The sequence below is a fragment of the Solea senegalensis genome, linkage group LG6 (genome assembly GCF_019176455.1).
Source record: "Solea senegalensis isolate Sse05_10M linkage group LG6, IFAPA_SoseM_1, whole genome shotgun sequence".
In the NCBI taxonomy this organism is placed as follows: domain Eukaryota; kingdom Metazoa; phylum Chordata; class Actinopteri; order Pleuronectiformes; family Soleidae; genus Solea; species Solea senegalensis.
The window spans coordinates 23,434,040-23,578,218 of record NC_058026.1 but is presented as its reverse complement, the minus strand read 5'-3'; the positions used below and the strand labels follow the sequence as shown (position 1 = coordinate 23,578,218).

At 40.3% G+C, this 144,179-nt stretch overlaps 6 protein-coding genes across 8 annotated transcripts in view; 1 reads left to right on the top strand and 5 right to left on the bottom strand.

Moving 5' to 3' along the window:
• Positions 1–1,679: 1,679 nt before the first annotated feature.
• On the bottom strand, positions 1,680–21,524 carry rnf24 (ring finger protein 24). 2 transcript variants are annotated; one of them, XM_044028351.1, is made up of 6 exons: positions 21,044–21,524; positions 12,794–12,943; positions 9,083–9,125; positions 8,622–8,663; positions 4,274–4,353; positions 1,680–1,880 (listed from the first exon to the last, which is right to left on the bottom strand). In XM_044028351.1, exons 2-6 carry the CDS (start codon positions 12,934–12,936, stop codon positions 1,739–1,741), a joined length of 450 nt encoding a protein of 149 aa, XP_043884286.1. In that variant the 5' UTR covers positions 12,937–12,943; positions 21,044–21,524; the 3' UTR covers positions 1,680–1,738. The 2 variants fall into 2 exon arrangements, with proteins under 2 accessions (XP_043884286.1, XP_043884285.1); XM_044028350.1 differs by lacking the exon at positions 21,044–21,524 and adding an exon at positions 15,069–15,228.
• Positions 21,525–29,268: 7,744 nt separating this feature from the next.
• On the bottom strand, positions 29,269–31,240 carry LOC122771411 (dynein axonemal assembly factor 3-like). Its single transcript, XM_044028973.1, has one exon. It carries the CDS (start codon positions 31,238–31,240, stop codon positions 29,876–29,878), a length of 1,365 nt encoding a protein of 454 aa, XP_043884908.1. The 3' UTR covers positions 29,269–29,875.
• Positions 31,241–38,093: 6,853 nt separating this feature from the next.
• On the top strand, positions 38,094–50,080 carry smox (spermine oxidase). Of its 2 annotated transcripts, XM_044029019.1 has the most exons (7): positions 38,099–38,213; positions 42,791–43,025; positions 44,054–44,280; positions 45,836–46,009; positions 46,908–47,652; positions 48,599–48,759; positions 49,542–50,080. In XM_044029019.1, the coding sequence occupies exons 2-7, from the start codon at positions 42,818–42,820 to the stop codon at positions 49,692–49,694; spliced, it is 1,668 nt and encodes a 555-aa protein (XP_043884954.1). In that variant the 5' UTR covers positions 38,099–38,213; positions 42,791–42,817; the 3' UTR covers positions 49,695–50,080. The 2 variants fall into 2 exon arrangements, with proteins under 2 accessions (XP_043884955.1, XP_043884954.1); XM_044029020.1 differs by lacking the exon at positions 48,599–48,759 and having other exon boundaries at positions 38,094–38,213.
• A 6,113-nt stretch (positions 50,081–56,193) lies between these two features.
• On the bottom strand, positions 56,194–109,790 carry fbxo41 (F-box protein 41). The gene is made up of 14 exons (XM_044029051.1): positions 109,719–109,790; positions 95,968–96,765; positions 94,030–94,259; positions 80,640–80,847; positions 74,752–74,825; positions 69,519–69,895; positions 66,209–66,447; positions 65,992–66,107; positions 64,669–64,821; positions 64,007–64,102; positions 63,786–63,904; positions 63,285–63,443; positions 62,534–62,649; positions 56,194–60,490 (listed from the first exon to the last, which is right to left on the bottom strand). Exons 2-14 carry the CDS (start codon positions 96,514–96,516, stop codon positions 60,428–60,430), a joined length of 2,499 nt encoding a protein of 832 aa, XP_043884986.1. The 5' UTR covers positions 96,517–96,765; positions 109,719–109,790; the 3' UTR covers positions 56,194–60,427.
• A 15,009-nt stretch (positions 109,791–124,799) lies between these two features.
• On the bottom strand, positions 124,800–128,806 carry LOC122771371 (early growth response protein 1-B). The gene is made up of 2 exons (XM_044028911.1): positions 128,281–128,806; positions 124,800–128,029 (listed from the first exon to the last, which is right to left on the bottom strand). Exons 1-2 carry the CDS (start codon positions 128,435–128,437, stop codon positions 126,702–126,704), a joined length of 1,485 nt encoding a protein of 494 aa, XP_043884846.1. The 5' UTR covers positions 128,438–128,806; the 3' UTR covers positions 124,800–126,701.
• A 9,774-nt stretch (positions 128,807–138,580) lies between these two features.
• Positions 138,581–144,179, bottom strand: part of mogs (mannosyl-oligosaccharide glucosidase) — a 5,779-nt gene continuing 180 nt past the window's right edge. The window contains exons 1-5 of the mRNA XM_044028123.1: positions 144,126–144,179; positions 143,174–143,536; positions 142,137–142,360; positions 141,809–142,002; positions 138,581–140,793 (exon numbers count right to left, since the gene is read on the bottom strand). The exon at positions 144,126–144,179 is cut by the window's right edge and continues 180 nt beyond it. Coding sequence (XP_043884058.1) covers positions 139,023–140,793; positions 141,809–142,002; positions 142,137–142,360; positions 143,174–143,536; positions 144,126–144,179 — 2,606 coding nt within the window. The 3' untranslated portion in view covers positions 138,581–139,022. The remainder of the gene's footprint in view (positions 140,794–141,808; positions 142,003–142,136; positions 142,361–143,173; positions 143,537–144,125) is intronic.

Sequence of the window (144,179 nt, the reverse complement as noted above, 5' to 3'; positions counted from 1 at the left end):
TGAAAGAAAAAGCTGCTGACCACAGACTCCCGGGCTGCATGTGTGTGTGTGTGTGTGTGTGTGTGTGTTTTTACTGAATAGTGCGTATGCCGGTCATATGTTGAGAGCACAACTCGCGATGTTAGTCTGCCAACTCATTTGCTCTCTGCAGCTGTACCAAGAAATCAATACATATATATATATATATATATGTATATATATATATACATATATATGTATATATATATATACATATATATGTATATATATGGGGGGGGGGTGGAGTTATGGAATGAACCCAGCGATTATTTGAAATTGTGTTTAAAGCGTCAAATAATTACAGCTCAGTGCTGTAATAATAATAATAATAGACATATAATAAGATATTTTCCCTTGGATTGTACAGGTATTAGCACGTAACGATATTCATTCATATGAATTGTGTATTACTGTAATATTACCTCCTCACTATCACCACTATTATCACCAAACTACATTAAAATAGGATGTTGTAATTATAATATTGCCTCTCTATTACAAACTGATCACTATTACCATGTTGTCACTGTGCTGGAAAGTGTGATCCATCGCCTCCACCGTGTGTGCAGCTTATTTCATTTTTAACAAGAGCTCAGAGTAAACTGTCAGTCATTTTGGAGCAGGACGCGTGATGGTAGTTTAACGTATATTTAAATAAAAAAAAAAAAGCAGTTTGACATTTGCGACGTGTCAAACGTCAAAGCAGCATTGGCACAAATCTGCTTGAGTAAAAAACAGAGTAATGTAGCAGCAGCAGGGCGAGATAATATCGACGTCATTTTAAGGTTATTTCTGTACTCGTGGTTGTTCTGTAAAACACCAGGTTATCTACAGGAATACTGCTATACAAGTTATTTTCAACACGGTGGTTCTTGTGTTCCCACAAACACTAACAGCAGCTCGTTTAACCAGTAAATTTGTTTGGTGGAAATATGATTAGTTCGCTGTTGTGTTTCCTCTTTGTCATACGGTTTCACATATAGTCAGACATGAATCTCGAGGTGATTTTGAGGTGATTTCCTGTGCAGTTTGAACAGAAACCCAAATCTTCTGACATCTTCTACTGTAAGTATTGTTGTCCCTTTGTAAAATACTATATACATATTTATATATACTGTATTTATGCGTATATGTGGTGTTTGAAAATCAAAGTTCACTAATTAAAAAGGAAAATCCAAGTGGCGTTGCACAAAAATGAAAGAGAATGGCAAAACACAAACCATGACCTTGTGACTAAACTCACAAGCAATTAAGTTTTGACTTCTTGTAAAGTGCTTATTAAAAAAAAGAAAGGAAAAAAATGATAAACAATGAATATTTTAGTATTGTAGTTCTTGGCTTTTGTCTTTTTCTTCATCCAGGTCTTTAGCTGGTGTTCCCAGAAAAGTGCTTTGGTTGCGAAAAAGTTATTGACCACATCATGGCCGAGACAGAATCTTCTTCTAGGACAACTCTTCTTCATCGGCCGCGGAAAAACAACAACAGACACACGTGAGATCAGTTGATGAACAGTCAGAGCTGATAACAGGAAATCCTTTTTTTTTTTTAGGTAAAAGACGGCTGCCCGTCGACAGCCAGTGTTTGTCTCTGCACAGCAACTCCTCACTGTCCACCGACTCACATCAAAGTGTACCTGTGCAGGTGAGAGAGTGAGCGATGGGATGATGTGTGTTTTTGTGTGTCTGTTGTTGTGTACTGTTTTGCGAGGGGCTTCGCTCTGCTACACCAGGTTCTCGATGCCGGGCAGGGGCTGCTGTACTGGCGTGGCGGGCTCCGTGCTGCTGGCCTGTTGGGCGAGCTGCAAAACGGGCATGTTGCACAGCGGGCACACTTTCCTCACCTCCAACCACTTTATGAGGCACCTGAGAGAAAGCAGAGCGACAACAGAACAACAACATCACGTTTATTCAAGTTTGATTCAGGGACACAATTTGCAAATAATTCTGAGGTGTGAATTTCAGCACTCCCTCTTTTTTTTCACATTACGTTTGACGTAATTAAGCGAGAAAATGATGAATAAAGAACCCCACAATGCCTCACGTGGGAGAAACAGGTGGACCAGTTCTCAACTAGTCTTAATTAGTTCAAACAGCTCTAATTTACAGCTTACATCCCCACATCTCACACACGCGCAAGACACGTTACAGAAAAGCCGCTACATGTTACCACCTCGCCACGGTTTGGTTGTGTTTCCATTGCAATATAGTTCCTCCTCAACGTGGGCGGAGTCATCATTGCACGTCTGCATGAAGCTGCCGTGACTACGTTTTGCGAGCGACACACAAACGAGTGGGGCTCACACGGTGATGTAGTGGTTAGCACTCTCGCCTTGCATCGAGAAGACGCCTTTCTGCATGGAGTTTGCATGTTCTCCCCATGTGTGCGTAGGTTCTCTCCGGGTTCTCCGGCTTCCTCCCACAGTCCAAAAACATGCAATGTGGGGAATAGGTAAATTGGACACTCTAAATTGACCGTAGGAGTGAGTGTGAGAGTGAATGGTTGTTTGTCTCTAGCTGTGTGTGGCCCTGCGATGGACTGGCGAACTGTCCAGGGTGTACCCCGCCTATCGCCCGATGAAGCTGAGATTGGCACAGCACCCCCCGCGACCCTCTGGTGACTGACTGACTGACTGACACAAACGAGTGACTAGTGACTTGTAAAGCAGTTGTCTTCAGTGTCACTGAATCGTTAGAATAAGATCATTAAAAATATTTGTCAACCATTTTACTTCATAACGCAGAAAAAGAGAGTTTGCTTGGCTTGATTTCATCACGACTTTAACAGTTTGAATGCCACGTCGTCAACATTGCCTGTTTTGATTGGTTAGATCAGTGTTTCCCAACCCTGGTCCTCGGGGGACACCGCTCGCTCCAACACACCTGATTCAAACGGTCCGCTCGTCATCGAGCTCTGCAGAAGCCCGATAACGAGCGGTGCGTCTGAATCAGGTGGGTTAGAGCGGTGTTCCCTGAGGAACGGTCTGACGTGCGCCTTTGTGGGCTTTGATATAGATCGACAGCAAACAAGTTGTTGATTTCCTTTGGATGTTAAAATATTTTCTTTTACCACAGAAATAGAAAATCATTTGAAATAGATTTATTCTGGATTGTCAGTTGAAATATGGTGTGTGTGTGTGTGTGTGTAGCATATACACACCAATGATCTGGTTGTAGGTAAACATCTGAGGTGTGACTCACACACACTTCACAGCAGCACTGAGACATGGGGTTAAGAGGTGTCAGCTGTCCGGGGTCAGGACAGCGTGACTCTGCACACGCGCTGCAGGTACGGCGCTTGTCTGTCACACATACATGTTGTAACATTCCACACTTATGTCAGAGGGTGAAACATTAGCAGATGGATCAACACCTTTGTTTTTCAAGCCAAAAACATTTGTTATATGTGTATAAATCTTATTTTATTGTCTCTTTTTTTTAAGGTTAAACTTGGCTACATCATTCTGCAAAATGATTAGGGCTGCAACGGATTATTTTCTTGATTAATAGTATAGTTGTTTGGTCTGTAAAATTTTGGAAAATGTTCCAAAATTGGAACGTTTGTTTTATCCATAAACCAAAATGATTCAGTTTGAATGATTTCTTTGTTAAATTCAGCAAATATTCACATTGAAGGAGCTGAAAAATCTGAGAAACTTGTTCCATCGATTATCAAAACAGGTACTCTGACGATTTTAATGTTAATCTAAAGATGAATCAATAATTTTACGACTTTAAGTTATTGTCACTTGTAGCGTGACCATATTGTTTGCGTCGTGTGCAGCAGGCAGTAGTTAAACATGCATTATTCATAAATGTACTGTTGAAGTATAACGTATATGTATTTTTTTTACATGGCTTTCCTTGCGTGCGCACACACACACACACACACACGTGCTAAAAGCAGTGTTTATACAGTTGATTCGTTGAGTGGTGACCTCTCTTGCCACAACTGGGGAAAAAAACTAGGCCAAGGGAGGTGTCACGCTGATATAAACAACTCAGTTGAAATGGTCAGATCACGAGGGGGAGGTGTGGCACACAGTTGGCTCATGAGGCCTGTGTCGTTCCTACGTTCATACACACTTTAGGTACACAAAGCGACGTCATCATGAACATTTTGTTTGACTACCACACACACACACACACACACACACACTCTGGCACAATGACATGAGAGTCATGTTTTAGTTCCAGAGGTTCCAGAGAAGTGTTCCGTGTGCGCGCACAAGCATGAGAGTTAAAAACTTCAGACTTACTTCCTATGAAAGGCATGTTTGCAAGGACAGATCCCCAGCTCGTCTTTCTGTTTGAACTCCTCCAAGCACACTGCACATATCTGAAAGGGAGGGAGGGGGTTAGAGCAAAGCAGGGACTCCAGTGCACGCTGGCTGTTCTCTGCTGTTTGCCAATGCGTGTTTTGAATCTATTTGACGTACATAAAGCAAAATGTCCTAACAGCAAAGGACAAGTACACGGGGCAAAAGACAACAGACTCAACCAGTTTTGATAAAGTGACGGTGATAAAACAAGGTCAACATGTGCAACTTAAAAGCCACACAAACACGTACGTGAAGATAATATCTTTAGAGATTTTAGAGAAATACAAATCTTTTCTACACATGTATGAATTAATTAGTGAATTGAATTTCCCATGCTATTTCATTCAGGTTGTTTTGGAAATACAAAAAACCCCAAAAACAAACAATCCTCGTCTAGGCGTCTATTAGTGTAACTCAAGATTATCAATTAATGCACTCAAAAGTTACTTTTTTAATTAGCTCATATAAACTTAACACCAGTGACATTTCTACAGGGTTGTTAAAGGTTCATACAGCTGGTTGTTTATTATAATAGTACGAAAAGTGAAAGTAGTTCATGACACTGGCAATATGTCTCAGATCAAACATCCAAACGTTGCAGTATTCCCACCATTACCGATGGGAATACTGTGTCGACCAGGCGGTAACAATTTGCTGAAAGAGAGTTTTAATTTGGCAGACTAACTCTGCAACGCTACTCCTTAATTGTGCAGAAACTTTCTTTTTCTCCGTGCTGTTAAATGAGACGCTGGATGGACAAGTGAGGATGAAAAGAACAGCATGGAGACTCCAAGCTTTCTATACCGAGGACTTTTGGAGGTGGCAAAGAAGTCTACTATCTTTATTGGTGAATAGATTCCCGTTTTTATTCTTTTCAGCGCCTTGTCCACGGCGCCACAGCCACAGTCGAGATCCAGCACCCTTTGCCAACCTTTGACAGAAACCCTTTCACCCGATTAAGTCGATCGCTCCTGTAAGCTCGAGTTAAAGTCTCCACGAGAAAAGCCGTGGGATGTGATTTTGTGGAAAAGCATAATCAGATCATGAGCTTGACCAAAGAGGAAACATTAACCTCTGACCACTGAGATTAACGTGCTTAAAGGTTTAAAATCAAAAAAGAATATGTGGCACGAATAAGACGTGTGAAAGATGTCGAGTAGAAATAAGTTCATTTAAATGGCAGATTCAAGAGAGAGTGAAAAGCTCAGAATAATCTGCAATGGTTATTTGTTGCCAGAATAGTTGCTAATTAAGCCAAGAGAGTATGAACTCAGACTGTATCTGGAGGACATGTTGCTGGGCACCTCGGTCTATATCAGTCCCACTCGCTTTCCTATTACTGTGATCATTATTATATATAATTATAATTGATAAAGAGTGCTTTTCATTTTCTCCTTCAGTAAGGGCTGCACCGATTATTACAAGATTACTAAATTAATTCATCAACTATTTTCATCATCGTTTAATCGGTTTGAGGGTTTTTCAATTATTAAAACTTTTCTGGTTTCTTTGCTACATAGAACAAAGAAATAGAGCTGAAACAATTAATCGATCATTAATCGGCAACTATTTTGATAATCGAATAATCGGTTTGATGCTTTTTTGATGATTAAAACAAGATTTCCAATTGTTTAAACTTCTTAAATGTGAATATTTTCTTAATTTCTTTGCTCTGGATAACAAAGAAGTCATTAAAAGTCAATCATTTTGCTTTGTGGACAAAACAAGACATTTGAGAACATCATCATTTCCAGGTTAGACGAACACCGATCAACATTTTTTAAGGTTTTCTGATATTCTGAACACCAAATCGAGAATATAATCCACAGATTAATCGATTATGAAAATAATCGTTAGTTGCAGCTCTACAAAGAAATCAATCAAACTGAATCATTTCAGTTGAAGACTAAACAAGACATTCGAGAACATCATCCTTTCCAGGTTTAGCAAACACTGATCTACATTTTCTAAAACTTTACGGACCAAACAAGTACTCGATTAATTGAGAAAATAATCGTCAGATTAATCGCTTACGAGAATAATCATTAGTTGCAGCCCTACTATCAGTATGTGGTGTATCAGCATACACATATGATTGGTACCCATTTCCTGATTTGGCATACAGTGAAGACCATATATTAGAAATAATAGGAATACTTAAAACACAGTAACACTGAATGAGATTCATTATTGCTCACTTTATTGTGAGATTATAGTCAATTTAAAACTTTTCAATGTGTATTTTTGACCCCATAAATAACCACTATGGATAAGATTATTTGGTCTATTTCATGACAATATGCTATGGATGGAAAAAGAAATTGTCCTGCGACTAAACATAACAAACTGTAATTAAAACTGGAAGAAATATGTCAAACGAAAAGAAGCTACAGCATCACAGTTGCTGACACTTCACACAGGGACAGCGGTGTACAGCCATATTATGTGGCATGAAGTTTTCACAATGTTATTATTTTCATGTGAGAGTGTTAAAGTCCAGGGGTCAAACCCATACTAAATAAAGAGTCCTCCTCACTGATCAGGTTACACATCATTCAAACTTGATCCAACAGATGTGTGATGAGATCCCCCGGTGTGGGAATGTCCTGACCACACTGGTGTGAGTGTGTGTTATTGTCTTTCCACAAACACGGCTTGGTTATTATGTCACAGCCTCACATGATGCTTTCTCTCAGTGACAAATAAATAACAAAAGCCTGAAGACTGGTGGGACACTGGGAAATTCCCATCCCCGATGACAATAAACCGCATTTAGCTCGAAGCCCGTGTGCTCATGAAGACGTTAGCGGTTACATTTCATTTGCACTCCGGTGTTAATTTTGCCTCTCTAAGGCAAAAGACCGAGCTGTTCCTTCACACACTCTCAGCTGCTTGCCACTACGCTAAGCTGGCAAACAGTATTATGTAATAGTTAAAGTAAGAAATGGGAAGACACATGAGAGTGTGTCCCTAAATGAAAGACTAAGTCCACATCCACACACATAATTATTGATTATTATGAAGTGCATGAATGACAGCCTAAACATGACATGCGTGCCCAGATGTTTAAATTACATTTTAAATTACATTACATTTGGAACATTTCCGTGTCCACCCGAAGGCAAAGCAACTTTAAGGCCATAAGACAGGTTTCACTGTAGCTGCACAAACATGAGTGCAAAAGGAACAAACTAAGCACTGAGTGCAATGAGACCGAGCAAACAATGAAAGGAAAGTTTTTAAGGGTTAATGGTTTATGAGGCTCTAATGCATATTCAGTGTTGTGCAGTGTTGCAGCACACTGCCTGTCTGGACAGGGAGCTGCGAGAAACAACAATTTGCACATTGTTTGGCTGTGAACAGGGACAGTGGGGACAACGAGCACAAGAAGGCACCGCTGAACGAATACGTTGATAAACAAAAACGGCAGCTATACGAATTTGTTGATGCAGAATTTTATAGTGTTGAAGCACCGTTTTAAAACCACGTAAATGTAGGGCTGCGATGACTGATTAAAAATGAATCGCCAACTATTTTGATAATTCATTATTCCTTTTGAGTGAAACAATGACAGAAACAATGTCTCTGATTCTTCAACTACTTAAAAGGGATTATTTTCTTTGGTCCATTTAACAAAGAGAATTTGAACTTTTCTGACATTTAATGGACAATATGATCAATAGATTATTTGAGAAACTAGTCAACAGATTGATTGATTATGAAAATAATCGTATGTTGCAGCCCTGCCTTAATGCCCATTTGTAATTGCAATGCACAACAGGAAGTGCTGGGGGCAGTATCACCGAGAATAATGGTGAAGAGTGACAAAAAAAAACAAGGCCTTATCTTTCAAAAAGAATTCCTCACCGAACGTTCCACAATGCAACCTCCTTTAAAAACTCTCCTCCACCTAATGTCATCTCGTTAATCTGTTGGGTGGAGCATTAGCATCAATAATTCAATAGTGCTATATTAAATCAGTCCCATGATTTGCCGTGGGAACTCGATGTTTTCCGAGTTTCAGAGCTGCGCTCATAGGATGCAGAGGAGGAGGAGATAACTAATCCACAAATCAAATAAATGACTTAACATAAAAAGAATTTCCTCCCACAGTCCAAAAACATGCAGATTTGGGGATTAGGCAAATTGGACACTCTAAAATTGTGTGAGAGTGGATGGTTGTTCGTCTCAATGTGTGGTTTGTGTTCTGTCCTCTAGATATCCAGTTCTGGGAATTAAATTGTCATCAACTGATAATAACCAAACAAAGAAGATGAGCACTTACCTCATGCAAATTTAGCTCTTTGACTTTTTCCTTCTGAATGACCTGAGAGATAATAAAGAGATAAGACTGTGATGAAAAACAAGTCAAGCTGAATTAAAGGACACAAAAGATAAGATTAACCATAATATGCAAAAACACCAGTGTGTGTGTGTGTGAGAGAGAGATAGTGTGTGTAACTTTGACATGGCTGAGTGGTTTGGCATGCTGGTATTACATAATTGTAGAACATGAGACTTGTGTTTATGCCCTTCATCACTCCCCTCTTTGGGGGAAGGGTGTACATGTTTTGCTTCCTCTCAGCTCAAATACACTGATCTTCGGTGTCACAGTTAGGCTTGCCAAAAACCACTGACTTATTTTGAAATGATCTAAAGTCAGCACTGAAATGCCTGCGTAGGACTGTTCCAAACTGCCATGTATGTTGGTGTTTTTTGTTGAATGCGTGTCACTGGTTTGCTTACTTGTTTGTATGCATATAGCTCCTTGTGTGCCTGATGCCGTAACCTGGGTAAAGGGAAAGACAAAACGTCTTTTTGATTAGTAAGTGACCTTCTCCAGCCAACAACACAACAGAGATAAACTATCCATTCATCCTGGAAAAGGAGTTTGAGAGAGAGAGAGCGCGAGAGAAAAGACTTAACTTAAAAAGTAAAATATTGCTCAGAATAAGAAGACTCGTACATTTTACATTACAACATTACTATAGTTCATTAGGACACGTTACACAGGCTTGTAACACAAAAACAGGTACAACCAAAGTTTGTGATTTACATCAAACTCTGGGTGTAACTCCTCAAAGACGTTGCTCTTGTATATGAACAAAAACAGTGCAACTAAGTGAAAGGGTAAAGAGCAGACAGAGAACGGGATCATAGGAGAATTCAGGAACTGATAATGACAATAAAATACACAGGAAAATAAATAAGAATACAAGAGCAAGAAAGATAGGAGAATCATAGTTTTTAAGATTTACCTCCATTATAAGTAACCTTAACCTCTCGCAGCAGAGTGAGAGGGATCTGTAAAACAAGCAGCACAGTCTAGGAGAGAAACTGACATTTTGAATAAGGTCAGCAGGTAAAGGTGCAGAAACTCCCAAGGGTGGGTAGGCGACAAGGTGCACAAGGGTGAAGGGTCATGGGTGACAACTAGAGAGGGGTTGATAAATGGCTCTTTACCCTTTGTCAAATTGGGTAAAAAAAAACAGGTAGCTGAAAAATAAAAAGCATGCGTCCAAATTGGCATCCCTCTCTAAACTCATGCAGTTATGATTTGACTACCATCAAAATAAAATCCAAATGTCAGCCACCATTATATTCCACAGTTCCACAGTGTGTGTGTGTGTGTGTGTGTGTTAGGACTGAGGACCCACTGAATTTGGTGGCTGAGGATTTCTGTGACAGCCTTCCTCGTTTGTCTTTGTCAAATAAGAAGTCAAAATTAACAAGCGAGCTACTTTGGAGCCTTCACTCCTCAGTCAGTGAAAGGAAAACAGTGATGCTGAGTTTGAAAAAAAAAAACAAACTATAGGAAAAAGACTTTTCCTTTTGCTGGTTCTTTAAAGTGTAAACTGGAAAAATAACTACTAATTGAGTTACCTTGTAAGACCAAAATAACACAAATGTTCACTAGTGAGTCTTTGTACTGTTGTGTGCCCAATGACACATATGATTAAGTTATTATGGCCATGATCCTTGGGGAGACTACATCTTTAGATGCTTTTTATGGAGCAAAAATTGCTCTTTGATCGGCTTTAATAAACTAGCAATGTTGGTTTTTAAATGTAATGATCCATGGTACTGCATCAAAGTCAGAAAATGTCTCTTAGGGGTTACAAGAAATTGTAAGGAATACAGTAGTAGTTAACCTACTTACCATTTGCCATGTGTGATAGGATATGAGAGGGTGTTGAGGGTTGTATTTTTGGTGAGAACGGCTGATTGTCACTGTCTTAGATAAAGGATGCTGGACATTATGTTCAGTTGGGTTGCTGCCAGGAGAAAACCTATGCAGCAACCTATGCAGCAATAATTGAATTAGGTCAGTGGGGTTAAACAAAAGGAGCAAGGGAATGATTAGAAATCCCCGTTCCTGCAGAGAAAATAATAGTTTAATTGAGGTTTATTAGAAAAACAAAAATGGGAAAAAAGTTGAATTCATATTAGGGGTGGGCAAGATATATTATCTAAGATAATATTGCAATTGTTGTTTTAAAGATATACATTATCGAGTATATAAATGACTTTGCAAAAACCAAGGAGACACATACTGATACTCCACAAATTCCCTGACTGTGCAGCAGAAGCCCTCCTTGCTGCAGCACGGAGGGCTTCATGGGTCATGTGAGGTCATGACCCACATGACCTCTTGCTAGCATACTCCATGTGCGGTTATGCTAATAAGGACAAACTACGGAGACACCAGACCCCGCAACTGAAATTGTTTTATTGCTCAATTTGTTGCACAATAGAGTTTGTACACTGTAGTTCAGTTATAAGCCTTTCTATTTTTACGTGAATTCTGAAAGAGTAAACTAAAACTTTTAAACTAAAAACTAGAGATTTTGGCAGGTTAAACAACATCCAAATGTCAATTACTACTAAGAATGTGTAGGGACATTAAGGAGATTAAGTGGCTATTACTCAACAGGATTTGAACTTGTTTCTTTGACGCCAAGTGCCATGATCGCAAAAATGCAGAGAATCGCCTTTGAATTTCTGCACATTACTGTTTTTTAGTATGATTTCAGATCATCAGGTCACCAATTCATGTATTGTAGCTACCATCTCCAAACTGTGCTGTTGAAACATTCCACCCTCCTGTGAAATTACCATTAGTAAGACATACACAAAACCCACATATTTTTAAAAAGGAAAAAAGACAGCCCCTTAATTGTGCTTCAACTAAAAGCCATAGTCATACACAACAAATACAAGGTTCCCATTAGCAAAAGCCATAACATGATGAAACATCAGTTCCTGTTGACACATCTTATTTACTTGAAATGGAAAAAGTACATGAGGGCACTGCGTGAATGATTCATAAACCAAAGTGACCTGAAATGTACAAGGACGGGCTATACTGTATAGCAACAGTGTGTGAGAATAAACATTCAGTTCCCATTATAATTATAAGTCTTAAAAGAATTAAAATTTCTATAAAATAGAGGGTATATATGAATGGAATAAATATAGCTTTTTCATCTTAAACGTGTAAATAATTGTTGGAAAATACAGGGCTGCAATGATGAATTATTTGATTATTAAAGCAATAATTTGGTTTGAGTATTGTTGTTTGTTTTTAAATAACTACAAAAAGCTTTTTTCTTGCTTTGCTCCATTAAAATGTAATAATTTTGGTTTGTGGACAAAACAACTTTTTCAACATTTTCTGGACCAGATTATGAATCGATAAATCGAGAAAGTTATCAACAGATTCAAGTAATCATAAGTTATAACCTTGACGGTATCATTTTAAAATGCAAACCCTCTACCATGACCACAACACTTTAGTGTTTGTAGCAAATATTCTGTCAGTGCAGGAAAATCTGTGTCTTGTGTATTGAGTTTGTGAAATAAATTCATAAAAAATGTCTTAACACGCCGTTTAAGTATTAACATGTTACCTGAGCCAATCCCCATTGACCACTGCTGAATGGATACAAAAATGATTAGCATACTTACTTACAAATTAGCTTCATACTGAGACCAGACAAAATAATATAAAACGCAAATGCTGCTGTCAAATTTGTAATCAAAACAAAAGGGAGTGAAAAAATACTCTCTACTGCTGCTTTAGCATTGTAGCCAATATGTAAAAAACCTGACTGGTTTCAATACTACACAGAAAACAAAACCCTTGGTTTCCCATGGTAATGTGATTATGCCATTATTAAGTTGCATGCAGTAGGTTTTGGTAGCATGCACCTGCAGACTGGAGGGTTGAGAATCATGAGAATGAGAATCATCCACATCTAGCTAGTGTATGTTTTGGTTTAAGCAGTAAGATAAAAATTGTGGCTTTTTGAAAAGTGGCTATGCATAACAGGATAATGCTGTCCACACATTGACATCTTAAGTCAGCTTGTGGTCAAAATAGTCATTTTAAGTAACCTAAGGAACCCGTATTACGAAATACATTCAAGCCAAAGCCAAAGGGCACATGGATGTTACCTTATTAAGTAACAGCAGAAGAGGAGGCTGAGGATGAAGACAAAGATGGCTGTCCCAAACACCACGATGTAGATGTTAAGGGGAAGGTTCTGGAACCCTATATTTGGCATCCTGGAACTGTAGTGTGGGAAATCAGAGCTCATGGATGTTCTGGATGGAGGGAGACAAAAGACATATGATACATGTAAGTGTTTTTTTAGACACTTATAAACAACACAAGCGGAACTGAAACAATAATGAAAGGATAATTTAGTGTCAGTTTTCACTTTCAATATTACAAGTCAAGGTTAGGCTTCACTTTTGCTTTTACTCTGACAGACTAGGTTAGTCTTGAGCAGATTATTAAACTAATTATCACTCCATGTTGCTATTAAATGTGAGGATATAATCATTAACTGCTGTTTGAACAAACATAAGGGTCTCTCTGGTTCACGTAATGCTGGACATGACAAGAAGAAGAGAAATGTTTCTTCTTCCCCTTCTGGAACAAGGTACTGTGGCCCTCCCATTCCCACACACCAGTGAGTTTAGTTCTGCTCCACTCCTCAGAACAGTGGAAAGTTTTGAGGGCTTCATCATAGCCACAATCCTCTGCTTATGATTGCATCATGTATTTATCACAGTGACTCAAAGTCTGGCTCTTAGTTATATGAGGGAGGTGTTTCACTAGTGGAACAGGACACTGAATTTTATTCTCAGAAGCCTCCCGCAGTATAAAATTACTTCTAATGACAGTTGTGATGAGCGCCTCAGTGCAGAACCAATCACTTCCCCTGCTTAAAGGTTACGCACAGTATCATTTGCCATTTAAGATATACACACTGTACTTATGTCGAGAGTTGTGCTACAACATTGATCTTGCTGACACCAGGCTGGTGATATCAAAGATATTTTTATGGACTGGACATAAATATTCAACTGTCCATTAGTTTTATAATTTTGGGATTACAACCGAATTCAAAACACCCTTTAGCTATATTTAAACGTTTACATTTCTCAGATTAGGAGGCATCCAAGAGTGTTATGCACCTCAATATAACAACACATTACATGACGACAAAAAAAATCTCAAGTGTTCCAAATATGCTGAAAATGGCTTGTACCGATACAAAAATGACCTAAATGCTGTAGATATAGGTTTATTTTGCCAGGTACAGTTACAATATTGTTATATCTTAAACACAAAATAACTTGCATTAAAGAAATCAAGGGCAACCACTAGTAAACATCTTTAAAGAAGCTCTTGAAAACCCAGCTCTTTCAAGAGCATCTTCTGTCCTTACCCTACCCTGCACTATCTCTTTCTGCACTTGGAGCCACCTTGGCACTCTCACCCTCTATCAGTCCACTGCTCCTATGTAATGGAGTTTTTTCCAAGACTACGTCTATGTAGCTTATTCTTCTTTTGTCTGCTAAATGCTTGAATGTAAATGTAAACACAACTGCAGAGGAAAGACAAGGCTAAAGGCCCCAAAATGCCAATGGCACATTTGATCCACACTCATGGGTCAAAAGATTATCATTACAACCATGGGCTTCATATGTTGGCTGAAAGACTGTGTCCAGCACTTAAGACAAATATTTTAATGCGACAAGTGGATTATACAAGTATACAAGGAATGGAGACAATGTTCTACTCTCAGGAAGCGGCAAACAAGAAGACACTTGACCTTCAATCCACACGAATGATTTTTCACACTTTCCTGACATACATGAGTCAACACAGAGACTATGAAATTACAGGACAACAGAATTGAAATGAGCCCCTCCCATAAACTTAGGCAATTCTCTGGCCTGTAGAACCATCAGATGCATCCCTGGGTGGAAACAGCCAGGGCTGAATAATGCCACACATCACATTGTTTACTTGACCTGTTGTTTCCGAGCAGCAAAAAACATTTCTGACCAAACTGATTTCTGCAGCTATTATCAACAAGCTTATCTACATCAGTCCATCAATGCAAGTTTTGATGATTGTCTTAAGAAACCAATAATTTATGATTTCAATCATGACGAATCCTATCCATAGCAGATAAATCCTGCAGTGGTATTATTTCAATATCTTTATCTAATTTCAAGGCTTCTCTCTTTACTATCATGCAAACACAATCTTGCTAATCCATGTTAATCTAAACACACAAACATGCTGTGGAGCTTAATGCCTCTCACACAACCAATAAGCAGCACCACTGAACTATGAAAAAACATCAGTGAGGAACTCACAAGACAGCAACTACATTTGTATAGCTGGTTTTCATGTAGAACATGTACATACCTGATTAATCCTCCCATGCTAAAGAGCAGAAAGGCCTGTACAGCTCTATCACAAAGGCCTGTGAGGAGTGGCATGACTGTGTCCTTGAGAGACTTGTCTGTGGGGTTAGCTCCTTTGAACACAATTTGGACCGTAGCCTTGTCCTCTGTGTCAAGCTCTATGTGAAGCACCATCCCATCTCCACTCTCTGACTCGTTTTGGCGTCTCTCTATCTTAACAGAGACACAAAAAACCTCCCCCCTGCTTATCATAGTACTCAAACGTGGTGCACAGGACACACTCCATGCTCACAAATACCTCTGTGAGACATTTGACTCCAACGCGGACAGGCAAATATTTAAGCAAGGCAAAAGACTATGAACAAGACCAACGGAATTTATGTTGTTTATATTAATTTAAATACAGATTAACCAATTTTTATAATCTTAAAAACACTACAGTACCTGCTTAATGTACTCTACATATAGATTTGAGTTCTAAAAAAACTAGAAACTACTTTTGATGGAGTAAGACGCTTGAAAACTGTTCATGGGATACATCGTTGTGGTGGTCAACTTACTGACTTAAGTCAGTCCCGCCAACATAGCACCTCATGCTGAGACATAAATCCTCACAGCTATGGGACAGACGTGTGCCATTATGTCATTTGTAAGTTGGTGACTGCAAATGTAGGTCAGACTGAAAGATGAATTTAAAAGGTCTTCTTCTCTGCAGTACAAGACTGTCCCTTTACTTGACTCCCATGCAGTACCAATATTCGCTAACCTAGAGGATCTTGGGTATATGAAGTGATCTAGAGCTCCAATCCAAAAAAAAACCTGAATGACTTGGCTGGGAAGCACTGTGTAAATATGTTTTTGCAATTGCCGGATCTGAATGTGTCAAAAGAATTTGCAAAAGAATGCAAGTTAAGATTTTTTTGAGTTTCATTTAATTTTTTCTATGAAGCTTAACAAATTTGATTTATTGTAATCTCACACAAAAAGATAATGTAGCAGTAGGAATAAAAGTCATGGCCAAACATATATAAATGCATATGGAAGCAGCTATGCGTTGTACAGTACAACAACACACAATACATTAACTCTCTCATCAGTTACATTTGAATGAATTCAATCTGTTAGTCTTTGGTAGTGGAGTGGCCTATATTAAGGTCATAGACCCCAAATTACAAATACCCCATTCCCATTGGTCAAAAAAAACAAATGCATTTACTCCTCAGTTTAAACACACAGGTTTTTTTATCAGCTTCAACTCTGACTGGCATCAGTGGGGGTGTGAGACCTGGGTGAACACATTCACTTCTTCTTCTCCATGATGTGCATTCATCATCCAGTCGTTAGCATAGTTGATAGCATTGTTTGTAGCGAATCCTTACTTTTTACTTGGGACAGCACTCAATATTACTACTCATCATGGGTGGGAAAAAAACAACAACTCACAGCAGACCATCCACTGGTGATAGGAATGGTTCTGATTGCTTTTTAAACAGCTTCTCCCTAGTTTAAAAATCCTGGGTATACCTGCTAATCCAAGTGTGAACAGTCCTCACATGGTTTGTAGTATAATTTTTCATACATTTGTGTGTTTATTAACCGTTGGCACTTTTTGAAAGAGCTTTTCCAGTGACTCATCATTTATTTGTGTACCTTCAGTGTAAATCTATCCAATGCGAAGTCAAATGACACATTCAGACTTCCTTAAAACAAATCACAAATACACTTTGGTCTTACGTCCTTGTATAAAATAGCTTATGTTAATTTTTTTATCGTTACACTGCTTAAACAAATAAGGAACCAATCTGCAGATTACTGACCAAACTGGTTTCATTATTGGTTTTCGGTCATAATTGAAAATTTTATTATGACTGTCGTTTCCTCATGATAGGTCTTAAACTTCTGACCAAAGAAACCCCCCTTTCTCTTCCCATTAGTTAATGAACACATCATGACTACATGATGACATGATCTTAATCAAACATGAACATTCTGTGCATACACCCATTATCCTTCCCAGAACTGAATAACACAGCATGGACATATAACGACCTGTAAACAGTTTTGTTATGTGACACAACTGGTTTCAAAACTATTGTTTTTTTTAACAAACCCAAATAAAATGAGCTCAGTTCAGAATTCTTCTTCTTAGGAGCCACCATCAACAAATTCACAAGATGCTCTTTGAATAAGACGTGGAAATTTCCAAAAGCAGCCATGGCTGACCACGAGATTTGCACATCTGAAACTTAATATACCAAAGGACAGCATCAAACCCCAGGGCCTCAGACCCGGAGCACGAGACTCCTCAAAACGAGCTGTTGTGGTAAGTAAAATGCCAGTTTTCGTGATGCTGGCAGCAGATTGTTCATATATCTTACCTCTGTAATATTACCTTTTTTTAAATTATTTTTGATGATAGGGAGTCATTTTGGGTTATTAAAAAGGTTAAAAGGTTAACAAATGTAAATTGATATCGGTTATATAGTAAAAGCTAAAAATACATCGACACAAATACTGCATCAAATGAGATTAGTGTGATTAAAGAATGAAGTTTAACATCCTGTGCCTGTCATTTGCTTAATTTATGAACAACTATCTATGTTTAGCACATTTGGTCATTGTACTATTAATAACTAACTATAGAATGTCTGACCCCCACAGAATATCTAACCTGGATTTGCTAACACCTATGAGCCCAGAGCTCAGTAAAACGTACAAAACATTATGAATAAGGCACCATCAAATTTAGAATTGAAGGTAAATGGACAAATAGAAAAGCAGAAAAACTCTTATGGGAAAGGTTCAGCTACCTACTAAACTCATCTAGGTGGAACCATATTTACTCTTCTGGCCTCTCCCCTTGAAGCCCGTCATTCCTCAGTGGACTCTGACAGTAACACAAGCTAACACAAACAAGAGGAACTGACACACACAGCTGTCTCGTAGCACTCTTGCCTCCTTTATCCAGTGTGACATTTTTCTATTGTCAGTACTTGATGTCACCTCATATCTCTGCAGCATTTACTTTCTTTTATCGCCACAGTGGCGATTGTGTATCGATTACTTGTTTTTCATGTAGCAACACAGACATCCTATTTAATAGAGTAGGTGTTACTTTCATTTGAAAATAGTAAACTATTTGCAACATTACCATCGAACAAGATATGTAAATTGTAACCAATCTTATTGAGTGTTTTTTGAACAGCTAACTGATATATAGAAACAGGACCTGAGTACAGGGTTGGAGTGACTAAAAATAAAACCTGTAGTCATGTGAGGAAGAGATAGACGAGCTCAAGCATGAAAACAACCTGCACCCAATACAAGTCATATCAGTTCTTTGGGTTATCTGTTGCTGATCTGTGGGGAAATAAACACATCTTCTGACCCAGACAAAACAGACAAATTCACACACAAAATCTCAAAATGTATAGTATTCATACTCTAGCTAAATGACAGACTCCAAATCAATGTTACACCATGCCCAATTCCACTGCCAAGTGGATTTACTGGTAATTCACCATGGGGGCTTATTTTCATGCAAATCAACCTGGGCCACATCTGACAATGTTTAACAATGGTTAACATCTAAAAATGAGGTCTGACCTAATGATATTGTTATATAATATTTAATCCCCTGGGGTTGAGTTCCCACCATCACTAATGTATTTTAATTACATGTATGCACTGCTGGTACTGAAGGTGCACTTTTTGTCAACCTGTGTCTCAAGTGCTGCAGTAAATTTGTATTTGGAGAATTCTGGGCCAGGTCTAAGTCATATATTATGTAATGTGGTATTAGACTATTTATACCTTGCCCTCAGTATGAGCGAGTGCTCTTAAGTAACTTGCAGCTGTGCAGGTGTCTCGCTAGAGACTGTGCATTTACTAAATACTTGAGAACATCTTAATAATACTGTTGATCCACTAGAATTAAAATGTTCATTAACATGTGTACAGAGCCCTGATCTGTATCACATCCAGAGGTCAGTGTACACTGTACATGTATACTGATACTTTACTGTTATTGATGCTACTCTAAAATGTGGTGTACCTGGATGTGGAGGCCAGAGCCTTCTGTTTAAACCAGTGGACTCCATTGTCATGTAGAGTTTCGAAAACTTTTTTACTATAAACTTGGCAACAGCGCTGTAGCATAAGCTTTTTGACAAAGTGCTAAGAGGTAATGCCAACAGTGTCTTGTGTACACATTTAACCACAACAAGTGGCATATTTCCACCGGCTCTAGTGCCTCGCCTTGCCACGCTTAGAGCCTCAGCAACAGAGCAAGGAGGCTGCACTAATGACACTGCCATTTTGCTGGCGGTAGCAGAAAAACTAGCTTTACTAAAGCAGTCAAACTTGCTGCTCCATCCAATGTTTAAAAGACAAGTGCATTTGGAAGTATTTTTTAGGGCTGCCCTAATCACTAGCAACTGACTTTTTGCTCTTTGCATGTGTTTAGCATGCAAACAGCAACTGTCAAACACTAGTCTGCTATGACACTGAAGGGCAGACCACGCAGCACAATGTCACATGGAATTGCCTGATTCCGGCTGCTTCGTCATCATGAGGACACGATTGAAAAGTGGAAAATGCTTCCAAACCAATTTCCTGATTCTAAAGCAAAACATAAATACTTATAGCAGCAATATTTATATAAACACTAATGCTGAAGTCAGAGTAAATGTTTTAAGAGTGATTATAGCCTGATTCCACAGGCATGAGCTTTCCTGATTGTTTACATTCTTCTCTCCAGGTGTCACCTAACCCTGCCCTTTCGTGGTTGGGTCAGTTACCACTGTGTGGTCCGTCAGTCAAGACAAAGCACAAATGTGAGGCTCTGCGATCACCTAATGCTTCATAGTGACCATCATAACATACCAAAATATTGTGTAGTTCTAGCACAGTGGAAGTGGTACCAACTAGGGCTGCAGCTAACAATTATTTTCTCAATTAAACCTGTATTTGTTTGGTTTGCAAAATGTCAGTAAATGTTGACGAATGTTTCTCAAACCATGATATGACGATGTTCTTAAATGTCTAGAAGTCAAAATGTTCAATTGTAATGATTTTTTGTTATATGGAGCAGAGAAGGCACACAATATTCACATTTTAAAGGCTGAAAATCATAAAGCTTGTTTTAATTATTGGAAAAAACGTTCAAACTGATGAATCGATTACCAAAATAGATAGTATGCAGCCCTTGTATCCCCCGATCTAACTCTTAATCGTGATTCAGCAGCAATTACTGTCCATGAACTGTCACTTCAAATCCAATATATATTTTCTGTCGACATAAAAGAGTAAATGTACAAAATAAAGAGTGGATCCTGCACTGCTGTGAAGTATACCCACTGATAATGTGCGTGGTACAGCCCACACAAAGCTGTCAGTGTTGACGGAAACACAGATATAGCCCTAACGTTCCACACCACGCGTTTCACTCGCTGTTTGGATAACTATGCAGTGGCGGTAGTGAACTTTCTGTGGTGTCACCGATGTGTGACCGCTAACATGAACACATCCCTGAGTCAGCTTAGCGGCACATTTGGAAAATACACGCACTGCAGGCTTCCGCATAGAAGAACTTGCCGTCTCCCTGTAGTGATGGATAACCAATGTATGCGTTTACACTACATTATCTCGGGATGAGAGACAACTGGGCGTAGCCTTGGTAGCTAGCAGTGTTCACCGCTAACCGTGGCTACGCAACACATAGCGTCACTTAACGTGATTCGTGGTCAACCTGCGGACAACGGCAACGCAGGAATTTAGCATTGAGGCAGCAGAGGAGGGACTTTCATACACGCATCTGAAACGTCATATTGACAAAGTGTGACGACTTGTGTGGTGTGTCAATCACACGTTTTCCTCTGGAAACGTGACGGCATCACTGGATGTTGCCAACTTCTACATCTCATCAGCTAGCAGCTGGAGGCTAATGGGTTAAAAGATAAATACACATCCACTCACCAGCGATGTTCTCCTGTCGGGTATATCGTCACACGCTCGCTGTGCTTTGAGGCTTCACAGGCGACAAGTCGACCCAAACTGCAGGCAATGACTGCCGTAACGATATCAACAAAAAAACCGCACTATCTCAGCGTAACCAAACCCCTCCTGGCGGGCGACCTCATCGCACACAGCTCCCGCCGGTTACGTTGACTGAGGTGGCGGTTGTGGTCGCTGGGACTCTCTGGCGGAAAACGATAGTGGTGAACGTGTTTCGCTGGCAGGGAGGCAGGGAATCCTCAAAGATGGGCGACTTTCCTTCTTACTGAACACAACTCCTCGTCGTTCTGTGCCTCGTTTTTGGCAAAAGAAACAGTAGTAGGCAGTCTGCACGTTTCGCACGTAAACGTCGGCAAGCCCACGACCACCGTAGTTAGACCCCACCTCCTCCCAGTCACAGCCAGTCAGTCCAGCAGCTACACAGCCCGAAGCAGAGGCGAGACTGGAGAACAGCGTGTACGAGGGGAGGGATGCTATTCATCCCGGGAGAGAGGGAGGAGGAGGGAGGAGGGAGGGACAGGGGTGTACACGGTCACGTAGCAGACTGCATGCATTCTTAAAAAATAATGGCTGAAGTTACAATCAGTACTGTTTCTTTGTGTTTTGTGTCCTTGTGATACACGTGCAAGGAGTCTACACAATAACAGTCAACTGGATTAAAAAAAAAAGAATATAACAGCACATTAGACAGTCATACAAGGAGAATCCTATCACATTAGATGAGCCTTTTGTGAAAGAAATATGATGGCCTTGGTATAATAGAAAGGATGTCATTCTTTTATTTTTCATTTGCTGCAAACACACACAAACACACTGGCAGATTTGTCAAATCTGACTTAGATGGCAGCCTTCATAAAGCAAGTTCCTTGCCTAATATATGGCGCTTTTCCGGTACACAGTTCCAGCACAACTTGTTTTGGCATGGCTCGACTCTTTTTTTAGTACCTGCCCCTGCAAGGTTCCAAGTGAGCTGAGCCGATACTCCAAAACCAGAATCAGACTGAACAATGCCGAACTGTAGATCAGTTAAAAAGACTTAAAAATCCTGAAAACATGCAATAATCTCCAGCATTTTTTTCCTCCCCAAGTCATTGTTTGTACAAAAAAGTCATTTTGTTGGCAACATTTCAGGCAATGGAACAAAATAAACCTGCACTACAAAAAGAAAATGAAAAGAAAAGAACATTCTTTAACATTACACAAATCATAGAATTACCTAAATAATTCTACTTCTAAAATACTGTTCATATGCAACAGCATTCAGTATATATATTTGTTAATTCTTCTCTGGTAAATGACATTCAGTCTGTTGTCTAAATTTAGAATTACTTCTAAATGTATTTCACAATTTTCCAGATAATTATAGAGACGATTCCTTTGTATTGTGACTATTTCTGAAATGTTCAACTTCCTAACCCAGCTACCAATACCCCCAATATCAGTCAGCATTTAACTCTTTTTTTTCCTAAGTTGCCCTGAGTTGTTTATTGAGTTCAAATGAGATTATTATACTTAATAATTATACTTAATTCCAGTTAATATCCACTTGTCCTACTCTCAGAAAGGCAAGGACTCCCACGCATTGCATCACATTAACTTCCTCTTAAGAAATATGAATACCGTACCCAGGAAGTCACACTTTGGCCACCTAGTTTGGGAGTTCATTTCCTTTGAAACTAATGGAAGAGGATGACCATTCCCCGATGCTCATCACTATGAGAGCATGTGAATGAGGTGCAAATGACAGGGCTGCATTGTAAGACGGGTGCAGAGTGGGAGTCCCATGTGACACTCCTGAATGGGCTGCCGGGGGTTGGCTGGAGAGGAAGGATGGCAGCATCCACAAAGCCCCATTGAAGGATTGCAATCTAGGTAAAAGACTGGCACTGGTCCTCCTTCCCCTCTATAGGACAGCAGGAGGAGGCTGCTGCTTGGTACTGACTGAATGGAGTGATTCTTTCAGAAGAACTGGGGAGAGGAGGTTTATTATCACCATGTTACACTTCCTTCAGTCTGTCGATGGCCATTATGTTCACTTCTGCACATGTACAAGTATCTAGTGTGATTTCCCACTGTGTCTCATACAGTGTAGAATAGGCTGGTGTTTTGTTGGCACCATTGTTCAGTTTAAAAAAAAATACACATATATGCCAAAATGACGTGTTCAATGAAAAGGATCCATGTTATAATTAAAAATGCTGTAATTTGATTAAGTTAGAAAAAACAAATAGGATGAAAATATGTGCTCTAATGCACACGAATACTTTAGATTTTGAGACACTTTTATAATTATGATAATAATAATTATAATAAGCTTTATCTGTATAGCACCTTTCATACGCAGAATGCAGCTCAAAGTGCTTTACATTTGGAACATGTAACATTCCTCTCTGTTGCTGTGGCCGTTTATGATCCAATCAGCAACATATCAGAGCAGCAGTCAGATAATCTGAGATATGTACCACTGTGTCAGTGGAATCAGAAATATGTGCCGACAACAGAACCAATTCCTCTATGTATTCTGAGCACAAACTCTATACACAGAATTTAAAAACTTTACTCTTGTGAAACGTTTTGCTCTGTCACTGCAGATGACGACAGTACACTGTAATGAACATGCACATGTAAATGTGCCACGTTATTGGCTTATTTCAACCTGTAGTCCATGAGCAGGTTGATGAAAGAAGCAACATGTAAAACAAGTACAAGCACAAATAGACAGAAAACACGACAATGTAAAGAACATAAAGTGTGCACAGGTTAATATTGCACTTGTGTATAACGACTTAAGTGTTTACTGAGCATTTTAATCCACGGACGTCAACTAAAATATTGCACAACCTGACAGACAGAATATATCTCATCCTTAAAATACCCCTAGTTACATTATTCCTGACTTTATTTTTGCTTTGTAACACACTCTGTCATTGTAAGTTACTTTTCCTTTAAGATTTCCCTTTACTGCCCTCCGGGAAGCAGCAAATTCAATTCAGTTAAATTTAATTTGTATAGTGCCAATTCATAGCATACTTTATCTCAAGGCACTTTACATGGTAAGGCCAAGACCTTACAGTTATTACAGAGAAACCCAACAGTTCACACAATGAGCATGCACTTGGGAGCAGTGGAGAAAAAACCTCTGACAGAACCAGGCTCAGAGTGTACGAACATCTGCCTCAGCCAGCTGGGGTAGGAGTGAGGAGAGAAAGGAGGGGAGAAGGGAAGGTGGATGTCAACTTCAGCGTTGCTTGACACAAAGTGATGTAAGTGTAATCCATTGCCTGTGGGTCTTCTACGCTCGCTGTGAGTGTTTCATAGCAGTGATTCACCTCTGCCATCCTCCATATCTGTGGTGACAGCTGGTGAAGGGATGAGTTGTGTGGCATATTGTCTGGTATATATGCTGCCAGTTGTATATGTCTATGGACAAAATCTGCCAAAGTTATGCTGTTTTGGTTCCGATGGGAATGCGTGACATCTACTCTACATTATTCCTTCACAGTATTGTGAAGGCAGAATGGACCAAGCGATAACTTTATTCCAGGAGGCTTTACAGCCTACAGGGACTCCTTCCTATGCCCAAGTGTTTGTCAGTGTTTTTTATATGTTCAATCATAAATTCACCACGAGTTTACAGCTTCTTATTTTCAAAATAATCTGCATAAACAGTAACAGTGTAATTAAAGCTCACAACTCCTCAACTTATGTCACTGTCTTGAAATTAATTCACCTTACACACACACCTATTGCATTGTTACAGCACAGGAGTGCAACGACATGTTGTACTACTGCATTTCGCACTATTTGGTGTTTTCTGCCCTCTAGTGGTCTTCACGGTGCACCATGGGTTTGGACCGTTGACCTCATATTGCAGCAGGTCCAAAGCAAGACAGTTACAATAAAAGAAGTGAAACACACTCAGATCATCGTCTTTGCATGTGAAACTAATGAGGCTTCAAAACATTATAGGAATGTTCTTATAATAAAGCATATGCACACATTTCTATTTGATTAAAAGAGGCTGTTTTTTTGTGTATCATACTTTGTAGACTGAGATTAACTATCACATTGGTACTTGCGTATGGAACCTCCCTCTGAATCACAGTCCCACTCGATAGCATTTAATATATTGATGGCAGATTACGTTACAGGTGATGGACTAGTGTCCATAACAGTGAAGAAACAGCAGTGAGACAGTTCTGTCTCAGTCTGCTGTTAGAGTTATCACTGGGACAAACAAGCAGAGTTCATTATCCCAACTCTCAGATCAATGCTCTCTAGTACAAAACTAGATTTGTACTAAAGCTACAACATTATAGCTTTAGTCCTAAAATAGATTCTACTCTAATTGAAGAAAAGTGTGCAAATGATCAGGAGAAGGAGCACGCTGTAAAGGACTAGTTAGACATATTGGCATGTAGGTGGTATTCTAGGATAAAATTTGAGTTAAAATTAGTCAATAAATAATTTTTATAATAAACAACCAAAAGTAAGCAATATCAGGAACTAATAAAAGCACAAAAAGACTTGTCTCTACGTTCTCTAAAAATGGCTGCATCTGCTTATTTTATATGATCTTAAATAGAAATATACAATATAGCAGTGGCCAATGAGAATAAAATCACCTCCACCTGTAGTTACAATGTCTTGAGTGAACAGCCCCACCAGCTCACAGTGAAAGTTAGAAGAACATCTTGCCTCTGCTGCGGCCCGTGTGACATTTAGAATCAGCAAAGGTTGTTGGACTGCAGTGTGTGTTTTGTAACAGGAGAGGTCGACGGTCACATAACTCTCCCGGTGCTTCCAGGGTTCCCACAGAGTTACAACACTATCCAAGTGTCCTGTGACGAGGTAGCAGTGACAAACACCAGCAACTATGTTTACTGAGCTCACGGAAGAAAAATCACAGTGGAGGCAGCGCTGCTGCTGTTGTCTTTAATTCAACTCATGCCATTGTTTAAAATACACACAATCATGGTAAATGAACCTCAGATTTGAGGCCTCTGTTCAACTGTTCATGAGCATAGGAATCTAAATGTCTGTTTTGAAGCCACAAGGTTTTTTTAATGACCGGAAATTCATGGACCTTTCACCTCTCACCTGCAGCCAGGCACCTATTACACTGGTGTCCACTGTCTATTTTCCTCTAAATGATGTGCTATTGAAGACACATTTAAAGAGCTGAAACTAGCGATTGTGACAAATGTTTACTGATGTTATAAATCAAGTGAGAAATAAGCACATTTTTCCATAGACTTTCCATCCATCCATCCATCTATCCATCTTCTATGGAGAGTGCTGTGCTGTGCTAATCTCAGCTGAGATGGGGGGATAGGCGGGGCACACCCTGGACAGTTTGCCAGTCCATAGATCTTCCATTTAGTTCTTTTAGCAAAACTATGGAGTCGCCCCCTGATGGCTATTCAGCAATTAACACTTTTTTAAAATTTTATTTTACACACTAGTAGTGAACAGACACAAGCTGGCACTTATACTTGTAACACACTTGTAACAGCCCGTATCTACACCTGGGTAACAATGGGGATTTGGTGCCTTGCTCAGGGGAACCCCAGCTTTTGACTTGTCCCTTGACCTTCTGGGGGTTTGTATAAATGTACAATTACTTTAAAACAAAAAATGTAGTGTTTTGTAGCCTTGGAAAAAGCCTTTTATATGTACTTAAGGCAGGGGTCTCAAACTCAAATGACCTGGGGGCCACTGAGTGTCAGTAGTGGGCCGGTCAAGTCCAACCTTTGAGAAAAAGACATTGAAATAATATTTATGATGATATTTCCCGTAATTTCAAAATAAAAGTGTCTGTTTTGATATGGAACGATACATAGTTCACAATATAAATGTATCTGCTGTATGATGCAAACTGAATCTATTAATAAAAAAACACAAATAAGTCATCATAACTTGATATTAAGTGACGAGCCACGAGGAGTTTGAGTCCTCTGACTTAAGTGAAGTCTGCCATCTTGTGCTGGAATGTTTCTCCAGCAAGCCTAAACAGACAAACCAGCCATTGTCTATTTAGTAGTTTAACAGAGGCGTGATGACTTTACAAATGAAACACTTTAAATTAAATCTGTATGCGAACCTCATCAGATGACAGACACTGTATCTCTTTTTGGCGTTCCTTTCCAACATCTCATTTGTTATTGCTGAGTATGTAAGAGGTCATTCTAATGTTGTATTGGAAATTGCATTCATGCCACTGAGCGACTGCGTCCGGGGCGTTGGTGTCATCCCTTTCCTGGACTTCAAAAACAACCTCCTTGAGAGAACAGGTCAGGTCAGGGGGTTATCCTCACTGTACGACCACCACATGAGACCCAGCGAAGGGCCTGGACACGACTGTAATCATCATAGGTTATTTTTTTTGTTCTTTTGAGCCAAAGATAAGGCAGACAGTTATATTTACTGTCAGCTCCCTCCCTCTTCATGTCTCTACTGCTTCCTGTCTCACACAAGCTCAACATCCAACTTACTGGACAATTTAAATTTGCTGTCTCTATTTGGGGTCACAGTTTTTTTTTTTTACACTTTTAGTATAAGATTCAAATGTGGAGCACTGGAATAGTAAATACATTCAACCATCTGAGACATGAGAAAGTGCAGACTTACTTTCTTTATATATTTAGAATGAGACTCTGAGGTATAATACTGTATATTATATGCTGAGTAAAACAAACATCCAGGCAGAAAGAGGCCAGGTTTATTAGAAACGAAATGACAAAGTTACATTTAGAGTAGATTTAGTTATGGTTTCCAGCTCTTTCTTTTACTTTTTTTTTGCTTTTGTTGGGTTTCTGTTAAAGTCAGCAGTGCCTTTGGTTGATATTAGAGGCCATATAATTCAGCCAATGATGTTTAATTTGATACAGGATACAGGAGAGCGCATAACGTCACATTCTGCACATTTTCATGGAAAAACTGACCGGAATCCAGTTCACAGAGGTTACTCTACAAGCCACTGCAGACAACACAGGAGGTCAAGATAAGCTAATCTTTTATTGAGCAAATTTACTGTTTTATGACAGCAATGACAGTAAAGTTAATACAATAATAAACATTTAAATTCACATCTATGAATGTACAGTATAGAAAGATATGGAATATTTAGATTTTTAGAATAGAATGGAGAATATATATTACCTAACTAACTAACTAACTAACTATAAGCAGTATGAGCTTGATATTCACAGTGTGATGAAAATATTTACTCTTAGAAAATCTTGAAAACCATGTATGAGTCAACATATCAGTAAAGGCAAAGTCTCTCCATATATGGTCACATGCATGCTAAAGGAAACCGTTCTCTGACCCTTTATCTCACTTTAGATTCATTCATCAAAATATATTTAAAATCCTATACTTCATTACAGCCTTTACATCAGATCCTAATGTATAGATCTGAGCTTTTTTGAGCAACAATTTCATTTGCATTTTACTCATAACACTCAGATTAACCACGTTCTTCTGAAATAATAACCTAATGGAGAACAACAGTGGGAGGAGAGGGCTTCCTTTATGTCTGACACCTCTGTGTGTGCACATTGCTACGACCGCACAGGCTTATGAAGATAAGCCGCTTGTTGTGGCAAAGGCAGCTTACAAGTTAATGTATGCTTTTCTGGAGAGACTTGAGTGGGGAGGGGGGAGGGGCATGGGTTTCAGTGAGGAGGGGGAGGGTTTGACCACAACACAATGTGACAGGGCTCCTTGTTATTGTATAACAACAGAATGCTCAAGACGACTCACCTGTTGCGCAACCGGAGATAAGCAAACACAAGGGAGTGAAACAGAGTAAGGGTCAGCAAAGATGAAGAGATTTGAAGTGAAAATATAATCTGTAAAAACTGTCTAAGATATTACAATGTGCTATTTGCTTTCTTGGATTAAAGCAACAGTGTGTAACGTTTGATGATTTCTGTTGTTGTTGTTGTTGATGTGATTTCTTGCCTCTGTTTGGTCCTCTTGAACAGAAATGATGGAACATTAATTGTATGCTGCATTCTTCCTCAGAGCAAACCGTAAATTATCTTTTTCTTTTTCATGTTCAAAAAAAATTCAGTAAACACAACAAAAGGAAATGTTGTCTGTTGCTGTAGTACATAGGCCAGGCCTGTATGTGGTGCTGTGATGCAGCAGCATGCTCATAAAACACGGACGCTGTGTGCGAACGTCTTTAAAACAAAACTTTATTCTAACAAGTATACATGACTGAATCAAATACAATCACATGAATCATGGACAGAATGGACGAAGCCAGAGTGACTGAGGCAAATAAACCAAACAATCTCCAAATACAAAAGGAGAATGATGGCAATGACAATGGAGGTAAACAAGAATAATACACGGAACAATTATTTTTTAACTAATTCTTATTTGATGAAATTGTTATATTATTTTTATCAGTTTATATTAGCTTTTGCTTACATTTTAATGAGTTATTGTCTAATTAACTGTTTTCTATTTAAATTAAGTGTTTTTGATTGGTTGATTGTTAATCCACCCTACATTTTAACGTGGCTTACACATGCACTTAATATTGTTTTTGGAGAATCTGTGAGTTGGAGTTACTTTCTATATTGTGACACAGGAAATTTTGGATTATTCACCAACAATGACTTTTCCTTGGATCATGTAATTTTTAGCACAGTGTATTTCATATAGCTTTGAGGATCATATTTAAGACCTCCTTTACAATATTATCATTATCATGGCTTACAAAATTTACAGTTCATTTTTTGTTCTGTTCATGTTATGCTGAAATGGAGTAAAACATCATGTCCTCTTCTGTGGTATGAAAAAAGCATGGACATCATTGGTCTTCCCCTCTTGCCACGGTTCAAATCCAGCTTCAAGAGCAATGTTCACCACTTTCTCAGCAAAGCCTGCTTCTTGCTCTTTGTTCAGATCCAAAATGTACTTGGCCAGCTCCATAACAACCACAGCATTGGGTGCTGCAATCTGTTTAATGGCCGGGCCCAACTGGTGCACACAGCTCACAGAGAGATAAATGGTGTTGAAAAAGTGGGAGTATTTCTGTTTTTCTGCCAGTTTGCAAAGTGAGTCAACAGGCAGGAAGGTGACAGAGATTCCACTGACATGCATCAAGTCATTCAAAGTGACAGCTCTTTGGTCAGTCAGTGTGGATGGCTCCTGATGCTCTGTGTCTGACAGAGAAGTGGAGGGGCTGCCCTGTCTACCAGACAGTGACTGGAACAACAGTTGCACATTTGCAAAGGAGATATCCTGGGCTGACTTGGTATGGTGCCCATTTTGTGTCTTCTGTTGGCTCTTGTCATCAGTTTCAATGCCAAACGAAAGATAAGGACTGGCAACTATGTCTCCCCAGTAACCTCTCACAGCCACTTTGTTGCCCCTCTGACTGAAGACTCTGAAGGAGAGCAAACTGGGATTGGTTACTTGGTAAACACCATCCCTCATTTCAAATGCCAATCCACGTTCCCTCCATCGCACATACTGTTGTTTGTTGATGACATCACACCCTTTCTGGTGCAGTTTCATTGTAAGGTCCCAGTCGAAGCAGCCTTTCTTGGCGTCGTAGCGCGTTCCAAGGTGCTGCCTGACCCGATCGTCCCAGGCTTTGGACATAAGGACAGGGGTGGAACCCTTAGATGAAGACGTTGAAGACTGAGGCTGCATCCATGTCTTGAATATATTGGCCAGCTGATCTCGCTCCTTAAACTTGAGTAGAGTGGTGTTCAGACAGGGGTGTGAGGCTGTCTCCATTGTTTCAGTAACACAAAGAGAAAGCTGGGAGGCTGCATGCCTCAGTATCTCCTCTGTCTGACAACGGATCTCACCGTTACCAAACACTTCGAGGTAAACTTCAGTCTTCTCATGAAGTCCTATCCTTTCTTGGGGCATCAGTGCCAGGTAGAGGAGCAGCAGCTGTCTAGCCACCACGTCCATGCTGTTTTCTATCACCCAGACATGAAGACATTTTTCTTTCTGAAAACCAGCAATGGTCTTCAAAATATGCCGCGGGTCTCCACTGCCTACCAACAGAACATTGACCTCCCCTTCTTGTCTCACAGGGCCTGTGCTCAGCAAGTCGAGGGCAGGACTGAAACCCCACCAGGTAATGCAGCCGGCTCCCTCTGACACTCGTCCACCACTCATCCTACAGACTGTGTTAGTGGCTGAATAAGACCTGCAGCTAATTGTCTCTACACAAAGTTTGGGTTCCGTTGTTAGGCAACCATAGTGTCGAGTTCCCCTTCTTACTTAGCAACAGTAACTAAGGTGGGCGACTTTAGTTCAAAGGAATTTGGACACGGACTCCTGACCTCAGTATTTATTATATCCTTTGATCTACTTTTTGAAGACCTGTGATTGACAGAAACCTTTCTTTTTTCCGTGGAGGGCAGAATTGCATTTATGTGTGTGTTGGCATCCACAGTGTTATGTTACTGCCTTTCTTTTCCCTTTCCTATACCTCCTTTTATCTATCTCTTCCTCGATATTTTTCCTCCTCTTCATTGGTGTTTTACAGCAGCTGGCCCCTGTCATTACTCGTCTCTTTCTTCCTCCCATCCATACCCAAATAATAAACCGCTGCTTTGACGTAGATCTGGATTCCTCCATACTGGATTACAGATCTGCAGTTGTGTTTGTAACCCTGAATGAAAGTTAAGAGGAAGAAAGAGGAAGTCCCTTATCCACATAGTTGCAATAAGCATTAATTCCATTGCCGCTGTGCTTCCACCTTGCCTCCATCAGTTGTGACATAAAACAAGTCACTTCCTGTGCACAGTGGGTGGAGGAAGGTTGCTGGGCGACACAAGAACAAACCGTCGCTATACTGAGAAACACAGAGAGAGTTGTGCTAATACCCAGAAGAAGCTGCTGCACAGAAGAATAAGACAACCATGAAAAATCATGGTCAAATTATATTATAATAATAATATATAATTATAAAAATAATTAAGATCATAGGTAGGCAGACTGAATGGTGCTCAACATGCTTACAACTGTATGCTAAAGCAGCAACAAGCTGAAAGGTGGCATTTTGCCCTGTAGCGGAGCAGAGACACACACACTTCATTTAATCAATCGATTCCCCACTTGTGCTTGTGTACCAGGACAAGGGCAGTTATACATGCCTTAACCTGTGTTAATAGCTACACAGTGATCGGGCCTTTGTACCCTCCCGACTGCTCCATGGTGGTGTCAGAGTTAATGAGTCACTCTGTGAGGTTCACACAGGTTGCTTTTCGATTCTCAACATCATGTAAGGCAGTTGACTGACGCCCCTCCTCACCGAGTCCCTGTGCGTGCTCCAACTGACCCATCAATGAAAAGCCACTTTCTTCCCCCTCTCTGCTGCGTGGCTGTGCATGAGAGTGAAAGGGAGGTGGGAAAAGGATGGACAATACAGTAACTCAACACTGCACAGACTCACAATGTGAGGTCTCTGTGCCTGGTAGACCAACGGGACAGAGAGGCCTTTCTCGCAAACCCACTGCTCCAACAGTCCCACGCCAGAATTCCTCTAATTATGCAGCAAGCACATGCAAATTCACGTGCTAATCACACCACCTCGTAAAATAATTAAGCAAAAGAATCATGTGATCCTAGGGGACCAATGCATATAGAGGACATAGTGGTCTTGTGATTGCGTAACTGGCAATAAAAGACTTACAAGAGAGTTGATATTGACCTACAGGATGTCCAGCTGTGCCTTCAATTACTTACATGGCTTCCTTTACAGGATACACTGATCTTTCTCTTGCTTCTTTTCCATCAGTTTGATTGCGTATATCTGAATTCCAAAAAATGATCCCTCTTCATACTGCCTTTGTTTTATAGCTGTGAAACTGTTGCAGTGATGCCCTTCCCCAAACAGGTTCACACAGCTCCACTGTATAAAGTAATTCCAGTGTATTTCACAACATTAGAAAAGAAATCTGATGTCTGATGTAGGAATGTAACTGGACTGGTAGTGTACCAATGAATCAGTTCTTATTTTAGCCACTCCACAGGGTGTGGGTTTTAACTTTGGATGTCTATTGTTTATTGTCAATTCGTTTCAAGGTGGACACACTGGTGATGCAGGTGTTTGTAAAAATATATGAATAATGGTAAAAACCAGGATCAGGATAAATGGCGCCTACAGGTAGTGTTAAAAAGTGAATATTGGTTTGTCAGAGCTGAAAAGGGGAGGAACCCTGGAGATGATGTAGGCTACAGTAACTATGGCAGAGCCTGTGTTGGATAAACCTAAGAATCTTCCAGAAAACATTTTTGATGCATCATTTAAAAAATATGCTTTCAGATCCTTTTCACCTGTGAGCACAGCAACATCAAAAGTGTTTTGTGACTATCCATCCAGGACTTGGTACATTGTAATGTTTTTCATTACATGAAGGGAAAAAGGTTGTTTTGCTCCTCCTTCAGGTGCATCTCCAGTGTTATGAGTACTTGTGTGTTGGTTGTTAGAAATACTGAAGTAGGTTACACAGACCATAGCAGCAGGACCGGTAAAGCAGAGCTCTGCACAGTAGCATTGTTGTGAATGCTTTGTATCTTATTAGGTGTTATATGCTGGGCCTGATTAAAAAAAAAACTGTTTGCAAGAGTTATCAGGCTCATGATCTGGAACATGCATGCTAATCTTAATGCAGGCCCTGCCACAATAAAACTTTGTCCCAGAAGCTTATGTGTGTGATAATCCTGTGGTAAAACTACAAGTGTGAGTTAAATACACTCTTATATAAGTCATATTATGACTGGGACAGGTAATGATTGTTAGTCAGGTATCACCTGCTCTGCTTGGTACAGCTACCAACTGTTTGGTAACACATTGAAGCAGCAGAAGGTAAAAGCTCAGTGACATCATATAATATCTAATCCAAAGTTATGCATGCACAAGTTTTAATGTAAAATCTCAAAAAGGTCATCTGGCATTTACAGTTCAGTCCATGCCTCTTCCAGTTATATGGTACTGCAGTCTTTCATACTGCAAATAAAGGCAGTTTTGTTAATCCCAGCCAAACAGCAGGGATGGATAGCCTTAGTTGTCTATCCTTAATAAACCTAAATCAAAAAATGTTTTCTATGTACCTAAAACAAATTTAAGCTGTAAGTATCAGCATCTCAATTGATGAATCAAACTGGAATCAATAGTATTAAGTGCAACTACAGTTCACTGCCTCCGAGTCCAGGGACTCCCAGAGGTCAGTGGCTTTGTGAAAAGTTCTCACATTCAACCATGAATATCACCTTGATATATTCAGTATAGTGTTTTATAGTTTTTTGACAAATACATGAAATTACATGTTGTAATGTAAAATAGCTCACTGATTACTGTCTCACTGAACAATCTATCATCATATTATTCCAGGGGGAACTGATGAGGGGATGTTTGTAGGACGTCATCGGCACAAAGACATTTATTGCCAAAGTGCACCATCGAATTCTCTGATTCAGTCATATTACTATGTTTAAAGCCAATAAAGACGTTCATTCATCTGGAGTTTTAAAGCCATTATTGTAGATGTTCCTTTTTTTTCAAAGTCAAACAAAATCACTGATCAAAGAGAATCATTGCAATCAGTTCATTATCCACCAGGACAATGATAGAAACATGCTTTAATTCTTGACTTATGAGTGTAATCATTTCAATTCATACCACTGAGGTCAAATTCACAGTGACTGTGATTTTATTATGCCGCTTGTTAATCAGACCTAAAGTATTGTGTGCTATGGCAAAAAGACTTGAGTGGACTTTGTACCTATAAATAAATAATCATACATCTAATCATTGAGCTGTTCCCTGTACAGTCGTCTTAATTCAGTTAAAGAGAATTTGGCAACTCTACTGAAGCCGCACTACTAATCTGTACATTGTGTTTGATTTTATTTGTAAAACAATAAGTGTTAAGTTTTGTATGCAGATTTTCTGCTGATTATTGAAATGAACTGTCTGACAGCCTTCCTTCACAACAAAGCACAGACAAAGGAACAGGAAGGGAGGCAACCCGTGAGATGAAGTTCCCTGATTATTGGCCGGCACATGGACAAACCACATCACCAAATTGTCTACAGGACTTCCTGTTGATTTATGAGTTTGGACCTGAAGACAAAGCAGTTGGGATGACCTTTTAGGGAAGATAAATGGTCAAGCCACCAAAACCAAACAGGGTCATACTTTCCTGTTCAACCACATGGAACACATGCACCAAAAAGGCAGTGTCATCAATTTAAAATTCTATGTCTTTTCATTTTGAAAACTCTATGAATATCTCTTTCTGTATTTCTCTTCCTATGCCGGGTGTATGTGAGGTTGAGTTATATAAAAACAGCTACATTGGTGTTATTATTATTTCTACTTTGATATATTGTAAGCTCTTTTATGAGACTGCTCTCATAAAAGAGTATTTACTTATTGGGTGCAATTTGTGGTATGATCTATTTTATGCTTCTCTATACTTTGACTCCACAAGGTACATATTACACTATATAACCCATTGTATTTATTTTGTGGCTAAAATGACCAGTTTTGTTGATGATTTCACAGCCAGAACACTATAACTTATGAAATATGATGCAGTGTTATAAATTAACCTGTCCAGGTTGTACCTTGCCTCTTGCCCAATGTTAGCTGGGATTGGCTCCAGCTCACGCTGCATGTGACCCAAGCATGCAGGATAGGCGGTAAAGATAATAGATTGATGTTATAGATTAAACGATTATGTGGCATATCAAATCAGACAAGCCTCAACTATTTGCAAAACGGGTAAAGGCTGGCAACAGCACTCACACACACACACTGCATTGTCTGGAGCTAACGAGCCCAGCACATCATGTTCTGCTCTTACGTGGAGGCCTGAAGCATTTCTTTATCTTGTCACGCGACCATCACAGAGATGGAAGGACTTGAGACAGCGCAGTGACAAGTCCTTAGCCCTTAGTCATGTTATTTGCTTCTTTCATTATTTCTAGAGCTGCAACTAACGATTATCTTCATAACCGATTAACCTGTCGCTTATTTTCTCGATGAATCGTTTGCTCCATAAAAGATCAGAAAACCTGGATATGATGATGCTCTCAAATGTCTTGTTTTGTCCACAAACCAAAAATGATTAACTTTTAATGATTTATTTGTTCTCCAGAGCAAAGAAATTAAGAAAATACTCACATTTAAGAAGCTTAAACCATCGGAAATCTTGTTTTAATCATGACAAAAAGCTTTGAACCGATTAATCGATTATTTCTATGTGCCTTGTCATCCTTCGATTGACTAGCGCTTAACAGCCAATCACAGTGATCTTCTTTCACACAAAAATGTATGAGTACACCTCAGATTTAACACCATTCCCATTGCCAGTAGTTGCTCTGCCTTGGTGATATTTAGTAGTTAGACTTAAAGTTGAACTGTATGAGTATTGAACATATTGTAGATGCTTCACATTGTTCTATTTTGGCCAAAGGGATGAGATAAAACGCTGTATAATGGTTTCAGCATTTCTGTGATTAAGTATGGGTCTTATCTCAACAATGATACTTGGACTGGACAACCTTTGTAACATGCAGTTCGAAAATAAAATACACCAACCAATGTTTTTTGTCCTGGGTTGACAGGACAGATAATCGGTCAGCAGTGCTCTGGGCCCACAGAATATCTGCTTTGTTAGTGTAAAAAAAATCAATCATTCACCCACGTCTGTATATCAGAGAAGCATTCTTCTAGTGTACTCAGGACACTGTGATCTGTGGCCTTAATGGGTACTGTAGGTACAGTTAAGTATCATCTATATCAGGGGTGTCAAATCCGGAGGGTCCAATCCGGCCCACAGGATGAATTTGTTAATCTAAACGTAATGTCAAATGCTTCAGATACCCGTGACTAAATGTTTGTGCCTTTATTGATCCAGTGTGCTGTGTAAATAGTAAATTTAGGCATGATATTGTTGAAATTGCACTTATATTTCTCAAGAAATTTCATGTTTTGTAAAATTATCCTTCATTAAATGTAAAACAAAGGAGAAAAAACAAAGGAGTTCTTGTTGTTCGTAGGTTATTATTCTATTATTTTGCTATTTTTACTGGTCCGGCGCCCTTGAGATCAAATTGTGCTGTATGTGGCCCCTGAACAAAAATGAGTTTGACACCCCTGATCTATATAGACATGGAAGGACATACCAATCCTGGGGATGACCCCACCAGAGGGGAAATCTATGTAGAAAACAGCAAAGACCCCAGAATAGACCCATGTGGTGCTTTATTTAACCCGGTAAAAAAAAACTCATTGAGATTTAAAACCTCATTTTCAACAGTGTGTGCGCCGAGTATTCAGTGCCTGACTTCTGACCCAACATTACTGAACAGTTCCCAGTGAGTTTTTGTACTATTTTGCATAGGAATGGAGCTAATATCAACAAATGGCCCAAAAACAGAGGAAAACATCATTCTGATTCTGAAGGATGTGGTTCAAAAGTTATAAAGTCTGGGTACATTCGTGGGAATATTCATTTGGCTATTGTGTCACATCTTAAAGCGGCTTTTTTTAATTTTAGATACTTTATTAATCCCCTTAGGGAAATTATTCTCTGCATTTTGACTCATCCTAGAATTAGGAGCAGTGGGCTGTCAAACTGAGTAGCGCAATGGGGTTGGGGTACCTTGCTCAGGGGTACCCCAGCCCTTTCGACCTGGTGGGGACCTTCCGGTTACAAGCCAAGTTCCCTTTCCACTTGGCCACAGGCTGCCTTATCTTGGTTTTATGGTTCGGGATGGAATTGTGTTTAGTTTAGTTGGGGTTAGGCATTTAGTTGTGATGGTTAGGGTTAGGGTAAGAAGCTGGGGACTGTATTATGTATTATTATGAATGTATTACGAGGGTCCTCACTTGGAATGCTCCGCAAACACGCGTGTGTGTGTATTACACAGCACTTACTCAGTGGAGGGCCGGTCTCTGTCGTCACCGCGGCTCATATATAATCAATGAGGAGGCAGCGGCCACGGGAAAACTGGCTGCTTCTGGTTTCCAGGCATAAATACAAAGCAGAGCCGGTCTGAGGGAGAAGCGGCACAAAGGAAAGCGGAGCAGTCTTGCAGTTTCCTTTCTCAAGCTGAAGCCCAAGAGAGTCAGGTAAACCAGCTGCTTTACTCCGAACACATTTCACGCACTCATTGTTTATAACAGCGGGACGGCACGGTGGTGGTCGGGGCCGGTTGCAGAGATTTATTCAAATATTAACCTAAAAAAAAAAAATACTATAAGAAGAGGTTATTTACCGGAGTTTTCACGCACGCATTAGTCTGCGGTAAATGTCACGCAGCTGTTCGTGTAAACGGAGAGAGAGGAAAACACACGGCACAAAAACAAGCGCCGGTAGATGGGTCAGATCAAATGTTAGTGACACTGGTGTATTGTAGGTCTCAGTCTCTCTGTATGTGACAGAATAACCACACACACACACACACACACACACACACAGCTGTTTTATTCCCTGCTTTAATAGATCTGTTTCGTTGTGTCTTTGACAGAAAATGAATCAGAGTAAGTCAGTGAAGTTTGCTTTGTTTCTCACCGGTGCCACTTTGGCATCACAGCTTATACGTGGCACTTAAGGCTTTTACTACTGCAGCATATAGATGGACACTGTGGGATTCTTAAATCACAATATAATAATCTCTTAAAGTAGCTGTTCGAATGAAGATTAAAAGTTTATGATCCGTCATTGATATTTTCCCTTATCACCCACAAGTCACCCCTTCTCCATCAGCTGTGACTGATGTAATTAATAACCATCACGTGTGATTCAATGGTCAAATGGTTATGTAAATCAAATCAATGTATTTGTATATAGTGGAAAGTGGAAAGAGAAGAAAAAACAAAAACTTTTTAACAGGAAAAATCAGAGTGGGAGAGAAAAAAAGAGATATATAAATAAACCAGATAAAAGCTTAATTAAATTACATTTTTCTTTATTGTATTTCTATTGTGCGGATTCTTTACTTCTGAGTGACTGTGCTGAGGCTGCTCATGTGTACATTTACCAGGGGAACATATAGTGTGGTGTACTTGTCTTTGTCTTTGTTTGGCCTTTTTCAAACATCATTATCATACTAACACTTACTATCAGACTGATGTAGATGTGAGTGTGTTGACACGGCTGTGAGGAACTGTGTCTACAGTTTTAGAAGCAAGTGAGGACACTCACTGACAGAATGCATTCCCTAGACCCTTAAATTCCTAATCCCTACCCTTAATAACTACTACTGGCCTAACTGTAACATGATTGTAACCACACAACATGTCTTCCCCTTTAAATGTAATAATTGACTTGATTATTGTCCTCTTAATGTGACTGTGTAAACAGATTTAGGTCCCCACACCATGGGTAATACCTCTAACCACACATACACGGACACTCTTGTATCATTGGAGAGGACACTCATAGATGTAATGCAATCCCTAGCCCATTACCTTAATCTAACTAAATTAAAAACTAAATGCCTAACCCTAACCTAGAGTTGCACACGTAAATTCAGGGGCATCATCTACAACCCAGTTCCCACTGGACAATGACAGCTGTCAATCACACTGGTGCTTATACAAATGTGCTCTACTTATCTGTTTATTTTCATCTAAATGGGAACAAAATTCACAAAATTGAGATCATGCCTTATTGAAGAAGACCTGAAACTAGCGATTGAGACGGGTAACTTATGGAAACACTGTCAATCAAGTTTTAAAATGGACACTGCAAGACTATGTCCATTTTATATATACAGTGTATGGTTGAGGACCAGCCAAAATGTCCTCACAAGGACAAAACATCTCCAGAAAGATAGCTTTGAATCAAAATATGTTGTTTTTACATTCATTTAAGTTTGTCTTCCATGATCAGACAAACTTGAGGCATTAATACAATTCCCAAAATGCAAGTGCTACTCAGAGATGGGAGTCATTTGCATTGCATGGAAAAACTATGGGCAGGAGACTCACGCTTTACATGTGATGTTGATGAAATCAGATACAAATTTATGGATATGAATGTGCACACCCAACCTGATGCCAATGCAAATAAGCTATTAAAAGTGTGTTAAAAGTATCAATGAATGCTTCCTTAAAAATAAATACTTCCATAAATACTTAGAAAAGTAAATCAGGCAGCCATTCACTCAGTCTAACAGCTTTGTTTAAATAAATAAATAAATAAATAAATAAATAAATAAATAAATTAATTAATTAATTAATTAATTAATAAATAATTAATAAAACACGTAATAGTAGTAATTTGACACAGTAAACGTTTAGCATGAATACATGTAAAAAAAGAAATTACACAACAGTAACACACTCACTCACAAATACATGAAATAGTGAATATTAAAGTAAACAATACGACCTGTGGCTCCATCCTTGTTCTGTCAGATGTGTTGTTGTGACCTGGTTCCTTAGCAGCTGCAGAATATAAAAGAGTTCCAGTTGCACAGCACTGACAATACTGAAAATGTTCACTGAAAATATTTGTGCCTTCCTTTTTTTTATTTTTTATTTTTTTTAAAAAGCAGCTGAACATCAGTGCAAAAATAAAACATGGACTGCAAAGCACTGCCTGAACGCACAATAGTCACAGAAAGGCCATTTAGCCTGAGGTGTGTTTGTGTAACATTATAATGGGTGTAATTTTACAACCGTCCTAGAGGTGATTCTGCAATTAATATTTTATCTTGCCAAAAATAAACGCATGAGACCAGCTTTGCCCATCAGCGCTCTTTACTTGTCTATTCACATAGCCAATGTCACAGCTACAAGTTTCAAGGAATCCAAATGATGAGTCGTTTGTTGTCCTTTCTTTGCAAGTAAAGATGTGTTTGTGTGTGCGAGCAGATTTATTACAAAGCAATGGGAACTTTGGAACTGGACATGAAACCTGGCTTTATTTGGTTTGTACAAAAAAAGTCATTCAGTGTGAAACTGTGGTTTGAGCAGAGTGTGGGAACGACAACTTCAGAATGACGGAAACACACCGACGCTTGTGCAGTATAGCACGACGACAGGCTAAAATGAAGCACTGTTAAGTGAAGTCGATATAAACAGAGAGAATAATAATAGTTCAAATTACGTATTGTATGTTTCCAATAGAAACGCCCGTTCAATAAATCCTCACATGTCCTGACCCACATTTGACACAGTGGTCACATAGTCAGGTCAGATGCTGCACACTGAACCCAGATTAGTGGGTTTAACCCACATCTGTGCTGGGAGTCAGTGAAACTGAAACAAGAAGTGTGTTTGTTGTTTTCCACAAACACCTGTACATTGAGTGTCCTCTTTATATGTTCAACAGTGTGCAGTGTGCAGTACACACACACACACACACACACACACACACACACACGCACAGGGTTGTTGGTCAGGTGTCTCTTCCAATAGAGATGCCAAGATGTTAAAGTTGTGTTACATTTATTTATTTATTTAATCATTCATTCGTTTATTTATTTATTTCTGTATTTATTTATTCATGTGTGATCTCAGTGTGTATTCTTTACACAGTACCACATTTACCAACTCTGTGTTCAGTGTTGCTGTGGTAACAAAGCGGGGGGAGCATGTACTGTATATGTATCTATGCATATGTGTGAAACAGCAGGAACTCACTCACTGTTGTTCCTGTTGTTGCTGTTGCGTGTCTCGACTGGGAAAAACACATGGATTTCACAATAAAGTCAAATCACCGTTATAACAGTACGCGGAAAAAAACGGCCCCCAGTGATGCCTGTTTTTACGTCTTTCTATTGGATTAACAGGAACATCCTCTGAAAGGACACCCACTGTGTTGTTTTTACACACAGCTGTCCATACATTCACAGCAAGCAGCTTTGTTTACCAGAGTAACAGGGTCACTTGTGCAGTCCTCACTCTTTCTGGTATTTTGCTGCTGAACAGTTTCATTGTAATACGAGAAAGTGCAATAAAAAAAGGACTTTTTTCTTCTTTTACACAGTCTTTTCACTGATAGGAAGTGTCGTACAGTGTCGTACAAAACGCTACAGATCACAGAATGTGGATCATACTCAGAGAAACACTCCAAATGCAAACGCTTGAATCGTGATAAACGGTTTGTATAATTATCGGTTTATCATTTGCGGTGTTCACACATTAAATAGCATTTAAAAAAACAAATCTAAGTTGAACAGAAGCACCTCTTTGTAGACCTTATTACTCTCAGTAATCCATTCACAGTTCATGGTGGGCAGGAACGAGACATTGGCCATGTCAGGATGTGTGGGGCAGTGAGTAGCAACAGGAAAGCAGGAAAACCATGCACATGAGAAAAAGAGGCGGGCAAAAATTTAAAAATGGACACCAAAAAAAAAAAGATGAGTAAAGCTGCAAAGGCATAGAAGCAGTCTGGCAGAGAATAATGGAAATGTGCCCGTGTTAATATTAGGAGCTGATTAAGGAATACAAACGGGTGAGACGGGCGACAAAAGGGATTGAACTGTGATGTTACTGCAACCTTTCTTCACTTAAGCTCTTTTCTACCAAAGGCGGCGTATTATAGCATATTCACTGGATTACGCAACACAATGGGCACACAATCTTCACATGTATATAGGTCATTATATATATATAGGTCCTCTCTCTTCACTGTGATGTTCTGTTGCATAAATGTCCCATTTTTGACGTTCAATCTTGACTGTGTTCCTCAGAGTCTATCAAAGAGGAGCTTGGACGGCATGCAAAGTTGTGAAATTTCGTCAGAGAGCACTGATGATCCCCTTAGTAGCGGCCTACGCACTCATCGGCAGCCTCGAATAGTAGTGATTGGTGCTGGCTTGGCCGGCCTTGCTGCAACTAAGGTCCTACTGAAAAACGGCTTCACAGATGTCACCGTGCTAGAGGCGTCAGACCACATTGGCGGTCGAGTTCTCAGTGTTCAGCAAGGTGAGTGGATTTGTACACTGTAGTAAATACTTCTACTCCAAAGTAATATCTTTTATCTCCATTGAAACTATTAATGCTATGGAAATATAACAGGATATCCTCAAACAACAAGGCACCAAGTTTTATTGTTTGTTTTTGAATCTATTAATACCCTCTAAGACCTCTGAGATCAGTGGGGAGTGGTCTGTGTGACGGACACACCCATGCACACAGACACGCTCCTATCACACACACAAACAAACAAAAAAAACAACATTTTCATCTAACATAATCCAGATGTGTGGAGAAAAGGAAACATTAAAAAAAGGTATCAACTATAATTTCATTTAAAATATTGTTATTATGGAAATTACTAAAAGCATGTACATTTTTTAAAATGTATGTTATTAATTTATTTTTAGGTCAAGTGGGACAAGAGGGGCTATTTCTTTAAAAATGGCTGCTATGATGAGCCTCAGAGTTAAGAGTATTTTCCTGCATCTAGACTGAATTGTATTTCAAATGTTGGAGGTCTCAGATTGTGGTTTGGTTTACACATTTTCTAAATAGTATTTTTCTTTTACTTGTCCTTGGTTATGAGCAGCAGAAGCTTGTGACAGTCTGCTAATGGTGCACAGTGTGAAAACTAAACATAAAGAAGGGGACGCTGTAGATCATCTTGTCTAGTTTTACTTTGTTGTTTTTCTGTTTTGTTTGTACTCCACCTGTTTTTCTAATCATTTATTCTGAAGTGCTCTAATGCTGTTTTAAACAAATCGTAATGCGTTATATTTTTATATTTTTTACTTTATAAAAGAAATTGCCCTGGTTTTGTTCCATTTTTGCCAATTGTAAATTGTTTCCGTTCAATTCATGTCAGAACACTTTGTTCAAAGTTCCCAAATAACTTTTTCAATAAAAAGCCCACATTGATAACATAATAATCACTTCAGTATGTTTGTACATTTGCAAAACAGACTGCACTCTTTCATTCAAAGACACTTTTCAAAGCAGTCTATTTTCAAACTCACGCTGACTTTGTTCTGTAGGAAAAGCAACTTTGGAACTTGGAGCCACGTGGATCCATGGAGCCATTGGGAACCCAGTGTACCACCTGGCAGAGGACAACGGGCTGCTGGAGGACACCACAGACGAGGAGAGGAGCGTGGGACGCATCAGCCTGTACACGAAGAATGGCGTATCTCACTACCAGACCAACGTCGGGAAGAGAATCCCCAAGGACCTGGTGGAGGAGTTCAGTGACCTGTACAATGAGGTGAGGGGACACAAATGAGGCATGGTCACAGCTGTAACACAGTGTGGAAAGATGTGTGGGTTTTTTTTTGTTTTTTTTTCCAACCTTGAAGCTTTTTCAAGAGCAAACAAAATGGACACAATATGCTGGGGGATGATTTTTTCCTCCGTCTCTGCACCAAACCTCTGCTTATATCTGTGGCAGTGCTCTTGAATAAAGTGAAATGACCACCAAAGCGTGCTGATTTTAACAAGCTATGGCACATTATTATTGTTCTGCTTCTCCTCTTAATGCTCTGTAGCAGCCCACTATCATTTAACTAGGTCACATCTGGAAAAGCAGTCCCAGGAAAGGTAAAAACACACAGAAGGCATACTGTTCTTTTATATCCCATGCACCTGTATGTTTGCTGTGACCCACCTACGCATATTTAAATAAACATAATGACTTAATGGGAAAGACTCCAAAGTCATAGCCATATCCAGCACTTCACCCAGATCTGACTGATACACTGTAGAGTGATGAGAAACACGTTTGACTCTTGATTCCTTTTCACCTTGAGTATCTTCATAGTCAGCATCACATGAAGATGACTCATTATTCTGTGGGCTGAGTGCAGGAGTTTCCATAACCTAACTAGGAATGTTATAGATTTTGCTTCAGTGTTGGCGTGACAAATGTTTTGCTCTGCTGAGAATCTTCTTCATTTGCCCTAAGTTGACACATTGTTTTGTAGTGTCATTATTCTCTTTTGTTTTGTGTGTCACAAAACTCGGGACTCAAAGCGGAGATAATCAGATTTGCTCAACGATGAATCAAAGTCATGCTTTTGTCACAGGCTAATTATGACATAATTAGAGCTGCAACTAACGATTATTTCCATAACCAATTAATCTGTCGATTATTTTCGATGAATCGGTGAATAGTTTGGTCCATAAAATATCAGAAAACCTTAAAAAATGTTGATCGATGTGTTAGTCAAACCTGGAATAATTTCTTTGTTATCCAGAGCAAAGAAATGAAGAATTTAAGAAGAAGCTTAAACGAAATCAAAATCGAAAATCTTGTTTTAATCATGAAAAAAGCTTTTAACCAAACAGTTGTCAATTAATTTAGTAATCGATTGATAATCGATCAATTGTTTCAGCTCTAGACATAATACTCCTAGTTACATTAAAGGTGAAATATGTCAAATATAACAGTGACCCTGAACATTTGTAAAGGTTACTGCAATCTCAATTTAAAACATTGCAGGAGCACGGTTGCCAATACAGAAATACAAATATGCACTTATACCCAGTATTACTTTGTGTTCATAGACATCCACATACATAACTGTCCCCCTATTTGCATAATCAAGTAATGTAATAAATAACAAAGTCCTTTACGCTTACATATGACACTTAGCCTGGACAAACATGGATGTAAACTTAAACTTTGTCCACTGTGCATTTGACCCCATCAGATGCAGGTCATAATCTGCTCTGTACTGAACTAAACTGTTTCTTTTGTTTCCTCTTTTTTTTCTTTACATCCTTCCCCATTCTTCCGTCTCTCACCCTTGACCCGGCTTTAGGTGTACGAGCTGACTCAGGAGTTCTTCCAGAATGGGAAGCCAGTTTGCGCCGAGAGCCAGAACAGCGTTGGCATCTTCACGCGAGACGTGGTGCGCAAAAGGATCACGGTGGATCCTGATGACTCTGAGAGCACCAAGAAGCTCAAACTGTCCATGCTTCAACAATACCTCAAGGTGTGTGTGTGTGTGTGTGTTTGTGTCTACTCTCCATAGATCTTGATGTCTGTCTGAGCGTGCGTTTGAATTTCCCTTTGAATGAAAATTGTCAAAGCGGTTGTTTGGTTTGCATGGTGGGTATTCAGTGGTGACACTCTTTTACTTTCTTTATAAAAACTTGATGTAATTCACACTTTTACAGGATTAGCGCTCCTATCTAACACACACACACACACCAGAAGAAGCAAATCACTCTATGCTCTCATCATTACAGCAGTAACACTGCTAGTCTTCATCATTATTGTCTGATGTCACTGAGTGCCAGCAGCTTATTAATATATTCATGTTACTTGAGCGATGATCCCAACATACACACCCACACAGTTTTTAAATGCAGCAGAAAAGAGAGAAGCCCTTTGGTAATCCGGGGCTCTGCGATCATTCTGCATCAGCAGCTAATGAGGCAGCGACAGTAGCACTTTTATTAACTCACCACCAGTGTGTGTCTACTAAATTAAACATTTGGTTTTAATAGAGGTCGACTTATATGTTGTTTTTTTATGACTGAGGCCAATGCTGATTTTTAGAAATAAGTGCAGCTGACGGCCAATGTTTGATGCCTTTGTTTTTACCCCATCTGTGAAAAAATAACCGCTTAATAATAAAAAAGTACACGCAATATCGCTAGTAGTGCACTAAAATAGAAAGAGATGTGAACTTTTTAGTCACTTTTATTATGTTTTCAGAGACCAAAATGTGTAAATGTATGCAGCATCAGTTTAATGATGCTGCAGCTGTGCACAACTGTAGCTGGAGAAATGAGTTGTTGACATTGAAAGTAGTGCAGTAATCATTTCTGTTGCATGTTTCCTTACATTTACCTACAAGAAATACTAAATATGTGCTTCTGTTTCAGGTGGAGAGCTGTGAAAGCAGCTCTCCCAGTATGGATGAGGTGTCTCTGAGTGAGTTTGGTGAGTGGACAGAGATCCCTGGCGCACATTACGTCATTCCCGAAGGTTTTATGAAGATTGTGGAGCTCCTGGCCCGAGACATCCCCTCCAGCACTGTCTGCCTTAGCAAACCGATCCGCTGCATCCACTGGAACTTCTCAGCCCAGCGCCAGGAGGTGATCGACAAGAGCGACGACACCATCCGGGACAACAACCACAACGAAAACAACCACAGCTGCCGGCCTCGCCGGGACCCCGTGAAACTACGTAGCCCGATTTTCTTGGAGTGTGAAGACGAGGAGTGGATCATGGCCGACCACGTGATCGTGACGGCCTCTCTGGGTGTGCTGAAGCAGAACCATGAAGCCATGTTCTCCCCGTCGCTACCAGACGACAAGGTGCTCGCCATTGAGAAGCTGGGCATCAGCACGACCGATAAGATATTCTTAGAGTTCGAAGAGCCCTTCTGGAGCCCCGAGTGCAACAGTATTCAGTTTGTGTGGGAGGACGAGGCTCAGCTGGAACAGCCCGTTTACCCCGAGGACCTGTGGTACAAGAAGATCTGCAGCTTTGACGTCCTCTACCCTCCTGAGCGCTATGGCCACATGCTGAGTGGCTGGATCTGTGGGCAGGAGGCGCTGTACATGGAGCGCTGTGACGACGAAACAGTGGCGGAGACCTGCACTGAGCTGCTGAGACGCTTTACAGGTCAGAACACAGGGAAACAATGTTTAGCTTGTTTATTTTCACTTATTTATTTTTCATTCAATCATTATCTCACCAAAGAGACAGGAGATATCTTACTATCATACAGGCAAATGCCGTACTATCCCTTGTACTCCTGATATAGATTTTGTCTGACAGGAAATGCCGACTTCCATGTTTCTCTTCTGGTTAATCTGTCATGAAGAATGAGTAACCTGAAGGTAACATAATAGCCTGAGGAGACCGAGCCCGTTAGTGCAGTGAGTCATACGAATTATGACCCAACAATTGCTCATTGTGTTTGTGTTAAAGGAAATGACAGAAGCGTTCGGCTGTGACGTGAGGGGCTTTTTCATGAAAGAAAAGAAAACAGGGTTAACCCTAACCCCACACAGCTGAATGACTCAGGTGTCAGTGAGCAGCAGTTCAAAGCGCTGCTGTCACCACCACAGAGGCAGCACTGAGCAGTGGGAGTGATTTTGCTTTTTCGAGGCGACGAAGAACCCATTTCCTTTACTGACATTTGATCAATCTCCATGTCATGAAAGGTTGTAGATTATGACTGGGTGCAGAGCCTCTAAAGTACAGAAAGGCTCTGTAGTCTGCCTCAGAAATAGGTCACGGTGTGAGTACACATTCTTGTCACCTGATGAGGTCTTCCAATGTTCACACACGCACACGCACGCACACACGCACGCACTCATTTAGGTCATTGTGGTTTAATCCTCTCAGCTGTTGCTTAATTACATATAGTGTGTGCTGGTGCCAGAGGCCTGTGAGTTGATTAGTCTTGACAGATAGGACGTCCTAATGAAAGGCCCTCAGCTGATGCAGCTGCATTCTTTGATGGAAGTGGTTTGATTCCGGTCTGCACTGGAATCTGTGACGGTCAATACGTCTTCCCGTCCACATCAGTATTCACTTGCTCCTCGTTTCTGTCCATCCTCAGGGAACCCTGACATTCCAAAGCCGTGCCGCGTCCTGCGCTCCTCGTGGGGCAGTAATCCCTACATTCAGGGCTCCTACTCCTTCACCAGGGTGGGCTCCAGCGGTGAGGACTGTGAGAGACTGGCCATGCCACTGCCTTATGCCAACAGCACCAAGGCTCCGGTATGACTGCAGCGTCACATCAAACACAGTAGACTATGTGTCTCAATTAGAAGAGTGGTATAAATAAAGGTTAAATAAAGAATTATTATCATGTTTTAAGGATAAGGATAAGGACAAGGTCTGACCTTGTTTTGTGGTGTCAGAGTTTGTCTCAACAAAGACAAACAGCTTGTAAAAGTCAACTTTTGAAGTCAAGTTCCTGTGTGTATCGCAGGAATGTGGTCGTATAATGTGGTTATACTGAGAAAGTCAGTCTTGGTGAGCTGATAGGCTTCATCAACATTGTGTGAACTCTTTTACTTCAATGTTAAAATTACACATTACAGTTGTAGGTGTACATTTAGTTGTTTACAATCTTCCCTGCGGAATCTCGGCGAGCATGTGGCTAATGTGGCAGTGTCATCACTTCCATGTCACATCCCAGCACATGCCGGACAAATACAGCTGGTGTCAGAAGGGTAACGAAGGCTGACTCCACAACCATGAAACCTGATGCCCTCTGGGTGAAGGGGAGAATGGGTTGTGGGGGTGTAAGATCACTGCTGAAGGAGCAGCATGACCCCTCTGCTGACGGCCTTCAGCCCTTGTCAAACAGACATGTTAAGCCCTCTGGGAAGTGACTGCAGCGTCCTGCATGAAGGGAATCAGTGATAGAAATAGAAACTAAAACATGTCAAGCTCATATGATGGATCTTTTTTTTTTTTAGTCTGTTTTTAAAGCTTGTCTCCTTCTCTCACTCTCTGCACTCATTAATCTTGATCTCCACCTTCTCCATCCTCAGCCTCTGCAGGTCCTGTTTGCTGGAGAGGCCACACACAGGAAATACTATTCCACTACCCATGGTGCTTTGCTGTCAGGACAGAGAGAAGCCACTCGCCTGGTAGAGATGTACCAGGACCTGCACAGAGCTCAACATACAAAGCCTAATATGTAAATAAAGACAACTAATGGTGGCTAATGGTGAAAAATGTTTAAAATAAATATAAAACTGTGGGGTTTAAATCTTTTTATCTTGATGACTGAAGTTACACTTTAAAGCATAGCTTGGGCATTATTACACTGATAATAAATGAATATTGTTTCTAATGTACTGTAGATTGAAATTATGCTAAATCTTATTTGGAACGTACTGTTCAAAAGTGCCAATGGTGCTGTCATTTTCGTATCTTTAATTTGTCATTTTTTCTTTTTTTTTTAAATCGGCTATTTAATGTTTATATTAACAGCATTTGTAATTTAACTTGGTTTTTGTAAGTGCCTTCTATATGTAACGTAAACAATTAGAAACTTTTAACACAATAAAAAGTCTATTGTCATCAAGCTGGGTCAGTTGTGTTGTTAATTGCACACAGAAATAAACTCCGCCTCGTGGTCGGCCATCGAGATTTCCCAGGGAAGCACGAGCACAGATGAAAGCTGTTTCCATACAACCACCATTTTAGCATCTTTTTAAATCAGTGAGAGAAAGACAACATGAGTGCACACAGACGGGAAAGAAAAGACTCTGAAGCCAAAGTGACAGATGGTGTTGGAACAAACCTCAACCTAGTCCTCACTTCACTAGACAACAGTGTTAATCCTGTTCATCACTGACAAACACAGTTTTAATTAGCAACAGAACAACATCTTCTCCATCTCTCTCTGTACTTACTGGCAACTCCATTCACAGTTATACTGAATATGGTTTTTTAACTAAAACGTGTCAGCAGCTGTTTTATTGTTAAATGTGAGGATTTCAAAAATCAATTCAGAAAAAAAGATATTCTAATTTCTAGCACTGATTAAGATAAAAACATGGTTTATTAAATATCAAACTCCCTGGTTTGTAATGCAGTTATATGAGTTATAATATAGTATATTAAACTGAATATTATTTAAAAAAATCAATGCACAGGAATGTTTCAGACTGTGGTTCTTTAGTGTACCTTAAAAAAATTCACATTTTTTGTATATAGTGCATCGCAAAGTGGGCGGGGCATGTGCAACTGCAACTGTCTACGGGGATTAAAAATAATGTGACACATATACAGCTCTCCTCTCTGTTATTTGCACTGTGTGCAGCCCTTTGCTTTATTATTGCGTGACTGTCTGCAGTGACATTTGTGAGGGGCAGCGTGGTTCTGAGGCGATTGGAAAATACAATCCAAGAATGAAAAAGGAAAGTCAGTCAAGACTGCTCTACATCTAGTAGTGTTAACAGGACTTAGATTTAGGGGAATGAAGGCACCTGCTACTGCCCTAACCCTGAGAACTGCTTTTTTCCATTAATATGTTTAAACATACAATACACAGAGGCTATAGGAATGTGCAATATAGAGCCTTAAAGCCTTTTTTTCAGCACAACCTCTGCAATCTGATGAAACATTTCTGCATAAAGTACTCCAAATGTTAAAAATCGGATTGAATTAGTGAAATTTGGAAATACGTCACAGTTCAAAGTTCACTTTTTATTAACAAAAAGAAAAGAAAAACGGTCTTTTTTGAACCTTCTGCACAATTATTGCTACTTTATATCGCTACTAAAATTGATCCTAACTTGACTGAACAACACATAAGAAGACGGAAAAAAAACACATTTTTTAAAGCCTTAATATGTGACACCCAGGATGTCCATATAAGGAGTTGTGTATCATTCTCACAGCAATTTAACTAGAGTAAACCCCCCACACACACACACATGCAAACAAGGCCCTTGTTACATTAATGAATTTTCACTTGAAAATCAAGAATTATAAAAGAGTCCTTCCATATCACACCATGTTGCACCGCCATGTATTTAGTGGAGTTCAATACACCAATTCACCCCTAGATGGCACTACATCTCACACACTGGTCCTTAACATTCACTTCAGTTTAATTTTATTTGTATAGTGCCAAACATAAATTACACGAGGCACTAATGACAAATTGACGATATAATAGTTGTAAATAATGCAAAATGATCTACAGTCGTTGATGAAAACAACAATAAAAGTTGAATAGTGGTGGTAAAATGATGACTGGGAGAGACAGAGGGAGAGTACACAAAGTAACAAGATATTTAAAGGAGGAGGGGTGAAGAGTGGATGCAATACATGACAAACATGACCTGCATGACTGAGGATACCTACAGGCGGTGAACTGTCCAAAGAGGCAAGAAGAAAATAACTCTCACGTTTGACTTGGAGCGTTAGATTCAGGAACAAAAATAACTCGGGGGGAGACAAAGGTGAGGCTGGGAAAACAAACAGATCGACTGACAGAAACACTACAAAAAACTCACCAAAGAAAAAGTGAGTTCCACAGACACAGGTGAAACTAATCAGGGTGGGGCGGAAAACCTCACCGGCAGGAAACGCACAATATCAGGAAGTGAAGCATCACAAACAAGAAGAGCGCTACAGTAAGTGCATCAAAGAATGCCAGGAAACTGTTTTCACTGACACACACACAGTCCGACCTGAGCACCACAGCTCAAAGTTTACTGTCAGTGATGTACGTCACCGGCGAAACACTCTAGGTCAGTGATATTGGTCAGATTAAGAGTGTGTTTTGACAGTAAGTGGTATATTTAGAGAATAACTCAGAGAGTGGAAACCTTTGCCAAGGTCACTCAGCGCCACAGTGTCAACACACTCAAAAATGAACACTTTACGTGACAGTACAGTAACTACGTGGTAAAATGATGGTAATAGTGTGTAATAGCGGAGTAATATTATGTAAACATTCCTTGTTAATAACAATTAAAGAGCATGAAATTCATCAAAAAGGGAAGATAAGATTAAAACAGCAGCTGCTACAACATTTCTGTTGTTATGACTGTGTTGGAAACTGCAGTAGAAATCAAAAGGAAGTTCCACAATAGTGGATCTTTATTGCCTATTACTGTAACCACGTTACTGTACTGTAATTTAAAGTGTTATAGTATAATCATTATTGTACCATAACCTACATCCCCATAATATAATAGAGTTATGCTGCTCAAAGGTAAGCAAACGTGACTGAAAACCACAACATTTCTCATTTTTCTTTTGGTGTTTTCCAGAGCAAACCACTCTCAAAGTGTCAAGGCCACAGAAAACCGATGAATCCACTCACAGCTCCACTCAGTGAGAGTTTGTGTTACATTTCACGAAAGATTATCAAAGACTTGCCATAACATGGTGTAACAGAGTTTCCCCCTGAGCCCTGAGTGAATACATGAACACAGCTGTGTCTCATTAAGACCAGGACTAAGGTAAAAAATCATTGACTGGATTTCTCACTGTCTGCACTTTTGGACACTGAATTTATTTCTTTTCTTTCTTATGGCTTTGGAATATAGTTTTAGGAAAATCAAGATAAAGCAGACATCATTAGTATTCACATGCTCGCATCACTGTGACTCAGCATCTGCATATTACACTTTAACAGTGATCGGAGGGGGGTTCATTGACAAAGCTGTGACATGGACTGGACCAGGATTCATGGGAGTCCTTTGAAAGCTTCTCCTGTGTGTGTATGTGTATGTGTGTGTGTGTGTGTGCAAAGCTGAAACCTTGTTTTCTGTGGGCAGTGTAGTCCCCCACTCCCTCCCCCATTCAGACATTTGGAAAGCAGAGAGGGATACACAGGGACAAAGTTCTGGCAGGAGTCCCGGTCCAGCAGGAGAACACGTGAGGCTGCAGAGACGACTTAACCATTAACGCTTCAGAGGAGAAGAATAAAATAACATCATGTGTAACATCCAGTGCAGATTATTATTTTCGATTATAATGCATAACTATTATAATAATAATAACGTTTTTTATAAGATGGTTAAAAAATGAATGAATACATAATTTAACCCTTAGTGCACCGTGGGGCACGGATCTGTGCCGCAGGTGCACGCTTGGTTTATTGCCATGAGAATAATACACTTAATAAACTCCTTATATGGACATCCTGGGTGTGTGTGTTTATAGGTCACATATTCAGCTGTTTTTCTCGTCTTCTTATGTGTTGTTGAGTCAAAGTTATGATTCATTTTATATCGCATTTTTAGTAGTAATATAAAGTAGCAATAATTGTGCAGAAGTCACAAAATAGACTGTTTTTCTTTTCTTTTTGTTCACAAAATAGGCCTCTGAACTGTGACGTAGTTCCAGATTTCACAAATTTAATCTTAAACATTTTGAGTACCTTTTGCTCAGGTGTGTTTATGGAGTTGGTAAAAAATGGCTTTTTTTCATCAGATTGTCTAAGTTGTGCTGAAAAACAGGATATACTGTAATGCACTCCATATTACACATTCTTATAGCCTCTATCTAAGCTGTTTGTTTAAAGATAGTAATGGAAAAAAGCGGTGGAAATGCTCTGTGTTCTAAGGGTTAAAAAACATTTATCATTCCTTTGTGAAACAAAGACTGGACTATTTAGCGTAAACAGGACAAAGACTAATGTTAACTTTTTAAAATTTCATTTAAAAAGCACCATAAACCATCCGTTTAAAGGTTGAACATCTATTTTTTGTCATATTTTTTGACAGAAGTTTTTTTTCAATGTGTCAAACCCACTTTTTCACAACACCAAGCAGCTTGAAATCAGCAAGTTCATTTCTTGTAATAATGAATATTAATGAATATTAATAATCATATGACCCAAATGCAGAGGCTGAGTTATAAAGCTGGGCAGTAAAAACCATGTGACTAATGTAACACGCTCCATACGGATGACAATCTATGAGGTCATTTAGAAGTACAATGTAAGCATGGAATACCAAAGGGAAACAAAAAACACTTGCACTGGACAAAGGATGTTCCTCTTTTCCTCCTGCTGGCAGGAGAAGAGGAGGACCACAGAGAAGGAGCGTGGATGATGTGTGAAGGAGGACATGAGGACAGTTGGTGTAACAGAAGAGGACACACGGGAGAGGACAAGATGGAGGCAGATGATCCGCTGTGGCGACCCCTGAGGGGAGAAACTGAAAGAAAAAGAAGAGGAAGGTGTCAGATACTAAAATATCCCGATGATTTCGAGTCTGTGCAGCAGTTGGAGATTCAGGAGTGGAAGTTTTCTTTTGTTATTTTACAGTATATAAAAAGCAATTTCAAACAAAACCTAATTAAGTAGACCTGAACAATAACATTTATTTACTATTAAAAACAAACACCTAAGACGACATGTCCCTGTGGCGTTTTTTTTTAATTGTATATAATATATTATTATATTAAAGTATAAAATAAGTATTAAATATAAAGTGCAGTACAGTTCCTGTCATTTTTCTTCACAGCCTTTTATCAATATGTCTGATGAGTAAAAGACTAAGTGATATATGAAAGCACAGTGGTAGTAGAAGATGTAGATTATTGGAAAGGAAATGTTAATTTTCAGTCAACAGCAAGACAACAGAGGGACGAGAGGAGAGTAAATACACTGGCAGATAATCACTGGTTGATCAGCAGGTGAACAGGTATAAAGAAAACTGTCCACAACAACACAAAGGCAGGAAGTCAAAGAACAGACACATGGGGCCAGCTATTTTAAAGGTAAAACAGGAAATGATGACACAGTGGCCAGACAGGAAGTCACAGACAGCAGAGCCCATCGTGACCTCTATTGTAATAAAACTGAATGGTTGAAACCACTCAGTCAGAGACGCTTCACTTACCTCAGGTGTTAAGATGAATTTGTTCCCATTTCTGATCATTTAGCTGCAACGCAAAGGAGATTAATCTGATTTCAGCTTCATTAGAGAATATTTGAATTCCAAATGTGTCTTTGGTAATACTTCATATTACTTTAATCTATCGTAACATTTTCTTTAGCTCCAACTCAGACCAGTGAGAATAAAACCAGCTAACATGAAGGTCAACATTATTACATTATTGTAATATAATACCAAACTAATTTCTAATTTACCATTCCACATATTGAAGTAAATCTTTAATTAAAATGCATAATCGATTCAGAGGCAGTTCTAAAAAACCTCTCATATCTTAATAAGCTGTGCTCAAAGTGGGACCAGTATCCACTGCTGGCTTATTATTATCTTACCTTATTATTTTTGGAATAGCACTTTCCATGTCTGTAGTCTCCCTCATCCATCTCTGGTGCTCCGTCCCTTGGTGGGTTGCCAGGTTTGAAAGTAAGTCCACAAAATCAGAGACACAGTGTTTTCCTTGTTTCAAAAACAAAACCGCAAAGTGAACTCCAAATCCAATTTTTACTCAAGTCCAAGTCGAGTCTGAAGTCACGAGTGTCAATCAGTCAAGTCGAGTCTTTCACCAACGTCAATCAAGCAAGTCCTCAGATTTGCGACTTAAGTCAGACTCGAGTCACGTAACTCGAATCCCCCCCAATCCCTCTGGTGATTATGATGGATATAAAATGGTATTAACATGTTACTACTTCCCTACTTTGCTCATTAGGAACAAATAAATAGTCTTTAAGAAGTTAGTTTCCACCTTGTAATCACTCACTACAGATTTAACAAATACAATTTAAAGCAATTTTTATTGATGACAACAAACGAGTGAAAATGAGTAGCAAAACATTTCCATCTATTGCAGTCACTGTTAGGAGGATCAGCTTTTTGGGAACGTTTTTTTACAGCAACAAAATCCATTTTGTCGCCATAGCGACAAGTATGACGTTCATTGATCGATTGGCATACCGAGTGATGGTAGTCAGAAATAATAATAACTCAAAAATAATAATACTACAAAGACAAACTGCACACTTAATTGCCCAGATAAGTGTTGAGGTAATGTGTAAAATACTATTCAAATGAACGGGCATGAATACAATCATTCATACATAAAATATTTACAGAGAGGAACATGGACACACAGACAATATCTGGATGACTTGGCGTCACTGCAACAAAGGACTAAGTCTTAGTTTAAGAAATTAAATATACACGTGAATAAGGAAGCGCCTCCCTTTGTGGGCGGTGCTTCAGGCTGAATGAATAAATTAATCAGAAATCAAGTGGACACGTGAAGAGAATGGAAATTCAAGAGAAAACACATTCTTCTGGCTGAACTGTTGGTATGAGCGTGAAATAAATAACTCATACGAGGGTGAAAATAAGGTCATATTGGCTATGAACGTAAAAAAAAAAGCACTTGCATGTACCTAAATCACTCTTTGTAACTTCCCAAACAACGACACACGTCTCTCCACAAAACCAGGTTCATATATCATCGCCATGTTTGGGGGAAATCGTCCTCCTGCAAAAAAAACCCAGACATGTAAACCAACAGTTAAGTCTTTCGCACTTCACCAGTAGATGGCACCAGACGTTCCACTCACAGAACAAAAAAACAAAAAAACGCTTCTGTTTCTGACCAACAGGCCAATAAAAGTGTTCAGGAAAAAAAGTGCATCATATTTTGTCAAATACAGAGAAATAGCTAAACATTGAAAACAACACTCTTATAATAAATATCTGATATCTTTTCTTTTTTTTTTTATCTCACTAGTGCAACAACAGACTGAATCAAATAAAGTGAAACGTTATTAACCTGCAGGCAATCAAAGCTCTTTAAACATCTAATAATTTGCTTTGCCACAGTAGCAGAACAGTTAAGAAGGCAACTTAATGATTGATGCTTGAACACAAACATGCTAACATTATACACATCGCTCTCTTTTTTTATATAGAAATAAATAGCTGAATAATCATCTTTATCCTCTTCTTAAATAATTTCCATCTCTATATGACTCTGATGCACATTGAATATAAAGTATCTAATACACAACTTCAATTGTCAACACTAACTGTGATACATAATATAATTCTCTATGTTTCCTTCATTCAACTTTGGAGAAAACGACGCTTACAGAATAATGACCTGTAAACTTCAACTGTTTCCACTCATATGTATGACCTTAATATTATAGAACATCAAATGTTGGTCCTTTTTTCCTGTTTCCTGTTTGTCTTCCTCTCTTTTTGTTTTACAAACATTATATACAGAATAGCTGATCGCGAAGGCAGGATTGTCTAAAACTTAAAATCAACAAGTGCTTTTTTTTTTTTTTTTGTCTCATCTCTGCTGTGAAACCTTTTTCCCCCACAAACCTTTTTCCCCTTTTTCCCGACGGACCCAGAGCAGATAATCACAACCACTGTAGGATAATATAATATGCAGTACTGGGAAGAACATGACGACATGTTCTCGTGCAATAACCTCAAACATCATGACGACAATACGCCCGACCAAAAAAATCATCAGTGAAGCCACATTTACAATGTCCTGCTCAGTGTTCACAGAAACACTGCATGAATGTTACTTTAGGTTAAATAAACAAACAAGGCGCACACGGTGACAGATATTGTCCTCATCAATGTTTCCAAACGGTGTGCGTGATTTCTGAGAATCAGGATAGCTCTTTTTAAAAGGAGTACTTTAGTATTGCACTTTCATACGGGGACTCTCCAGAGAAGAAGCAGGAAAACAGGAAATCCTTACTTTTAGTCCACACTGAGCGAAAACCCTTTTCTTTTATCCGACCTTCCCCGCCACGTAAACGCCTACATCTTTCAAACACACGTGGATTGAGTGCGTTTAGCGCCAATCTCGAGATGACCCCGATGACATCATCCTTGACAAAATCTCCCGCAGAGCCACAGGTGACACACCGAGAGGGATTGACCACTTGTAAGTTGATTTTGGTATTTAGAAAGACGGACGACGTGTCATCAGAGAATGACAGGTGGAAACATGCTCACTTGAAATACTGGCTTCACTGATAAACAAATGATGCAGCCAGTATGTTCCCCAAAATAACTTTTCAATTGTAGACCGCTAACTGTTTTGGTTTGGTCTGTAGCTCCACCCACCATCACCTTACTCATAGCACTTCAACATAGGGCATATCCGCAGATGTTGAACTCTACCAAACCCAGAAAAAGCCTCACTTCCCCTCTCAAAAACGTCTTGACCAGAGAAGAAGAAGAAAAACGAGGGTCTGCAGTGGAGATTTTCCACTTAGACCTTCACTTTCAATCGCCACCTGTTGCTGACACGCTAAAATTAACCAAAGTGGTTAAATGTTTCTAAAATAAACGACAGTGGGACACGTATGTGTGTTTCAGTCAATGTGCACAAACACAGTCATGAACGCGAGGTACAAGCGCAGCATCTTATTTCCATCTTTCCAAAAACTCGTTGACCACGCTCCTGAAATGTTTTGAATTGGGAACTACACCGAAGGTCACCGAAAAATGTCAATATTTGACATTCTATCACCTTTAAACTGTTGGAACACCCCGGTGAATGATCACAGATAAAGGAGTGTACACTCAGTGTCACACACTGATTAGTATTGCTACTCATACATCTTCAAAGTTTCCGCATTGTACACTTAATTATATCCCAGAATTGTGCTAATTTGAAGGTGACAGTGAAGACTCGATCGACGCAGCAGGCAGTGTCGACACATCATATGCTGCACTGGCTGAGAGCTGCGTAACAACACCAGCAGAGGGAGCCAGAGGACGTCTGCTGATAAATAAAAATAAGGATTGTACAAGAGCTCAGACGTATCAAGCCATGTGACTAGAAATGGCACTGTTAAGTTTGAGAAAGTATGAAACCTCCATGATATATAAACACTACCACTATGGTTCTGCACCTGGAGAGCCCAGTCCACATGGAGCACGACTCACGTCTGCCCTACACGGCCCCTCTTCCCTTGTTTATGGCACATTGGAGAAGACGCTCACAGACATGAGGACAGACACTGATCCAAATGGCACTGGGTTTTGGGAGAGATGCGCGGTGGACCGACGTCCCAGGCTTAGTGAAGAGCAAAATCAGACACTGAATCTACAAAGATGAGTCCAGGTTTGTGACAAAATGCTGGAAGGAAGCAGCGGATGGTAAGAGGCGGCAAAATGCATCATTGCCTGACAGCGGCTAATAGACTGTCAGGGTCTGTGTTTTTGTTTTTTGTTTTTTCTTAAGCTCGGCCGTCCTCTGCTGTGCCTGGAGCTGCCGCAGCATGTTTCTGTTCAGGGTGGAAGCAGGAAGTGTTACACGTCGTCCATTGTCAAGTTTTCGATATACAGTTGTGCAGGACACGCCGTGTGAAAGCGTCAGTTCTCAGCTCGCCTACCTACGCATTCACTCGTTCACGCACGCACACAAACAAACAAACGTAAAGCTCCTGTTTCTTGCTTTTCTTAAACCAGCCACTGACTGTCGGACATAATTCACTGTGGTAAGTGTGTTTGCTGCTGTACGATGTGCTCCTGCCCACAAGCTGAAGCTGGCCTCAGGTTTTTAACACCAAGCGTTATGCAGACGCAGACGGGGTAAATACAGCGCTGCTGCTTCTTGAGCTCACTTTTACGGTGAAAGCAAAACAGGACTGAGAAACTGGGGTCTTATCATTTTTGGGCTATCTGAGTGTGTGAAGTTTAAAACGGGTCACGTTTTAGTGCGATTATTAGACCACGTACGCCTCCTGACTTGTTTTCATTCATGATTCCCACATTGGAACAGTAAATGTGATTTTTCTGTTTTGCATGTGAACCTGTGGAGTATATGCACATTGAGTCTTGGTCCTAGTTCATCGTGGTGAGCCTCTGTTGTTTCTGTTGGTGCTGCAGAAGCATGCAGCTCCATAGGTTGGGCTGAAAAACAGCTGGATCTTTTTGAATGAGTGGAGCCAAGATGGCACCGCACGGCAAGATTTGAAGAGTCTGCACAAAAGGTGTTAGCAGAGGCTGTCTGCTTTCACGTGCAGGATTTTGGAGAAACCGGGTCTCTTCTTCAGAGCCTGAAAGAAAAGAGTAGAATATATAAATGAATATCAATCAGAACCAACACATGTATATATTTACCATAAATGCAAAATATTATTGCTACTTTTATTCCCCCGTGTCTTTTTCTTTTATATCCTCTTCAATTTAGAATAAAAAAAGTGTATAATAAAGGCCCAATGTGTACATTTTAAGAAAATAATTATACTTTTTTTGTGCACACTCACCTGATTGTATGAACTGTTGCTTTTCATTAACCCAGAATGAGGAGACGGATAATTTTTGACCACAGTGTTTTAAAAACAACCCACAATTGACAATTCAAAAGTCTGCTGAGTTTTAATTTTACACAAAAAAATTATACGCAGGTTTTTATCCAGGTTCTCCGGTTTCATCCCAGATTTGGGGATTAGGCAAATAGGACACTCTAAATTGACCATAGGTGGCCCTGTGATGGACTGGTGACATGTCCAGGGTGTGACCCACTGTCTTTCACGCCCCACATGAATCTCATGTGGAGGATAAATTAGCAGAAGATGAATGAATGAATGAATGAATGAATGAATGGATGATGACTGTATTATTTCACGACAGTCACCCCTGCAGAAGCCGCAAACAAGTCAACGTCCAAGAAAAACACCCTGGAAACTGACTCATAAAAACAGAACATAAATAAACCCTAGGACTGCGTGGACTTTTTTTTTTTACCTCTTGTTTGTGTGTGTGTGTGGTTTAGCTCAAACAATGACCTGAGCTTCTCACCGCGAGCTTCTGCTGTAGTGATCAGCAGCACATCCACCACCAGCCTTCACGGGAACTTCAGAGACTGAGTCACGGTTTGAATGGTGAGTAGTTGAATATAAATAGCCGCAACTCCACCTCTGAATAACTGTTGGCTTAACAGTTAGTCATGTAGCTATAGTCGTACATGACTCCAAGGACGTGCTGCCTCAAAAAATCATTAGAAAGCATTCAACAGAGTGGAAACCTCGAAACACGTCGCCTCAGTGTTCATCTCAACATTCACACAGTCAACAGTGCACTGGGTGGATGGAAGAGTCGTTGTATAATAAAGTGATGAGTGTATGACACGGCTGACAGAGTGGGCAGAAGAAGTTGGGAATAGTTCTTTTCTTGTGAGTCTAAAACTGTCAAAAGGAAGTAGAAAACTCTGATCATCTTTTATCTTTTATAGACCAGGAATCCAGCAAATAGAAGCTGTTTTTCAATTTTTCAGTGATCAATCACTTCAAATCACATCAAACAGGGAAAGGTCACCTAACATCAGTTGTTTTTAATCTAAAATGACCTATCGGCAAACAATTTAATCTCTAAAGAAGCAATTGGTTTTTGAACAAGCACATCGGACACTGTTTCTGCTTGTTTATCTGAAAGTGGCAAAAGAAGGTTGCGTCCAAGAAAAGAAAAGGAAGGAAGGAAGGAAGGAAGGAAAGGATATTTATTGTCATTATACTGTTCAACCGAAATTGTAGGGAAAGAGGTGGAAAGAGAACTGAAATATTCTACTCAAGTAAAAATACCACTATTTTGATATAATTTTACATCAGTACAAGTAAAAGTACTGGTATAAAAATGTGAAAAAGTAGCCTGTTTTAAATTCACTCACAGTAAAAGTATACCTAGTTACTTTTTTGACAAGGTTGGGGTTCTTTCTTGTGGACACACAGACCTTTACAAATGAAAGTGCTGACAAAATAAAAGATGTAAACACATAATGGGTCAAAGGTCACAAATGCTTTCACTTTCTCACCCCAATTAGCGCCATAACGCCTTATCATTCACTGCCAAAGTTTCTGGTGTGTGAATTTTGTAAAGTAAAGTAAAGTATAGTAAAGTAAAGTAAAGTAAAATTCAATTACAGTAACGCGAGTAAATGTAATTCATGACTTTTCACCTCTGGGGACCAACCTAACGGAATGTGTAACATTCTAACATTCCTACATGTTTCAATGGTGTGAGTTTGAAGGTGTGTATGGTCGTTATCCTGATGTTTCTCAGTGAGTGACTCATTAGCAGATGATGAGCATTCGCTCTGTTACCTGCAGCTTGTTAACCATCTCATCAAACAGTTTTCTGGCTTCAGGACTGTTGGGGTCCTCAAAGTAGTCTTCTATACCAATCTGAACCACGATGGACTTCAGGTTACGGCAAACACCTACATGAGGGCAAGGAGGACGGAGACAAAGCATTTGTAAATGTAGACGCACGTTCTCTTCTCAAGTCTTTACAGTTTGACTGTAAATTAAATCAGATGACTGTAGATAAATAGATATGACTGTAAATTAAATCAGATGACTGTAAATAAATAGATATGACTGTAAATAAATCAGATGACTGTAAATAAATAGATATGACTGTAAATAAATAGATATGACTATAAATAAATAGATATGACTGTAAATAAATAGATATGTAATTAAATCAGACTGTAAATCAGATGACTGTAAATAAATAGATATGACTGTTAATAAATCAGATGACTGTAAATAAATAGATATGACTGTAATTAAATCAGATGATAAATATCAGATGACTGTAAATATAGATATGACTGTAAATAAATCAGATGACTGTAAATAAATAGATATGATGATATGACTGTAAATAAATAGATATGACTGTAAATAAATCAGATGACTGTAAATAAATAGATATGACTGTAAATAAATAGATATGACTGTAAATAAATAGATATGACTGTAAATAAATCAGATGACTGTAAATAAATAGATATTACTGTAAATAAATAGATATGACTGTAAATAAATAGATATGACTGTCGTCACTCACTGTTGAAGTGGAGCAGGGCTTTGGGAGTGACCGGTGTGGATGTCAGCACCAGCATCTCCAGACCTTTCAGACCTTCTCTGCACACCTCTGCTGCCACCTCCTGGTTGATTTCACTCACATGGTCCAACTCCAGCACCTGCAGGCGCATGCAGTTCCTCGCTGGTGGTTGTGGTTTTAAAAGGGAGGTAAACAGATGACATGGAAGATAATAATGTAACAGCACACAGAGTGGCATGTATATGTGATATATACAATATATTATCATAAAAGTAAACTGAAAATAAGTTTAGTCTGCTTTAACATTAATAATGTAACTAGGGATTAAACTATATGATGACTGTAAGATAATGATACCATCTACATTCAAAATTGGTAAACTGTAAGCTATGATTTCACTATTCACTATGATTTCTTATTTTATAAATCAGTGGGTACATAATCTCTTGGGAAAATGAAGTTTGCCAGTGCACAACCATGTTCTAATTTGATTTGAACATTTACCCAGTGAGGCCAAACCCTGAATGCCACATCCAGCCCCTCCCACCCCGAGAGCACGGAGGTGTGGCCAACATCTTCCAATCGTCTGCAGACATCGGTTACTGAAGCGGGCAGGTTGTTGGCTAAAAAAAGAACCCAAACAGTAATAAATAATACAACATTAACAACAGCGTGTTGTTAGGATCAAAGTAATTAAGACACAAGTCAGTTTCTCGGTGTATTACCATGGATGTAGTGGCGCCACCTGTAGGGAGATGATGTCTCTACAACCTGCTCCAAGAGCCCAGATCACCTCCTGACCAACTGGGTCTGTGGCACTTCTGGAACACAATATAACACATGTTTATACATAACTTCATGTGAGACTCTCATGTCTAATGCCTCCAACTCAACGACGCAAGAAAATAACAATATTACAATATATAAAAGATAAAAAACAAACAAATGAATAAACTATTATAGTTCTCCAGTGACCTAATGACTATCTGATTAGTCTGCCATCTATCAACAAACAGTGTTTTGACAGAGGAAATTGAATTTGCAACGTTCACTGAACACAACTCTAAGCTCTGTGGAATCTGCATTAGCTGTAATGTGGAGAAAATCATGTCGTGAACACACATTTTTAGCAAAAGTGGCCGTTAAATGCTACTCGTCTGTGAGGCTTCCATGCAGGGTGATGATCTGCGTCTCCACATGAAAGGTGGAGGCAGCATCAGCCATCAGCCTCTACAACGGGCCAGGGTCAGTAAATGCCAATAGGTTGGAAAATGTCCTCCCGGAGCCGACTAAACGTCTAGAATAATTAACAGGTTGACCTATAATTAAGGTGTTGTTATTTTTTCTGACAAAGAAAAGAAGTTTAGGACTAAGTGTAGCGGTCCACCTGTATGTCACAGCCTGCAGAGCTCGGCAGTAGCAGCTTGCCAGCCAGAGGGAGCGATCAGTCAGCAGGTTGGGGCAGTGTGAAATCTTCAGTATCAGCAGGTTGCTGCCAGTGGCCTTTAGCAGCGCCTCCAGACCCTCCTCCAGACAGCCACTTAGATGGAGATGTAAGTGAAGGTCACAGGAAAAGACAGAAACAGAGCAGCACAGGAAGTACAGTAATTCGTCTGTCCTTCATAAAAAGCACTTAGAGCACAGAACAAAATGTGCTCCAAAAAGTCTGTGGCATACACTGTATGCAGGAAAAACAATGTGAGCGCATTGCCGAGCTATAACGTGTGCTTTCCTCCTCACACAACGGCATTCAAAACTTTTCTTTATCACACGTTGAATTTATTTTAAATTTACCAGAATAAAATGGTAGAAAATTTCAAGTTTGCAATTATTTTCCTTTTAAAAGGAGCCGTGTCATCAAGTAGCAACACACAACGCAGCGAGTATTGCCTATGAATACTTCATATGATCGATTATTAAAAGGCGACGGTGGCTTAATGGTAGAGTGTTGGTTGAAGGTTGTGGGTTTGATTCCCTCGGGCAAGACATGCATGTTAGTAAGCAACTAGTTAGTGGTGAATATGTGTTCCCTAATCTAAAGTGTTACCGAAAGCATGAGTGAATGGGTGAAGACAAGAAAAATCAAACCATTTACTAGTTGTAAATATATTAAAAAGATACAAAACTGAACAATGTCTTATTATTGACTACAGTGGTACAAAAACATTTTTATTTTTTCTCCAGTGACTGACCTGTGATGCATAGATCACCACAGTGTGGCAGCAGCTGCATGCATTCTACAGTATGAGTGGACTGCATGTGTGTTTGCAGGACTGATGACATTTACAGTTACAGTGGAGTTAGGAGTTTATTTTCTTGGTGTGGAGAATTGCAAAACAGCGCAAATAATATTCAAAGCAAGAAATAATTCACTTTCAAAAATTGTGCCAGGGCAACCTCAGGGGTTAAATTATGGAACAGTTTAATATCTGAATTAAAGCAGAGTAAAAACAAATCAATCAGTTTAAAAGTGTTTTTATTTTAAATATATATATGAGGATGAAAAACAGTAGTCTAACCCAGGACATCTATCTATCTATCTATCTATCTATCTATCTATCTATCTATCTATCTATCTATCTATCTATCTATCTATCTATCTATCTATCTATCTATCCCTTTTAGTGACCTAAAAGCATGCATGTGCAGCTGTAAAGCCCTAGTTGTTTGTGTAGCTGTGTCAGTCCCTGCGTGTGCATGTGCTTCTCACCGTGTGCTTTTAAGATAGTCCTCCTTGGTTTCCTTCTTGCCTCGCTGTCGTGGTTTGAGGTTTTGCAGGATGAGCGAGTGTGTCTGTGTGCACCACTGTGACAGTGTGCTCAGGAACTAAGACAGCAACAAAAAAACAGACGACGACAACAACAACATTTAAACACACCACATTGCACTGGTGTTATTATGCCACTGTCTGTTGTCACTGTGATCACCTTGGAAGAAATGCGAGCGTTCTCCAGGAGCACTCTGGTCCACACGGCCGGGTGACGAGCCACAAACTTCCAGTCCCTGCAGACCTCGGCAGCTCTCAGCAGGGTTTTTGTGTCCAAGTAGGTGAAGATGCAGAAGAGAGCTGCACGCATCTTCAGGATCTCCGGACTGATCACCTCATTGGATTTGGACGGGCTTTTCTCATGACGACATGGCTTGCTGTAGACCACTTCTGAACGTCCTGCGGGACAAAAGAAATGTCTTTATAAACACTTTAAACACTGGTGGTTATGGGTGGAATGCCTTAAACCTTAGAACTCAGAGCATTTAGATATTTAGATATATCCTTTTTTTCAGCACAACCGAGGCAATCTGATGAAAAGTACTTTTTAATTTATCTTACCATCATAGACACAAAAAGCAGAGATCAAGCAGTTTTCAAAGCTTGACATTGTAAAAAACCCATTTATTCTAAAATTGTAAACTTGAACAAATATATAATACAAACCATAAAAAACATAAATAACAACTTAAATTGTAACTTGAATATATATGTATATATATGTATATGTATATCTATATATATGTATGTATACACATACATATATATAGATTTATTTTTTACTTTCTTTTGAAGACAAGGGAAATGCCACCGTGTTTAAAAAGAGATTCTGTCACACGGTGGCGCCAACTTTCAACAAGACACAACAGGATCACTCTTTTTTTCTTCTTCTCCCTCTTCTGATAGTTTTTATTCTGCTTATTGCCGTCCACACTGGCCGTGTCCAGTCTAAGCCTGGCTTATCCCTCGCAGCTAGATTGATCCTAAATGACTCATTTCATCTTTGGCCTTGAAAGGCGTCTGCTCAAAACCATCAGGACTATGAACCATTCCTCTTTTTTGCTTTTTACCCGTTCACACACACACACACACCACCTACGCTCAAGACTGCAAAAATGAACCAAAAAAATCCAAGTTGTGTGAAAACTGTGCACTTGTCGAAACGTACCATCTGATCAAACCTGGCAGAGACTCTCCCAATAAGGAGAACTACGTCAGAGGTGAGGAATGGCACTAACATGCTGAGTGTTACGTAAGAAAAGGGTTTGAGCAAATGGGGCAGTCAAAGCAGTGTATACAGTGCAAATGTGTCATAGGGCTCTGGCCCAGATTCATTCCTTCCCTGCCTGCCTTGGTCCACCTGGTATGGAGGCAAGAGGCGACAGCAGGTGGAGGGAAAAGGGGGGAGCATGGGCTGCAGCAGCGAGTTTTAGGATCTTGGCAGGGCGGGAAGTTAACAGAGAAACGTGCAATCTGTGGTGAAACTGAGGAAATGATTGGCTGCCCGTGCTGGCACAATGAAAGGTTGCAGAAGCTCAGTATGCAAGGAAACATACAAATATGTTCAATGTCTGACTCTGAGAACAGAGAGAAAAGGGCTTCATGTGATGTACGACTCTGTGCTCACATACACAGGCTTAACATTGGAGTGGCAAGTTTGAGATAAGGCTAAAAAGCGTATCACAATACTGTGTTTTCAAATTGGATCAATAATTGTTGCAATGAATGTCAAAAAAATGTCTTCATCAACACACAAATCTGAAGTAAAAACATTAAAAATAAAATGAAATGTGTGTGTATTTGCACAATCCATATATAATAAATTGATGTAAAATTAAAAAGGATAATTATTGTTACGGTTTTATTTCCTCACTTTACTGTTCAAGTTGACATTTATTAGAAAAGACATATAAAGACTTAAAGCAGGGGACTCGAACTCAAACGATCTGGGGGCCAATGAGCGCGTCTAGGCTGGACAAGAGGGGGGCCGGTATATAAGAAAAAGTGTTTGTTTTTATGTTGAATGATTTATAGCTTGTGATTAAAAAAAACAAAGAAAAAACATTAATCTGTAAATAACAAAAACTGATGGAATCACAAATTAAGTAAATAACAACCAATTAAAACATGAACACAAAGGCAACTGGAATTCTGTTGACCTAACACTCGCACCTAAAAGCCAACAAAAGAAGCATTTAAAAACAATAATAATACAATACATAAATATAATGAATATGAAAATAAAGGTGTTATATAGGTTTATAATTATTTTCACTGGCTTTTAACCCAGAGTGAGTTATGTTTCTAAGCCTAATTTTCATTACTGTTTTTAAATGCTTCTTTTAATTTTTTTTAGGTGTGACTTTCTCTTATTTGTTGTTGTTATTTATTTGTTTTGTATATTCTACACTTTGGTCCAGCCTGTGGTTTCAAAAATGTGCCTTTGAAATAAAACTGGATTGGATGGATTGGAACAGAAGTTAACTTCAGACTAAGATTAATCAAGTTTATACATAATTAAATGTTGAATGTGATACATTTAATAATGTGATAAATATAACAAAAGGTATTATTATTATGATTTGTCTATATTATGCCACCAGTGTTTACGAGGAAGGGGAGGTCACAGGTCGTTTTTTTTTTATTAGGTTTTAAATAAGTGGTGTGCCATCAAAATTTTATCAAAATCACAACATGGCTTACTGCAATTTTCAAATGGCAGGGGGCGCAGTGTTTCTGATTGTAGATTATAAATCATTTTCCTGACCTAAACACATTATATTCTACAGGCTGAAGAAAACGTCTCTGTTTCTCAACTATCACACAGTCATTTCATTTTTTAATATGTTATTCAAATGAAAATTAGAATAATTATGTCAAATTTACCATTCCAGCTCATATCGCAATCGCAATTTCAGTCAATTAGATATTTATATAAAATCCTTCAGCCCTACAGTAGTGGGTCCCTCTGTGTCCCTCATATGGAGGATAAAGTGCTAGAAGATGGATTTTGGTATATTGGTATAAGTGTATGCAAAAACCCCAATGTAGTTGGATGTTGTGATACACTTTACACCTAATTGATAAACTGCATCAGTATCTGTGTAATCCATTCTATACTGATAAATGCTGCTCAATAAAAGACCATCAGTTAAATAAATGTGTGTGTGTGTGTGTCCCTTTAATCACCCATGTCACTTACATTGTGAATGTGGAAGTGTTTGTGAAGTGTGCATAGCTGTCGTCCATAAAGTGTTTACATGGCTGTGTCTGTGCCCTGCAGCAGAAATGTGGCCTCTTCCCTTCCATGTTTACCATATAAGCTCATGTTTGATCCATGGTCAGTGATACAGCTCATAAAACTCCACCGGACCTGAATTCAGATCAGTGAAAGGAGCCTTTTTTTTATTACCTGTGAATCCCAGCTCCTGTGTGTGTGATACTAGACTAAGAAGAGTCTGGATTCTTACCTACGTTATGGCGATATCCTGCCCTGCCGTGGTGAGGATAGGGAGCAGCAGACTGCTGGACTTCAGCGACAGCTCTTCTCTCTTGTTCCCACATCTCCACCTCGGACTCCGTCGTCCTGGAGCCCACGTCCGACACGTCTCCCTCATCGCCTTCGGTGCTGTTCCTGTACGGCCGCCGCTGCCAGTTCTGGATGGCCTGTTTGCGGAGGCCCCAGTTTCTGGAGCCGCCACAACCGGGGGAGTAACCGCCCTCACCTGGCCGACACTGCATGTGATAGTACTGAGCCTCGGGACAGTCGTCCATGGGGTGCATCTCCACGCTGTCACTGTCATAACCGCCGGATCCCTGTGAGACAGACTTCATCCTCCCTGAAGCTCTGCGGTTAAAGAAAGGGGAGAATTCAAGTTCAACAACAAGGAACATCAACAATATCACCAACCTTTACCTTAAAGAGAGAGAGCAGCAGCTGTAATCTTAGGACGAAGGATGAACAGGATGAAGCCGAACTCTGTCCTCAAGCGACAAAATCTAATTGTACGCACGTTTGTAGCTCATTAATTCACATCACAAAAAAATAAAAAACGATGTGTAAAAAGAAGTGTCAGTGACCAGCTGTGAGGCCAGGGAGTCACTGCAGCCTGCCAAGAATTATTTCTCCACTTAAACTTTGATAAAAACAACTATTAGTGAGCTTTCAAAAGAATGTAGCACCTGCGCACACCAAGGTTATCATAGTTAACGATAACTAACAAAATAAGACTAACTAGAGTTAAGAAGCCACGATAACTAACTTAAACTAACAAAAATGTGCTTAGTTTTGTCTTTGAAAATGTATTTCATACATAATCCTTTTGGGGTTCATATAAAGTAAATAAATAAATCCATGAAAAAGCAGCAAAGTGCTGTGATGCGATTAATTCTCCAGTGAGGACTTTGGTTCTTTTCTTCACACTAAACAGCCACTTTATTATTCAATTTAAGTGACTGACAAAGACCAGACGCATCTCAGAGAATGTGAGGGCAGCGTTTGTACATATGTTCTGCAACGGTACTTAAAATAACCACACTCAAGTAATGAGCAGTTACACATATACCGGCCCTTCAAAAAGTAGGGCAGTTTTTCCATTTCTTTCTTCTCGGCTTCTCCTCTTCATCCGTTTTCTCACAGCGCGACGAGGAGAGACAAAGCAGCTGCACAAGAGCTTTTAAGAATGAAACGTAAAGTGAGATTAAACGCATATTTAACCCATAAATTAAGATTGAGTTGAGACAAAATTGCAACTTTTAGTTAAAGGACTCCACAGAGGTGCAATCTCACACGCTACAGACAAATGAGCCAAGTGTAAAGCAGTGACCTGGCTTGTGATTACAATAGCAACCATTTCAGTGCAACACAACACTGAAAGCAGCATCAGAGAGTAAATAAAAACAACTCAATAAACAGCAGAAGAAACACAGTGTTTATCTATTGATCCCTAATGTGCAAATCAATATGAAAAGACTCAACGTGTCCTGTAGAATCTAAGATTTGATGCAGTGTTTGTAGCATTTTCATGCAATGATTTACATAAAATTTGTGAGTTTTAATCAAAATGGACTTATAAATTACAATTCTTTATAAAAACAAGAGACACATGAAATTAGTGACTATAATGGCGTGTTTCCACCGGCTCGCCTTGCCTCAGCACAGTTATGTTGCGTTTCCACTAGCATAGTACCTGGTACTTTTTCTTAGTATCTGCTCTGGTGAGGTCCCAAGCGAGCTAAGTAGGCACTATGCGTGACGTCAAGAATCACACAAGAATCAAGCCGAACAATGGTGAACTGTAGATCAGTTAAAAAGACTTAGCGATCCTAAAAAACGTGAGTTAATCTTCAACAACTACCAGGGAAATGTCTAAAATCTCAATATTTAACAGAGGAGTCTGGTGTATTTAACGACAGCGCTGCTGATTTCTGTATTTCAGTCCAGTGACTGTGTCAGACGGAGTCTGTGCTCCGGTCATGGAGGAAGTACTGACCAAATAGTTTTAATTAACTATTTCTAATGATTCCAAACAACAAACAAACGACAAACAACTGCGTTCAGGTAATACTTTTGGAGTGGAAAACCAGCCTTAACCATGCTGGGACCCAAGTGGAAAAGGGCCATAAGAGACAAATACACATTTATAAATATCTGATGAGGTCAGTATCAATAAATGACTGACGTTTGTGCAAAGTTGAGGTTATAAACGTACAAAAATATTTTCTCTGATTAAGAACGATTCATAATGTGGGACAGGGGGCTTATTATTACTGTGTGTGTGTGTGTGTGTGTGTGTTGCATTTTTGCAACCCATGATTCAGTGGGGAAGGCCTGACAGGTTCCGTGTGACGTTACACAAGGAAACACAGTCACACACCAACTGGGCATGACAGTTGTGTTACTCAGAATATTGTGGTGCCGCCATGTGTCAGAAAATCACCAGCAGAGGCCCAGAAATACTCCAGAGTCCACACCTCATGTTCCATCTGCAGCTCAGCGCCACACGCTTGCATCGCATGTCACCAATGTGACCAATATTCATAGTACACATGAATTATTTAATGTGTGCGGAATAATGATCTAAGAAAAGCGGTCACGATGATGATCAATCTGTCAGTGTGTGATGGTAGTTTGGGCTGAAATATCAAAACAAAATGGGAAAAATGTCATCACAACTGTGACTGTAGCAAATGTCTGTGGATTAGTGTTGAAACTCGGGCACTCGACACTTATTCTTTCTTCTGATATTGCAAATGTTACTATTTATTCTTTTTATTTACTGTTTTCGGTAAGAGGGAGACGAGCAAAGAAAGATTTATATTGCATGGTATTTTTTTTTTTCTTTTCTTTTTAAATCATGCATATATTTTTAGTTGCTACAGGGTTTTAACCTCTTGACTCCAGCCTTTTCCTATTTTATTCCACCCTGTGTTGTATTTTACAGTTTTATTTGCATCTTTTGTTTTATTTCAAAGTTAAAACATGGTTTTTACTTTTTGACTTTAGGCTTTTGCTTTTCATTCCACCGCGTGTGGGGTTTTATTGCTGTATTTGCTCTTTAAATTTGATTTTCCTTTTATTGCTGCAATCCTTATGATAGATGCTATACAAATAAAGTTTATTATCATTATTACATGACAATATGTCAGATACTGGTCAGAATCACTGGATCAGGTGTCAGATAAACAGATAAAAGTGTAAAAATCCTATATAATCCGATATATCACCTTTTCCCCTCTTTTTGGGAGAACACTATTTGTTACAAAGTTGGAGAATGATGTCTTTGAAATGACTGAGCACAATGAAGCTTCATAGTTCTTAAATGGTCTGAAATGACTGTATCAGACTAATATCTGTTTGTAACATCATCGTCCCACCTCTTATGTACATTTACTGTAAGATGAGATCTGATAAAATGCATATTTACAGGTTAAATGTATGAATTAGACACAGCAGTTTATATATAATACATATAATATTTTCATTGGACTGTGTTTCCCTGCAGCAGCTCTCTCACTATAGGAGAGAAAAGAATTGGGGAGGTGCAGTCAGTTCATTTGAAAGAAAGGAAACACTCTCTCTTTTCAAGTAAACCATTTACTGAAGGACTGAGCAATTAGTTCTTTTTAAAGTTGATACGGCAAAGTGAAAAACACATTTTGCAAATCCTTAAGTGAATGCTGGACCTATTTCAAAGTAAATCAATTGTTTAAAACAAGGTCCAGGTATTTAATTATTGGAATTGTTATTGATCGTTCCTTTGTGCGTGGAGTGTGCATGTTCTCCCCGTGTGTGCGTGGGTTTTCTCCGGGTTCTCCCACAGTCCAAAAACATGCAGATACACTCAGGGCCGGCTCTTGGCATAGGCGATATAGGCGGTCGCCTAGAGCGCCATCTGCTGGAGGGGCGCCTCCAGCAGATGGCGCTTTTTAAATTTTTTTTTTTTTTTTTTTAAAAATCATTTTAAAACAATGAAAATAAAAATCATTTTCTATTCCCAGTCGCCCTCATTTGTGTGTTCTCTCTTGAAAATAATAAATATTAACAAATTAATAAACAATAATGTTCCTAAAATGTGGTGCTGCTGAATCACATGACGGGTGACCTCAGGGTCAGAGCAGGGATCAGGGATCAGATTGCTTTTGCTGCAAGGAAGTCCAGACGTGTACAATTTTAGTTGAAGTGAAAGACACGCTGGAAAGAGTTACCTGAAAGTTTGCTGTTGTTGTTCAAATTAAACATGTGTGATTGTTCATTTGGCTGGTGTAATTCGTGTGTGTGTGTGTGTGTGTGTGTGTGTGTGTGTGGGGGGGGGGTGGGCACCGGAGAGCAATCTCGCCTAGGGCACAAAATTAGGTAGAGCCGGCCCTGGATACACTCTAAACTGAGCACAGGTGAGAGAGTGAGAGTGGACGGTTGTTTGTGTCCCTGTGTGTGCACCAGCGACCCCCGTGACCCTCACGTGGAGGATAAAGCGGTAGAAGATGAATGGTTACATTTTTGATCTATGTTCTATATCATGGGAGAAATGTATATCTTTAATTTCTTGACACTGCATTAGAAATGTTTTTAATGTCAGAGTCAAACAGAGACTTTAAACGTTATATTGAAAATAAAGTAGAAATAGCAAAATCTGTCAGATTTTTTTTCCCCAAATCGTTCAGTCCTAATCCAGAATCTCGTAATGTATAGAAATCACTATTATCTTCTAATTACCGTGCAAGAGAAACAATTCCATCCACACGGTTGGTGTAGTGGTTAGCACAAGAAAACCTGGTTCAGAAGAAGGGCCTTCCTGCATGGAGTGTGCATGTTCTCCCCGTGTGTGCGTGGGTTTACTCCGGGTTCTCCGATTTCCTCCCGCAGTCCAAAAACATGCAATTTGGGGATTAGGTAAATGAGACACTCTAAACTGACTGTGAGAGTGGATGGTTGTTTGTCTCTATATGTGCCCGTGTGATGGACTGGGCCCGCCTTTCACCCTATGTCAGCAGATACTGGCACGGCACCCGCCGCCACCCTCATGTGGAGGGTAAAGTGGTGAAAGATGGACGGAGAAACAATTCTTGCTTCTACCAGATAATGAGGTTTCTCCCTTGCATTTTTAAGTAACTCGGGCACCGGTGTCCTGACGATGGTTTACATAATTCATGGTATTCAAAGAACACAAGACAACGTGAGTTGCGAGTAAGGTGCCGACTTACCCCGTGCTGGGGGAGGAGCGTCGGTCCGACACCTGGTATATTCCTCTTGTGCTTCCAGAGAGGCTGGAGTTTCTCTGGAGAGAAACACAGATATATAGGTTAGAGGGAAACAGAGGATGTGAGCAGATAGAGGCGCAGTCGATGTGTGACATGAGGGAACTCCTTGCGAAACCCCTTAAGTATCATTAATATGTTTCTCATTTTACAGTAGAATAAAGTGTTGATGGGTATGTGAGTTTTCCATGAGAGACATTTTAAGAAAAGAGAAGAAAATCCTAATTTTACTCGTGCTGTTGCAGGAAGTCGGTGGATCAGAGTCTTTATCACCAGAGAGGAGATAGTTGGAAAAACACCTGTACATAGTTTCCATTTGTTGGCCTGTTTTTGCACATTGAGACAAAAACTCAAAGAAATGTGACTTCAAATGCATTTTATACTGTTCAAACTTTTGTTTTTTCTTCATTTTAAAATGTTAGTACAATATTTTAACATGCATTAAATTGTAAATAAATGAAAATAAATAAAATAAATGCACTTAGCTCTAGGACATTTTTTGGCCCGTTTATGGTTAATATAAGCAAAAAAAAGTCCAGACGCATATTTTGAGGCTTAGGTGTTAAAGGGTTAATTTACAACTGAACCAAAAATGAAGATTGCTCATCTGAACATATTTTTGCATTTCTCATGGAGAGGTTTAAGAGCTCTGACTGCTCAGATGTTGTAGGATATAAAATTGTAAATATAATCAAATGAGCCACATAAAAGTGTCTTCTGATAAAGATGGTTTGGTTTAATCTCCCTTCAGATTAGAGATTGGAGAAGAACAAACGGCAGCTGATTAAAAGCATCCGAGTACATGATGATCAGTCACTGAGGCCAGATGAGGCCTGATGGGATCATTTGGCAGAATGTGCCGAAAGTAAATATGACTTCAAATCATCACGAGCATTAACACACTCCAAACATGACACCACAGGGAAAACCAAGGACTGAGAGTGGTTAGGAATAAAATGCACAATAAAACCTTCTTGTTGGATGTACAACATGATGGAGGAGGGATTTGGGGGCTGTTGAACTCAAAATCAAGCTTCAGTGTGATTTGACCCTGTGACATGACGTCATTTTCTGGATTTGATGGTGTTGAAAACACAATCCTAGTGTGTTTTAACCCTTTTAACCCATTTGTATTTTTTTGTTGATGCTACGAGGGGAAAAAAACATGATCTTTTACAAGCTGGAACCAGTGTAGCTTTATGAGCCTAAAGCTGCACTGCAAATACAGCCCTACTCAAGCAAAAAATAAAACAAAATACTCAAAAATCGATTGAAATGTTCTGGTTTTAAGACAGAAATCTGCCTTTGGGGTCAACAAAAACAAAACTGGGAAACATTTAGGAAAGATGTCCTAAGATAGTTAAAATTTACGTTCCTTTTCTCGATTAAGCCGACTTCTCAGACACAAGGCCTCAGAGGTGGAAAGTAATGAATTACATTTACTCACGTTACTGTAATTGAGTAGGTTTTTCTGTGTACGTGTACTTTTTAAAATGACTGAATAAAAAAAATGTTGGCAGTGAATGATGAGGACAGGTGAATTGGCGCTAATTAAGGAGAAAGTTAAAACATGTGTGACCTTTGACCTTTGCCATTTGTAAAGGTTTGCCTTTAATGATAAACAAAATGTTGCACGACACAAAAAAGGAACTTTTACTCTGAGTACATTTTAAACAAGCTACTTCTTTTACTTGCACTTAAGTAAAATTGTATCAAAAGAGTGGTACTTTTACTTGAGTGGAATATTTCAGAATAGAGCTGAAACGATTAATCCATTATTAATCGATTACTAAATTAATCGACAACAATTTTGATAATCGATTAATCGGTTTGAATCTTTTTTCATGATTAAAACCAGATTTCCGATTGTTTAAGCTTCTTAAATGTGAATATTTCCTTCATTTCCTTGCTCTGGATAACAAAGAAATCATTAAAACATCATCATTTGCAGGTTTGATGAACACAATCAGCATTTTTTTAAGGTTTTCTGATATTTTATGGACCAAACGATTAATCGAGAAAATAATCGATAATGAAAATAATCGTTAGTTGCAGCTCTATTTCCACCTCTGCAAGGCTTTTTTATTTTCTTGAAAATGACTTTTTGCAGTGTAAACACAGGTTACTCGCTGTGGCAAATCCAAGTTCTCATTGTCCTCATTTGTCCTCAAAACGCTAGAACATTGACGTGAACGTCCGAAGACGACGTCAGTGTGTCACTTTGGTGTCTGCAGAAAATGTACAATGACAAAATGTCAGTTAAGAGCATTTAAGCACCATTGTTACACCCTGACTCAACAACAGCATCTTGCAAATGTGGCTGCCGGTCTGAAGGCAGGTGGAATGATGAAGCGTGTTTGGTGATAGTAGGTGTGCGATCTGACTCACTCATTGTGTTTGCCACACACACACACACACACACACCACTCGAAGCCGCCTGTGCATCTACTAACTGTGCCCCGTGGAGTGTTTCTGTGTGTGAAAGTGAAGCAGTGCCAGGTGGAACTCAGTGTACCAGACTGGCAACGTGCCACAGAGGGAAAAATGTGCACCAACACTGACTCCGTCGCTGCCTCGCTCCCCTCGTCTTTTTTTTTTACCTCTGCTTTACTCACACAGCTCATTTCTGGTTTGGAGCCAGTGGAAATGGACCATGAAGGAAGTGGACAAACACTGCTTCCATGTTTTTTCTGGCCGCTGTGCAGTGAAAGCAGAGCGGCACAAATCTCACAGAAAAAAAGAAAGTGAAATCAGATAGAGCATCTATCTGATGAGAAAATTCTTTCTCTATTCCTCTACTTCAGTCCTTTTACACTTTAGTGTTGTTATATCATTTTAGCAGGCAGTTTGAACGTGTTTGATCATGTATATGTTATTATACTGTTCATGTAAAAGCCTAACTAGGGACAGGAGTTGTGTTGCTCTGCATTAGTGCCAACAAGTGTCACGTAGATTATTATTATATATTAACAAGCCTACAATGGTAAATACTCATCAATCCGTTTGTCAATAAAATTGTAAACAAAATTCTTTTCAAAAACCTAAAAAATGAAACTCACAAAGCAAAGACATCCATTTTACTGTCAAAGACGGACAAAAAAACAGTCAATCTTCACATGTAAGAGGCTGAAATGAGCTTACATTGTTGATTCGTTTACTAGTCAATTACTAATAATACATTTTTGAAGCCTTTGTAAACATGCAAAGGCAAAGAAACATGAGTCTAAATTTACTCAGCATTTCAAGTCAAATGATTTTCTAATAAAGCAAAACAAAGTGCAAAAGCACATATTTCTTTTTAAAAATGTACAGGAAGGTCTATTTGCAATTAAAATGGCATCAAAACATAATATATATTCCGGCATTTTATTTTTTACTTTACAAAAGAGGCATCACTCAAATGGACAAACGGGCAGATCTGCACCGCGTTACATCTGATTGAAAATCCTGTTTAAACCTTGAGCGAGAGAAGGCGCCGGTTTCCATGGCAGCATACATTTGTGCAGTGTGGAACAGGTCACCTCTTCATGCGGTGCTGGGTAATAATTTGAATAAGTGACATTTTGTTAAGAGCATAAAATATCTGCTTCTACACTGTAACACAATGCGAGCCGTGTTAAAGAGCTGATCTGTGATTTGTGGAGCTTTACCGCGTGAGTGCGCCCTCGGGTCACGGCGTCGCCTGCGATGAAGCCTTGATACTTCCACTGTTTTCATGCTGAATATTAAAGACACAGGAATCAAGCCTCCTGTTCATCTTGCACGTCCTAATCTTATAATCCTTTGGTGGGTGAGTACAGCGCTACCTGATTACAAGAGGGCACTCATTACACTTTATGGTATCATACATATATGGTGTTATGTATCATGTACTTATGGTCTGGAGCGAGGACACATGCAAAGCCAGGTCTAGGATCGAGGATTTCAAATTTAGCCTGTGAATTACTATTTATTATTAGTTTTACATTGATTAAAGGGCGGTTTCACCCATTTTTTTCCCACTTGGTGAAATGAAGAATAAACTAAAAATCATTATGATGCTGTTTGTTTTATTCAATCCAATTTTATTTGTAAATCTTGACAGAATCACAGTAAAGAGCAGCGTAGGGCTTTTATTTTCTTCGAAGGAAGTGACTTTGACGTCGACTTTTTGTCAAATGATCAAATGACACATTTATTCGGGTGAAGTGGCCCTTTAATACGATGCTTTAGAGGATGATTAGAAACGCAGATAAAATGTGCATTTATGTTTATACTTAATGTGTATTTCAAGGATTTAAGTGCTCTATACTTTACATTTAAGTTTCTGTGCATGACTGACGATATGTCCTGAAATGTACTTTTTTATAATGAATTAATGTACAAACTAGCTACTAAAGTAATAACTGAATGTGATTAATTATATGTAAATGAGAAAAATAAGACTAGTTTATTGCGAACTTATTGCGTTTATTAAGTTAAGATATATATATATATATCTTTATTAAGTAAAGATATATATATGTATATGTATATGTATATATATATAACAGTAAATTGTATCATTTTTGTGTAGACAAAATGAAGGAAATTCAGATTTTATTCAATTAAAAATAATTAACTCTATTGAAAATATCAAATTACTACACTATATAATGAATACTATAACACTATACTCTACTGTGGTGTAGTGTAGTGAGTATAATTGTCTAACACCACCATAGCCACACATTGATCAATGTGGGAGACTCTGGAAATGTTAGGAGCATGTCGTACCCTTGAACCCTGTTATTCTAATTTCTAAAGAACCTCACGTGGGCCAGTCAGGGGCCGTATCACGTCCAGGTCTTTTCAAGGGACATTCAACATCCGATTTTCTTCTATGCAGTGCTATGGTTAAACTGCAACACATTATTTTGCCAAACCAATGGCTCAGGAATTACCATAAAAAAAACACACACATTCATATTAGATATCTTATCTTATCTTAGGTTTTGAAATCCATACCAGTTCTTTAGTTTCTGGATTAAAGAGCGTAAAAACATCTCTGCTAGGTTTAATTAAATGAATGCAAATACACCGACAGTGTCATGATCTAGTGTTCTAATCACAAAACTGCAAAGGAAATCATCATTTCACCCTTTTTCTATTTCCACTCATTTCATTTGACGTCACCTGTTAATGGGTGTTCGCTGCCCTTTCACATTTAAATGAAGACACTTGTCTTAGGCATCTTGAAACATATCAGCAGTTTGACCTGCGCTTGCTCTCCAGCAACATTACTCATTTTGATTCAAGCCAAGAGCCGATCTGTCGAGGAAAAGCTTTCGCGAAGTAGCAGAGAGAGGAATTCTGCGGTGGAGATTATGAAACGAGCATCTATTTGATCACATTTCAGCTTTGTGTAGATCAACTTTTCTGGTGTCCATGAGGTTGCCGCGGCGATGTGGTCCCCATTCGATCAATCCTTTGTAGGTTAATGTTTTTCTTTTGTATGTTCATTTGCAGCTGTTGGCGCTGACTTGTGCACATGATGAGTGATTGTCATTATCATTATCAGTGGTTGCAAACGGCAGCTGAATAAAATGTAGGAGAGACACTGGAGTGACCCATCGCAGGACGAGACAGCTACATCTACTCTGGGTTCAGGTTCTTACGCTGGAAAGAAACCGAAACAAGCTGGACAATAAAATGATGAATAAATAAAATGATATCGGCATAGATGGAGCGATTGAGTGCATCTGTCTGTGGTTATGTCATGAGAGAAAATGAAACTCAACATTCAAATAGACTTCCAATCCTGCAGCTTGGAAGAAAACCCTGAATATAATACATTTGACTTCTAAGACCCTCACCTGGCGTCCATTTCCCTTTGAGGCCTGGAGGCTGCAGTGTCCCAGGCTGCCGTTGGGTGTGGTGCCACAGCTGCTGATGATCTGCAGTTGTTTCTCGGCGCGGTCGGCGCGGTCCAGCAGCTCCTCGATGAACTGCTGCAGACGCACTTTGGCGTTGGCTTCCCGCGCCGCTGTCTCCTGAAGGAACTGGTCAATCTGCGCGACCTCCCTGCAGACACGGCGGGGAGAGAAAACGCAGCGTCACTGACACACAGTTCACTCCTCTATGGTTGATTTGTTGTGTCACCACAAGGCAAACTTTGTGAATGTGAAGCTCACGTGGATTAGCATTTGCAGAAACATGCCGGACATTCTTTTTGCAAATCCTCTCCTACATACACACCAGCTGCTGTCCTGCCCTTTACACACTGAGGTTGGTGACAGAGATAAATACACACAGAGAAACAGAGCAGAGATATGAAGATATGCTGAGGGAGCAGCTGGACATTCACTCTGCAGACAATACGGGGCCAAGTCCCCATTATTTGTAAGGGACAGTGTGTTCCTCAGAAACAGAAGCTAACAAACCAGGAACTCATAAAAAAGATTTCTCTGCACATTACGTCCAGATTTTGTTGTAGAAACTGTACGGTTAAATAATCAAGGGAAACAATTCCGCGTTCAGATTTAAAGATTAGTGTGTGGCAGAAACTGATTATATACTATAATGTTTCTATATATAAAGAACAATGTCATTTATTTGGGTTCTTGTAGCCTTAGAATAAGTCTTTAATCGGTACTGTAGCAGAAGCTCAACATGCCAACGCAAAAGAGAGATACATAAGAGTTAGTGTTACAGTCTGCAGTCTCACCACTAGGTGTCACCAGTTCTTACTGGACCTTCAAGCTTGGATCATGAATCATGTAAATCCTAAACCAAAACACGCACAACTATAATAAAGTCAAAGGAAGATGCTATTGTATACCACACACACACACACACACACACACACACACACACACACACAGTGCACACACACACACATGTTCGACATTCATGACTTGAGGGGACATTGCATTGACTTACATTCATTTCTTGGAGACTTACTCTAACCTTAACCACAATTACTACTGGCCTAATCCTAATCCTAACTCTAACCTTAAAACATATCTTCACCTTAAAATGTAGTAATTTACGTTATGGGGACTTGCTTTTTGTCCCCACAAGGAGGACAAGTCCCCCATAATGTGACACACACACACGCACACGCACACACACACACACACACACACACACACACACACACACACTGCAGTTGGAAACACTAACATGCTGAACTGAACGTCAGTGTGTGTGTGTGTGTGTGTGTGTGCAGCCATTTGCTTGTTCACACATTCACCAATTATGAAGCAACACTGTCATTCATTTCGAGATCTAATATAGACTGTGTTGTAGCTCTGCTCCTGGTGTCTAATCCAGTCCTGAGGGAAATGTCTGCTAAATGTTGCACTATGTTCACCTGCTGCTAATCACCAAATGTGTCCATCATCACTTCATTTCCCAGTGGGTTGTGTTCAGTGGACTTGAACTGGGTAAACAGCTGTGGACGGAGACTGCCAGTTTAAGAAGAACCGGTTCATCTTCACGAGTGATTTCCTGTCACAGTTCTTCCCTGTTGTGATTCAGTTACATTCAAAGCATCATCATCATCATCAAGAGATCACACACTGATGACGAGGTCAATCGTGTCCACGCGGCTCTTTCTGTGTTTCTCAATAAAGCATGACTTTGTGTTTGTGTTGACATAAATGCCGCAGGGAACAGCCACAGCTAGAAAAGCAAACCTTAGGTCAGGGGTCAGAAGAGCTATTTTCTCAGCCACTGCTGAGAAAATAGTGTTGTATTGTTTTCCTGGGCTCTGCAAAGCGGATCGTCACTTCCTTAATTTGATGTCGTCATCAGAAATCCGCACCACTCCTCTCACCACCGTAGCGCCTCCCGGTGCGGGCACTAGTCCGGGCACATCCGGTTGCGTACATTCAACCGCAGAAGAAGAAGAACTACTCTCGTTGTAGCTGCTGAGATGCAGAGCATCCACCGTGCCAGAGGGGGAGCTGTTTATCTGAGAGCTGGCCTATCTATTACGTCACTTCCAGGTACCTGGCCAATCACAGGACAGTGGGAAAGCTCTCGTTGGCTGGCCAATCACAACACAGTCCACATTCTGGGGGTGTGGTTTTGGTCTGAAACAGCGCGGCTGACGAGAGCGTCAGTGAGGAGATATTTTGATCGGCTTGTTTGCAGCGATTAGGAGGTTTTTAACCATGAAAACAAGTTCATATATGTAAGTAGACCTCCATAACTAACATATATGTGTGATACAAGCATTCTATGTCACCTTTAATGACCAAATCCAGATAAAAGCCCTTTCATATCTGAATATCTTGAGATACACAAAACAAAACCTTTCCTTTTGTTTTTCTTAATGTTAAAATGACAGCTGCAGATGTCCTCACCTATGTTTGTGTCCTTGTAAACAAAGCAGCCAAAGAGGGTTTATCTGTGGATCTTGTGGAGTTCCAATCTAAATAGTCTTTCTTTGTTTACTCCTCCAGACATTTTTATGCAACAAGTACTGTCCAATATTCACTGCTAGGAGATGTTACATAATACAGAATCATTTCAAAACAGTACACATATTCAAAGCAGATATTCTTGAAATGGGGGCATGCTGTGATAAAAATAGTTTGGTGTCTGGCATAGTTAACTTTCCTTATCTCCAGGCATAGATCACAAAACTACGACTCAAACATTGGACTGTGGGGGAGAAATGAAAGCAGAAGTGTAATGTTTTCGAGTAAATAATCAGTCGTTAATTAAGTCTCTTCTTCCCTTCTGTGATCTCGCTCTCACTTGGTAATTGCTCATATAATGTGATTTCCATCCACACAGGGGTCAAACTCGTGTAAAATGTCATGTATAGTGATCGTCTCAATTAATAAACGAGATGGCATCACATGTTTACCAAATGGCTCTTTGCTTCTACAAGGACATTTTTATTAACATCCCTCTAAGACAAGAGACAACTGGGACAAACTGAGGGTGGCAGCGTGTGCTTTCAACCACAGAGAACGGATAATATTATTATTATCAAAGTGCGACAGACTTCCAGATGGGATACATCTTATCCCGACTCCATTAAAATCCAGTTCAAACACGTCATCCTCATGAACTCATTTTAGGATGTGAAGTATTCATTCATCATCGTATCCTGCTTCATTATCCACATGAGGGTCATAAGGGGCCACTGCAGCCAATCCCAGCTGGCATAGGGGGAAATGTGGGGTACGTGAAATCATTTACAGTATGTTTACTTTCCATTCCTCAATTCCTCTAGGTTTTTGATTCAATTTCCTCTTTACTAATGCAATAAAATGACAAATAAAAATTGTCCTGCCTTAAGGGAAAAAGACTGAGGAATAGCAGAGTTGGACAATGATGAACATGTCCATCACAGGGACACAGAGACAAACAACCACTCACTGTCACACTTACTTACGGTCAGTTTAGAGTGTCCAATAAGCATGTCATCTATTTTGTGTAAATAAAAAACATTTTCAAGCAGTATTCACTTTAAATTAAAAGTTCCAAATGTGTTCTACCAGTGTACTGATAACAACACACACAGACAGATGCTCAATTTGGGGAAAGTCCCTTTTCCACCTTAATGTTAAAACCTAAATTGGGTTATACATGGCGGATGAGCCTTTTATAACCCAATTTATATTACAACTTCATTTAAGGGTAAAATCTAAGGACTTCATCAGTTCACTGTTTGGAGTCATGTGCGAGGAGGATGTGATGTAAATATCTAAATAGATGAGGATATGGCAGATGAAATTTAGTTGACGAATCCCATGAATCTTTGAAGGAATGTGCCACGACTGAAATTCTGCATCCGAGAAAAATGAACTGAATGAATTATTAGTGATTGTGGGAGCCACGGGGAATCCAGTGAGTCATGTCAAACGTTTTCATATAATATATATGGTGACGTTTTTATTTTCAATAAAACGTCTCATTCATTTTGATGTCATATTTAAAGCTGCAGCTTGATGTGATGTATGAGTGTTGGCTGGAAGCTTTAGTTTGGCTCATTATTTAAGATAATAAACAGCGTGTCTAACTAAACAGCTTTCACAGAACTATTTGGTCTGATAATATGCAGAGCTAATATGTGTTTTGGTATCGACATTTTGGATTTTTCTTAATTATTTGTTCAACTGAATCTTTTGCTTTTTCTGGATAAAACGACATCCACCCTTTTGGAGGAAATGTGTTGAAGCAACACAGGAAAGCCTTTAGTTGTCTTTCACTGCGCAAGGAAGAAACACACGGATGAATACGACCACAGGGCTGAACAACAACTCATATGAAGTAACCTCACGCAGTATGTAAATCCTAATGGGGAAGGAGGCGAATCAGAGACGGATGGAAGGAAGGAAGGAAGGAAACGGAGGAAAAGAAATCTCCTCCAGATCCCGTGAGACATGCAAAGATGAAGGGGTGAGACCAGAAATAAAGAGTGAAGCTGAAAAAACCTGTGGAGGAGGAGGAGGGGATGACCACGAAGACCGTGAGAACGAGCTGCAGAGGCTGAAACAACAAACAGCAAAGAGAAACCTGCAGCAAGAAAACATGGAGAGACATGAAATGTGGCTGCTTCCTGTTGTCGGCCCTCATTTTGACACACACACTTCGAATTCACTCACTTCAACACTTTAGAAATAAAGAGGTGACAGACGCGTCACTGTGTTTACCCACTGCTGAGGAGCTGGAGGGACAAACCATCTTTCATAGGTGATGAACATGCAGGTTGTTAGTCTGAAGCATGATTCAGGACAAAGGAATTGGCGCAGGTTCCATGCTGGATCAACGCTGTAAACCAGGTGGTGTTTATGTGTGAGGATGTTTGTGACGTGTGAAACTGTTCCACATACAGAACCTACCAATACAGTCGTTTATGAATGTATAAAATGTTTTATTGTGGGTTTTATTTATGAATGTCTAAAATGCTTACATACACAAAAATCCGTACATAGTGTAGCATGAGATATTTCATATTTTGAGAAGGCATTCAATGAAATATCGCCTTCTCTTTTCCCTAAATGACCTGCCCTGGCACATTAGATGCGCCCAGACTGTTGAGCATTTTAAAACTTCTTTAAAACCATTACATTTAACTCCCAGCTTGAGCTGGACTCCTACTGTTTGTTCGTTTGCTTTTATGTGTTTTTACTATGCTCTGTATCGTTTGTTTTTTTAAAATATAATACGCTTTTATGTTTTCTATTTTTGCTGATTTTATTTTATATTTCATTGACGTCCTTCTGTACAGCACTTTGGTTAACCTTGGTTGTTTTTAAATGTTCTCTGTAAATGAATTTGAGTTGAGAGGAATGGCGTGTCATATTTAACAAGTCATTTTGTCGAATATGGTGGAGAAAAATGACCAGGATTTCCATATAACCACTTAAAAATGTACAAAGATATGTATAAACACTGCTTTTTTGACAGAACGTCCACTCAAGCATTTCCTTTTTACAAATAAATATAATATAATATAAGTAAATGTAATAAAAATTCATCATTCATCATCATGTGGGCTCTCTTCTCTTTCTATAGGTAATTGCAGCCCATGCTGCTTTGAGTGTGTAAATCTTTTTTTCTATGTGATGAGAGTAAAGTGGGCTGGGCTCAACATACTCAACCATAGCACTTAACAAGCACTGAACACTAATGTATCACACTTATAAACATAGACACAAAGTGAAATGACAGTATACTCACTACACCACAAAGAAATATGATTTCATCTGTTCTTATTCAGCTACATTATTGTACAGAAAAGCTAGAGTTTGAGCCTGTTTTTTAGTAAACATATGAAAACGGGCTTTACTTAATTTCTCACAACAACCGTAACAGAGAGAGCTGTGTACATCCAGCAGCAGGAGAAATGATCAGTACAGTGATGATGTTTGAATGATCATCCTCCCGTCACATTTGTCATCATTTCTGACCATTAATCCAAAGATTATTCCTGATTAATATTCTGAAATGCCAGGATAAGAAATACAATGGCGTGATGTATGAATACAAGCTTTTCCAGTTGAACAAAAGCACAGCTGCTCATGTGCCTCTCAAGTGCGTCTCTCTGTTTTGACACCTGGATCCAGCAGTGTTGTTTTTTTGTTTTTTTTAAAGACAGACTCAGCACATTGTGTTGTCATGCCATACGGACACACACCTGGACACACACACACACGAGTAACACACCACAAGAAAGGCAGCACTGTATGACGACATGAGTGGAGACGTGAGGCGACCAGGGATGAAAGGGTGACAGGGGAGGGATGATGAAAGAGACACAAGAGAGGAATGTGCTGTTTTCAGAGCTCGCGGGAATAAAGTGCATGACTGGCTTCCCACCATCACACCACACTAATCCTGGCTCAAATCAATCAGGAGGAAGTAAAGATTTTATGACGGCTCAAAATCACCCCTGAAAATGTTTGAGTGTATGTGAGTGTGAGACAGCGAGGTGACAAAATGACACGCATTTCAAAATGCATGAAATAAAAGATTGATTCATTACGCCGCGAAAATGTCAGGTTAGGCTGCGGAATCTGTCCTCAAGTCCTTCGCCTGCATTAATGCAAGCGATGATTTTGCAATTTTCAGATGCGTAGAGTAGCGCGGCTGCTCGCTGTTATTTTTAGTATCACTTAGCCTATCCGTGAGCTACTTAGTCTCTAATGTCAGAAAAACATGAACAATCTCCCAAAGTGTATCCACCACTTTGTTTATTTTATGTTCTATCAATATTTCAAACTGCTGAGACGTTGAGTTTATGAAGAGAAAAACACCCGAGACGCAAATAGTTTGGGATTTTACACAAAGCTCCATCAGTGCTCCATTTATTTTCTTTATCCTTTTTTTCAGCACAACCTAGACAATCTGATGGAAAAAAAAAATCATTTTCACCAACTACATACAACACACCTGAGCAAAAAGTCCGAATTTGTGAAATCTGCAAATACATCACAGTTCAAAGTTCACCTGGCTCGTTTTTATGAGTTCTTCAGAATGATTGCTAATTATATCACTACTAAAAATGCCACATAAAATGAATCATAACTTTGATTCAACAGTCAGATACAGTTATTTTAGACAAATATCGCAAAAATATTTTTTTATCTACATCTTTACATCGTGAAGCATGTGATATATAGGATTTTTGGATTTATTAGATTTTACATTTTTATCTGTCTGATATCAGATCCAGTGATTTTGACCAGTATCGGACTGATACTGACCGATACCAATTCCCATCCCTACTATTTACTGTGTTTGAGCACAATCCTCTATAAACTTGCTTCATTCAAACGAACATTAGAGCCATAACATCATTAAACTGCAGCAAAGGATTTCTGCTTTTATAGTGCCAGAGTGTTTAATCAGCGTACTTTGACTTTTATTTGAGAAACACTGTGCGTGAACTTTTACATATGTCCTACAACCAAAAACCCTTGGTTCCGTCCATCTTCACGACAGATCTAATCCTTCTGCAGATCACATTCTCACTCTGATTTCTTGGAAAGTCATCAGAGGTCTTGCCATTTTAACTCTGTATGCTCCCGTCTGTCAGACACTGATGTTAATGAGGCCGTTTTTTTCTCTCTCTCAGCCCCGACAGCTTCACTTTGCATTCAAGATTGCTGCTCAGTGAAGAGTGAGCTTGTTTTCGGAGCGAAAATAGCAGCCTTTCGGTTTTCCTTATGCTACACGGGGTAGACCAACGCTTTAGACTTTATCATAGTTATTTGTAGGAATAAATCAAACAGTTTTGTGTCTGTTTGTCTGTGTGTGTATGAGAGAGAGAAAGAAAGAGAGAGAATCTTCCCTTTTCAATGCAGTGAGAGAAGACAATCTGCAGTCTTACGACACGGAGAGTGACTGTGTGCACGATTAGAAATGCAGTCGTCCAATATTCTGAATCAGTCTCTGCCCTGATAGCAATCTTTTTGAGTTAAACACGACATGACCCAACCATGACCATGACAAAAATACCACATCAACACTCCAGTCAGACCATAAAAAAAAACTCAGTTACTACAGTAGTACACCTCAAGGACAAGATACAACCAGAGAATAAACGCAACATCATCTATGAAATCCCTTGCCACGCAGAAAAGAACGCCAGAAAGGAGACGAAACAGAAATAACATACCAAAATCAGCCATTTCAGACCACTGCAAACGACAGAATCACAGCAGATCATGGAGGCAGCGGAGATGAACCGGGATGAGGATGAGCATACATGCTGTCACACACCTGGAGCGCCGTCCCGGGGGAGCGACGGGACAGATGGAGGCGCGATCGACCCGTCAAATCTGACAGGAAGATCACGCTTCCAGCTGATAAGGCACGTCACCACCTGACATCAGGTGACAGTTCTGAGGACGGTGGAAGATACACGCCGAAACTGGTTAACAAAGGTCAAGAAAACTTCCTTTTGTCTAAAGAACAAACCCCAAAAACCTAAATGACCCATCCACACAAATGTAATAGATACATGATCTATTAATCAGACGATTCTTTGTCTCAAAAAGACATTTCTTTTAAACTGAGAATTACAATTGTATATTTTTTAGTTCATTTGACCCCGTGACCATTTGAGCTTTAACTGTCTCCCCTGTGACAGTTAGTCTAATGATCAGTGCCTTGGACATTTCATAAAGGTTTCCTCCGAGAAGAGAAATAATGAAGTATTCCACGGACACTGGTGTTTGCGTCCTCCTGGAGGAGCACTCAGTGGCCATAACCATCATCTCAGTTGGCTACGTATGAACTGAACCGCCACAGACAAGATCGGCGTTAATAGCGAATAGCTCTTCAGAGTGATCCACTGTAACAATCAGAAGAAATTAGCCTGTGAGCAATTGGGAGTCATTTCGTAACAACCAAATAAATCATGTCATCAGACAATCATTTTCTCCTCAGGCTCCAGTTTCTGCTGATTACGGCCGCTCTTGTTTTATTCCAGCTGCTGTTAAAGCACTTAACAGCACATGCTTCAGAGACCAGTGGAGTGTGATATTTATCATTACGCTGTGTCAGTGACTCTTACAGTAGAAGCATGTGTGTGTGTGTGTGTGTGTTTATTATGTAGTGCATTAAACGGCACTTTGAGATTATAATGCAGACTGGATTGAATCAAACAAATGCTCCATGCATTTCAGAGCGGGGCTGAACAGGTTATCGTTTTTCAAACGCAATTTGCAAAAGTTGCAGTTTATTTATTCCAGTTTTTATTGTTCTAAGCCAAGTAAAAATCAGAGGTGGAAATTAATGAATTACATTTACTCGTGTTACTGTAATTGAATAGGATATTTGTGTACTTGTAATTTACTTGTTATTACTTGTAAGTCATTTTGTGTTTTTTTGGAAGTACTGTACTTCACCACGTTTTAAATGACATCCATTACTAAGTAAAAAAAATGTTGGCCTGAAAGTAAATAAATGACAAAAAATTTAAAAAAATCATGCACCTGAAAATTTGGCAGTGAATAATGAGGACAGGTGAATGAATGAAGAAGACAGGTGGACAATGAGGCCGGGTGAACGATGAGGACAGGTGAATGAATGATAAGAACAAGTGAATGAATGATGAGGACAGGTGAACGAATGATGAGGACAAGTGATTGAATGATAAGGACAAGTGAATGAATGATGAGGACAGGTGAATGATGAGGACAGGAAAATGAATGATGAGGACAGGTGAATGAATGATGAGGACAAGTGAATGAATGATGAGGACAGGTGAATGAATGATGAAGACAGGTGAACAATGAGGACAGGTGAATGATGAGGACAGGTGAATTGAAAGTTAAAGTATTTGTGACCTTTGACCCATTTTGACTGATACAGAATGTGTTTACATGTTTTACTTAAATTTTAAACAAAGTACTGTTTTTTTTTACTTTAACTTGAGTTTATTTTTAGAACAGTACTTAAGTACTTAAGTAAAAATGTTATCAAAATAGTGGAACTTTTACATGAGCAGAATATTTCAGCACTCTTTCCACCTCTAGAAATTGTAATATTTTAAGTGGTGCTGACAGTGTTAGCAAGTTAATCATGATTAATTAAGCAGTCCATGACAGTGAACATTGACCTGAAGGTTGTCCTAAAACAATTATATCACAGATGAAATCTCAATATAGGACAAAAAAAATGTGATAATAACCAGATATTCCAGGTCTATTTTCAAAATCATTCACACAGAATAAATGATCAGGTCTGCGTCACATTCTTATGCAGGACACTGCAGGCAGCGAAAGCCATTTTGAATGAGCTTCCCCTTTAAGCTTTTAACATTGACAGGACTGATGTACAACATGATGCATAATATCTCTATGAAAGGGCACAGAGTTTTTAAAACTCTCCAAAGTCAGTGGAGAAAAAAAACAAAACACACACAGAGTGTATAAGGTTGTTAGGCTGACATGTTTAAGCCAATAAGCTGCTCTGTGCCTTGTTAACGACTGTTTAGTCATCAACACTGCTGAACATTCAGAGTGTGATACTCTTTTTCCGTCTCGACTCTGAATGAGCCGACTGTTTGACTGCCAGCTTCTCCTCTGAGAAACAGGGGCGGGGGGGCGAGACTGGTCTGCTGGTAAAGCTGCAAAGAATTGGAGTCAGAGGCAAACGGTTTCAACATGATCGTCATCAATGCCGACAGGTCGCCGTGAACAAGCAGAAACTGTGCAGCATGACTATTCCTTTGAATCTAACCAGCAAAAATCTGATTTGTGGTATTCTCTAATACAGGGGTGCCTCTGCCTTTTCGCGTGGTGGGCCAAATATGAAACACCCACTGTAACAAGTACTGGGATCCCAGGTTCCTTTAACCTAGCGACCAATAACTCACCATTAAAACATTATTTTCATCAGAACCTGAAGTACACATGTTAAAATGCACTGCTAATTTTCCGGCCTACCAAGAAATGTTCATTTGCAATATCAGTGATCGCTATAAAAACACTCTACTGTCCCATACATGTCAGACTAAGTGACGTAATGTGCATTTATTTTGGAAATCTAAAATGACGGGTCATTATAGGAAATCGAATTGGCACCCAAGTGTTAGGATTTAACTGAATCATGACAAAAACATATCGCCCCTATCCCAGCCCTAGTGTTTCTGGCTATGGCGGAAAAAATGACATTAGAGGTGGTGAAGAGTGAACTCCTTAAAAAATAAATACAGGTCTGCCAAAAGTATGTGTTATTCCTGTGGCTGGGGCTTTTTAGTTTTGTATAAATACACATATTAGGATTAAATCTACATGTACTGTATGTCTGTGATGAGATTAAAGAGTCTTGGAACAATCCTTTCTGTCTCTGACCTCCTGTTGACATTCAGACCTGATAAGGAGACCGAGGAGAAGTGATAAAAACCCAGAGGAGAGCCGAAAGATGACGCTCACTTTTCTCTCTGACAGAAACACACAGGACTTAAATATGAGCCTCGACAAAGAAAATACAGCAGGGTGGAAGATGCTACGAAATGTACTACGACGTTTGGTGGTTTTTGTTGTTGTTCTTCGACCGTCATCTGAAAACAGACTCTGTCAAGCAATACTATCACACCTGACTGTTTACTGTGTGTACGAAGCATTTACCCTTCAAACTACTAAATCAAGCGGGTTTTTTGAGCAGTAGAATACACTTTTTGAGCACACTTTTTTTGTATTTTGCAGTCAAACTCCAACCTGATTGCAGCCGACTCACTCTGCTGCTGCCTCCATCTGTCATGTCCATAAAACAAATCACTTATCATAACACTGCATGCCACGAGATGAAAACCCAGCTACACTGAGAAACACAGACAGTGTCATGTGGAGCTGACGGGCTTAATTATGTTGTGAATATAATGATAGATAATAAACGGGAAAACATTTTATACATTAAACGCCACTGAGACACTGTATGTAAAAAATGTGGGTCGTGCTGTGGAAGGCAGACTCACAGTCTCCATTAACTTACATCACCACGGTGAGATTTACATCCTCGTGCTCCTTCCAGTTACAGTTGTACTTTTCACTATTTCACGGAGCAGCATGGCAGCTTTACGGTGAGACTGGTCTGAGAGAGTGTCGGGCATCACAGATGTGTGTGTGTGTATGTGTGTGTGTGTAACGAGGCAACTGACGGCCAGCTGCACGAGCAGCTCGCCGTCCCCAGAGGGAGACAGATGCAGGCCACATCTGGCTGCTGGATATCATAAGAATGATGCTATTAACGGGGCGGTGGAGGTGAAGGAGAGTGTTTCTATCCGTTTTAAATGTGTTTAATAAAAGCATCACAGTTAGGACCTGTGGTCCTGCACAGCTAATTTTACTATACACAGCAAACTATCAAATAAATTAATTAACCCTAACCCTGAAATAAAACTAACTTTTCCTTTTGATAATGTTTGATTATCTGAATAACCATTCCAGATATGTAACGTCACTTTGTCTACAGTCGATGTAATTCAGATTTTACTAGTTTAAATATGGGGATTGTCATGATCTACAATTGTATATCTATAATTCCAGTTTTAGATATCTTCAATTGAGGATAATTAATGAGACCTTGAACTATCCTTTCTACCAATTAAATGTTAAAACCACTTGCCAGAGGTTCCTGTTTGGTCATTATCGCTGAGATGCAGCAGTAGCAGACACCAGTAAGGACACAGGTAGTTTTGATGTTGTGTCATTAAGTGTCACAAGCACCAATAGACACCATGTGACACTATTCTCCTCATTGTTTTGATACGGAATTGTGAAGTTCTGTAAATCAAGAAGCATTTTTCCACTAACGACTTCTCCTGATGGCCAAAGAAGCAAGTCTTAAACACAAATGGTGTAATTACACTTGACTATGCAGTCAGTTCATATAAACATCATATAAACAGCGGTATCCATCCATCATATAACTCTTTATCCTCCACATGAGGGTCACAGGGGGCGCTGGTGCCAATCCCAGCTGACGTTGGGTGAAAGGCGGGATACACCCTGGACATATTGCCAGTCCATCACAGGGACACCACAGAGTCAAACAACCATCTACTCTCACACTCACACCTACGGTCAATTTAGAGTGTTTCTGGGTTGGGAATGTTTTTAAACTGTAGAACCGGAGAATCCCATACACACTCCCACACACACACAGGAAGCATGCAAACTCCATGCAGAAAGTCTCTTGTTCCAACAGGGTCGCAAAACAAGGGGTCTTGTTGCTGCAAAGGCAAGAGTGTGGCCGTGTGACACATTATAGTCAATCAAATTCACTTACTGCTGTTTGTGGTTGAGCTCTGCCTCCTTGTTCACCAGATCCTGCTTGAGGTTAGCGAGCATTTCCACAGAGACGTCCACCTGTCTGGAGAGCTCAGAGGCCTTGTCCTCCAGGTCCTGCTTCTCCTGGCTCAGCCGCTCGCTCTCCTGCTTGGCCCGCTCCAGCTCGGAGCTCTTCCTCTCCAGCTCTGCCTGAAGACGGCCCACACGCGCTGCTATTTTCTGCTCCACCTACAAGACATGAAGCGCTTGAGCTTCTTGATGTGACCACGTTATGTAAAACAAGATATGCTAATGAGGAGTTTTAAACTAAAGTTTGGTTGAGTTTGACCTCCACAATATAATATAACAGAGATTTTCTATCTTACCCTTTGACATTGTTGATGCCTTTTATTTTTGTATGAATGTTATTGACTTTATACCAATTTCAGTCAGCATAGAACTTCCTGATTACTCCGAGGCTGCTGGGCTCTGAGTCTGCGACACGTTATTCCCATCTGTAAGCGTTTAACTGATCAGATTCAGTGTGTGTCTGGGACATGGTCATTAATTTTCCCTCTGCTGCAGAGCTAAACGCTCTCAAACCAAACTGAGGAGCCTGGGAAGAGTAATGCCGGTTGTTCGGCGTCTAAATTAAAGAGAAAAAAAAGGAGATGGCTATTTTCCTTCAGCGTCTGTGAACCGTGCAGCAGCCAGTCTGAGCAGAGCAAATCTGTCCGCTGAAAAGTTTTATAGTGCTGGGGTGATATCGGAGCAAGTCGCCTATTTCATAGATTAAGCTACTTAATGGAACGGACTATTGAGAATACAAGCATATAAATTTCAAGGGTTCCACTTCCAGCATGTAGATGACAGATGAAGTTTTTCATCCAGTGTCACGGAATTGTTGTTGCAACACAGCATCATTAGTTACGAGGTGCAGCAAATTGCTCAGCAGCACTGCAATTAATGTCCAAGCAAGAAATGATGTATTGTATTATATATTTGGCGTCACAGGCTTGAAAAAATAAAAATGTATTTCCAGAAAATGTGGCTCAATTTCTCCCAACTCTTTGTAAAAGCTCAACAATAAGCAATTCACACAGAGCGTCAAATAAACACTGATCTAATAAATTTAAAACACCAAAAGTGTTTATAAAAATAAAACAAATGGTGGGAGAGTTATGTTTGTGCATTAACACTGTGGAACTGTGTATTTCGCCTGCAATGTTTGCTAAAGGTCTTTGTTGTGCATCATTTATCACTCTTAAATACCCTATATGTGTATTTTAAGTGACTATAAAACGTACTCCCTGACACAAGCATTGGTGATCACCAATGTCTATAGTCTAAATGTCTAAAGTCTATAGTCTATAACAGTGTTTTCCAATCCTGGTCCTCAGGGACCCCTGTTCATGATTTAGATGTTTCCCTGCTCCAACACACCTGATTCAAATAATCAGCACATTATTGAGCTCTGGAAAAGCTTGACAACAAGCCACTCATTTGAATCAGGTGTGGTGGAGCAGGGAAACCTGCAGGACAGTGGGTCCCCAAAGACCAGGACTGGGAAACACTGGTCTATAAAATGAAAATTGTAGGAGCCATGTCTCATTTTTATTTGTGAGATTTCCCCCCAAACCACGAGGGGGTTGTATTAAATGTCTTATGTTCTGCCTGAGGCTGACACTGGCCCAGGGTCACGCTGGGTTATTTGAGGTCCCCGGTCATCGATTGAAAGGGGCAAACTGTGCTCGGTTTTAGGTTTTGTTCTGATTCGTTTAACGGAAATGGAAAAAAATAAGCGAACACTGGAAGAAAATAAATCGCCGATATCATTTCAAGGAGGAATCTGTTCGTGATTTATACCTGAATGCACGTAAAAAACAATCCTTTCCAGCAAACAATCAGCAGCCAGTAGCACCACAGTACAGGACTTAGTCAGAGTGATCAGAATTACCTCTTCAGACAACTTCTCCAGCCTCTCATCCAGCTCCAGACGCTCAAACGCACGCGCCTTCAGCCTGGCCAGGCCTTCCTCATAGGCCGCCTCCACTGCGCTCGCTGCTACATTAGCAGCCACAGCGACAGCCGTGCTGGGGTTTCCATGGGTACTCGGGTCTGCAGATGTCATGGCTTTCTTCATAAAAATCTCCCCAAGGGGAAACTCCACATTGGGGATATACCGAGCTGACGTGCTAGAGTTAGCCGGGGTCAAACTCAGGTCGTCCGCACAAGGAAGTTCACGGCAAGGGAAGCGGCGTTCCTTTAAAGCCGAAGGCCGCAGCGGCTCAAAGGGGTCGTTGTTGTTGGCAGGTGTGAGGAGAGCTCCCTCAGCCACTAGGGGCAGCAACGCGGCGGCGTCGCACACACTGTTGGACTTGGAGAGGACGTAGAGGGTCTCGTACGTGTGGTTGTACTCCAGGTGGGCACGTAAGGACGACAGGCTTCGGAAGCGCTTGTGCTCCCCGCAGCGAGGACAGCGATATGGCAGGTCCAGAGAGGCCATTCCGTGCAGTAACTGCCGGAGGAGGAGGGGGGGCGCTCACACAGCACAACGGCAGCGCCAGTATGAGGTCACAGAAATCAAGCTTCTGACAGATCCTCTCATGGTGAAAACAGGACAGCTAAGGAAGGCCATTAAGAAGGGAGATCCCATGTGCAGTGGGGGAGCCCGGCTCAGTCACATGACCACACATTGCGGCAACAATCGATCGGTGTGTTCACTTCATCTTTCAGAGCTCCGCTCGCTCAGGCCCTGGAATTTGAAGGAAACATGACGAGTTTTATTTGCCTTTTCTGTGAATTCTTCAAAAAAGTTCAATGGTGTCAACAGAGAACAACAATGACTCATCCAATTAAACTATGAACATTATAATGTGAACAGGTGCTTAAAAAAAAGAAGAAATATTCAGCATTTTATGACTGAAAGGTTTTTGTTTTACTGTGTTGTCTCTCCTTGTACCATGAAACAAAAGAGGAAGCCTGCAGTTATACACACTGATCTATTAGTGAGAGACTAGGCTGTAAAACAGGCTGGACACATTGTCTTTGTCCAACAGTCCTTTACAAAGGTAATCCACAGAAAGAAAAACAGACACGGACAGAAGGGAAACTGTTTCCATTTACTCGTGTTTCTTGTGAAACTTATATTTTTAACAATCCCCCACTGATGGGTAAAGAAAAGCCAAAAAGACAAAAATCCTATGAGATGGATAAAAAAAAAAATGTGTGCCCCCACTTCTATGTAAAATGTAATTTAATTACCACTTACTGTACATCCTACATTATGTTCAATGTTGTTTGACCGAAGAAAAGAACATTATGATCACATCATGTTCTACATGTCTCAGTTGCTGCTATGTTGATGTACAAATTGCACACACTCATTTTAGTTCAGTGGTCACATATAGCGCAATTTCATCTCAAGTGGGCCAGAAAAGTAAAATCATAGCCTAATAACAAAGTTTTTCCCATTGTTTTACATTGAATTTATTTTTTTTACAAAACACATTAGGAACAACCTGAAGTTTTTTGAGAAAAATTTGTGCAATTTCAACAATATTATGCCTAAAATTAGCCATTTTTACCATGTGCATTACATGATCTACAAAGGCACAAAACATTTAGTCACAGTTATCTGAGCTGAAAAGTGTAGTATTTCACATTATAATTAGATTCTAAAATCATGAGCACTTTTCACAAATTCAGATTCACGGGCCCGGATTGGACCCTCTGGTGGGCCGATTCTGGCCCACGGGCTGTACGTTTGACATCCCCATTAACAGTGATTTGTTTTTCTGCAGCAATGGTGTGTACACAATATCTAAGGCCACACCCATATTATTACCAAGGTACCAGAGGTAAACTACACCCATACTAGCATCACTGAAGATGACCTTTCATGACCACTGAGGTACAGAGGAGACGCTGGTGTAAACAAGGAGCTGATTTTCTCCTCTGCAGTTGGTTGCTTAGTTTCAGAAAGTACAAAAAAAGGCTTCCTGTAATGAGATAATGATGAGGTGACACTAAAACAGATTGTGGCCAATAAGAATCTTAATTGAGGCAAACGTGGTTAACCCTTAGCATCTTTTTCAAAGCTCTGTTTCTGTCCGTCCAGACTAAAATGGAGCCCTGGAGTTTTCAAATGAAAACCTGAGCCAGCAGCATTTTCAAACCGCTGGGGCAATGTGGATGACAGGTGTACAATTTATGTGTTATTAATTGAAATGGAGTACTAGTAATGAAACCCAAGAATGGAGCTGGAACCCGACTCCCTTAATGTTCCTCAGCAGCCATTAAGGAGCAAAGCAGTAGGCAAAGACATCGGCTGCGTAATCACAAATCACAGATGCATGCCATTTTTCATAGAGGGCTCGGACACTGGAATTCCCCACAAGTCACTGAGACTGTTATTAGACGCCTGGTGAGGCTGGATCAGGGAGAGTCCTGGCAAGTCATGCCCACTTATTAAAGAAAAGGGTTTTCACAGACTCAGTCACTACACTGCAACACAGCACACTCTCCCATCTGCTTAAAATTACTACGTGAGGTATTTAACCAAGGCAGGAAATGGAGGGAAGTGAGGCTGCTCGGTAGCCACATGTCACATCCTGCCAATGCAGCTCAGCTGAGACATCGCAAAGGACGGGACCAGTGAATAGTGGGTGTGTGTGTGTGTCGTATCCACGGCACACACGCTTTCCGTCTCCTTCCTTGCTACCAGCAACAGGAGATCTCATCTTAGTCGTGTGCAAAAATACAGCAAAAGTGCAGAATCAACAACACAGAGGGCTCATCGTTTCCCCATTGATAAAAGTGCTGTGTGAAAACAGTGAATGGCAGTGTGTATTTCTCATGTGGACTGAATATCTGATGACTGATGGGAACACAGATGCATTAGTAAAGGTTTCACTACCACGGCTTTGACTCACATGACAGACCATCGAAAACATCACCATCAAAATAGAACTAGTTGCTTTATTTCCATTTCTGTTATCAATAATATTTCATCTTTTTGTATTTTTAATGGTCAAACGAGGAATGAAAGCTATATATACTGCAGACCTAGATGAAACAGAGAAAACACTCCAGTGTCTGTTTTCTTTCTTGCATCATTAGTGAGACAGATGGTATCAGGATAAAACAGCTCAATTTCTTTTAACTTTTAACACCTGAACTTGAGGTGTTTAAAAATAGAGCCTGGTTAATAAAGGTTGCCAACTCCTAGAGAAACAATGGAAGTTTACTGAACATAGAGTCAGGAGGGAGGGAGGGAGGGAGGGAGGCACCGGCGACTGGGCTCAAATACACAGAGAGAATAAAGGGATAGAAAAGTGATGGTTGAGAACCAAGAGTTGAAATGTTTGGGTGAATGCAAAGCTGAATTATTTCATTGGTCAGGAGGATAGATCATGAAAAGGGTTATTCAAGTAGTTCTAACTTACAGAGAGACCTAAAAATTGACATTATAGTCATGTGACGTAAAGCTGAGAAGGAAGCAGTTCCACACTCATGGAGTTGTGAGGTTTATGATCCTGAACAGTGAGAATCCCATGATGTTTGAATCAATAGCTCTGATCAGAGAGAGAGAGATAGTTCATCATTACTGTATACAATAACTGCAGCTTGTATTATAAATATTGTAAAAACAATACTTTCAGAATGCAAATAAAATCACATAGAAACCTCCTACAATATCTCACCCCTGTCTCCTAGACACTCAATTTATTTCATATAATAAATAATAATAATAAAAAAGAAGAAAAAAAGCTAATGTAATGGCTGACTTGATTACATTTGAATGCATCAAAGTCTCACTGCTGTCATGCCCGTCTCTGTTTAGGTTTAACCCTAACCACTGCAGTTATGGTAATCATGAATTTTCAGATGCACATTTATAAGCATATGTTTTACACAAACTGTATTTCTTCTTTTCTTTAAAAAAAAAACCCCAAAACAAAACAAAACATTTTCAGCCCGAAGAGAACGGCATCACATCTACTCATTTTCAGCTTCGCCCTAAATTACTGCCCCATTTAAATGTAAGCACCGTAGGTACGTGGTCACGGGTAAACACACAGTGTGCACCATGGTATTTAAGAAGTTTTAATTATAGGACGAATGGGATGCTCTATTATGGTGCTGCATATAAACAACCATGCTGTGCTGCTGCAGCGTTTTCTGTGCTAAAGAGCAAAACACCAGAGACATCGGTTTCACATCACAAGCTTCTGCACAGCCATGTTAATAGACAGATTCAGATTTTATTTTAGCACTCACCACATGCTAAGCCAGCTCAGAGGGTGATCCTTCAATGACTCTACTCATACACTAATCTGTATTAATGCTGTAAAAACAACAACTGCATGACAATATTCTGACAATTTATTTTAATGTTTTGTTAATTAAAAAAATAAATCAACAAAACGTTGAGATTTTCTTTTTGTTTAGGCCATTTCTCAAATCATTCTAAATACAAGTTCACACACAACAGAGATGTACAGAAGTCACATCGCAGATCTCTATGCCTGTATGTTGTTTACATATATGAATGCAGCTTTAACATAAGACTTTCATGGCATGGCATGAGACTTTCTTATTGTTAATTGATGTTTATAAGACAAGATTAAGACTTGGATGCACGGAAGGTGCTCTGGGCTCAAGCTGACACAACACTAACTGCATCACATACACTGCAATCCAGCCACAATCGCTCACTTCCAATGAAGGGAGTGACTCTAAATATACGTTGCAATTTCCCTGGTGTGACATTAGCAGACTGTAGTGTGCTGACATCTAATTTGGAAGCACGAGTCAGGGAGAGAAGCTGCAATACTCTTACTTGTGAGAAAAGATTATTAAACTGCAATGTTTAGCAAAGTTATAGCTGAATGAAGAATGCTTTTTTTGTTTTTTCATTTTTAACTTTTCAGTCAAACCTATGATGTCACAGATGAAAACAACCATACATTTTTAGCTGCCGGAGCATAAACTTGATCTCATCATCAGTCCATTTTTCAGTGTTGTAATTTAACAAAGTCCAAATACTTTGTTACTGTACTTAAGTACCAAATTTACTTTGTTATTTATATTTTTTCAACTTTGACTTTTACTCCACTACATTTCCTCTATCTTTGTTACTCCTTGCTACCAAATAAAATCAGAAGAAGAAGAAGAGTTGGTAATGGTCTGTATTTATATAGAGCTTTTCTAGTCTTGAATGAACTGCTTTACACAACTGTTTCAAGTTGCTTCACCATGGGGTTAAGTGTCTTGCTCAAGGACAAATATAGCCTAGCAGAGCCAGGAATTTAACCAACAACCTTCCAGTTGAAAGACAACTCACCCTACCGCTGAGCTGGGGGAAGTGTGAATGTGCAACCGTGTGTATGTTTTGCTCTTATGTGGAGGAAACAGAAGTTGGTCCTGCATTGACCAACAGATGAGCCAGTTATCTTGTTCATCGTTTGTCTTGTCTTCTGTAATTCTTGACACAGCGCCACCTCAGGCGAGGAGGGGAATACGTTATTCAAAAGGTTTGTTTCGTTTCACTAAAGTGTGAAAGTGTGAACGCAAACTCAGACCGGCTGAATGTTGCAAACCCCCAAGTGAACCAAGTCCCCAATCTTAGAGTCTAGTGGACTATTCGGTGTGAAAAACTACCTTAGTTTGACTTTGAGAAATTCAGTTTACTACGATTTTAGACAGACTTGCATGTTGGAATCAGTCCGGTTTTAGTCAGACTAATGTAACAAGGGACACAGGGAAACTTTTTAATCTCTAAATGACTCCCGACTACTCGCCTGCGAGAGCTAACCAACGCCCAACCATTTGTGCGACCAAAAGCTTGAATTAAGTACCACAAACATATATTTTCAGAAAGTTACAAGACAGTCCAAGGGTTACTCTCTTGACATGTGCAAAATAAACATCACAGAAAGATCATTCTTCCGTCCAAATCTAAATACTTCAACTCGAGCGACTGAGGCGGACATACTCACGTCTTAGTATTGGCATTGGAAATGATCTCATCTCAAAAAATCAAAAAATCACATTGAAGTATTTTTGATTGGCTTAAGTCCAAGTCAGGTGACTCCAGTCCACACCTGTGCTGAGGCCGACGCCACAGTCACTGCAACAGAATTCATAAAGTTTGCACCATGTGCACAAAGCAACAGCCGCCCTCAGGCAACATCAATGATGAGCCTGCTTAAAGGTTCCGCACCAGAGGATGAACGACAATTGATCAAATGAGCCTGAAGTAATTCAGAAATAATAAAACGAAATGACATGTACTGTAAAGCGAAATGCCACAGAGTTTCACCTAATCACGGCTCACCAGACCATCTCAGCGTCAGGTGAGATTTATTCCTGTGTGCCTGTCCTCTCTGATAAACATTTGTTTTGCCAGTCCTCTGCAAAGCTCCACCCAGAGACGCTGCAGCACTGAACTCAAACTGGCTGTTAGCATGATTCTGTACGTGGTGCTGGAGGTGCCAAGCCTACATGAGAGGTGTGACACGAGCATCCTCCTACACTTCAACAATGAAGTTGTCATCACTGCTGGTATTCCTCATGAAATAATAAAAAAAAAAAAAGCGCTTCATCCACAGCCATGGTATTACATTTATACTCAATAGTAGGAAAAACTCAAGAGAAAACAATGCAGTGAAATAATCCCAGTAGCCTTCCCTGGTTTCCCTTATATTGTACTTTATTATAGCATCAATGTAAATGCAGTTGTACTGCAGTCAACAGCCGTCTTAGAAGACAGAGAAGATATATATGCAATGTTTCCCAGGTGGAGAAACTACACGACGCTTCATTAAAACAATGCTAATGACTTCCAGGCTCCGACAAGAACATGACGCTCATTATCCTTTCTTGTGGGTAACATTCTACCTAGGCATATAAATACATTAAGTAGCTATTAACTAGAGCTGAATGACTAATCATTTTTTAAAGTAAAATTGCAATTTGAAAGAGCCCAATTATCAAATCTCAAAGGCTGCACTTTGGTCATTGTGCTGTGTTCTATGCACGTTGGAAACAATTTCTGTCTTTCAGTCCTTGTCCTCGCTTTACATTGTAAAAGTTTCCATAGCCTTCTGCGGACAGAATGAGTTCTTTACATGTATTTTAGGAAATAAAATACAAATAATAAGAAGCCGTAACGCAGCACTATCGAACTGCAGCTTTAATTGAAGAAATAATGTCACAAATCACAATGACATATTTTCCTTGAATCGTTTAGTTCTTCTATTTTCTAAAAGTAACCAGTGCAATTGCTAAATGGGTAATAAAGTACAAGACACAAAGACTACTGTCTCAATCTAAATGTGCTCCGAACCAATCAAATGCACGTCTTTTAATGTTAGGAAACACTTTTATGAAGCTGCTGCTGCTGCTGCTGCTGTGCAGTTACTTCCTCATTGCATCATAAAAGACTCTCACAGGATTCACTATATGCTTTAGAGACTAAGTTACTTTACTTCTAAATTTAAGTGATTTGCCTGAAGCACTTAAGAAATGATGAAGTCATTATGAAGAGTATTGGCCTTGGCATATCAGACAAACTTAACTTTATATTTACATTAACAAAAATGTTTGTTGATACTTTAGACCTCAGATTATGATCTGAATGTGCGACTAAACAGGTGAATAATTCTTAAATGATTTATGTTCTTAACTGTGAAGCTGCATTAACCCTTAGTGCTCATAACACACAACTCCTTATATGGTCTTCCTGGGGCTGTGTGTTTATGAGTCAAAGTTATGATTAATTTTAAATTGCATATTTTTATTTAAAAAATGGGAGGAGCGATAATTGTGCAAAAGTCACAAAATGTACAGTTTTTCTTTTCTTTTTGTTCCTCAAATCGAGCCAAGCAAACTTTGAACTGAGACGTTTTTCCACATTTCACAAATTCAATCCAATTTCAAAATGTTTTTAGTAGTTTTTGCTCAGCTGTGTTTATATAGTTGGTGAAAATGAAAAAACAACAACTATTTTTCATCATATTGCCTACAGCAGGGGCGTCAAACTCAATAACAGAGGGGGCCAGTTGAGGTCAAATAACCAGAACCTCCAAACAAATGATTTTTCATTGCCCATTTGCATCTGCCTTGCCTGATTTCCTCTGCTGTATTTCGGTAGAGCCAAATACAAATGAGGGGCTGAGCCCCCTTATAACCCCCCTCTGGTTCCGGCTCTGTGTTTTCAAAGTACTAATCAGTAAATGAGTGGAAAAAAAGCTGGAAAGACATAACATATTATCCTGTGGGCCGAAAAACAATTGCATGGCGGGCCGGATGTGGCCCGCCAGCCTTGAGTTGGACAACTGTGGCCTATGGGTTGAACTGGGGAAAAAAAAATCTCATCGCCTCTGAACATACATTTTAAAATAGTTATGGAAAAAAAAGCAGCCCCAATACTCTTTTTTTAAGGGTTAAACATATTACAAAGTATCTTCCCTGAATCGCATCATATCTAGATACGAGTGCTATTTTTACACATCACTAATCTTAAGATGTTTGCAAATTATTTCCCAATGTTGCAAATAAACCCCATTATTTCAGGTCTTCCACCGAGTACAGAGTTCTAGTGATTTCATAATCATTAAGCCTGTTAAATAAAACACACACACACACTTACAATAAGCACAGAGTTTTTCAGCATATAAAGCCTCCAAGCAAAAAAGTTAAACTGGTAACTGTTTAAAGTTCTTAGCGCAGTAACTGGTGCCCGTCATTCAGCCATTACTTCATTAACACAAGGACGACGGAAGACATGCTCTTGGCCCCAAACAGCAGACACTGAAGCCATTTTAGCATTCAAGTGACCGTGCATGGAGAGACTGAGCATAACACGAAAGCTAAAGCTGCACGGCGCTCACTGCGGCGACACCGGACGAGCATCATTAAACTGGATCAAACCAGGACGAGGCTGAGGGACGGACTCGTTCCCCCAGTAGTTCACCACTGTCTGCTATTGATCCACACGGCTGTTAAGTGAAGCAGTTATACTTTGGTGCATGTGCATCAGCGATGCATGCCAGGAAGTTGTGTTGGAACACGGTAACCGCTCCAGTCCACACATATATTATGTTACCGGTACGGAAGACAAAAATGAAGACACCATACCGACGTGTGAATGAAAGAATATCAAACATCTGACTGTTCTTGCAGTCCACTCAAGAACTAATACAACCAATCAATAAGTCACTTACAGTATACACTGAGTGGCATTAGTCTGTACCACTGATGGCTTGTCTTTCAGAAGAGTTCTCTTATTCAATCAGAGCGGGACAAGAACACATTACTTTCAATACATGAGAAAGCTTCTTGTGTACATACATGATGAAGCCGCCGCGCTCGCCAAACCATTCTGGGCATGAAGCTACGACAGAGGACGTCTGAGGGAAATGATGCAGAAAATGGCTTCCATGATATGTGGCCGCATTTGGACTGTCTAGTCTGAGGTCCTTGTTAAACTCATTAATCCTGAGCCTGTGGAGGCACGATATTCATATTGCGGGTAAAGATTAAATGTTTCATATTCCAATTGAGCTCTCGGCCTAATACGGATAGAAAAGAGACGGAGCATTTAACACAATTTGATAGCATGTCAATCCGTGTGATTTCGGATGGGTTGAAAGACCTTAAAACAATAAAAGATGAGTAAGTCCATGTTAAATGAATGAGTTTACTCATTAATATCAGTATTTTCCACATACACACGCACGCACACTCATGAGTCGGACAGACATGAGCTGTCAGAAAATGTCCCAAGGCCAGAACCCTGAGCGTGATCCTTGATCTTTGAGCGATGGTTGAATGAGCACCAAATTGCAGGGAGGCACAACAATAACAGAAAGGCCGGAGGATGTTTGAAGCAGCGGTGCACGGGCATACTGTTAAAACAGAATTTAATATTCAGAATTTGTTATAAATTAAAGATTAGACTGGTCGCAAGAGGATTGCTACTTACAGTGCAACACTGGGAAACGATGACATTACAGGTTTTTACACCAAAACAAGACATTTTAAGACATCAACTTTGACTCTGAATTGATCTGGCAGGCACTCTTTGTGTAGCCAAACACAGTGAGTCAGTGTAAATCTCTGTGCTACTATCATCCAAACTGTGGCACTGGGTTTTTTCCATTGTGACGACTATGAGAAGCCCCGTAAATTTCTTTGATAGTTTGGAGTAAATTGTGAAAACATCAATCTATAACTGAAAATAACTTAAAAATGTACTTTGTGCTGTGAAATCGGATTTTATAATTGTAAGCTGAAGATTTGCCTTCAGTCACAGATTGTACAGTTCAGAAGATTAGACAACTGAACGGGTTGTGATGCAGATTACGAGAAAATTCCATCCTAAATGTTGGAGATTAACGCATGTTTTCATGATTTTTAAGATTTTTATTTTAACCTGATCTATAGTTTAGTTTGATTCTTGTTCTGGAAGTCGCGCTCATGACTCTTCCGGTGACGAAACTCTCTGACCAATCAGTGGCCGGCAGTCTGTTGGTGTCACATGTTAGTATTGGCAGGTACTAAAACAGTACCAAGTACCAGGTACTATCACTAATGGAAAAGCTAAATCAACCAAGTCGAATCGAGCCATGCTAGACCAAGTCGTGCTAGAACTGTATAATGAAATATCGCCAATAGTGACAACTCTTTCCGAAGCAGGTCAGGGAACTATGGTGTCCTACCAGAAACAATGCTGCACATCTTTTTCATTTACAAAGAAAGCTAACACTGCAAATGTAAGCATACGCTGACTGATTTGTCCAGTCAGGCTTCCGTAGAACATGAGGGTACAAGATGGATTTTAGGACCTTGCTCCATAAAGCAAGGTCCCATTATCACTACACAGTACAAGGATTGAGAAGGTATTGCAGTACAAATAGCTTGGGATTTTATTGGATGACTGCGTCTCCTTCACTCCTCACATTCAGCATCAGGTAAAGAAGCTAAAATTGAAGCTGGGATTTTATATTAGAATTTAGTCTTGCCTTTTTTTGAGGCTAAAAAGAGACTTGTTGCATCCACCTTCATTGCTGTACTCGATTATGGAGATGTTATTTGTAGAAATGCTCCCCTAGTATAGGCCGTCCACACTCACCCTTTCATAGCCGTGTTGGTTTGTCTTGGCACAGACGTAAACACTGGCTCATTTTCTCCCACAGTCCAAAAACATGCAGATTTGGGGATTAGGCAAATTGGACACTCTAAATCGACCTCACAGTAGGTGTTAGCGTGACAGTGAATGGTTGGTTGTCTCTATGTGGCCCTGTGATGGACTGCTGACCTGTCCAGTATGTATTTTAGGTCTGCTCCCATCACATCTACAGGGTTTTATTAGTTAAAAAGCAAGTTTGTATGGTCTTAGGTCACAGGATTTGTTTTTACTGTCAGTTCCATTAGTGAGAAGTGAAGGTGGAAAGAGTCCTTTTCAGTTTGCCGCTCCCTGTGACTGGAACGCTCTGCAAAATGACCTAAAACTGAAGGATCTGGTCTCACTGAACACTTTTAAAGGGCAAGTGAATGAGTAGGAGGTACAAACTTCTGACTGTAGATGTTTTTAACTGGTTTTAATGTCACTAAGCCTACATTTGTTGAGCACTTGTACTTTAATCTATTTATTTCTTACATGTATGATGGTTATGGTGCTATTTAATGTTGTTGTAAAGGTCTGTCACTTGTAAATTGTGCTACTTGCTGTCTTGGCCAGGACACACTTGTAAAAGCCATTCTCAATCTCAACGAGTCTTAAAAAAAGCATAAAGTGACTGTTTGACAGCCTCCTCACAGGTGCTCCATGTATCTGTATCCCTGAAAATGTCAACAAAACCACCTTCTCTCAACAGCACAAAATGGTACATGAATAATGGATGCCCTAATGCAAGGTAACAAAACCATACAAACTGACGAGTAGCAATACTTAATGTCAAGGACGGCACAATAGCTATACAACTGTTCTGTATCTGTGCGAGTCATTGCTGACATGTGGTGATTAGGAAACCACCTGTGTCTGCTGTGATGTTTACATTTCACTCCTGGAAACTAGCCTATGATACAGATACAGAACACAACTATCTAAAGAAGAGCAGCAGTCAAGGACTTAAAGCTCCGTTATCTTGTGACGCTGGAAACTAATCTTATTCTGCAGGAGGAGCAAACATTCTTGTTTTTTCTGCATTATATCTTGTGCCGTTATCCCTCCCTTTGTTTTCAGCATGGCTGCTTTTGACACGTCTGACTGTACAAACACAGCAGCTACCGTCCCGGGCTCAGTCCCACCGACTCTGACTCAGATTTCTCATGCACTTTTCTTTTCATGTGACACTTTACCACCAGGAGAGTTAGAGGAGTCCTGTGGGGATATTATTATTAGAGTGTGAATTATTACGGAGTCATGATTTCCTCTGGTGCTTAACTCTTGAGTGCTCAGAGAGAGAAACAATGAAAATGTCCAAAAACCAGTCCGGTGCAGGCCAAAATCATCCTCGCGTGTTAGCTTTTTTTCCTCTTGTCCATGCAGCTGCAGTGTGGCAGAAATGTGCAGCACTCACTCATTCTGGTCACATCTCTCTCTCTCTCTCTAAAGCCTGGGCTTAGTGAAACATTCAAGTGATATTAAGGGGTTTTGGATCATATTGGATTTCTATACGTTTTTCTATTGACCAACACCAATACTCGGCTCTTTAGGACCAGGTTGCAGCTTTGAACGCAAACAAACACACTTTTACAACCGGCGACACATCACTGCATGTAAACACTTAAACGCTCACCAGCCACTATTAAGTACACATGTTCAAGGCAGTTACAGTACATGACGGCCTGGTAGACCTGGTCAGGTAGACCTGACGAAGTTCACACAGAGTATGAGAACCACAAAGACTTACACACACAGCCATCTCTAGGGTTTACAGAGAATGGTCTGGGGGGAGAAGTAAACAGCCAGTGAGCACCTGCTCTCTGTGTGAAAATGCAAAAATGACCAGACTGGTTTGAAATGATAGAAAGGCAGATGTAACTCACATCACCACTCATGACAACAGAGGACCACCTCTTCAGCACATCCTGAGCTACAACATGAAAAGTGCCACTTTATTAGGTACACAGATACACATCTATGAAAGTGGCCAGTGCTATCCAGCAATGGCAGGTACATCCAGGCCAAACCAGGCCCATTAGTGTCTCCCGCGGTTCTTGCAGCAGCGTAATGACCATCAAATGTCAGCAAACATTTGGTACATGCAGCTCTACAAAATGTATGACTGGGCTAATCTGCGCTGCACATGGATCACAAGCAGCGTGTCATGTGGGTGTGGACGAGCAAATGTCACATCGCTTAGCGGTGGAAGCCACTGTATGTGATGACTGTGTGTTTCACAGATGGGCCTGGACTCGCTTTCACCGGCACCGACAGCAGCAGCGGTGTCACAGGAAAGGGCGACAGCTTGACTTTTGCCCGATTTCCCTCTCCCGTTTCCACAGCAGCGGCGGCACTGGCTCGTAGCTGGACCGTGTTCCCCGACACTGCCTTTTAAATCGTTGCACGGGAGCGACAGCGGCGTTTATGAAGCGACAATGGAAACGCTCGCATGCTCGCGCGCACTGGCCACACGAATGCGTACTCGCAAGAGGAGGCTTAAAGGAAAAGAAAGAAATGTGCGTCTCACTCACCTCGCAATCGTCTCCCCATTTTCAGCTCCAACAAGGAACCGCTCCAGCAGCCTCCTCTGACGTCACGCAAGCTCCTCTCTGCAGCAGCAGGCCTGCAGAGGACGAGCAGGGAGGAGAGAGGAAGGGAGAGAGTGAGAGTGAGGGAGGGAGAGATACGAAATTAAAAAAAAAACAAAAAAAAACAAACGTGAATCATGTCGTTAAAAAAAAATCCATCTATTTTCTGATTAAGGAGACATTACTGTACCTGTGTCTGCTGAGGCTGTGTGTGTGTGTGTGTGTGTGGAGGACAGAGACAGACAGACTACATGTCCCCATTCATTCTAGTGGAAGCTCTTACAGAGTGTGATCCACTCCTGCCAGCTGCTGCTCAGCTCTGAGAACCATCGTCCACTGTCTCACATCTCTCCAGTCAACCAAAACAGTTTGTTTCCCACTCAGTCAGGATGCAAAGATGGACGTAACCGCACATCAACACTGACACTGGAAAACTCACTTTCAATACTATGCACCAGAATGTGGAACAACTGGAATACACATGTCAAAATAAGGCATGCTGCTGATTCATCTATAAATCTTCTACTGTTTTATCCATCGCCAAATCTGTGGGCGGAAACCAGAGAACCTGGAGAAAACACACACACAAACTCCATGTAGAAAGACTCGACTGGGTCATGAATCCACATATTCTTGCTGCAAAGATCACTACACCAACCGTGGGGGCCCCAAATTGATCCAAAGTTGATCAAGGCCTTACAATTATTACAGCAGGGGTGTCAAACTGGCGGCCCAAGGGCCACATGTGGCCCTCCAATCGATTACATGCCTGCCTCTGTGCTGAGGCACAGCTGCCAGTGAGGTGATGGAATATAGACAGACCATAAGACTACATGTATTTGCTACCAATATTTTTATAACAGTAATGAGACATTTGGTTGCAATCATTGCTTTATTAAATGTATCACACTCAACATTAAAGTATATATATTTAAGTTGTTTTAAATACAGTTATACGTAGTAAATACGTTTTAATTGTGAAGTATACATCATTTCTTTTAGCAAAACAAGCACTTTCACTTTCAATTCTGTCTAATATCATAATGAATATCTTATATTACCCACCCACTACTAAATAGTTGGGTTTTTTCCACTTTTTTTTCTCTAGACCGGCCCCCTCTTGACCAGACTAGATGCTCATTGGCCCCCAGGTCAATTGAGTTTGACACCCCCGCCCTACATGAACAAAATGAGCATGGACTTGGCAACAGCATAGAGAAAAAACAGGAAGACATCTCTGACAGATGCAGAACATCTGCCACAAGCATTACACAGCATTAATGGGGTAATGGGTGAACTGTACTGTGCCATTGACAACACCCTTCACTTTCATGCTTTCATACATTGGTCACAACAGATTTTAAGTGCTTGATTGACCACTTAAAAAAAAAAAGACCAGCTAAAGTTAAGATAAAGTAGGAATGAGAGGCAATGAAAACATCGGATTAATTAAGTCTGGCTCTGTAAGGCATTAAAAAAAAGTCCAATGTTCCATCTTTTAACACCTGGAGCTGTATGAGTGGACAATCACTGGCCACTTTATTAGGTACACAGGCCTAAGGATGCAAGACAATAATGATTCACTAAAATATCATTATATTGAATTTAGTTTGGTTTGTTTTTTTTACTTTGCTGTTCTCTTGGGGTATTATACTCACCATGTTTTCTTTATCGTGTCTCATCTATTTTCCTGCAGTTTTTGTACATACTTTGTAGATGCTTCTATATGTAATATTGCAGCGCAACCTTGAAAGAGAGTGCTTTCTCTGACTGGCTCTTTCCTGGTGGTTTTGTTGTTGTGGATCCTCAGTAGTTCAGATGCAGGTCACATTATTTGATGATTACAATTCTGAAACTCTGAACTCTGAAAGCTAGACGCTAGTTCTGTCTGTTCACCAGCATCTTCAGACTGGAGGCCACCTACTCTAGGGCGTTCAAACTCCAGAGGCCCTAAAGGCTTGGTTTACTTTTGATATTAAAGGACCAGTGCGTGTGATTTCATAGCATCAAGCAGTGAAGTTGCATACTCTCCGGTATACTTCTGCTCACAGGTCGCACGTGCCGCAGTGCGCGCCGCATTCTGCTGTCCTGTAGTATCCCATTTCACCATCAAGTGGCGGTACAAGGATTAGGATGCATTCCTACCAAAGAAGTAGAAAATGATGCTACAGCTCCCACGGACACGTCTGGCAGGAGAGTCGAGGGCTCGGATGACTTTCCTTAACGACTACTTATTCTGTCAAAATGTTTTCTATGCTTGGTGAGCGGGGTTTAATACTCCACCTACTGGTGGGTGCGGAAATTCAGGTTGCACATGCGCTGTCCGGCACACCCAACGCGCTCTTTGCGCGTGGTTCCAAAATCTGAGAAGCAGGGTTGCTCGTGCGCGTTGGTGACGTACGTTGCATCATTCGCACAGTGTTGTGTTATGTGGAAGTATACCGGGGCCTAAACTCTCCCCTTCAAGGCATGTAGAAAAATCCATGGTGACCTTCAGGAAATGCAAGAACATCAAATGCCCTCCATTAAAGAGTTAGCATGTTAGGCTAAATTGTAGCCTGAAGAAAGAGTTTTGTATATCGCGCTTTTCTAGTTTTTTATGACCACCAAAGCCGCTTTACACTACAGTTTTGCCATTCACCCATTCATTCACATTTTCATACAGCGCATTTTCTATCACTAATTTTCCATACCCATTCACACGTCAGAAGCAACGTGGGGTTAAGGTTAAAGTCTTTCCCAAGGGTGCATCAGCATGTAGACTAGAAGAACCCACAACCTTTGAGTTAGAATAGAACTCGCTCTACCACTGAGCTACCGTCGCCCCTGAAATCACATCTTTTCTTCATTTAAGGTGATTATAAGATAAAAGATTCCCTAAAATTCTATACACTACTCTTTTAATATACTTTAATCCAAAATCAATCTGTACAACAACAAAACATCACGTCTGAGAAACGTGAAAGTGCCGAATACTCACTGCTATCAAAAAAGAAAACAAGAGTTACCTTGGTTTCCATTTTATGGAGTTTTTATCCATATACTCTGTGAGAATAGGAACAAAAACCTAAACCTGCTGTTTAATTTTGTTTGAAAACAATTCAGGTTGGAGGGTCCAGTTTGTCTTGGACACAAGCAAAGTAGAAGAAAAAAGGTAAAGAACATAAAATGTGATATAATTGTTGAATTAAAATGTAATGTTTTGCTTTGCTGATTTTTTTGAACTGATGATGCCCAGAAATCCCACTCAGGAGCTGAAGCACCACTTACTGGCCAGGGCAGGGAATTACACCATGACACATTTAAATACAAGTTGTTGATTACCCCTTTTTATTTTATATTTTTTATTGTGGTGTGTACTTGTATCAGGAGGTCTTTCATACTATTCAGTGAGTATTTATTGAAAAGCATTCATAATACAGTAGAGAAAAATCACGTCTGTGGTTTTGTCGTGTGGTGAATCTGTTCATGATGAAACTGTTACAAACCCATACTTTGTTCTGTGAAAACCCTCATTTAAAATCACAAAATATTATTTCAAAATTGTGTTTATCTCATGGGATTAACCACCCATGTGTGAGCGCACTGTTTAAAATATAATTATTGGTGCATTGATGTGGATTATTTACCATTTTTTTCTGTGTGTTTTCCAACATCAGATATAAAAGCCAAAGTTTTTGCAGAACCAAGACATTCAGTATGTTTTAGTGTAAAGAGGATATGACTTTATGTCGTGTCTCTCTACTGCATTGTCTCAAACGACCTTAAAATTAAAAATATATCATGATATTCAATCGATAAGGCAAAAATATTTTACAGAAATTCATAAATGTTTTTGTATTGTTATGGGGTGATATGTATCTTTTACAATAACAACATATTTCATAATGCAAAATGAATCTATTAATAAACACACATGCAGAAATAACTCATTATCACATGATATTAATTAGCCAGCCGCATTAAATCAACTGGAGGACCGGAAGTGGCCTGCGTGCCGTGAGTTTGACACCTCTGCTCTACTGTTTATTATCACTATAACATGGAAGAAGACTGATAAAGTGGACTTTACAGTCTCCTGTACTGTGTGCACCTGCTATTGGGTCTGATGTCAGAGTAAACCTTGAAACATAATTGAACGGCAACAATAATAATCAAGCCTTCGCTTGGTGTCACCAAGAGTGCACTCCATGGCTGTTAAATGAGAGCCGCAGCAGTACAAGAGGTACTTTTCATATAGACATTAACATTTATATTAAGCAGTGAATAAAAGCCTCTATATTACACGGCTGCGGTATATACTGTCCACTACATCCTTGAAATGTCCCCGCATGTTACTGTAACAGCAGCTGACTCCTCCAGACGATTTCTACAAAAACCCTTTTTTCGTCGTTTAAAAAGTAAAAGCCCAAACGTGTTACATCAATCTACCCCTCTACGCCCTCTACAAGCTGCACTCATCCAGTCATGACAGGAAAAGACTGACACACAAAAGCCTGAAAACTCTCTCTTTTGGCTGATTTGATAGGATGAATATGACGCTGGGCCGTTTTCTCGTTCTCGCGTCAAAAACCGTGGCAAATTTAGACCAAACACCTTAATCCATCCCTCCTTATTCATATTTATGAGCAGTGACTGACAAACTCATTGTTGGGTAATTACAGTGTGGTGAACCTTCATTGTCTTTAGACTGGTGGAGACTGAGACATGCCGCGCTTTGGCTTGCTGCACTAATGCAAACCTCTCCCATGTAGATATTATTAGTCACTGTTTGCTTAGCAACCACAACACATGTCTGACATTTTTGTACATTTTGCCCTGGAGTTTATTTTATTTTGGCGGATAGGAAGGAAAAGGGTGATGAAGGAGGAGACAACAGAGAGGACAAAGATGAAATCTCATAGAGACATTAGGTACGTTTAAGTTCTTTTGTCGACATCCGACATGAAATCGGGGGGAGAGAAACAGGCATCTACAAGCACGTTGGATCCATCAAACAGTAAAGCCTACAATTTTGTTATTGGACCAAAACATCCAAATATTAGGTCTAACTGACCATAAGGTCACTCTAATTCAATAGGTCATGTAAGACCAAATAAGTCCATTTAAACACATCAATAGGCCACGGCTATGTGGTCAATATCTCAACTTAAAGAGACAGGATGCAGATAAAGCTTTGAACAGCAGGGGGCATCAGTAACATGCAAGGATTCCACTCATGTGCTGTAAATCATAACAGTTACTAAGAGAAATATTCTTTTTTTTCACCTATCAGAGCGAGATCATATGAAATATTTGTGTCATTATTAGTTTGTTTTCAAAAATGTTCAACATGGATTTCACCGTAATGTTCAAATAAGAAATACTTGTACATGTACAGTCAGGTTTGGTCCGCTAATTGGCTCCATGTACACACTGAGGATATATATCTTTCACAAATCAATACACTCACAGACTGACCACACAACGACACACAGTCTTGTAACACAACAGAATTGTACGTAAGCTGAGCTCAGCCAATAAATCACTGTGAGTGCCATCCTTATCTAAACCTAAAAGATCAACAGCTCAGAAAGCATAAGCATCCACTGCATGACAATGCTCTAAGTGTGCCGTTTGTCATTGAGCAGATATGAAAAATATGTGTGTGCAAGATGGGGCAAGGATCCAAACCATGGAGGAATAAAAAGCACTTGGAAATCACCTTAAAAATTATTCAAATCATTTTGGCAAACCGTGGTGCTGTTACATTTGGCACCTAAAACGTGTTTTGTGCAACACAAAGCCAGTAACTATAAGAAAATAAAACCACATTCCTCCACGGCTCCAAAAGTCAATTTTCCCATGTTCATCAGCGACGCACAGCACATGCTCACACGTGTAGCTCAGTGATTCAAGTCGGCAAATGATGTCCTTCATCACAAACTACACCAACAATAATTAAATAAGCCATTCGACACGGCGCTAAATCATCTATAGATATCTTCACTTTGTAAGGATGCGTTTGCACCTTGACATTAATGGACATTTAAAAAAAAAAGAAAATCGACTTTTTTTAAATGTCACAACAGGAAAGCTTTCAAGAGGGTCAGCACTGTAATGTGTGCACTCTTTCTCCATATACTGTACATCCAACCAGTGCTACTTGTCTTTTTTTTCCTCAGGAAACATGGAGAACAGTGTTGTGTGCAAATAATAAACAGAACTTAGCTGCACATATCTTCCAATAAAAATGACAGACACTGGTTTCTGACAGCTGGTGCATGCAGTGCATGTGCAGTACGGGCATTATTGTCGCTGACCTGTGAATGAGAACTAATCTTGCTCACAGCAAACGCATTAATGTCCCAACATAGTCGTCTCACGGCAATAGGTCTTGCTCTATCACAATGACAACGGTTATCCAGATCTCTGCATTCTTAGCTTGAGCCACGGATGTTGCCATAGTAACACGAGTATGTCTTATCAAGTACAGCCCTTGTGATTTTTCATTGCAACTTATTTAGGCTGTTCACTGTAGGTATGACAACAGGCTGTTGAGTTGTTGCATTAATTTCCATGTTAATCGACTTTAACGGGCCTCACCTTTGATCTTGCCTCGTCACATTGTTGTCAGCCGATATGATTTTAGGCCACTGACCGAGGCTCTTTATGTAAATAATGTGAAAGGCTTCAAAACTATAAATAAGCGCGTGTTCTGCTGAGAGCTAATGTGAGAGGGTCTGTGTGTGATCAAAACATCTCTGTCTGTCCTCGAACGATCAGGCGGTTGATACTGGGATATTCAGCGGTGCTGATGTTGACTGTCAATTTTAATCATCATCACACAGTATAAGGATACTGTGGATTCAGGACTATGCTGGCGCAGCACGTATGATGCAGATCTCTGCAGTTTTTTGTTTTTTTTCCCTGCTGCAGAAGCTCTTATTATTAGAACAAGAATTGGACTTAATTTCCCGCAGATCCTGTGCAAATATGAGTGAAACTATAGTGACGTGAAGTCTCATGTCAACAGTCTGGAGACACACAATAGGTCTATACTCTAATCTGCGCAGTGTTTTTCCCGCATGGCTTAAAACAAAAAGGGCAGATTGTATTTGAACTTGGCAGTCACTTTGTACCTCCAGCTCGTCACATGCATGCCATTTCTCCCTCATTGAAAATAATGAGGTTGTTTGATGTGAGACCACTACGGGCCGTAATGAGAGGAGTAGACTGCTCAGGACACATGAAAGCTCTCCAGTTCATTTGGACCACGAGCGGCCATTACAGCACAGGCCCGAGACACCGCGGAGGTCTGCTGGATTCATGAAGGGGCACAGGATTTAATGATGGTGGCAACAGCTAAATCTGTCGGCCCTTTTAACTTCTCTTGGGCGTAGGGAGAAAATATTTCAGAGGTGTTAAACACAAGGAGACCTACAACATCTGAGGGCATGATGAATGAGCCATATGCACCGAAACATGTTCAAATTAAAAATGACTTTCTGCAGCCGAGGCAACCTGAAGATCACAAATGAAGAGAATCTGCTACATAAATTAAAGCCCTTGATTGTCAAAGCTCTTCCACTGTTTAAGTGATTGTTCAACTTCAATCACGCTTCTGGATTTGTTCGTAATGATAATTTATTTGAGGGTTATCCTTTTTTTTTTACACAAATTATGCTGTTTTCAGGAGTGCCAAAGTGATGAATCCATAAATGAAAATGATCTTTTAATCATCCAGAGGCAGAAAGCAGCACATCTACCTCTCATCATATCACTCTCTTCCCAACAAACCAGTGCCGGTGGTGCCAAAAGAGACACAAACACAGAGTGGATGAGTAGGAGGAAGGAGAAGCTGATAGTGATGGAAGGATCAGCATCTATTCATGTATCTGCAGGACGATGGAGGAAGAGACCCAGCTGAGTTGGGGTTAATATTCTCCAGGCTAAGTTCTGGGGGAACACTGTTATTTGTCACCTCAGTGGCAAGTCCCAGTGCCAGGAATCTAGTTAATGGTTACACACAGCATCCTGCCACTGCTTATCATTTTGGCTCCATAACAAAGGAAGGCCCTGCCTCAGCCACTGTGTGTTGTGGAGGACTGGGGACCCGGTCACTATCCGTCTCCCCAAAGATGGCACTTTGTGATCAGTTAATAGTTAACCGACATGAGGAAGCGTCAATCCTGAGGAGCGACACGGAGGATAAAGGCACAAATACACAGACGGTGGGAGCTCAGTGCTGATGCCGTAAACATATCTTGTTAACAGGAAGCGGACCCTATGCCGCCACAGCACTGAGTGACAGGATCACAGATGACTAACAACAACCTCTTCTGTTTCCTCACGAAAGCATTTGTGCTGCTAATTCCTCAAGCTGAATTTAGCATTTATATCAAGTCAGAACGGCTCTAAAAAGATAACTGGTATTAAACACATGTATTTAAGCTGTGCAGACTGAATCAGACGCTTACAGAAGTACACATAGAGGTATTTTGTATCTTTTAAGTATAAATTTGACTACAACTAAAATCACATAATTAAGTGAATGCTTACAACACAAGACAAGGGAATTTGGGGACCTATGGTGAGAGAGAGAGAGAGAGTGTTTTGATTTTTAAATGTGTACTGCTGTGCTGACTCATGCATATGAAAGCTCCCATTTAAAGCTCCAAGAATCACAGGAGGGGGACACAACTTGTCTCCTTGGGTTTCCAACACTCTACAGGTTTGAGATCAGAGACAGCTTCAGTGTGATTTACGGTCGGGGCTTTGAGGCTTTTGGAAACATACTGTACTGTATACATCCCTGTGTGACCCCAGCATGGCTCCTATACACTCAGACAAGGAGAGACGTCACTCTCTGTGCAGCCACCCCCGGTGAAAGTGACGGTTCATCACCAGCTAAAAGCCACTGGGGGCTGGGGGTCTTGGACCTGACCATTATGTACCGCCAAGGGGTAACATAGAGCAATGAGGATATCAGGAGAGAGGAGGGGAGGCTGTGGAGACGGGTAAAGGCTGACAGATGACTTGAGTACTTTTCACTTGTGTTCGGCCACATTATAGGATCACCTACAGACCCACAGGAACCCAGGAGTGAGAGGTAACTAAGTGCATTCACTCAGCTTAACTATAAATCCTTCAATATTTTACTTTATATCTACAACACACTACATTCAACTCATCTACCTTAAAGGAGCTGTATGTAAGAAACGTATTATGACAATAATTCCCTTTAACGCGTTTGCACGAGCGCACTTTGGCCCTAATTTTGGTCACTGAGACAAAAACTCAAACAAATGTATTTAAAATATGTTTTATACTGTTCTATACTGTCAAATTTAGCACACCATTTTTTAATTTTTTTTTTTAGATAAAAAATTTTGTTTGTTTAAATTGTAAATAATTGCCAGATATTGAAAGTTATTCTGGAAAAATTAGCAAAAGCACATTTTCTGGCCCTTTTATGGTTAAAATAATCAACAACAACAAAAAAAGACATTTTGAGGTATTAAAGGGTTAAGGAATCGTTAAATTGAAATACTGGCTTCAATGATAAAAATGACACAGCCACTTTAACCACACTTTAAATTTGAATTTACAGCCCGCAGATATTCATAGATCTGCATTTGGGTTCATGCACGACTGGTTCCTCATGTCTCTGGAGAGGAGGGACAAGGCTTTCCAAAATATTGTATTCAGATTGCAGTACCAATTTTAAACTGTAGATGGCAGATCTTACGTGAAGCCACTTCCGAGAGCTGAAATACTAGCTTTACTGACAACAATGATACAGACCGTTTATCTACAATTTAGAATTTACTTCGGAAACTACAGCAGTTTCTTGTAGTTCCATCTTTTGGTTCATGGAATGGTTGAATTAGGTTGAACTTATTCAAGTGTGAAATGTACTTGTAGCCTTTTAAAAAAACAAAACAAAAAAAAACACCTATCTAATTTAAAACTGGGAGTATGATAACCAAGAAAGACCAGAGCACATTGTTGGAGACTTGTAACTTACAATAACAGAACATTATGTTTTTTCCTAAAAGTTATTCTAAGCTTTATTCATAATTAAATATATGAGGACATTTTATAGAATAGAATAGACAAAATTACAACAGAATAGTGGCCAATAGAATTGAAAAGAACAGAATTGACCAGGATGGAAAAGCAGAAAAGCACCCATGAAACAATAAAAGAGGGAACACAATTACTGTATGTCACTATTCAACAAAACTGCCATATTCTAATTCAAAAACATCAAACATTACTGAATGTGTGAAATAAAATAAAATACAGTCACACATAAATGAAGTGATCTTAAACCAGCACTGTGCGGCTCTCTGTGTGTGATTTGGGTCAATCATGTACCTGTCCAGACTATAATGAGGCTCTCTGTTCTCTGCTGTTCTTTACTAATGGCCTCACTTCACTTCTGTCAGAATTCCGCCGCCATTAAAACAACTGTTGCGGCAGCGAAAGCAGGGCCGCTAATGCTGAAGTAGCTACATTTTGCATACATTTCACGGGGCTCCCGAGGAGCAACGCTTGATTTTGATGGTTCATTTAGATGCAGAATACATACTGTAACCGGCACCGAGGCTGGTGTGCACATGCAAATCGTCGCCCCGCTTGATGGGAGGGTGCAACTGTGTGAGCGGAGCGTGTTCAGCCCACTCATTTTCATACTACTAGTCTTTATGTCCCAGCCCAGCCTCCTCTCCCCTGCCTCTGATTCCATCTTGGCAATGACAGACACACACACACACACACACACACACACACACACTCTTCACGTACACTTTCAATCGGCCTCCCTCACTCACTTCTTCCTCTGACTGAAACACACACATGTGCACAGTTTCCTCAGACTTCAACACATCCCCGCTGCCGCTCCATGGCTGAGCCATCATTATCTCGAGAGAGTGCCAGTGTTTGGCCATAGTATGCCTCCTTCCCAGCGCCGAACTGAACAGCCTCGGCATAGGCTGCTGGCAGTGACACAGCTGTCACAGACATGCCTCATTACTGCTGTTGCAAATGTCAAAGCACTAAAGTAATCACTCACACCTCGACTGGACAACATGGTCACACGGTAATTTATTTTATGGGAAGAGGGGTTAACAGTTGTGAGTGTCTTCAGTGATGTTATGTAGATGCGGTGGATTTTACACATTTCTTAGGTGTGAGATGGTTTGTGAAATGGCTGCATCCTAATGTGACAGCGGGTTTTTCCCAGACATTTGCAACAAGCAGAACTTCCTTCAGTGTCATTACTGTCAATCCAGGAGGCTTTCAACTATATTCTGCTATATATGCACCTGAAGCTTATTTCCTTCCTCCACACATGTCAAAGTATACAGTGTGTGCTTGACAGTTCATTGTTAACAGCCTTTTGATTGAAGAACAAAAGTGATGAGAACATAGGTGGAGATTTCTTTTTCTGCCTTCTTCTGTGTGCCCACTTAGCTGCAGACATACAGGATATCATGATTGATTTAAACGATCATTCACTGTCAGAGGAAGCTGTAGTACACCGCCACCAGCTGATCGGGTTAATGGTTAACATTTCATCCTGTTGTCACAACAAGCTGCTGTCACAGCCATCCTAACTGTGCTGGACCTCCGTCACAGTGGAGCTGTTATGGGAGGAGATGAAGAGAAGATAATCAGATAAAAAAGTTAGGTTTCCCAGCGATTGGGGGCGGGGTGAGTGTAGACTCAGGCGACAGCACCCTGGGTTTGTTACTAAACCACTTCATTCACACCTGGCATCAACATATGTTTGACCACATGAAGATACAGGTGGATACACGCAGTGAGGACAAGCCACACGGGCAGGAATAATTGCAGGTGACTGCTCCTCCAAACCAGCGAGGTAATAGCCAATAGGCAACTAGTTATTAACCAGTAAACACTGAAGGCTATGGAAGTTCCAGAAGACAGTTGTGGAAGGAGTGATGGCGAGACCATTATCGAGGAAGCAAACACAAAAACAGAGTTTCTCGGATAGGAACTATTCTGAAAGATGTGACATGAGCTGAGCTCAGCCGTCACTACTCAGTTAAATATGGACGCTGGAGCCTGGCGTGTTAATTCCAGCTGCACACAAGTGTCATCGGGTCAGAATCAAGTCGAGTTAAAGTCGGGGTGCGAAACACATTTTCACAGGGATATAAAAGTAATAATCGTAGCAGCGTTGTGTGTTTAAACACATATCTCGGGGGCTTGTCTCTGCACGGTGGCCATCACATGTACAGAGTTATTCTCCTTGCTTGTGTGAACATTTAATCCTTCACTTCAGAACATGAAATGCACGCCCTGGGTGCTTTGTCTGTTGGAGCTGCTGTATGAATATAGAAATGGTGGCCTCCATAAAGCAAGGGCCGTGCCTAAACAAGGCTACAAAAACCCCAATTATTTTATTTTAAATCTATTATACACTCTCTCTCTATGTAATACCGTTAGGTCTCGACCTCACTGTGTAAAATGCATTTGTGATTTGGCACCATTTACAAAAACATCTGATTTTAAGTGATGAATGAGCTTTACATTCTTGCACAAACCAGAACCAAAAAAAAATCATGCAGCAGCACACTGGGATTTCAGACCGGCAGGTTGAAAGGCTGTTTGTATGCTCTGACATTAATTTGTTCAGATTCCTCAAGGCTGCCACAGCTTATGCACAGCTGCAGAACAAGGCTGCAGGACGAGTCTGAGAGCTCGGACCTGAAAATGTTACAAGGAAAAGCTGTAGATTTTCCCGTGTTACTGCGTTGCTATGAAGTCATTCAGCCGGCTGGGGATGTTCTCCGCTAGCCATTCACTTAAGGTGCAGCATACACTGTATGTCCTTTAACATAGTTACCATAGAGATGTTATGCGGTGGATAAAAGTGGTCGACTGGGGTCCTTGACCCTGAGTTGACTTGTAATTCACGAAGAAGCAAAAGGGAAAAGTTCCCTTTTCTGCGTCTCGTGTGCTTCGCCTGATCACTAATGCCCGTGAAGAATTTTTGAAACCGTAACAATGGAAAGAATTAGGCACTTTAAAATGCGGCGAGCTCCTTCTCGCCGCAACGGTTCTCTTTGTTTTAATCACCTGCCCTCTCCAGACCACCTACACCCTTCTTCATGATCAGATACAGGACTGACGGGTTGATGTATGATCCGAGGAATTAATCTGCTAAGCCTGATTGCCATTACCGCTGTGTGATTATGCACCTTGATTACTGAGTCCACCCCAAGGACAATGACGTGCCCATATGCACATTTTAAAGGTGCATAAAATTACGTGGTGATTACCCCACAATAGATCAATCCACAAGCAAATGAGACCGCGTGGCCATATAGACAGTCTCAAGTGGTACTGTGATTATTAATAGGTACTTGAGGTGACCTGATACCTGAAGCCTGAACCACAGAAACTGCCTCAGATCCTTCATAGAAGCAAATAAATTCATTTTCATACCCTCTGAAAGTCATTATTGGATTATTGTTGTAGAGGTAGAACTGTTTGGAGTTCAAGCATGGATAAAAGGGATGCTGGGCTCTTCAGAGACAACTGGGGTTGTACTTATCCCTCTTGAGATGGGCTTCAGACGTGTAATTGTACCACATATTTGGATGGACTTGACACTGAGGAGGGCTCCATTTACAAGAATATCTAACATCCCCGTTTGCTTATGTATGATGTAAAACAGATTATTTTTTTTTTTAAACGTATGCAGATGTCTTGTGATTGTGTGCCAATCACAAGTCAGTGATAAATGTGTAAGTACAAATCATTCTGCGGAGACACTTCACTAATCCTTCACTGTCACATTTCAGGATTCTTTTTTAATCCCGAGCCAAAATACTGGTTTGGTGAAGCAGATAAATAATCATAGTGACTTATCCGGAAGCATTCCTGCATCGAGTGATTAATTGGATGAGACAATAAAGATGTGAAAGCACATTTGTTCATGGTTTTCTCTCCAGTTACATATGGAATACATTAGTCACACAGAAACACTACCTCAGATAAATCCGTCCTAATATTAACATATCTGCATTAGTAATGGCCCAGCCTAGTAAGGATTTAATGCACTTGACGGGAAAACATTCACAGCAGAGGTCCACGTTCTGAGAAGGTTGGGATGTCAGTGGCACTCGTGCGCCCTCGCTGCACAACTACACTTTCTACGGCTTCAGCAAATACTCAACTCATCTACTGCAGGGAAAACATACACGTGTCAACCGGAAGACAACAACTAATCTGTATCAAAGCAGGAACGAGAGAGATTTATGACACATAAAAAAACAAAACATGTTTGATAAAGACGAGTTGAAACCGTGTTCACAGGCTGCAGATATATCAAGGACCATCTACAGTATGCAAATGTGAATTTGAGCTTCTAAATGCTCAAACGCAGAAATTCCATCAATGGCCAGAGTTCAATAACTCTTCAGTCTTCAAGTGTTTGAATAATGGTCACTGTGGCTGCACGCCGCTGCAATTCAAAACCTCAACTACCCATCACCGGACAATGTTTGCCTCGAAAAACAACGCGGATAAGCGAGCGCACGCTGGTGTCTGACCATGTGGTGCACTGTGAAAGTGAAAATGAGTGATAGACAGGAGAGAGGATAGGGGACACACTATTCACAGTGCTCCATGTGGCATGCAGCTTCACACTGGTACAGTATGTTTGTCAGCTACAGACAACGCAGGCACTTACGCACTGCCGTGGGCAAGCAGGCCTGTGTGCTGGCAGCCGACTGCGTCACGGGCACATGCATGTATCAACATGGAGTCACTGGTAATAAAGTACATGTCTGCAAATTCCCTCGAAGCTCTTGCTGAGTGTATGGATTTTACAACTTCATATGGTGGAAATGCATTGTCACACTGACCTCTCGCACGAGAATGCACAGGCAGTTGTGGCAAGAGGAGAATTCTGTCCTCTTTGAGAGATAAAAAAAAGAAAAAGGAAAAATGATAATAGACCATAATTGCATTGAGAGATTGAATTGGAATTCATATTTTTATTGCAAGAATGGATGAGTGAATGAACAAAGGAATGAATGAAGTGAGAGCATCAGATCATCTCACTGACATGGCAAGAAAATTCCCCGTTTCACAGGTTTCACGTAGAGATTATTATGGCGTTCTCGGTGTTCGTCTCTACATTTACATCATTGCATTGGGAAAGTGATATTTTTAAAGTGGAGTGGATTCAGACTCGCAGCACTGAGTAATCGGGCATTCACGTTAATGTGCTTGAGTCAAAAGCCTCGTGAGTCACGGGGCACAACGGTGTCATCTAATGTTAGGGCGACAGTGTGGTGCACACAGGTGGCCTGTTATAATGTATATTTTGGGAGGATAAACTCATCACCCAACAGTGAGCAGTGGGGGGTCTTAATGTTATATGAAACAGATTGGGCAAAGTGAGAAAAGGAAAAAAAAAAAAAACATTTTTGTTGTTTGATCCATGTGAAGCATGCACAAGAAACTTGCTGCTTCCAGAAAGTGTTTATTTTGTTCATAAACTTTTCATAAAAATAACAACATCAATATTAATTTAAAGTATTGTAGAAACTGTGTATGTACAAAATCTTTAACAGTTAATATAACTTAAGGCGAGTAAAATTACATTTTTTGCAGTAGCCTGTTGGTGACAATTTCACCAAACTCTCAGCATTTTCTTTTTTTTATAGGTTTTAAAATGAACATGTCAGCATTTATTCCAGTAAAAGTGATCAGTCGTCAAACCCTTCCATTGTAGGTAAAGTCTCCAGAAACTTGCAGCAATGTGTGCTACCTGATTACTCAAAAGCAATGTGTTTACCATATACTGGTCATTTCTAACTAAAATCAACATCTGTACATATTGTAAAATCATTTTTGCAAAAAAAAAAAAAGAAAGAAATCTGTACGACAACTCACATACACTCTGGTCCCCTTCAGATCTAAATTAAACTCATGTTGTCATCACAGCAACACTGGGATGAAGTGTGAAAATGTTTCTGATATCAAATTGTAACATTTAAAATATCGTGTTACTGGATAATAGCCCTCAAAAAACAAGACATTATTCATGATTTAGAATATATTCCACGTTAGAAAGGACACTCAAATGTGGCAAATGCAAAATATACACTTATCTATAAAAATACAAAGAAGTACAGTCATACAAATATATTTATTTCCCATTTATGATATAGCTTTCACAACTGTAATAATCCAAACAATCGTAACACAGCACAAGGACCAAATGACAAAAAAACACCTGACATCGAAATGATAAGGAGTTAAACAAACACTAAATTTGATCAAAGATGGACAGCTTTATGGTCAGATCCATAAATATGTTACATTCAAGTCAATCACCCTCACTGTTGAGTGAAGGCGTGCACCTTGACAGTGGTTGATTATTCCGATTAAAGGAAAAGTAAAACACTGACATAAACATGCATTTTTCAAGAAACATAGTCCAAACCATTGCTCTAGGAACGCTAAAAGCAGAAAATAAGAATCTTAAACGGCGATATTTAATAAGTGCAATCCATCCAGGCTCAGAGGCGGTGGAGGTTGGAGCTGTCCACGTGAAGAGGTGCTGAACAGCAGTCATGCAAATGCAAACAGAGAGGTTTGGCTCCACGAGACTGTGCAACAGCTACCAGGCTCAGTCTGTTCATCTCGTTACCGACTTTTACAACTTATGCATTTAAGTTTGCCTGAAGTCAGCGTCATCTGCAACGGACAGCAAGGCCGAAGCACTCTCTCTTCTCTGCTCCTCAAAAATCAAAACACCTCCTCAGTCTGCAGGCATTGGCTCGCCATGAAGTCAGACCAACTCAGACATCAAGTTGTAGTCAGCTGACTTATCTTCCAAGACGGAAAGATCCTAATATTGTGTGCGTGTGGGTGTGTGGACACGTGGAGGTGTCTTCAAATCCCCTCGGGAAGAACGAAGGGCCACGGAGCGGCGCTCACCTGAGGCTTTATTTCCATTTTCTCCTTCTGTTTCAGGTGTACGCGGCCGTGCCGCTTCCTCTCGTCGCTGCGAGCAAACCGTTTGCCGCACACGTCGCAGGAAAACGGCTTCTCGCCCGTGTGAGTCCTGGTGTGGGTGGTGAGGTGGTCGCTACGACTGAAGCTGCGCAAACAGATGCGGCACTGGAAAGGTTTGTGGCCCGTGTGGATGCGGATGTGCCGGTTTAGTTCGTCCGAGCGCGAGAAACGCCGGTCGCAGCTTTCCATGGGGCAGGTGAAAGGCTTCTCTTTGGCTGGGCCGTGGGAGGCGGCGGGGCTCTTTCTGGCCCTGGGGGACTTGGTCACGCGGGTCGTGTAACTTTGGGCAAAAGAATCTGGCAACAAGGAAGAATACAGGATGGAATCTATGGTGCTTGGCAAAGCTGGTGACGCGTATAAGGAGTCACACTGGTTAGATGGCTGTGCTGGTTCAGGAAAGGGTTTGAGGTTTGAGGAGAGGCCCATGGGCGGTGGGGGGAGGTAATTATTATACAGGGGACTGGAGTAGCTCTGGGAGCAGGTGTCAGAGAAACACGGCTCCTGCTTGATCCCTCCCTCCACTTTAAACTCCATCTCTGGGTTGGGACAAATCGGGGGGAACGTGTCTAAAAGTTCCTTTACATCCATCTGCTGGTCGGGGGGGAAGTCGCTCGACATCGGGAAGGTTTCTGTCTGGAAACTTGTCTCCAAACAGCCGGACTTGTTAAATGTCCCCCACTCGTAGCAGCTGCTTTCGAACTCGTTCTTGACCACCACGGGAAAAGAAGCGGCCTCAGACTTTGGTTCAGTCTTCTTCTGGCTTGGAGCTCCCGAGGAGCTGAAGAGGAGCTGGGAAGTGGTCGGGTCTTGGGCCTGAGTGCCGGCCTGATCGTCAGCATATCTCTGGCACGTCTGCTCTGGAGAGTATACAGGAGGAGTGGGTCCGGATGTACAGATGTAGGACTGCCTTTTGATGTCTCCAAAATTGCCATTGCTGCTGTCCATCGGCGCAGGCGATGGATAAGTTCCCCGACTGTTGCCGCTCTGTTGCACTTCTGAGATTGGCATTGTAGATATACCCACGATCTCAGTGATCATGTTGAGGAGCGTTTCGGTGCTGCACGGCGCTCCCTGAGATGCCTCCACATAGAAACTGCCGGAGTAGGCGAGCGATGAGGGGGTGTAGGTGTCTTTTGGGCACTCGCAAGGGTTAAAAGCGAATTCCGAGTTGGAAGCTTCGGTTTTGAGGGTCGCAGGTGCTCCTTCTGTTAGAGCAGAAAGAGACAAAACTTTGTCATTGACGTGGTTTTATATTTGGGGATAATTACAGTGCACGAACAAGGAAGAAAACCAGGGTTACATAAAGCTTCGTGCGTATTTGGCAGAGCTAGGGATGCATTTATGGTGGCAAGAAAAAGTGACATCTATTTCATGTGCGCGGTTCATTTTTAAGACATTAGGAAAAATAAAAGTCGTGCATGCACATTTCATCGACTGTGCAGAGATGCGAACTCACCGTGGCCAAACTGGGCAGGTACCCCCCGCTCTGCGTCGACATACACCTCCTGGTTATCTTTCCGTCCGCTGTTTTCCATTCCCAGGGAAGAACTGTTGCAATTGTCAAACTGAGGATAAAAGGAATCTTTCGCATTCAAATCCATATTGTTCAACATACTGATGCACTTAGAAGTCCGCGTCTCTCTCAGGAGAAAATAAAGGTAAAAAAATAAAAATAAAATAAAGGGAAGACGGTAAAAAAAACCAAATTATGCAGATCACTGCACTCTTCCAACCCCCCTAATGTTCAACAAATGATCCCAAAGTGGTGCTTTGTCAAAAGGTATATATGTAAAAATAAAAAAAGCAATTAAAGGTAATCCGTGTTGTCTCTGCTCCTCGGTTGGAAGGCTATTTGCTTGCTGTGGATTTTCACATCAGCGACTTCCCCTCTCTCTCCTTATATACACTTTGGCAGCTCCCTCGGCCCTCCTCCCCATTCATCAGCTCCAGTGAGAGGATTCCCCGCTGCGTGTAAACTTCATGCCCATATATGGACAGAGGATGTGACGGAGTCCCCTCCCCCTCGCATCCCCGCTCCTATACAGGAGAGATGGAGACTGACGTTTCAACAAGTGGCGACCAGCGTTGGGAGGTAAAAACGTTTTAATGTTGGTCTTAATTTTCTCGGCACATTAACGATTTATCGTTTTAATTAAACGTGACATTAAACCAGAGCTATAAAGAAAATATGAAGCCGCTGTTTGTTTGGTGGAATCTCCCTCCAGACCTTCATCCATCCAAAACATGTCTGTAAAGGTGCATTATCCCAAAACACAGAGACAACATGATTTACAGCATTTACAATGAGGATGGACAAGTGTTTGTTAACAGGAAGGAATTATATGGTTGTAATCTCATTGTTATTGGTCTCAGGTAGACCTGGTGTTGCAGCTTGGTACAAATTCATGTTCAGTGTAAACATTGGGAATGGTATGGGGAAGGTATATCGCGACATAAGATCCATACAGGATAAAATAATTATTTAGGATAAATATTAAAAAAGACAAAAATGACATTACTGACAGAAAAGTGATTTAAATGAATCCATAATCTTAATCTGTAATCTAAAAAAATCCTTAGTTCTGATTGGGTAACAGTAAACAGTGTCTACTCAAATCCTACTTAAGTAAAAGTACCACTATTTTGTGAGCATTTTACTTAAGTAAGAGTAAAAGTACTGGTCTGAAAATGTACTCAGGTAAAAAAGTAGCTTGTTTAAAATGTACTTAGTTACTTTTTTTAACAAGGTTGGGGCACAAATCTCACGTGAATTGTTTTTAATTAAAGGCAAACCTTTAGAAATTAAAGTGCTGACTAAATAAAATATATAAACACACAATGAGTCAGTCAAAATGGGTCATTCACACACTGCTGGCAGCGCTATCAGGAGCGATGCAGGGGTCTTGTCCAGTGACATATCAGCATGGAGATTACTGGAGCTGGAAAATTAACCCTCTCACTTGAAAGACGACTTGCTCTGCCACTTATCCACCGTCACAACATAAAACCCTATTATAGGATGATTAAAATACGTTCTCCTTCTCCATCATATCTCTGATAAAGATGAACTTGTTCAAGTGACCTCTCTTGTGTCACTTTCCTTTCACTGGACCAGACTCAGAGAGATGTGGATCTGTGTTCAGCAAATGAACTGAACATTTATCGCAGACAGTCCATTGCTTTGATTTACTTTCACAAAATCCCTCAGTGTCGTGTGGCTGCTGGATATTATGGTCACTTACACTGTCAGGGTGAATAAGTGCAAAGCCCAGTCTGAAAGAACTCTTGGCCTTTAAAAGCATTGAAGGGAGTCAATAACACCCCCGAGGTGTTCAGTGGTTGAACCCAACTGTTCACATGACATTTCAACCCCAAAGCTTTTTTTTTTCTTTTTTTTTTCAGTGTTTGCATCTGTTGCCGGGTGCACTCCATGGTCACATTTCCTATTACAAAAAGTCAATACTCTTTCATAGGACGATGCAGTGTGCAGCAGACCTCTGGTTCAGGACCATGGACAGCGATGGTGCTGTGAGTCACACATGAACCAGGCAGCACAGAAACCTTTCTACTTGTTACACCTGCACTGAGTGGTGACTCCTGTGTGTGAATGGCATTCTTTTGCATCCATTTACACCGTAGAGGACTATGGGAAATTCAAGTCACTACTACCGTAATGATTTTTTTTCTTTTCCTTTTTTGCAGGAGCAGTGGTCGACAGAATTACAACGATCTTGGAGCTGCAACATGAGCTGGAGCCATGTAGTATAATACCATACTGTATTAGCATATGTAGATATGACTATATGGCTATTATTCTAAAGTTATGATCAAGTGTGATATGTTTCTATTTCATTTTTTAAGGATGCTAGAGCATCATTATTGACTAACGGTGATTTTTGGAGTAAATGTATTTGTACATAAGAGCCTATACCTGTATTTTCTATGTGTATATGCATATAATGGGAGATTGATATATTTCTGAGGGGAAACACGTTTTATTTGCCACTTTGAGTGTGACAGCAAAATTCACCACTATTTTTAAGATAGCCGTGCGTTTAGCTGAGTCTCGCACAAAAAACATGAAAGTAGTGTTAAGATACACTTAGACAAGACATTCTGTCTGAGTAATCATCTTAAACTCTAAGTATATTTTTTTGATAATAATTATTGTGCTTTTATTAAAAAAAAACCCCCAACATAATCATTTTGAGAGTAAAATTAACATCTTAGTAGAGACTGTTCTCTAATTGTACCTTTTTTTTTATTCAACAGTATTTAATTTACGTAAATTAAATAATCTTTTCAGAATAGGCATGGCATCTGTGACAATCCTGCACTTGATTTACCAACAAACATATTGTGAGGCAAGTGGATCAAACCAGAAAATAATTAATTTTACGTTGCTACTGACAGTATTGTCCTTTTCTTTTTATTTTGAAAGTGCTCCCGTGAGCTCAGATCTCGCTTCATATGAAGAGTACATGCTTTGTCATCGTCAAATTTAACTCAGGATAAGAAGCTTATAAGCCACATGGAACAAAATGTCTTGCAGCACAGACGCAAAGTGGCTATTAGACATAATAAACAGCCTGGTTGCACCAGACGACTCAAATTTACTGTTATCTCCGTCAATACTGAGCAGTGGACAAAGAATCAAAGGCTCTCCAAGACGCTTCCCTGTCATCTTTTCATGTTAGTGTATGATAATAGCATGTAAGCTCTTTCATTGCTGCGGTGACATTCTCCGGAACAAATCGCTTTCACCTCAGATGTGCACTCTAATTCTAGGCCCACAGATGTTTAGCTTTGAGGAACTGCCTCCAAGTAATCCAGAGTCTATTAAAACCAATCTGATCACACAGAGTTCAGATCACAGGATGCTGTTATGATAACCGCAGTGTGACTAACCTCTCTCCTCCATAAAATGCCACAGCACAGCGACTAAGTAATGGATTTATGTAATGGTAGCACTTACTGACATTATAGCACTGAGGTAACTCCGTACCTGAGGAAGTTAAATGAAAGCCTTTGTTTTATTCCCTCACATCTGAGCTTGGCGAGACAAAACGCTCGTGTTTCTATGCTAAACGGCCTGGTAAGTATAGAGTTATTCTCTATGGAGAGTGCATTGCAAAGTTTCTTCTGTGTTTTAACAAGGATGCTGCTGGCTGAGGAAAGATGAAACGTGGCTCTAATGAAAGGATATCTTTGCACATCGTCTGAATGGATAGTTTCTGTGAAGCATGTAGTAAAAGATGCTTTGATGTAGACTTGACCTGAAACAGGCTCACCTCGGAGTACGTCCTTTTATATCGTGTACTGTATTTATCGGTGATCGTATACGTTCAAAATGAATCAATCCACTTGTCCAACCATCTATTTCAGCTGTGCTGTCCAAATTGTTTTGAACTTTATAAAATGTCTTAAATGCTTTTTAATAATTAAACAAAACAAAAAATAAAGCTATATCAGATTTATTTCCATACATGAGAGATTGAGAGAGCCAGTCTTTCTCTAGAGAAAACAATAAATAAGCATCATTATTTAGATTAGCATGAACACATTTCTTATAAATGCAAACTTGACATAGCAGACCATGATTACTATTGTTATTATTTATATGTATTTATTTTTTGGCTTTTCCCTCTCTAGGAGTCACCACAGCGAATCATCTACTTATACAATGGTGCACATATTTGATTTGGCAGATATTTTTTTATGCCGGATTATTTTACAAGTATGTGCCCAATTAACCCAATCAGTGGGGAGCAATGTAAATTGTGCACCTTGATCTGTCGGGATTTTAAGATATATATATACATATATATACTTATATATATATATATATATATATATATATATATACATACATATGTATATGTACATATATATACATATACAGTATATAGTGTGACTATATGATATATATATATGTATATATATATATATATAGTGTGACTATATATATATATATATATATAAATAAACATGCTTAAAAATCCCAGTCTCCTGACAACTACTGCCTCGTGCACACGTTGATTTAAACAACCACTTCTAAAATGTGTGAAGGTTATAAACGTGTTTCTTGTTGCGACTGCCTTACGTCTGTGACTTACGTGAGGATTTTTCAGCCTGCGATATGTTTTTCGATAATTGTACATGGTCGTGTTATTTTCAGGCTCACTCCTGGACAGAGTGTGGGAGTTTTGCTCGCAGGTGGAGTTGACATGGCGGGGAGTAGTGACTGCCCTCTGAGATCACCACCTGCAAGACTAGGGACAGATTGCACAGCAATGGTCGGTTCTATATTGTTCTATTTTGAGTCGGTATTCTTTCTTCTTTTGTGATTTGCTGCAGCTCATATGTGACCCTCACAAGCTAAGTGATATATAAAAGATCAGTGTTTCTCAACCCTGGTCCTGGAGATAAACTGTCCAGGATTTGGAGGTTTCCTAGCCCCAGCACACCTGATTCAAATGAAGGGCTCGTTATCAGGCTTCTGCAGAGCTTGATTATTGAAGCAGGGCAACACCTAAAACATGCAGGGCACTGGGTCCCCAGAACGCTGATATAGATAATGATTTGATGCACCTTTTCCTCAGTGTTAATATAATAACATGCAACCTCTGAAAATAGAAGTATAACCTTTCACAAGACATTACTCTTTGTTTCACTCTGACAGAGGTGATGCACGTCTTAGGACAAACCTTTAAAAGCTACGGCATCCTGATTTTGCAAAGCTGCACAACAGCCGAGCTATTGACAAAACCTTTAAGGCACATCGATGAATACCTATTTCCAACTTAAGGTCCTTAAATCCTCATGTGTTCCTCAGGTTTCAGCCAAAGACCAGAAGTGACGAGAAATTCTGTTTGTTATTCTCTTAGATATGATGATTGCTTTTGTTGCCGATTATAAACAAGAGGACATTCACTGGTTATTGAAAATCAGTCGCCAGTTTGTTGAATTTCCAATGGAACTTCTAAATTTAGTGTACTCTCTTTCAATTCCAACCATTTAAATAAAGACTCGAAGATTTGAGGAGGGTTTTCTTTTTAAACACTCATAAATCTTACTTCAATATGAAATATGTCTGACTTGAGTTAGAGTGTAGCTCCTTGGATTCTCAATGCCTTGGCACTCTGTCAACCAACTATGCAACCCACACTGTTTGAAAGTAAATAATAGAAGAACCTGATCTATACCAGGAAATCCAGTGAGATGCAGAGATGCTGTAATTGCTGTTTGACATAAAAGAACACTTAAACCGTTCCTTCTCTGGAAAGCTAATGCATACAACACTATATCAAATCTATAGACTATACCTGTGTGCAGCAATGATGTATACAATATCATCCAGGCACACATACATGCATTAACTGTGTTGTACTATGAACTAATGCCATTTTTTTTAAGTTTGTTGATGCAAAACAGATTTGTTGGAGCAATCCTACAAAAGCATGAGCTGCTCAAATCCATCTGCCTCCCCCAAATTCACACTCTGACAGGTTTCACAGTCAAATCTCCCCCCAAGGCGCAAGATTAAGGAACATCTTAAATCTAAACCTGGATACAATAGGGCCTGTAAGAGACCGCAAAATGGATTGGGAAAGCTAAAACCACAGAAACCTCTGCCGGAAACACGACTTTCTATAAATACAAGATACTCGCCTCAGCTGCCAAGTTTGTTATTTTCTCTCCCTCTCTCTCTCTCACACTCAGTCATGTTGGGCTCTGCTTAGTTATATATACTACATCATGCTTCAAACGCTGGTCAATTGAAGGAAAAAACGGCACCAATAAGAAAAAGTAAAGGCAGCGGAAGCGTGGTTCTTCTTTTGAAGGAGCATCTCCCTCCTGCTCTTCCTCTGAGAGTGGGAGTGGGTTAGGGAAGCCCGGTACCAGGCCCCAATGCCGCCACTGCTGCTGCTGCTGCTGCTGCTGCGGCTGCTGTTGGTGTGGCAGGTTTCCCGTGCGATCCAAAAATACTTTTGCTCTCGCCCACTTCGGTCCCCAGCCGCCTGTATTCTCTGGTTCTACAACAGGGATGGGTGAGAAGCACATTCAGCTCTCCAATCGTGATTGCGGAATGCCCCAGTGATTCTCTAACCATGCCCCCAGACTCCTCCACACACACACTGGCTGCACTCAGATGGCTCCCACCCTGCCCTCTATTCTGCTGAATCCATGCTTGCAGCACTCTGACAGTCCAATTCTTGGGCCCGATCCAACTACTGCACCTGCTGTTACCTAACTGTTTGTGCATTTTCAGGAAAATTCCATGGAACAAAATAGTGATTGTTTGTTCTTTCTTTAATGACTGAAAATATGCTTGAACTGTAGTTAAAGTGTCAAAATGTAAATAAGCACACACAACAACAACAACATCACTCCCCTTAGACTCAGCTCAATAACTTCCACGAAACAAAAATCATTATCATGCAACATGGAACTAATTGCACGTACATTTGACCAACAGAAGGTAATATGTCTACATATTCTAGTCTCTGACTCATCTGCACCCACACTGATTTCTATTTGTTGCTCTTTCTTCCATCCACTGACACCACGGCGTGTATGAACAGCTACGAATGTTAATAATTAGAAAGCATCGCTGCTCTATCGATGCATATGCAGTCATTACAGATTCAAACACACAACCTAGCTTACAGCAGACATGTGAGGAAACAGATGAAGAATGTTAAGAGCTTGCAGCTAACAAAAGTAACTATGGAAACGGCCAGCTCTACATTGCACTAGCTTCCACAGCTCTCTCCAGAAATAAAAACTGTTGGGCTAAGAGCGAATCAGGTAAAGACAAAAGATCGCGGGTGAACCTATTTATAGTGAGCCTTACATAACATACATAGACCTATGTTGGCTGAGGCAAGTTTGGTGCTCAAAAATAAGCTTCCAGGGGCCAAAGGCAGGGTGGTGAGTACGGGATATGCAAGATCCTGGAGGGCCTTTCATAGGAAGACAAGAGGAATAAACAGCAATTAGAGAGGAGGACTTGCTGCCTTGATGTCCAGGGGAGACAAATACTATTACACCGTCCTGGGAGGGCAGTGATGTCAAAGCCAGAGGACCATGACCTGCATTAACATGCAATTAGATCATGAAAATTGATTCATTAAACGCTTCATAGCTATGGGGCTATAAGAATGTGCAGACGTCACAAGAAGAGCAACAAGAAGTTCATGATGCCAGCTTGTCTTGGTTAATTGTGTGAGAGGTAGAAAAGAAAAGGTTGGGACGCAGCACACACACACACACACACACACACACATTACTGTGTGGCCTCGGGACAAAAACATCTGACATCTCCAGTGAGATAATATCAGCATACAATCCCCATATATACGCACAGTGAGACCTGTGCGAGGATCGCTCTAATGCAAAAGCAGCGATCCTGCTGAAATAACGCCTGCCACCATATCTTAAATCCAAATTGAGCCATTAGCATAATTATCCACTTATACTGCTTTAATTCTAAGTAGCTCTCCATTGTGAGTAAAATGATAGCTACGCTGTATTCAAAAAGCCTCTTTGCCGTCTCACAAATGCCTTATTAATTAGCTCCCTCTAGCATAAGTTCCCAGTAATTGCATTCACTACAGCAGTGGGTGCTATAGGAGGAGGCTGGTGTGGTGGTTTATGTCGAACAACTGTTGGACAACTTTGTATTCACTCGATGTAGATGTATGCTGATTTTAACGCTAATCTGCAGCCATTTGGACAGTGCACTCAGTCCATTTCCACTGCCAATTCACAGGTTCACACAAAAATCAGTGTGTCTATAGACGCACTGATAAAGTTGGGATGGTATGCAAATGAACACTCCCTGACTCATCTGTTTATTATGCAGTCACATTAGTTAGCTCTGATGCTGTTTGGCTATTATCCCATCTCACTGTGAAAAAAGGGTCTTGGGTGAGGGGGATGAATTGCGCAGTGAGTGCTTTAGTCACACAGATTGTCAGCACTCTTCAAAGAAATAAATGCATTTTAGACTGGAGTTGCATTGAGGGGATGTGGAATCCATTTCCTCTGAGAGAAACGGCAAAAAGACAGAGGATATGGCTCATCTGTGTCCAAATCCCTTGATACAGTGTTTTGCGTTAGTAAGTCAAAAGGTCAGATGATGAGCTTTTCTGTCTCCCACGACTGAGCCTGAAGGCATCATACCACAGACATGTGCTGATTTTTGAACACGAAACGCAACAACAGCTCAAGTCAACAGCAGCATTTATATAACATTTACAAATGCTGATCGATGAATGTAAAACTGTTTTATTGAAATGCAGGAGGATTTCACTCCTAATGCTGCATCTCCCGCAGTCAAAAAAGACAAACTGATAAATGTGCGGCTACCGATCTGCAGCTTCACAGCATATCTGCTGTTCTGCGTCCACTATTTTTAGTCACGCAACCTTAATGCACCTTGCTAAGCCTTTCTCTGTACAACTGTGATCCCCATTCAAGGGCTGGAAACCGGTGGTCATGCACACAGAAAGAGAGCCAGTATCAGCGCTCTCACAACCAACGTTTTATAGCCCGTGTCAAAGTATTAATAAAGACTGTGTGACCTGGCCTGTGAATATATGCCATCATAGTGAAAAGAATTTGCTATCTATGTACTCTCCGTGTCTTTTCATGTTGGCTAATTAAGCACAGAGCCCTCACAACAGCGGTGCTCCATGGAAACCAAAAAAAAAAAAAAAACTTGCAGCAGATTGACGTCAGCTTGAGGCCTTCAAATGTGCCATCTGACAAAAGGGTGAGCACCAGGCTGCAATACTTAAGGTCACAGAGTGTCAAAGCTACTGTCTGCTTTGACTGACTGTCAGCACTGTACACGTGAGCCGCTATAACTGGGTTGTAACTAAAGAAAAAAAAAATAGAAATACTGTCTGTACAAAATAGGGACAGTCTATGTCACTAACTGAAAACAGAAGGCATCAAATAATGATGAATACAGAGAAATAATCTTGATATTTACCATCTTAGAGCATCCTGGCCCTCCACTGTCACAACCTATAGCAACGTGTAATGTCACCCAAGAATAGCATAAACCTAGAGAAGTCTAGACTGTATTAACAGAAAGAAGAGGCCATGATCTTTTACAGACAAAATGAATAAACTGTATAAAGATTAAAATGCTCACACTTTGAGAATCTACCCTGGCCGACCTGAGTATACTTAGTGTATGCAGTGTATTATAACATGGAGCAATCAAAAGTTCATTAAACTGCATTTTCTCTTGAGTAAGTCATGATTTTTGATTGAAAAAGCAAGACCTAATCAAGGTCCCATTGAAAACCACAGGAAAAGCAGTCATTTGTTTTGTTTAGTTGCTGGTTTTACATCAGTTTGGCCACGTCAGCTCTTGTTCTGACCAGTTTAGGCTATTCCCAATGTTTACCCATTTGTATCTGCTTCAAAATGACTAGTTTTTCCTCTATGTCCATGTCAGTTTGTTACTTTAACAGTTTTTGAAAGTACTTTTTATGTCTGTTTATATCACATTACATCAACAACAGAGGACTAAAGACTTATCAATCATGTTTGCAAAGAAAGTGGCTTGTATTTGAAAGATTTAAGCGGCCCAGTTACTCAGGCGTCACCAGTAACGAGTGTCCAGTGTGTCTGAACCACAACAGAAAAGCTTCTGCCTGTTGCAGTTGAGCCAGAGTTCACATCTGCAGTTTTTGAACTATGAACATTACCAAAAAAAAAAGCAAAATATGACAAAAAAGTATCAACATTTATTTATTGTTTTCATCAAAAGACAAATGTCACAGTCGATGTTGTATTCCCTGCCAGTCAAACCAGACAAAGTGTACAAAAAAGGTCTGCTTGTTATGTTTTTTTTCCTTCTCTCTCATGTCTTTCCTTTCTGAGGCTGCAATTTTAGAAATGTTGAGCAAAACTCGATAAGTCTTAAAATCCAAATGAATGGTTATTGCGGCAGCGGAAGATAACAAAGAAAAAAAATGGCACGAGTAAAAATCCATCCAAGAAATCAAGAAAGAAATCAATCAAGAAATCTGTTATTTCATTTATAAAGATTCAATGTTGAAATTAGATCAGTAAGGCCTATTTCTTCCAGCTGAATCTTTATTGTATGGCTTTAACAACTCTATATTTCATAAACGAAGCCCGGTATCATGAAAACATGAGATGAAATCGACAGAATCAGTCGTGTTCAGCCATGATTAATACTGTCAAAGCTGACCATCCAGTGAAGGGGTGGCTTCCTTGGCCCCTGCCAGTGCTGTCATTGTACTGTTCCCAGATATAACCTGTGTCCACATACTGTCTGTAAACATTGTTGATAATATTAGTCCTGAGTTCCTCATAAAGAGCAGCTGCCTTTTCTTGGTATGGACCTTGTGTGTTCCTGTAGTGGTGCAGGGCTCTAACTGCCAAGTAGTTGATGTTAATCCAAACTGGGCCCCTCCAGTAGGGGGCGTCATGTTCTGTATTTCGCTTCATATACATGGGATCAGACTTAGAGAGGGAACGCAGGCCATAGGGCGTCCACAGCTTGTCGGGGTCTCTCATGTCTCGTAAGATATGTTCTAGTTTAGGCGAGTCAGGTTGGAGGATGTGTAGTAAAAAGGGAAACAAGCTAACATAACCCAAAGCATTGACATACTGCATCTTGGGAGCCCTGCGGACCGAGCGCACAAGCCGAGTTATAGGGTATTGATGGCGCGGTTGTCCAGGAGCTACGTACACCTTCTCCTGCTGCAAAGACACAGCCTGAGTGTGGTTGCCAAAGTCGCTAAAGGCACGGTGGTGCTCTGACCAGTGGAGCTCATTCAGTAAGTTGTTATCACTGAGGACTTGGTGGGAGAATTCATAGTCCTGATAGGGCTCATCTAAAAGCCGAGCGACACTAGCCATTACACCGGAGGCCAAGGCCATCCAGCAGTGTAAATCCACGTGCCTCTCGTCAGTTGAAGGGTGTGACGCTCGTGGGTAGTCGTCCAACCCAGAGGTCAAGGTCTTGGGATTGAGGAAGAGGTTTGTGTCCGTGTCCCGTCCACGCCAGCGGTAGGAGTTAGGCAGTGGCCCTGTTTGTGTGGTGTTGTACCATTCAAACCAGGTTTTCAGTCTGGGGAAAAGACGTCGGAGGAAAGGCAAAGTTGAGTCAAGAACTGCGTCGCCTTCATTTGCAGAGAGTTGTTTAATAAGTTCCTGAAGAGCTAAGAAAAGAGTTGGTGGGTTGGCATTCTCGTTTCGCTGAACTACAAACTCAGCTGGGACCTTACTGCGTGCCTCATCTCCCAGAATTTGCTCACGGGGAATCCAGCCCTCCATGTTCATCAGGTCTATCCAGTGGGCAATAGCCTCCCTTGTCAACTGGGGATCCCACTTACCGAGCAGCAGCTGGTGAAAGCCTTCGTCCCAGAGGAAGCCTCTTGGGAAGAAAGAGCGTGACGGTACTGCAGTGAATAGAGCACCTTCGGGGTATAAAAGTGGGTACTCGTTGTAGACTGACTGCACCACTGACTGACCATAAAAATAGCCCATTCCACCCAACATGTTGCTGAGCGCTGCCTTGGCAAACCGAATATGTGCTTGACTAAAACCTTTGCTCTGAAGCCCAAAAGTCTTCTCAAACTTTGCATCAAACTCCGCTTTTCTCTTCTCCAGCTCCTGGGTCATGATCGAGCCCACTAGCTGGTTAGGGCGATTGTGGAAGCTTCCAGACTCAAAGAGAATCTCAATCTGGAACGGCAGCTGGACAGTCACCTGGTGAACCACAAAGTCACTCTCCTTCCTTGTGTCGGCAGGTTTCTGTTGGTTTTGGTGATGGGGAGGCTTGTAGGTGTCAACAGCAATGTAATGCCTCTTTTCACCAGAGGGGAAGGTGTACACAAACCTGTGGTTCAGACTGTGCTCCACAATCTCAGTCAGCTTCTCCAAGCCAGGGGACACAGTCTGAAGATAGTTAAAACTGAAAAGGAACAAACATCTTGTTAATTGTCCTGGTTTCAAATCAGTGAAACATCAGCAGTGAGGATTTCACAACATGATGTCATGCAAAGTGTAAAGGATCACACATGTGATGCTGCGAATCTACTCATGGTTCACTTTCAGGGTCACTCTTGTGCTTTTGTAATGAAAAAGTGTGAGATAAACAATGCTTTCTTTCTTTCTTTATAAAGATGTATCGACATGTCTTTTCCTTCCATTAATAACTGAACTATATGAATCAGTGATCCAAAACATAATACTGAAAGTGGTTACTCAAAATGTCCCGATAATAATATCAAATTGCACTGCAGACTTTCTTAAATCCTCATAAAACTGAGCACTTGCTCAGAATGTCAGCTCATCTAATCTCCGTCATTATGATCAATTGGCCCTTTGCAGCCATTTTGATTCAATTCAGCAGGAGAAGAGTGGATATTACTGATCACGTTCATGATGAAACTTGCACAGGAAGCTAAAGACAACTCCGCCATAATTCATTTGATTATTTACACCCGTGATTTTCCTACAGCGTCAAAATAGCCACTGTAAGGGGCGGGCTGGGGTTGAAATTCAGCCCGGGAGCTTTGGAGAGGCCTTTTCCAATCGCACGACGGATGCAAGTGGAACTGTAATTTGATCACACATACTACAAACAGTTTTTTCAACAATCAAAAATACTGTGTGTGTCAAATCCCCTTTCTGGGGGGTTGTCGAGGGTGGTAAGAAAAAAAAACAGATCTAAATCTTTGGAGGCTGGGTGTGCATAAAAATCAAAACCTTCATCTTGAACTGGTTTTATCCCTGGCTAAGCTTCCCCTGTGCTGGACCCTGCCCTTTCCTGTGCATCTTGTACTGCTCAATCCGACCACCTGCCGTTTCGGCCTGGAACAGACCGGCTGTTCGGGAATACTTCCGAACCTCCCTATGGCCACCCCGCCCCTGGCCACAGTACAAAGGTCCCATTTGCTGTTCCAAGTGTGTATTCATTAATTTACCTGGAATATTTGGCACTGGACAATTCCCCGGTAACAGGTTTTCTAAAAGTGATCTTGAAGTTTCCTAGCTCCTCTGAAAAACCAGTGATGGATGCAAGGCGGTTTCTCTCCTCGATGTGAGCCTCAAGGGAGCCCCGTGTGTCCGCTGCTGCGTAAAACATCAGGGAGATGACTGGTGCTTGAGGGACAGAGCTCTGGTAAAGAAAGAAATTTGCATCATGAAGTCATTGATATTTCAAACAACAAGACAATAATTACAACCATTTACTGCAACATCCATGACAACTAAACACCACAGTAAAGCTAAATACACATGGTCAGAACTCACATGCTGCTTGGCAGTGATCCTCCAGGTCCAGTCTCCTCCATGATCCCCTCCCATCCTCTTGACAAACTCTGTGGTTAAGGTGAAATCATTGTCTCGGATTTCCTGAACACCAAAGGTGATTCCATCATGCATCAGCCAGCCATAGCCTTTCAAACGGTCCCCCTGCTCACAAGTGTGCCTCAGGTTTATGTCCATCTCAGAAAACTGCCGCATCCACATCATGCCTGGGGAGATATGTCAATAAAATTTTAATCATTTTCATATTCCAGGAGTGTCCCTTAGATATCCCACCACAAATGTGCTTATCAATTTCAGCAAGGGCTGAGCAATTACTCATTAATACATAAAATATCTACATAACAAAGACTTAATAGGTATCGACGTAATGTTTGTGCAAACGCACTACGTAGAACTTTCCAGCAGGCAAAACTATCACTCTATTTATTGTTATATGTGACAGATATTATGTTCAAGATAACCTTCAGTCTGTGCGTTTGGAGCATGCTCGGTTCTAATCAAAGCACTGTTGTCATCAACGCTTTGCTATCAAAGCTCTATTGTTATATTAACCTTCATAAGGGTCTTTGTCTACTAATCACCAGAATCCGTACGATTTGTGGGTTTTAGAACCTAACTGTGTGTGTGTGAAATAAATCTTCATGAAGACACTCGAGTTGTTCCCGTCGTACTTGTTCTGGTTGCCCTTTCCTGAAGGGATTATTGAGCTGAAAGGATCAGTCAGTAAAAATCTGGACACACTACGAGACAGGACTGCTGCAAATCAGATAAGAATAATAACAATAATGATAATAATAATGACTTAGATTTATGATGGGTTAGGGTTAGAGTGAGTGAAACGTTTGTATTTAAGATGAATTGGTTTCTTCAACACTCACTGAAATACAATAACCTAAAATTGTCCTTCCTTCATTGCAATACAGATCAGTAGTGAGTGATTTAAAACTTTTCTACATGTTAATATTTTTGCCCACATCACCCAGCCCTTGTTCAGCTTGAAATTGAATGTGTATGCCAACCTGTCACAATGGACCTGGGAGTCCTGGTTTTCATGCCAAAGTAGACCTGTGGCCTGTATGAACCCCAGAACCTCTGTGGGGAAACCTTAGCACTGCTGCTGTTTGCATCCAGGACAGGTGGTGATGGGTGCAAAGTCGCCACCCGTTTGGCCAGGCTGGACCGCATGTAGAGGGCATAAAAGAACCAGATCAAACTGAATATACAAAGGCCGATAGAGATGTTGATGAAGATTTTGCCAATATCGGCTTTCTTTTTCTTCTCCTTGCGATGAATTGCAGAGGGCTTCTCATCTTTCCTTGGTATTGGAGATGCTTCAGTGGTCCCCACCCTCTTCCTCTGCCTACCCATGCTGCCCCCTGAAACTGCAGGGGGAAAAAAAGGATAAGCTACATGGATTTCATGATTTTGATCTGTATGGAGCTGCATCACATAAACCACTTACATAAATGATCACCCGTCCCTTTAACTAATTAGTCAATTCTTCATAGAAATGTGATAAGAAAAAAATATTACAACACATTATATAAGTTTAAATCAACATGGGGGGACTTCATTATTGGTCCATACAACGACTTTTGTAATGAAATGCAATTATTTACAATTGCAAAGCAAGGTAAACACAACAGTTCGTATATGCAATTATTAAAAGACATAAACACAAATATTTACAATTATGATCATTATATTAGCGAGTATGCAAAACGTCTCCAGTTAAACATCACTGACACATGGTTTACCCAAAACACGTTTAGCCGGTTCACGTCGGTACAACCCGGGATAGCAACGGTGCCAGTAGGCTACACTTAGCTGTGCCGTAAAACGAACGGCAGTTGGTGCAACAAATGATGGCTCTGACAATATAATATGAATGCAATTTGTAATCTGCTATTAAAATAAGTTCCCGGGACATATTTCAATCTTAATTTTTATAGATAGCAAATGATTACCCACCTGCCAAAAGTCTCAGCTGCTCATTCTCCGCTGCTAGCCAACTAGCCACTTCCT

What these genes read in the sequence shown, in the direction of transcription:
- rnf24 (XM_044028350.1), bottom strand. Translation starts at nt 15,142, where the DNA reads ATGCCACTCCTCACAGGCCTTTGTGATAGAGCTGTACAGGCCTTTCTG. An exon ending in AGCATGGGAGGATTAATCAG is followed by an intron (nt 12,944 to 15,068) that starts GTATGTACATGT and finishes CCCTCCATCCAG; the next exon opens with AACATCCATGAGCTCTGATT. An exon ending in AGCTATATGCATACAAACAA is followed by an intron (nt 8,664 to 9,082) that starts GTAAGCAAACCA and finishes ATTATCTCTCAG; the next exon opens with GTCATTCAGAAGGAAAAAGT.
- LOC122771411 (XM_044028973.1), bottom strand. Translation starts at nt 31,240, where the DNA reads ATGAGTGGTGGACGAGTGTCAGAGGGAGCCGGCTGCATTACCTGGTGG.
- smox (XM_044029019.1), top strand. Translation starts at nt 42,818, where the DNA reads ATGCAAAGTTGTGAAATTTCGTCAGAGAGCACTGATGATCCCCTTAGT. An exon ending in TCAGTGACCTGTACAATGAG is followed by an intron (nt 44,281 to 45,835) that starts GTGAGGGGACAC and finishes ACCCGGCTTTAG; the next exon opens with GTGTACGAGCTGACTCAGGA. An exon ending in CCAACAGCACCAAGGCTCCG is followed by an intron (nt 48,760 to 49,541) that starts GTATGACTGCAG and finishes CTCCATCCTCAG; the next exon opens with CCTCTGCAGGTCCTGTTTGC.
- fbxo41 (XM_044029051.1), bottom strand. Translation starts at nt 96,516, where the DNA reads ATGGCCTCTCTGGACCTGCCATATCGCTGTCCTCGCTGCGGGGAGCAC. An exon ending in TCAGGGTTTGGCCTCACTGG is followed by an intron (nt 63,444 to 63,785) that starts GTAAATGTTCAA and finishes CACAACCACCAG; the next exon opens with CGAGGAACTGCATGCGCCTG. An exon ending in AGATGGTTAACAAGCTGCAG is followed by an intron (nt 60,491 to 62,533) that starts GTAACAGAGCGA and finishes CTTTTCTTTCAG; the next exon opens with GCTCTGAAGAAGAGACCCGG.
- LOC122771371 (XM_044028911.1), bottom strand. Translation starts at nt 128,437, where the DNA reads ATGTTGAACAATATGGATTTGAATGCGAAAGATTCCTTTTATCCTCAG. An exon ending in ACCTGCCCAGTTTGGCCACG is followed by an intron (nt 128,030 to 128,280) that starts GTGAGTTCGCAT and finishes CTGCTCTAACAG; the next exon opens with AAGGAGCACCTGCGACCCTC.